The sequence below is a fragment of the Schistocerca cancellata genome, chromosome 9 (genome assembly GCF_023864275.1).
Source record: "Schistocerca cancellata isolate TAMUIC-IGC-003103 chromosome 9, iqSchCanc2.1, whole genome shotgun sequence".
NCBI lineage: Eukaryota > Metazoa > Arthropoda > Insecta > Orthoptera > Acrididae > Schistocerca > Schistocerca cancellata.
The window spans coordinates 114255027-114399205 of record NC_064634.1 but is presented as its reverse complement, the minus strand read 5'-3'; the positions used below and the strand labels follow the sequence as shown (position 1 = coordinate 114399205).

The following is a 144179-nucleotide window of genomic DNA, read 5'->3' as shown; positions in this document are numbered from 1 at the left end:
CTGTTAGCTGAGCGAGAGGCAGGCGCTTATATACAGGATACGGTACGTCGCTGTTGGCTGCTGGGACCACGTGCTCCACCGTGGCGCCCTCACGTCATACGCAGGCCAGGAACGCGCGCAGCCACGGCTTACGGCGCGACGGCTGTAGAGACCTCTGGTGGAAATCGAGGTCCATACCGTCTGGTGCTGAGTCGCAAACCGCGGCGCTCGGTACCAGAACAGTACTTTCGATAATGAGCGTAGGCGTCGTACTGCGTTAAATGATTTTCGGAAATCAATAAATACTGCTTCTACCTGACAATCCATGACTTTCAGTATATCATGTGAGAAAAATGCGAGTAGGCTTTCACATATCGTTGTTTTTGAAATCCACCATTCAGCCAAGGAATATGTAGCATACACAAAAAAAAGATTAAAACGGGACAGATTTACAAATGACTTTAAAATTTGCAAAGATGAATTTAATGAAGGACTTATATAAAAGAAACTTTATTTTCGTCATTGCACATTTAAATCAGAAATTCTAAAAGGTATAACGAAAACGATCAGAGTACCTTTAAAACACGATGTAGAAAAATGTGACTTTGACAATGAACTACTTGTTGCAGAGGAAAAAGTTACTCACTCAGTGGGGTAGGAGGGTGTGGGTACACGTGTGGAAGACTCATGAGTAGTATCGATGGAGAAGGAATGTATGTTGGGGGACAGGAAAGAAGGAATGATAGGGAGTGTCAGTAAGTCAATAATATGAAGAAGAGAAAGTGGTAGGTAAAAATGGGGAGCGAAAGCGAAAAAGGGCAGGGAAAGATGGGGAGGGAAGGGCAGTGGGGTGGGGATTGATGGAGAGGGAAAGGAAGTGACGTATGATGAGATGGGGTTGAATTATATAGTTGGTAGGATGAGTAAATAGAGGTCCGGATGGATTTCATTGTCTGGGAGAGCGAGACTGTAAAAATTTCGTTGGTAGAGCAGCAGGTGTAGAGTTGGTGGAATGTGTCAGTCAGTATAGGCACGTCAGCGTGCTAGGAATCCAAATTACAGGGGAGGCAAAACGATTGTTCGAATCGAGTTTGCAGATGGTGCAGGTTGTTCGAAGGTGTTCATCTTGAGTGAGGACAAGTGGAAATTTGATTAGATCATAAAAGATCCATGTGGGTGGAAGGTAAACGGATGCTGAAACAAGGTCGAGTGGATGACGTCAAGGATTTGGAGGGACTGATAAAACAGAGGTGAAACAACATTTACATAGGAGAGGATGGATCGGATCTAGGTTCCGTAGATGTGGAGGAAAGTAGAGGGTAAGACCGCAAGTAGGGCTAGATAGAAGTCTTAGTAGTTTTCGTCTGTTGTGGGCTTTCTGTGGATGGTTAGTAGGTGAGGGTTGCATGTCAGTTGTCGGTCGAGGGCTAGTCCAAGAATTTTAATGTGTTATTCAACCGGGTACGACAGTTGTAAATGGTGAGGTAGAAGTAACAGAAGCGGAAGCTGTAGGTGGTTCTTTGTCCTGGGTTTCGGAAGGAATGATCTTGAGGATCAATAGGTTGCACCAGGAAGAAAAGTGATGGAGGTGGATTTGGAGGAATCGTTGGGATGTCTGGAGTGTAGAGTAGAGGGTGAGGAAAGCGGTATCATCAGCATACTGAACAAGCTGAACTGGTGGAGGTGGTCTGGGCATGTCGGCAGTGTAGAGGAGATAAAGGAGAGGGGAGAGGACATACCTCTGCGGCACACCTCCAGGGGGATGTAAGGTGTGGAAATTGGCATTGTTAATAGTGACAAAGGTTAGGTGATTAGATACGAAGAATACAATAAAGCGAAGGGTCGCCCTGTCCCTTCCCAATCGAGAGCGCTCGAAACATTATGGGCAGAGCCCTCAAACTATAATGTGCAAATTTGGACAGAATCTGGCATGATATTCCTCAGGAAGACATCCAGTAACTCTGATGGTGAGTTAACCCCTCCGTGAACTATAATCACTCGTAGATCCCTCGAACAAAACACTGTGGCCATTAGTTGGAAAAATGCACAGGTCACACCTGTGTGAAATTTTCCGAAGCATCACGCTGACTGCAGTGACTCCCTAAAAGCTTGCTTCAATTCGTCAATTTTGTGGTATCGTTGTTTCGCGACATGCTGCTTGATTATTCACCACAGGAATTATCGCCTATGCCAGATCTGGACTCCTCGGAGGCCACTCCATCCGCCCTGGCAGATGCACTGATCCTCTCCCTTTCCACCTAAAAATTCTCGAACACGGAGAACGTTGTGGGCAGGAGCTCCATCTTGTTGAAGCTAATTGTCACCAAAAATGTTCAGTCTCTGTAGCTAAGAATGTTGATTCACTGCGCTAACAAAGAAATACGGCCCTGTTAAGTTCCTACCGGACAGTGCAACCCAGATCATAACCTCTACGGGATTATTCTGTAACTCTTCGTAATAATGTGGGTTTTCCTTGCTCCAGAAAAAAATACCCCTATTCCGACAAGATCGATAAATTTCCCTTAAGTCTGAGAAGAAAATTTTGTCCCGCTGTGGGAGCATCACAAACACGTCGAGTAATCTCGAGCAAGCTCCATGTCTTCGCTGCATGTCCTCATCACTCAACTCGTTTACGAAAGCTGACCTATAAGGTTTTAATTCTAAACCTTTCTTCATGTGTGTCAGCATAGTCGGTTTTGGAATTCCATGTTCAGCCGATCTATTCCGCAGTGATTTTATGGGAGTTCTAACCACACGCACATGCTTGTTGTCGTGTTGATGGTCAGCCTGTCCTCTTTCCATCCTAAATGAATCCGGTTTTGAAGAATTCTGTTGCCATCGGAGTGTCGTTCGCTTTGATTGACTTCTTTCCGTTACACATTTGTTAATGGTTTTCCCAATGTATGCACTTTCATGAGCTCGTGCACTTACCAAAGCACGTTCTTCCAAACTGAAGGTGCTTTCCTCCTCCATCTGAAACAAAGAAACGACTACTGGAATGTAAATATACATCATGACTCAAAAAAAAGGAGGTTGGTAGGACTTTCGCATCGTACTGTAGATGTAGATTACGAGTATGTACCTCCATTTCAGGGACAATGATCTTACGTTAGCATCGACCCAGAAGTCAACGTTCCAATAATCAGGATGGTGCTTAAGTTACGTTTTAGTATACGAGAGCTGTCACTTGATTCTGAATGTTACCCAGTTGAGCTCTAGTAAGCTGATAACGCTCGCTGTGTTGTTGGATGAGGTGGTACGCTTGCAGGTTGTGGAGGCGACGGTGTTCACGCTGACGTGTCGGCGGAAGTTCGCGGTGAGGATCACGGACTACGGGGCCACCGTAGTCGCCATACGGGCACCGGATTACGGAGGAGTCGTCAAGGACCTGGTCTTCGGTTTCGACGATGTTCAAGGTGCGCATCAATCTACATATACGTCTGTTCTTCTGGAGCCACCTTCTGGCGGTGCCCCAGGGTAGTTGTGTACCATTGTCACTTCGCTGCTTTCCTTTTCCAGAAACAGAGCGATTTATCCGACGTCGAAAAGGGTATGATCGTTGGCTTTCGGGCCAGAGGTGCAAGCATTCCCGAAACGCTTAAGTTTGTAAACAGTTCGCGGACCGCCGGCCGAGGTGGCCGAGCGGTTCTAGGCGCTACAGTCTGGAACCGCGCGACCGCTACGGTCGCAGGTTCGAATCCTGTCTCGGGCATGGATGTGTGTGATGTCCTTAGGTTAGTTACGTTTAAGTAGTTTTAAGTTCTAGGGGACTGATGACCTCAGAAGTTAAGTCCCATAGTGCTCAGAGCCATTTTAGCCAAGTTCGCGTACCACTGTGTTTAAAGTATATCGTGCATGGCAAAATGGCGCTATCCAAAACCGGTTCCGAAGCAATTGAGGTGCATCATAGACCATAGCTGCGAGATGTGAACGATGGCTGAGGACGTGTCTGCAGGGGAATAGACGTGCAACTGTTGAACAACTGTCCACCCAGATCAACCAAGGGGCTACGACCAGTGTCTGCTATATGACTAGTCAGCGAACGTTATTGCATATGGGCCTTCACAGCATGTGCCTGTTTACCGCAACAGACCGGCCACTGAGTGGCGATGTATGGACTTTTCATGTGAATCACATTTTATGCTCCATCATACAGATGGACTTTGGCATGTACGGCGTGAAACGTCTGAAAGCAAAGAAGAAGGGAGTGTTATGACCTAGGGAAAGTGTTTGTGGCATTCCCTGGGTGATCGCGTCATACTGGAATGCACAGTGGATCAACACCAGTATACATATATCCTGGGGGACCATGTGCACCCTTTCATGGAGTTTGTTTTTCCTCGGGACAGTGGCATCTTCCAGCAGGATAATGCAACGTATCAAACAGTTTTCAGTGCACGACTGTACGAGCTTCGTTTGAAGACCACCAGGATGAGTTTATCGTACTCCCCTTGCCACCAAACTTCCCGGATTCATACCCAATCGAGAATCTAGGGACAACCTGGGCTGGTCTGTTGGCGCCATGTATCCTCAACTGAGAAACGTAGTGCAGCTGGCCACTTCACTGGAGTCGCCATGGCTCCACATTCCTACTGGTACGTTCCAGAACCTCATTGACTCTTTTCTTGCACGTCTTGCAGCAGTCCATCCTGTGAAAGTAGGATATTCGGTACTTTGATGGATAGTCACATTAACGTGACTGGACAATGTATATGTAAACTATATTTGACATGTGCGATTGCAGGCAAAGTTTGGAGCATATGTTGTTTACGATCTGGAAAGAAATACTGTGGGGGTAAGAATCACCAGTCTCCCATGCGAGTGGGGGTCACAACATCGAGAGAGAAGGGGAGAGGAGCAGATGGACAGACAGTGAAAGGGAATAAGGAGATGAACACAGATGGGGAGGAGGAGGAGATGGACAAAGAGAGGGAAAGAGAAAATGGACAAAAAGAGTGGATAGGAAGAGATGGGCAGGGGAGGAGATGGAAAGAGACAATGGGTGGAAGATGTGAGCAGAGGAGGGGAAGAGGAAAAGCGCAGAGAAAGTGAAGAGGAGGTGGACAGAGAGAGGGAATGGAGGAGTGTAAAAAAGAGGGGAGTGGAGGAGATGAACAGAGGAGGAATGAGCAGATGGACAGAGGGGGAGGAGCAGATGGACATTTATTTATTTCTTAAGTAAAGACTTGCTGCATGTCATTATATAGCAGGTCGTGGATTGTGTGATTTTACATGTTCTGTTATACAAATTCAGTTTTATTACTAGTACATTTCTTTTTTTTTTGTTAAAAATATTACAAAAAATAAATGTTAAAAAACAAATAAAACCCTGTATAAATAATAAGTACAAACTCTTATAATCAATTTTGTTTAAACTTGTTGATAACTTAGATAATGATAGTAATGAATACGTAATAGGTTGTGGATGTATTTTAATTTTAATTTAAAAGTGTGTTCAGTGGAAGAAACGAGAGATGGGAATTTGATTTAGATGCACTTAGATGGATAGGAGGCGATGGACAGACAGAGGAGGATGGAAGAAATGAACTAACAGTAATTAGAATAAATACATACGAAAGCAATGCTGGGTACTCATATAAGGCAATGTCTGGCTAACTGACTATCATCGCCCAGCGCAAACCACTAAGGATAGATACTTGAAATTTGCAGAGGTGTTGACCTTATATTATAGGCGTCGTTTAAGAAAGGAGTATTCGACATTCCGTCCCTAAGGGTGTGAAATAGTAGATGAAAGGCTTCATCTACATCTACATCTAAATCTACATGGATACGTTGCAACTACATCAAGTGCCTGGCAGAGGCTTCATCGAAACATCTTCACAATAATTTTCTATTATTTCAATCTTGAACAGCGCGTGGAAAAAACGAACAGCTATAACTTTCCGCGCGAACTCTGATTTCCCTTATTCCATTATGATGGTCGTTTCTCCCTATGTAGCTCAAGGTCAAAAAAATATTTTCGGATTCGAAGGAGGGAGCTGGTGATTAAAACTTCGTGAGAAGATTCCGCTGCAACGAAAAACTCCTTTGCTTCAATGATGTCCACCGCAAATCCTGTATGTCAGTCACACTCTCTCCTCTATTTTTCGATATTGCAAAACGTGTTGCTACTCTTTGCACTTTCTCGATGTTCATTATTTAGGGCCAATTGCCAATTTTCACACTATACAGACATGTTTTCTAAATCATTTTGCAATTTGTTTTGATGTTCTGATGATTTTACTGGACGATAAATGACAGCATCATCTGCAAACAATTCAAGACGGCTCCTCAGATTGTCTCCTAAATCGTTTATATAGATAAGGAACAGCAATTGGCCTATAACACTACCTGGGCAACGCTAGATATCACTTCCGTTTTTCTCGATGACTTTCCATCAGTTACTACGAACTTTGACCTCTGTGACAGTAAATCACGAATCCAGTCACATAACTGACACGATTTCCGTAAGTACGCTATCTGAGTACAAGCCACTTGTGAGGTACAGTGTCACAGGCCTTCTGGAAATGTAGAAATACAGAATCAGTTTGAAATCCCTTGTAAGTAGCATTCAGCAATTCGTGTGAGTATAGAGCTTTGTGAAAATACACGCCTGGAAATGGAAAAAAGAACACATTGACACCGGTGTGTCAGACCCACCATACTTGCTCCGGATACTGCGAGAGGGCTGTACAAGCAATGATCACACGCACGGCACAGAGGACACACCAGGAACCGCGGTGTTGGCCGTCGAATGGCGCTAGCTGCGCAGCATTTGTGCACCGCCGCCGTCAGTGTCAGCCAGTTTGCCGTGGCATACGGAGCTCCATCGCAGTCTTTAACACTGGTAGCATGCCGCAACAGCGTGGACGTGAACCGTATGTGCAGTTGACGGACTTTGAGCGAGGGCGTATAGTGGGCATGCGGGAGGCCGGGTGGACGTACCGCCAAATTGCTCAACACGTGGGGCGTGAGGTCTCCACAGTACATCGATGTTGTCGCCAGTGGTCGGCGGAAGGTGCACGTGCCCGCCGACCTGGGACCGGACCGCAGCGACGCACGGATGCACGCCAAGACCGTAGGATCCTACGCAGTGCCGTAGGGGACCGCACCGCCACTTCCCAGCAAATTAGGGACACTGTTGCTCCTGGGGTATCGGCGAGGACCATTCGCAACCGTCTCCATGAAGCTGGGCTACGGTCCCGCACACCGTTAGGCCGTCTTCCGCTCACGCCCCAACATCGTGCAGCCCGCCTCCAGTGGTGTCGCGACAGGCGTGAATGGAGGGGCGAATGGAGACGTGTCGTCTTCAGCGATGAGAGTCGCTTCTGCCTTGGTGCCAATGATGGTCGTATGCGTGTTTGGCGCCGTGCAGGTGAGCGCCACAATCAGGACTGCATACGACCGAGGCACACAGGGCCAACACCCGGCATCATGGTGTGGGGAGCGATCTCCTACACTGGCCGTACACCACTGGTGATCGTCGAGGGGACACTGAATAGTGCACGGTACATCCAAACCGTCATCGAACCCATCGTTCTACCATTCCTAGACCGGCAAGGGATCTTGCTGTTCCAACAGGACAATGCACGTCCGCATGTATCCCGTGCCACCCAACGTGCTCTAGAAGGTGTAAGTCAACTACCCTGGCCAGCAAGATCTCCGGATCTGTCCCCCATTGAGCATGTTTGGGACTGGATGAAGCGTCATCTCACGCGGTCTGCACGTCCAGCACGAACGCTGGTCCAACTGAGGCGCCAGGTGGAAATGGCATGGCAAGCCGTTCCACAGGACTACATCCAGCATCTCTACGATCGTCTCCATGGGAGAATAGCAGCCTGCATTGCTGCGAAAGGTGGATATACACTGTACTAGTGCCGACATTGTGCATGCTCTGTTGCCTGTGTCTATGTGCCTGTGGTTCTGTCAGTGTGATCATGTGATGTATCTGACCCCAGGAATGTGTCAATAAAGTTTCCCCTTCCTGGGACAATGAATTCACGGTGTTCTTATTTCAATTTCCAGGAGTGTATGTCGTCATTAAGGAAAATTTTAAGTTAGAACTACGAAAATTGGTATTTGGTTTCTTCAGTGGGAACCCTTTTTTATTGCAGATTACGATTCTACAGCAAAATCTACATACGTTTTGTCTGAAGGGTTTCCTTAGTTTCGCCACAGATGACGGTGTAATCGTAATTTACGACATGCTACTCAGTGATCTTTAAATATCCAATATTATGTGGAACCTCCGTGCTGCGAGGATAGGACAGGCCACTATTTCATAACTTCTAATTGGAATCCCCCTTCGCAACATTGTATTCCTCTGACATATCGGACTTGGGACTACTCGATGTGCTCCTGTGGCAGTACACAGCATATAGACCTGCAAACTAGGAGCGCTACAGTCTGGAACCACGGAACACTACGGTAGAAGGTTCGAATCCTGCCTCGGGCATGGATGTATGTGATGTCCTTAGGTTAGTTAGGTTTAAGTAGTTCTAAGTTCTAGGGGACTGATGAGCCGATGTTAAGTCCCATAGTGCTCAGAGCCATTTGAACCATTCATACGCAGTGCACAAACACGCATTGCATGTAAAAAAAACGCTTCTGGACTATCGTTAACCACAACTATCAAAGACTCCAGGACACGCACGCACATATTCCGCCGCAAGCCACCGCCAGACGCAAGCCAGTGCCAGAGCGCAAGCTACTGCTCTCAGGCCACTGCCGATGGTAGGTGAAAGTCACATCTACAGTTAGAGTTCTTAGAGTATTATAGTGACGTCACATGTCTATGTAAATAAGAGGCAAGTTAATATAAGGTACTGTGCAGCAAACAAGAAAAATAAATCAGTAGTAAAACTGACTTAACAGAGTAATACAAAGTGAAATTCAGTAGCACTATGCCTGGAAAACAGCAGCAGCAAATGCTATAACTTATATCTAAACATGACAAAGCTCACGCAGAAAAAAAGTACACTAAAGACAACAATGCAGATAAGGGAAATGTCTATTCACATCTTAATGTCTATATAATTAAAGTGGTGCAGCACAACTTATTCTACAAAAGAAATTACCAAGTACTTGAAAAGAAAATTATGTATGCAGTTACTGTTATTAGTCCCTTCTTATTGGTCTTTCCTTTCCAAGTGGTCCCTGTTTGAAGAATGTGGATCATAAAATTATTATTTAATACACCTGTTGACAGAAAGTGTTCACATTAGCAAATGTATTTTATTTTATAAAACCAATGCTGCAACACAGCCGGAAACCAGATATGAAATGAAATAAGCAACTATGTAAAGCAAAGCATAAAAAGATCATTCAATAGCTATGTGGCATTTCATAAGTCAGTAGAAGTTCTCTCAACTCTCATAGAAAGACACTTGTCATAATCAGGTGTGCAGATGTAAGAATATTTCCCATCAATTCATAAGCATTTCAGTAAGTAGCACAAAATACAATATGTTTCCAAGTAATGAACGTGTCGTATTTGCGATGATTTCTAGAAAGGAATGTCAATAGCGAGGTTAATGGCCTCTTCTTTTCTCTACCTAATGGATTTTTCTCCAGGCAACTGGCATAGCTGGGCATCCACAGCGCATTACGTCAAGGTCACTTAGCTGTCTTACCGAAATATTTACGACAGCAGTTTGCACTACAGGTCGAGAATTTGCGTTACAAATGAGTAGAAAAAAATCCTATAAATATAACAGTGTCCAAAAAATTTTCGCCGGCATTGTGATACATTCACGCATTTACACACATTCCATAACTCTTTAAGTACGATTCTTGGTTTCCAACATCCTTTTTCACAAACCAGAGTCCCTAACCACTACTCATTATTCCTTACTTTATTACACATATACACAGTCGTCGATACTTCTTCAATATTTCATCATAATAAATACATAGCATAATCAAATTCCTTATATAGCATCAGCTTATTGATCGTAAACATACCTCAACAGCATAATACACATCGTCATCGTAATAATAACATCATAAATCCTCAGCCAAATCTCAAAAACGTCGTAGCTTTCTGCAATAATTTCAAAACCTAAAAAAAATTCTCTGCTCATTTCAATAGTGCCATCTATCTCAAACGTACTTTAAAAATCATGATCCCATACAAAATACATCATTCAAAGCTCTCATAGTATCACAATAGTTCCAAAAAAATGTGAACAGTTCACAAAGTACAGACAAAATACAATTTCATAAGTGAGAAGTTATCCAACTGTCTCTCAGTTAAATAATCAGATAGCTGTGTAATTCTGTGTTAGAGAAATATGGTTGGTTGGTTGGTTGGTTGTTTTGGGGAAGGAGACCAGACAGCGTGGACATCGGTCTCATCGGATTAGGGAAGGATGGGGAAGGAAGTCAGCCGTGCCCTTTCAGAGGAACCATCCCGGCATTTGTCTGGAGTGATTTAGGGAAATCACAGAAATATGGTACCGATGTGTAAAGTTGCATAAGTAAATACCATATTAGCTAGGGCCTTGTTGTGCTTGCTACACACATGGTACACAAAGTAAGCGTGTACTCCCCTTGAGGATTAATGTAATTATACCCTCAGGTGTTACAGATTACAGCAATGGAATGAAATGTATCACGGAAAAAACTTTGTCTCATTGTAATTCAAAAATCTTTAAAAATAAATGTTTTAAGTACAAAATTAATCACTCAAATACGTGTACTGTAGTGCTAAACTGTGCGTCTCGTTATAAGATAATCTCTGTTATTACGTAAGGGTAAAAAATGTGCCAAGTGTCGTAATTATCGTCGTCCGTAAGCACTGTTCTGTAGAAGTCAATGTACTTACCTCGCAATAATCGAAAGTGAAATGCTATGTGTATAGATATCGTAGTTATTACGTACCTTGATCAAGAAAGTACTATATTATAATGTATTGTTGTGCTACGAAAAAAGGCTGTCTCATTGTAGCTATACCACAAAAGCTACATCTAAAACATGTTTTCCTTTCCAGAAGAATTCAGAAAAACTGTGTAGAGATAAAAACAGATACACCGCAAAAGCAACAATGTAAATTGTGTCACACATTAGTAGCGTCGTGATATAATCGTGTAGCTGTCAAATAAACTAACCACTGTGTCATCTGGTATCTCTCAGAAAGTACTTTAAATCCAGAATGTATTTTCAAGTAAACCAAAATGTTGCATTTAAATCTCATTAGCAGTACCGGTATATGTTCTAGGTATGTGAGCCTTATAGTCATTACGTAATCGTGCAACTAATAAGCAAGAATGTACACACACAATAACACTGTGTCGTCTGTTCACTGTAACAATGCACTCGTAAATACTGTCTAAATATGTTCCCTAGGTTCTAGACTGGATAGTTAACTTCAAAACATTGTTTCATGTTAACAGTTTCTAAGTGTGACAAAGAGTACTAGTAACGTGAAGTGAAAAATTTTGTAGCAAAGACCAAGTTACAAAGCATATTATCTCTCAATAAACGGTTTTACATGTGAAATGTGGTGCAATCTTTTACCCTTTCTAGTGCGCAGAGTTTCAACTTCAAAGCAATGATCATGCTGTATACGTCAGTAAGGAATGCTAAAATTTTGCTCAAGGTTAGCGTCTATGTTATTTTTCTCTGACCCAGCCAGCGCACGTGGCTGCCTGCGGTGCAAGTCATTGTCTGTCTCTTTGTTGGCGCGCCTCGTTATTAGGATTAGGAGACCTAACTTCTACAAATTCACCTTGTCTAGAGTGCCCTACTCTGTTTGAATCACGCCAATTTTGGTTAATTTCTGGTCTGTTGTTAAGATTATATCGTCTGTCGTCATGTCGGTAGTTTCTGTAATTTTTTTCTTGTGGGTCTCATGGTGGAGAACTGCGCGGTGAACCGTTGCGTCTGAAGTTATTCTGTCTCCCTTGATAATAATTATTTTGGATCCCATATTGTCTGTTTATCTGATTGTCTCTGTGATAGTCATTACCACAGAAAGGTGATCTTTCCCTGTAATTATTACTACTCTACCAACGGTTGTCATACGGGTGGTGTCTGTTTTGGTCACGATTTATGTTGTAAGAATAGCCTTGTCGTGTACAATTATTTCTTTCATCGTGGAATTGTGACGGATGTGACCTGTAATTGTTGTGTTCCTGTTTTCGCGTCCCGCGATTGTCAGTGTCAATTTCCAATTCTTGTAACAGTCCCTGAAAAGCTTCAATGTCGTCTTTGCAACGTCCTGCCAAAATAATATGTCGTAAATGTTCAGGCAATTTGATTAAGCAAATGTGGATGAGTTCTGAGGGGCTGTATGGGTTTGACAGGTACTGATTCTTGTGCAACATGTCTTCAGAATATTTCACAAGACTGGAAAATTCAGATTGTTCGAAATGTTTCATCATTATGGTACTATGTTTTACTTGGTCTTGTGTAGCTTGAGACCAATATACTGATAGAAAGGCATGATAAAATTCTCCTTCACTGTGACAATCGTGAATGACCGACCACATTCTTACAGCTGGTTCATTCTCTAAATAGCCACACATAAATTCTAATCTGTGCTCTAATGACTAGTTGGGAGGTAAACAATGAGAGAATTGATGAAGCCACGCTTATGGATGAATGTCGTTGCCGGAATTCTTAAATGTTTTGAATTTACATGTAGTAATAAACAGCTTATAGTCAAAATCATTATGTCGGCAAGTCGCATATCGGTCATTGTTACTTCTTTTCGGCGGTTCCATCTCAAAATTCGGTGTACCATGCCAATTTCTTTCATAATTTCCGAAGTGCCCTGTGTTATTATTTTGTGGCTGTTCCATACTTCTATGTCCCTCTTCCTGTATTGGAGCACGAGTCTCCTCTGAAATATGTAATTCTTGTATTACTTGTGCCAACTGATCTTGTACTTCCCGGATTTCTCTTTTGTGTTGTGTATTGATTTGATTCTTATTTTATTTGAATTTCCTAATTTGTTCGTATTCTTCTGTGTCATTCATTCAGAGTATCATCTATCTTCATAGATAAATTATTTAACTGATCCGAAAGTTCGACTACTTTTTTCTGATAATGAACTAATTTCCTCCATGTGTCTTTCTCAACCAATTTTCAGAGTATCTACTGTGTCCTTTAAGTTTTCCTGAGTTTTTGCAAGTTGCGTAACCAAATCGGTAGATGCAACTGAGTCAATTTTAGCCCGCAAGGTCTCGTGATTTTCATGAACAATAGTTTGCAGTTCTTTTATGGCTGCTCCGTGATTCTGTAATGCATTTTCATGCCGCCAAAAAATAGGTTGAAAATGCTCACAAATTTGGGTTTTTACGTCATTACAGACTTTTTGACATTTCAATTCGATGTTATGTAACTCAGTAGCTGAATCTTCACGTGTTTGTTGAAGTGTTTCTTGAATTTATTTCTGATTTTGTTCCATTTGTTGCTGTGACTGTTTTTGATTTTGTTCCATTGCGTCTAACTTTCGAAGATTTTGTCTCATTTGTTTCTGATTTTGTTCAAGCGTTGTGTCTAACTTTTGTAGCATTTGTCCCATTTGTTGCATTGACTGTAATGACAATGCACTGGTGTCTGAAACATGTTCCTCAGTGCTATTCGGCATTTGAACCAGCAATATTTGCATTTTGAAAAGCAGAGAATGTGTCTTGACTTATTTGAGAAAAAGGTGAGGACGCAAAACCTGAATCTATGGTATTTGCAAAATTTTGTCCTGTTATTTCGGATTCCTGAGGTGAGCTGTTGCCGACCAATCAATCGACAATGCTTCCCTGTTCACTAATTGTTTCACTGTCTACACCATTATTTATTGCCTGGTCCATTTCCCTATTCACAATTACCAAATTACTACTTTGAACATTAGTTAATTCATTACACAGTGGTGCTGATAAGCTACACTCGTCGTTACTATTATTTCTCAGTTTACTTTTGAGCCTAATGTTACGTTTTTCACACGCCGTAATTGTCACAATATTTCACACGATAACACAGAAAAGCACAACGTGAAGAGAAAAAATAAGAAAACACATTAACATAGCACTGAAAATGATATCTAGTTAATTTCAAGCGCAGCTGCGAAATACTTGGTGCTAATCTACATGCATGCCACAACTGTTTTACTGTACAACAATGAAAAACTACAACTACAAAGGAAATTCTCTCTATAATTATGCATTAGCAATGAACAATAGCTACACTAATTACACAAACTACAAGAAAAATTCAGAAGATTCCAGTGAGGTATCCCGGCAGGGTCGCCATATGAAACGTCCCCTTAGAAAAATTTATGAATTACTGTGCTGATAAACCTCTTACGTTATTTTATTTTCACACAGCTGAGCACAACTGAACGTACTCAGACATTTCTCTCTTTACTTATTCTGTTCAACACTAAATTGACACACAATATTTTTAGCGCAATGCAATCTGACTTTCAATAATCCCTACAAAATAATGGCCCTGACTAGCATTAACCTATACCTTTCATGAATCACTTACCTCACAAAAATCTTCGTTACTCGAACTACTGCAATACAGCGAGCGCCACTACTGCCAGCTAAATAAAAGATTCTAACTACTGAAGGCACTAACTACTGATAGACATAGTTAGCAAATGAAAGATTTTGATAGAGAACAAACGATGTATTTACCTTAATAGTGTTCAAAAGTCATAATATATATATCAGTTCATGATATCCAGTATTATAAATTTACTCTCTCTGATGGACACTGGTCCAGATCATCTGCTCTCAAAACTCTGCCATCTCTCTCCCCACATCCACCACTGCTGGCAGCTCACCTCCAACTGCGCAACGCTATGCGCTGTTAACAGCCAACTGCCCAACTCTTCAATAGCAAATTCCAACAATGCAAACCAGCCACAGACTGCACACATCACGGCCAGTGATTTTGGTACAGAGCGCTACGTGACGTTACCAACATAAAAAACTTAACAGCCTACTTACACCTAGCGATCCTAACAGGACATGCGAGATGCGTCTAGCCACAAACGTGTTTACTGTTGCTGATACATCGCCGCGAAATGTTCGGATAGTGGCTCTCCATCTAAAAGGTTCACAGTGCTATAATGACATTACATGACTATATAAATAAGAGGCATGTCACCCTCTGGGCCACGTATGAGTTTTTACCATTGCTGGTGCGAAACCTCTCTACCTGCAGATACTAACATCACAGGTCGCACTACAGAAATCTGTTCCAATGCTTCCCAGATTAACATCTACTGCTTTCTCCCTCGTGATCCTACTGGGACATCCTGTCCATCACTCATCAGTTAATCATAAAAGCATTCTTGTTACTTGTAGAGAGAAAGAGATAGATAGATAGATAGATAGATAGAGAGAGAGAGAGAGAGACACGATGGTCACACCATGCCCTTCCAGAAATAGTGACGTTCCATAATAGCTTCTCATTGGCTGAACATTCAAATGAAGCTCTCTCATTGGTCGCGTCAGTCTATATATAAAACCACAACCAATCTCCATTGTCCTCAGTCCACTGCTGTCCGCCTATTGTGCATTCCATTGTCTCTGTGTGTGTGTGTACTCATTCTTTTCTCTCCACAAGATGAAGAGAAGTAGCTGCAGCAACGCTTCGGAGTGTAGCGGCAAGAGGCGTAGCGTTCTGGAGACAGTATTACCAAGTGAGTAATAATTTCTATTTTGAGTGTAAATTTTCGTGTGTGTTATGTTAAATTCCCCTTATTAATTCCGTCTTCTTGTTATAGTACAACTCCAGGATTTTGTCTTTGAGTGTGAAGAGAGACAGGAGGGGCTGGACCCTCGAAGTCAAGCTTCCTGTGTTGGGTTCACACCCAGAATTGACATGTGAGTATAATTTTCACTGTAATTTGTTCTTGCATAGTAGCGATTCAAAATTTTCTTATCTCATACTTCTCTTTTTTTCCTCTAGCTCACGTGATGCAAATGCAAACTGAAACGTCCCCTTTGAAAAATTATACACGACTGTGTTTAAACTGACACACAATATTTTTTTAGCGCAACGCAATCTGACTTTGAGAAATCCCTACAAAGGAATGGCCCCGACTAACATTAACCTGTACCTTTCACAAATCACTTACCTCACAAAAATCTTCGTTACTCAAGCTACTGCAATACAGCGAGCGCCACTACTGCCAGCTAAATAAAAGATTCAAACTACAGAAGGCACTAACTACTGATAGGCATAGTTAGCAATTGAAAGATGTTAATAGAGAACAAACAATGTATTTACCTTAATAGTCACAATATATATAGCAGTTCATGACATCCAGTCTCACAAATTTCAAAACTCCTCCATCTCTCTCCCCACATCCACCACTGCTGGCGGCTCACCTCCAACTGCGCAACGCTACCCGCTGCTGTTAACATCCAGCTGCCCAACACTACAATGGCAGACAACAATGCTAAGTAGCCACAGACTGCACACAGCACAGCCATTAATTTTCATACAGAGCGCTACGTAACGTTGCCAATGAGAAAATATAAACAGCCTACTTACAAAACTGAGTAGGAGGCAGAGCTGGGGGCAGAAAGCAACTATTTACTGCAGCAGCAGCAACACTACGTGGAACAGCCTCCAGCTGTGGATAACCAACAACAACACTCACGTAAGTATAGGAAAAATATCCAGGTGTGATCTTTCTGTGTAACTCGACATTAAAAATATATAAAATCATGTTTCGTCCTGTTACAGGAACAGCTCTAGGGGCGACAGGCAGCTGGAGGCTGTTCATCAGCAGATGCAGGAACAGCCTTCAAGAATTAATGAGATGACCAAGCAGCATACTTGTAAGTTTTAAAAAAAGAGTACATTTCTAAGTGCCTCTAGTGTTAGTGGTAGTAATAGTAGCAGTACAGGAAGTTTTTTTCTGTAACAAATTGGTTTATTTATTTTATTTGTTATATTTGTTGTTGTAGGCGAGACAGACCAATTACCAGATTCTGACAAGCACAGACAAAGGCGTTCAGATCTGGCCCTATTAGATGATGATGATGACATTTTTGAGGGTGCAGTGGAGTCGCCCGATCAAATGTTAATGCCTTGGAGTCAGAGCGATAAAGGTAATTACTCACTGTGCTTATAACCTTGTGATCGTCGTAATTCTTTCTTTCACCGTGCCAGCAGTGGTAAGCAATGTACTTAACTATTATTTATTTTATCTCTTCTTCTACAGCAGCCGCATCTCCGCAACCTCAATGCAGTGTGGCACGGATACCGCTGGTGGCCCAACTTCCTCAGCAGAGTGGCGCCCAGTAACGCACACCTCACCTATAAGGACGCTGCTACTCGCTGCACAGGAAGCCACCACTGCCACCTCCCCGGCACCGCCACCGCCACTCTGGCGTCCGTGGGCCGAGCAATGAACCACCGCCCCTCAGGTTACCAGGTCGGGTCTACAACAGCACTGGGATCCATCGCCACAGCCTGGTGGTTCCCATCGCTCTGACCCGGTAACACCGCAACATCCTCCTCCGTCAATATCATCGTATGAGCCTTGTCAGTATTGCTGTAAGCACAAGGTATGTGTGCCTCACTGCATACCGACTTGCCCCTCCCCAACACCATCATTCACGGGGTGGACTCAGAATAGTATTAATACTAATATAGATGACCCTGTGGCTAGTGGCAGTTCTCTCTCCTGTCCTTTTAGTGAAAGACATCAGGTCCCATACCGCAGTTAGGTGATTGCAGACGCTTTTGAGGAGCGAATCTCATTCACGAGGATCAAGAACCTGGCAGGAGGATACAGTGCCCGTTTTGATTTTCTAAGGGCGTGCCTTCCTGTCGTGGAAACGGAGCTCCTCAAGGTAGTCAATGATCCACGGTATCCCGCCATTAAATAAATGTAGTGGCATGCTTTGCATCGAATTATCGCACCCCCCCCCCCCTCCCCAAAGTTGAGTCTGGCGTTGAAGAGACAACACTTCACTGTCTTTGGGGGGGAAATGGCGTGATAACGCAGAGCATGTCAATCTCTGAGTGGTTTCGTAAGTCCACCTTGAGTGCTATACTGGCCCAGTTTTCCGAGATGGAGGTCAGTCAGTCAACTAAAGCACTCAGCCGAATACTACGAGGTGCATTCAAGTTCTAAGGCCTCTGATTTTTTTTTATAATTAACTACTCACCCGAAGTCGATGAAACTGGCGTTACTTCTCGACGTAATCGCCCTGCAGACGTACACATTTTTCACAACGCTGACGCCATGATTCCATGGCAGCGGCGAAGGCTTCTTTAGGAGTCTGTTTTGACCACTGGAAAATCGCTGAGGCAATAATAGCACGGCTGGTGAATGTGCAGCCACAGAGAGTGTCTTTCATTGTTGGAAAAAGCCAAAAGTCACTATGAGCCAGGTCAGGTGAGTAGGGAGCCTGAGGAATCACTTCAAAGTTGTTATCATGAAGAAACTGTTGCGTAACGTTAGCTCGATGTGCGGGTGCGTTGTCTTGGAGAAACAGCACACACGCAGCCCTTCCCGGACGTTTTTGTTGCAGTGCAGGAAGGAATTTGTTCTTCAAAACATTTTCGCAGGATGCACCTGTTACCGTAATGCCCTTTGGAACGCAACGGGTAAGGATTACGCCCTCGCTGTCCCAGAACATGGACACCATCATTTTTTCAGCACTGGCGGTTACCCGAAATTTTTTGGTGGCGGTGAATCTGTGTGCTTCCATTGAGCTGACTGGCGCTTTGTTTCTGGATTGAAAAATGGCATCGACGTCTCATCCATTGTCACAACCGACGAAAAGAAAGTCCCATTCATGCTGTCGTTGCGCGTCAACATTGCTCGACAACATGCCACACGGGCAGCCATGTGGTCGCCCATCGACATTCGTGGCACCCACCTGGATGACGCTTTTCGCATTTTCAGGACGTCATGTAGGATTGTGTGCATAGAACCCACAGAAATGCCAACTCTGGAGGCGATCTGTTCAACAGTCATTCGGCGATCCCCCAAAACAATTCTCTCCACTTTCTCGATCATGTTGTCAGACCGGCTTGTGCGAGCCCGAGGTTGTTTCGGTTTGTTGTCACACGATGTTCTGCCTTCATTAAACTGTCGCACCCACGAATGCACTTTCGACACATCCATAACTCCATCACCACATGTCTCCTTCAGCTGTCGATGAATTTCAATTGGTTTCACACCACGCAAATTCAGAAAACGAATGATTGCACGCTGTTCAAGTAAGGAAAACGTAGCCATTTTAAGTATTTAAAACAGTTCTCATTCTCGCCGCTGGCGGTAAAATTCCATCTGCCGTACAGTGCTGCCATCTCTGGGACGTATTGACAATGAACGCGGCCTTATTTTAAAACAATGCGCATGTTTCTATCTCTTTCCAGTCCGGAGAAAAAAAATCGGAGGCCTTAGAACTTGAATGCACTTCGTATACCTGGACATCCATACACATGTCTACGATCTGCTAAATGGAGGGTCAAGCTGCTTCAAGGTCCCTAAAGATATAGCTAATAAGCAGAGATGTATTAATGTCGAAAACACAAAGGATCAGGCTTGTTTTGCATGTTCAATCCTGGCTTGCAAAAGAAAGTACGATCGGAGGGATCATCCTGAGCGTCTGAGTACATAGCATGTGGGTGGTAATTTTCGTAGGTGTTATAACTTTGTGGTATCGATTTCCCCATCAAGATGCGGGGCATACCTAAATTTGAGGGGCAGAATACCGGAATATCGGTTCATGTTTGCGGCCTGGAGAGGAAAAGCAAGGCAGATGAGCAAAAAAACATATTGTCATCGGCCCCCTCCATTTCCCAAAATTTGCCGGTGAGTGCAAGTTGCATGTAAATATGCTGCTCTTCTCTGAAGGTGATAATTATCACTATGTTTGGATCAAAGACATGTCCCAACTCCTTTCCTCCAAACTGAGTATTCATAATGGTAAGCAGCATATTTGCTTAAGGTGTCTTAATGCCTTTTCCTCAGACAATTTATTAGCAGCACATCTAGTACACTGCACTTCCAAGGATCCGGTGTGTGTTATCATGCCTACTGAGAAAACAAATTCGTAAAGTTCAAGAACGCTCACCACCAGGAACGATGTCTGTTTGTAGTGTACTTTGAATGCCTCCTCGCTCCCATGACCCACTGTGAATGTGACCCTACAGCCTCACACACCACCTTTAAAGTAAAATACGTACCATATGTGGCAACGTACCAAATTGTATCATCCTATGATTCCAGTCTTAACCGCTACAAATATTATGTCAGGGATAATCCTGTGGTTTGGCTGCTCACTGAGCTCTAAAAACTTTCACAAGAGGTTGATAAGCTTTACAGCAGCAACGTTCCCATGACCAAATCGAAGGAGAATGAAGATTTGTGTAATAACATGATTGATTGCCATATTTGCGGACTGCCATTAGACACAAAAGCGGAAACTCCTCATAGGGACCACTGTCATCTTACAGGGAAATTACGTGGTGCAGCTCACAAGCCGTTGAATTTGAAGTACTAGCTACAGAGACACATACCTGTTTCCATCCACAATTTATGTGGGTATGACGCTCACTTTGTACTTCAGCACATGGCTGATTTCGGTTGGGAGAAAAATCAGGTCAGTGTCCGACCTGAGAGCGTCGAGAAGTACATTTCATTCTCAAAACAAATAACGCCTAGAATTACGCTCCGATTCCTTGATACGCTACGCTTTATGCAGGCACCACTCCGGAAACACATTGAAACTCTTACCTCGGGAGGGGGGAGGGGGGGTTATGCATATCACTCAAGCTGCATTTCCCGATGAGGAAAAGTTTCAACTTGTGACTAGGAAAGGGGTTTTCCCATATGAGTATGCGGATAGTATGGCGAACTCAACAAAACCAGGCTACTCGACATAACTGTATTTTCCAGTAACCTTACAGGCGATGCTATAATGTATACAGAGTATGGGCATGCCATGAATGTCTGGTGGGAATTCAATATTTCCACTTTAGGAGATTACGCACAGCTTTACATGGACACAGACATGCGCTTGCTTGCGGACGTTTTCGAGAAATTCCCAAGTCTATGCATAACCTCTGGATCCTGCCTTTTATTACATGGCACCAGCGTTGTCTTGGAACACAATGCTCAAGAAAATAAACTGCAACATTTAATTATTGACCGATGCTGACATGCTTCTTTTCTTTGAGTGATGGATCTGTCGAGGACTTTACCATTGTGTCCATAGACATGCAAAGGCAAATAACCCGCGGATGGGTGACAGGTTCAACACATCCCTTACATCGAGTTACACAATGTACCTGGACGTAAATAACTTATATGGGCACGCCATACAGCAATGACTGCCAATTGGTGAGTTTCGATGGATGCCCAAAGACGAATGCAAGGGATTAGGTGGAAAAATCATGGGGGTACGGCAGCTGATTCTTATGTGGAGGCAGAACTCACATACCCTATTAGCTTTCACGATGTGCACGCCAATTTGCTGCTGTGTCCAGAGCAACTAGTTCCGCGAGGAGGCTCCATGCCAAAACTGATGACACACTAGGGGATAAGCGGAGATACATTATTCATTATCGCAACCTCCAGCTGTGCCTCAGCTTTGGTATGGAGCTGGTGCACTGCCAGACCAAATTTTAAGCAGGTCACCATATTCAGTGAGAACTTTGTTGCTGTGTAAGTGGCGAAGACCTATTACTAGACGTATCCAAACTCCACATGTACCACTTTCATTGTAAGTTTGCGAAAACTCATTTCGCAGATCCTAAATTACTTTATATGGATACGGATAGCTTCATCTATTGGGTGAAGAACTGCGATCCATATGAAGTAATGAGGTGCCACTGTAATGAATTCGACACATCCTCATACATGGCCGATAATCGTTATGGTATTATCGGTCTTATGAAGGACGAGGCGAATGGATTACCGATTGTGAAGTTTGTAGGTCTACGCTCAAAAATGTATGTGTATTGCACATTGGAAGGTGCCACCCAGAGGCGGGCTAAGGGTGTGTGTCATATGGCATCGAGAGCTCTCTCTATCGAAGACTATTTGTGGTTCTTGTACAGTGGTGTTCGCGGTGCTGCACCGCAGCCACTGTATGTGGTACGGCAGACCAGCATTAGATCGATGGGACAGGAGGTGTACACTGTGCTACAGTCTAAAATTTGACTGTCGCCTAATGACGATAAAAGGGTCATTTGTGATGATGGAACTGAAACCCTCCCATACTCGTACTACTCACTTGTACCGAGTGAAGAGGTGGGGGACTCTGATTGAGGAAGAGTGAGAGAGAATGAGAGAGATGGAGAGAGAGAGAGTGTCTGCAGAGTAGTAGTATGACCGTTTTATCGTAGTGTAAGTAATTTTATGTATGTGTGTGTGTGTGTGTGCCGTGTAAATATTTTTGTGTATTATGTACACTTGTATATATATACATACATAAAGAGAGAATGTGTGGAAGAGAAAGGAAAAAAAAGAATATATATATATATATATATATATATATATATATATATATTGTTTTATTTGTCCATACACAACATATGTGTAGCCTGTAAATATATATATATATATATACAGGGTGATTCAAAAAGAATACCACAACTTTAAAAATGTGTATTTAATGAAAGAAACATAATATAACCTTCTGTTATACATCATTACAAAGAGTATTTAAAAAGGTTTTTTTTCACTCAAAAACAAGTTCAGAGATGTTCAATATGGCCCCCTCCAGACACTCGAGCAATATCAACCCGATACTGCAACTCGTTCCACACTCTCTGTAGCATATCAGGCGTAACAGTTTGGATAGCTGCTGTTATTTCTCGTTTCAAATCATCAATGGTGGCTGGGAGACGTGGCCGAAACACCATATCCTTAACATACCCCCATAAGAAAAAATCGCAGGGGTAAGATCAGGGCTTCTTGGAGGCCAGTGATGAAGTGCTCTGTCACGGGCTGCCTGGCGGCCGATCCATCGCCTCGGGTAGTTGACGTTCAGGTTTCATAACTAACCTTTTTCGTAGGACTCTCCATACAGTTGATTGTGGAATTTACAGCTCTCTGCTAGCTCTGCGAGTCGATTTTCCTGGGCTGCGAACAAATGCTTGCTGGATGCGTGCTACATTTTCATCACTCGTTCTCGGCCGTCCAGAACTTTTCCCTTTGCACAAACACCCATTCTCTGTAAACTGTTTATACCAACGTTTAATACACCACCTATCAGGAGATTTAACACCATACTTCGTTCGAAATGCACGCTGAACAACTGTCGTCGATTCACTTCTGCCGTACTCAATAACACAAAAAGCTTTCTGTTGAGCGGTCGCCATCTTAGCATCAACTGACGCTGACGCCTAGTCAACAGCGCCTCAAGCGAACAAATGTACAACTAAATGAAACTTTATAGCTCCCTTAATTCGCCGACAGATAGTGCTTAGCTCTGCCTTTTGTCGTTGCAGAGTTTTAAATTCCTGAAGTTGTGGTATTCTTTTTGAATCACCCTGTATATCTACGCACCATGGGCGTCTTGTAAATAGAAGAACTTTTACGTTTTTCACCTGCCACTAGCCATCCAAGTCAGAATAGTTTTATAAGTGTCTATATATCTATATACCTCACAGTCCATCAGAATTGTTATTGTAAAAACCTTTGCTATTGGGGACTGCTGAAATTAGATTCTAAGAGTTCCCAGTCCATCAGAATTATTGTAAAAGCTATGCTACTGAGGCTGTGGAATTTAGTTGTAGTAAAGAAAGTATCTCCGCATTAGTTTTTAGCGTAGATTTATAAAAAGTAGTCCTATCAGTGTTATTGTTGTAACGTGTAGGTTAAAAGTATTTCTTCATTGGAATTGCAGAGTCAATTTATACGGCAATGATACTACTTTGTACACCAAAAACTACATTGTACCTCAAGAATTATATTGTACCTCAAGAACTATATTGTATTTGTGTGAACTGAATAAACGAAGAAAAAAATTAGCCACCATACTTCTTTGTTGTTGTTATTTACAAAAAAACCTATCCCCTATTGCATTATGTATGTGTATGTATAAAAAGGCTGTGTAGGTATCAAATGACATTATTTTGGTAAAGATGAGTGCTATTAATGAGGTGAAGTTTAAGAGGGAAGATAACAAAATATACAGAATGGTTGCGTGGAATTACGCCTATCGTGCAGCATGAATTGGGTCATGGGAGTAGGAGGCGCGTGACCGTATCCGCTTCCAAAGATATATAGCAGACGTGTATAAAATTATATCTCCTGTGCTTGAAGAAAACCAGACATAGTCTCTGGTTAAAACTGTACACTGCCAAAGCGCTAACAGCGTTGAAAAAAAAAAAAAAAAGAAAAAAAGAGAGAACACAGAGTTTGTGAAGTAAACACATTTATTTCTTATCCAACTCAAAAGTAATTTTACATTTTCATAAGCAGACACAGCAATGCTATTTTCACACACCTTCTTCTTCTTCTTGAATAGCAGCAAACTTTAAGATTCGATTCATCCGTGAGATCTTCTCTTCCGCCAGCCGGAGTGGCCGTGCGGTTCTAGGCACTACAGTCTGGAACCACGTGGCCGCTACGGTCGCAGGTTCGAATCCTGCCTCGGGCATGGATGTGTGTGATGTCCTTAGGTTAGTTAACTTTAAGTAGTTCTAAGTTCTAGGGGACTGATGACCACAGCAGTTAAGTCCCATAGTGCTCAGAGCCAGATCTTCTCCTTCTCGTAGATGAAGGTACCCATGTGATCGAATAATTTAAGGGCCGTCACTATATCCCAGTGAATTCCATGGTAGTAATGTGTTAACCACTTTGCACTCTTCCATTTCTTAGCACACTTCACATACTTGAAAGACCTCGGTGATGCAATGTTAGCTGAGGATGTCTCTATTATTCCTGCATCTTGTGTATACGTTACGTACGCAACATCTTTAAATATGAACTGTCTGTGCTCACCATCATAGAAACCCCGAGCGTCTGCAATTATTTTCATGCCTTGAGATGCCATTGTGAAATGCTCTAGGTATGGTGCAGCACCTGTCCATTTATACAATTTGTTGCACAACACCAGTGAGCGGGCAGTAGTTGATCACACGGTCATGTACAACTAGAGCATACACGGCAGTGTGTTCTGGGAAATTTGTCGAAGATTCAAATTCAATTCGCACATGTATAGATCTAGACTTATTTATCTCGTTCTGTTTCGAGCAGTCTATTACGATGATCGGTGAAAGCTCCTTGGACTGAGTAGATACCCTCATCCCTCTCCTTCAGCAATTTCATAGTAAGAAGCACGAAACCTTGCATACATGTCATATGCTAGTCTGTATACATTTTCATTCCACTGTAGGTGTAAATTCTCATATTGGTAGAATTCTGAATTCAGGTAGACGTTGGCATTAGTTAACTTGCAGTTGTCGAAAACGGTGGAATCGTTTGCTCTTCTATCAGTCTGAAACGCAAGTATGATGAATCTAGGTGTCTCTAGCTGCGAGGTTTTAATAGCCCAGTTTGTATGCTCGCAGTCAGTAACACTGGGTACTCTCAACCCTCCCACGAGCGAAATGTCAGTGATAGAAATGTACCGTAATGTAGTACTTTTAAAAGCTTCAAATGCTCCTCGTCTGATTGTGATCACATTCTCTTCTTGAGCTCCATGAATGTATGAGTTATTATCCGTCGCACTCCGTAGCAAAATGAGTTCTTGTTTAGCGTTCGTAATAATCTGTCTCATGTCCTCGAAGTTTCCCATAAGCATTTTTAGGGGTATGCATGCAGCAAATCGCTTGTAGTCTGCAACTGTTCTGTCCCCCTGATCATCTATGAACCACCCCGCATTTTCTAAATTATGCAAATCCGCGAGTGATGCAAAGACGTATGTTTTAAGAGTTGATGTTAAGCCGACATTGCATGGACGATCGATCTCAGACCCATTGAGTTCATAGCATATCTCGTGGAACAGGAATACTAAAGCTTTACGTGTGAGCTTGGATCCCATTGTATCGTTGCCATTTGTTTTCGTGCATGACCCCTCTAGATATACGAAACGCTTGCATGAAAGTGTCAGTGGGTCTTGGTGCTGGATGAAAATCCAAATTTCTTGTTAAATATGGTTGAAACGTAACGTTTATGAGAGAAGTATTCCTGACAAATAATCCTTTCATCATACTCTAATGGGCTGGTTATATTGAGTGAGGAAGTCATTGCAAGGTTTCAAGCCAACTGATTTAAGAAACTCGTAGTTCGCACATGTTATCACTTTGCAGTTCGGTAGTGAAGTGACGTGCTGTGGATTGCGTGCACTTGTTTTATACCTTACGCCTATCCTGCCTTAGATATAATCGTACAGTGATTTCCTCACCACGAAAATTAGCAAGTTGATTATTCTGGTCAACAATACGCAGCTCCAAATAGTCCAGTATCTGAGCTGTCACTGGAAGATATATTGCATTGGCGGGGGTCTCAACAATCTTATACCCCATTGCAACTGAGGGGAAGAAACCGTAAATAGTATGAATCACACTGTCGTTGAGATAGGAGTTCGTTGCAATGTTGCACTCGACTCGAATTGTGCTGACGGGAAGTATGTCCACAGTCTGATCTGACTTGTAAAATTTACTTGGATCCTTCTTCAAAGCTGCCCTTTGTGAAACCCAGTAGAAGCCCTATTGAACATTTCTGGTTAAAGCCAATCGTTGCATTTACAGTTCTTATTTCAGATTTAAGTGTATTGATGTTTTCATGTAGCACAATACCTTTTCCAGACTGTTTTAAGACTTCGTTTAAATCATCGATATCGTATGCACTCGGTTCTATTTCCACAATGTCTTTTTCACCATTAATATCTAGACGCAGTTTGTTGTTAGTCACAGTGATATTTGGGATGCTGTTGTACGTCTCCAGTCCAATCAATGCAATACTCCATTCACCAATGCTCAAATCAATTGGCGGGAAGTAATTTGCACACAATGCAGATGATTGTTCCTTTAACGTCAAAGTGTACGACATTGCATCTGAACCTCAACTGCTGAAGGAGTGTTTAAAGCTCCTCTTTATATAGCATGCTGCTTCTTCTTTGTAAACGTCAAGAGAAACATGATGCATAGATGTCCACAGAGGTATGTATTAAAGTCCTGATAGCGCCGATAATTGTAGAACACACGTCTTCTGTGAATGAAGTATCGCTGTAATTCTTCTGGCGGTTGCAGGTCACCAAATGAGTCGAAATAGTAGACGGAATCCGTAGTTTTATTTACATATGATACCCAGCGGGTGCCGTGGCCTCCAGCAACAGTTAAATTCACAATGCCACGTTCAGCAATTTTCCACATAGTCTTCGGTAATGTACCCAGCATAAACACGCCACGGAATCTTGGAATGTTGAATTTCTTTCTAACAAACTTAAGAAGATCCATATTTGCGAGTGGTCGATCTGGTAAGACCGCCAATGGACTTTTTCTTTTATTTATGAATAGACCAAGCCCTTTCCTGAACAGTTTCAAGTATAGTCCTTTTCCGATGGCTGTGGACTCCATCATGTGGTTATGTTTTCTTGCCTCTTCCAACTGCACTTGAGAGTTTTGCGCGTTCTTGACCGTTCGAGCCATAGCTGCAGCACCACCAGCGAGGGACCCAACCGCCGAGAGAGCGGAGAGGGCCAGGATGAGAAATGGAAGAAAACCGACAGATTTCTTGGGTATTGGTAGAAATGGAGGTGCTTTATCCGATCCTCTTCTTCTTCTTCCTGCACCTTCTGCTTCAGTGCGTTTTAGCTGCATACATCGCTGTCAGGATACAGTTCTTCAAACCCAATCGAGAATCTGTGGGGCCACCTCGATCGAGCTGTTCACGCCACGGAACCTCAACCGAGACAGCCCGCGCAGCTGTCCAGGTCATTGGAGTCAGCGTGGCTCCAGATCACTTTTGGTACCTTCTGGAACGTGATTCCCATCTTGTGAGTAATTACTCCCGAGGGGTAAATTGAAATTGTGAGGGGTGAAAACTAAACGATTCGATACTGTCTCAGTTACATAACTAAATTATTTTTAAAAAGATCATTACTAATCATCACAATTCTGTAAGACTAATATTGAATATATAAATTACCAATAATTACCTTTTCTCAATTAGTAGCATTAATGTGGTGGAGGTTATCCCCCTTCACATAATTCCACCACTACACATGGAACGCGATCGTATTTATTAAACTCATGTTTGTAAGTGTCTGGTTGATGTCTGAGAAATTGGTAAAACTTATTTTGGGTATCGAAATACGTAAATCTCAGTGCATAGCAACAGAACTGGGTTAAAATTAAATTTTGAACGAAAATACGCGGAGCTCATGCTACACGATTTGAAATCCAGGCTAGCCAGTACATCAAACAATTCGCTGCGAAGGAGCAATCCGTTTTCAATCAAATTTTCATATGCCATTTGACTGCAAAAGAAACGACTCAGATTAAAATGGTGGCCCTGAATACTGTTAATCCATCTTTTGTCTTGCAAACAATGACTGTACTAGAACTGTTAATTTAATTACACAGCAAATCAACATAAAATTTAATGCATCTGACTTTCTGATAAAACTGCTTGAAAATCCACAATTCAAAATTTAATGAGATCATCCACTGGTATTAAGCCTCTTGCCTAGTATATTATTTTCACACTAACACTCTATCACTGTGCCTTACAGTGCGCATGAATTTTGATGACAATTAAATTTGTCGGCCTACCTGTGCGAACGGAACGCTCGTCTGTTCTGCAACCTGTTACTATTAAGATAATGATGAAACTACCAGAATCAAATTTCATTTACAGTACTTGCGATGTGCAATGCAAGACGGTATCTTATCACTTTTCATAAAAATGCTTCTGCAGCACACAACTCGGTATGTGCAGTGCGAGGGTACAAAACATATTCATACAGTTATAGAATGGAAAATGAGGAACTAAACTTAACGACTGATAAAAGTGAGAACAAGACTCCAAGTTAAACTATGCTTCGTTAAACCATGACAACAATACACATTATCATAAATTTCACAGAGCTAGACAAGTTAGCAAAATATTTCCTAATAACTCTCGTGTGTGTACAGTTACCTTTCTTAACACTTGTTTCGTTTATAAGACAAAAACATATGTTGCATTATAAAATTTCTACTGCAAACTTCAATCATACGCAATGTTCCAACAATAAGGAACTACACAATTACAAATACAAAAATCTGGATTACATTACGTGTTGGCCTACATAATTCCTCCATTAATACAATTCCATGTACTCAATATTTTTCCATCACAAATCATTTCAAAATCCTATTTAAATACTGTTGCCTCCATTACATGGCAGGCCAGCTTCCATCCTTTTCAAACCAAGTACATTGCCAGACTGTGTAACACACACTAACGGCTACTTTCTTAAAAAGAAGTAATCTCTCTGGTCAATATCTATGGTCTCAGGAACAGACTTGCTAAGAATATGGTTGAGTATATTTATCAGATTCACAACTTCATTCTCATTTTCGGCCAAAACTTCTTTAAAACCTTTATGGCAATAAGACAGTCCCCTTTCAGATGCTTGTTTTGCGCTGTGTTCCAAACGTCGCTGATCATGACAGTGAGACATATACATAACAAATGCTAAATATCTCAAGAAAATGTGTTCTCCAAGTTGTACGTAGTACCTGCAGTAGTCCAGAAACTGTTTCATTACTCGCTTGGAAACAGATAAATGAAATAATTGAAAGCACGACACAACAGTAACTACATAATGGCTCCTATAGTGCTTTACGCAATTTTATTATTATTATTAATAGAGTGATTAGTCACAAAGCGTTAACAGCCTGAAGTGCCCAATTTCTGCCAGTTCGGAAGTAAGGAGTACAGCAAAGAAGTGATTTGCGAACAGTAAGTAGAGTGCACACATCTGAACTTCTTTGATTTTAAATGTGGTTGCAGTGTGCAGGTGAAACAAGGAGTTGCGGATAGCACTTGCAATGCACCTTCGTCATTCATCCTAACGCCTCTTCCCCCCCCCCCCCCCCCAACACACACACAAACACATATGAACACGAACTTAACATCATTCAGCTTTCATCATTTTAAAAATAAAAGTGTTCCAAGAATTCTTTCATTCTAGAGTTTAGCGAGGTGCTAAAATTGGTCATAATGTGGACGAGGGGGGGAGGGGTGGGGGGGAGCACGTACACGGAGGATAGGATGGGAGTACCAGCTAATTTTCTTATTGCACTCAGGGAAATGGTCTAAGAACGTTTGGGTTATAAAAAAATGGTTCAAATGCCTCTGAGCACTATGGGACTTAACTTCTGAGGTCATCAGTGCCCTAGAACTTAGAACTACTTGAACCTAACTAACCTAAGGACATCACACACGTCCATGCCCGAGGCAGGATTCGAACCTGCGACCGTAGCAGTTTCGCGGCTCCAGACTGTAGCGCCTAGAACCGCTCGGCCACTCTGGCCTGCTGAACGTTTGGGGACCACTGTTCTAAAACTACACTGACTCTTTCTGCACGCCAGCGCTGTAAAAGTTGTTATTCAGGCTTTTGGCAGGACTAGCAAAGAAGTTTCTCTTTCTAAAATAATGGATAATATCGTGAGAAATACGTAATGATATGAACAGAAACTCATGTCTTGAAAAGGACTGTTATCACGCAACAGAAACGAACATGTGAAATTATATGGTCCACTCTCCCGCGTATTTTCATTGAGATATCGATAGTAATATACTGTAACTGTGATACAGAAGTTGTAACACAGAAACTAATGTAGCACTAATGCCGAGCGCAGTAAAGCAATTTAAATACACTGTGTTCAAGTGTCACCGTTGATGTACATTCCTCCACAGAGTGTCCACATCCCATTCCTTTATTAGAACAGCCGTTACCGTTGGCCATTCTTACCTATTAGAAACAGGATTGCTTCACTGGTGCCTTATACATTATCCAGTCACATTAATGTGGCCACCAGTCAAATGCCTGAGTAACCATTTTTTGCAATGCAGACGACTCCGAAACGTGAAGGAAGCGAGTCGGTGCGGTTCTGGAAGATACTGATGGGGATGTGGAGTCATGCTGATTCCAGAGCCATGGCCAGAGAATGTGCTCTCTGTTGTATCGGGGAAGTGTGATACAACAACAACTGAACTGGAAAAACAAGTTTAATCTCTCAATTGAAGTTCACACAAGATCTGAATACAAACACTGTCAGATGGAATTGCACATTGACACCCAAACATCCAGATGTCAGACACTCAGATCGGTACTAACGTTGTACGTCGATAGAGTATCAACCGAAACTCCAATTTAGTCTGTACTGTGTGCTGTCATCCAGCAGAACGTTAATTAAAAGTAACACCAGAACTATGTACCATAGGAAAAGCTTGATTGTGAGTATGTAATATGCACAGATTCTGTGGCGCAGTTGGTACTGTAGGCGCCCCGGTGGTCCCGGTCGCCTACGGTGGACTGGAGGCCGAGCGATGACCTCTCCAGTTGTCAGGATGCTAGGAAATGACTGTGGATGCGTCAGAAATGCCAAAGAAACATTATTAATTCATAACACCTTTATTCCTGCCGAGTAAAATGTGGCCTGCGTAACACAGGCTGGCTGAGCTTGGTGATACCAACGACCTTCCCCGAGTCCTCACTGACTCGTAGCAATGACACCAGCTCCGGGCCGCATCAGTCTTGCTAGCACAGCGCCGCGTGCTGTGACATAGCGGAGGAATGTCCTTACTTCAGTCGCGTGTGGCTGGCGGCGCTCGGCTGCGGACAGCAGGCCGCTGCACGTAGGAGGCTCCGGGTTGGAGTCTCGGCGCTGTCGGCACGAGAAGCGTTCTCGTAGTGCGTAGTGTACACTATCCCACCCCGTCTTCTTCCCTGCTCCTCCTGGTGGCTCGGCCGTGGTGGATAGGCGGAACGGGCTACAGTCCCCCAGCGTCATCGGCTCACCCGGTTGTGACGGCAGATGCACAGGGCCAAGGCCCTGCACGATCTCGACGACGGCTCACTGATGTGGTGAGCATTGGCGGCGAGCGAGTCTGCCGCAATGTCTGCTAATCCTGGGTTGATGATTGACAGCGGCAGCAGAGAGGACCAGAGCTGGTACTGTCCCCTCACGTCTGCTGCTGGATGGGCCGCCCTTACTGCAACATCTCCTTAATAAAGATTAACATGTCGATCACTGAGCTGAGCGCTACGCAGCGACACAGTACACATCTAACTGCAAGTCTAACTGCGAGTGCCTCGTTGCTATCAAAGCTGCCGTATTTAAAGGAAGCACGAGCATCGTCCTGACGTCATGCTAGTTGGTAATGAACGCATTCTTTCCACTTATACTGCTGATTCATCTGTCGTACTCGCCCCTTAGGAGTTCTTGCGACAGAGGTATGTGTTGTTATGGCAGACTTTCGCGAAGTTGTGAAATGCAGTACAGCTGACGCTAAACCTCTGTCTTACACTCTACGAAAGTCTCCACCTAACACAAACCCATGTGCTAAGCAATTCTCTCTCGCCTGTTGTTTGTAACCATGCTATTTTCTGCACGTACGATGCAGTTTTTTCTTTATTCTACTGCTCGGGTTGTTTATGTTAATTGGTTCAAAAATGGTTCAAATGGCTCTGAGCACTATGAGACTTAACATCTGAGGTCATCAGTCCCCTAGAACTTAGAACTACTTACACCTAACCAACCTAAGGACATCACATACATCCATGTCCGAGGCAGGATTCGAACCTGCGACCGTAGCGGTAGCGCGGTTCCAGACTGTAGTGCCTAGAACCGCTCGGCCACCCCAGCCGGCGTTTATGTTTATTCTGTAAAACAAGTGCATCAGCTGCTTAATCATGACTGGTGTCTGTTCTGTCACACATGTTCGACAGAACACCACACCTATCTGTACAAATGTACTGTATAAAGGGTTTGCTACTTTCAACTAACAAAGCGAAAGCAGACTGCCAAAAGAACATTGTTACAAACTCCGAAAAGTCCTTTTGTACGTTAGAAAAATGTTCTTCCGTATAACAGTTTCACGTGTAAGCAGTTAAAAGACATTGCCATCAATTGGGTTTGAACGTGGGACCTGTCACATAACGACCTCATGCTTTACCAACTCACCCCGTCGAAAGTATAACTCACAGATAGAAATTTCTTGTGTTCCGTAGTTCTGGTTTACGCATTCCCGATGCGTATGTTGTACTGGACGACGAAGTAAATCGGCATTTTGGTTGATACTCTGTCTACATACAGCCTTTGGTGCCGATCTGAGTGTCTCACATCCGGAGGTTTGGGTGTGATTCCCTATCACAAACACACAATATTGTCACTTCTAGTCCGTATATGTCTGTAGTTACAAGCGGTGAGTCCAAACACTTCGCAAGACTCCAGCCTGACTTCGCACTGCCTTCCAGACAGACGTGACACACGTGCAGTACATGCGCGGTCGATGCAGGCAAAGCAGAGCATGCTATTCCTGCTTCGGTGAATCGTAATGTATTTGTTTCCTTCTCTTTTCGACTCGTCTTCTTGGTTGTCAGTTAGCTGTATTCTTCTTCTCTTGCTGCTGGGACATCATTCTAGGACCAGGTCCGGCTATCTGGTTGCCAGGCGCCAGTGAACTTCGTTTCCCAGTCCACTGACCAGCGGGTTTCTCGATGTCCTCGCCGACGCGTAGAAGCTCGTCACGAGCTCGCGGAAGCGTCGCTTCAGCGTCGGAATTCCCGCGATGTCGTGAAGCTGCTTCGTGCCAAAGTCTCGAGGCAGATGAAGCGCCAGCCGAAGGACTTTATTCGGCACTCTTTGCAGTGTCTGCAGATGGGTTTCTGCCGCGTTTCGCCACACCACGACCACGTACTCAAGCACCGGCCTAATGAGTGTCCGCAGTGTGTGGGCAGAGTAGTCGTGGGGTTGAGTAGAGGACACAGCAAGCGCATCCTTCCGAGCGCTCGGCCTCTCAGTTCCCGATGTGTGGTCCCCAGGTCAGGTGCCGGTCCAAGGTAAGCCAAGGTATTTTCCAATGCGAGACCGCGGAATGGGGCCTCCCATGATCCGTACTTGCTGCAGAGCATCAGGAATGCGCCTGTGCGTAAACACTGCAGCTTGGTTCTTCCCAGCATTGAACTTGAACCGCCATTTGGTAGCCCAAGTTCCGATCTCGTTGCAGGCGGATGAGCACCAGCGGCGCGCTCATACTGCGCGTGTAGAGAGCGGTGTCATCTGCGTAGAGCGTAGAGCCTAGTTTACACGACGACATTGGGTTGCGCCACTCGTTGCGTGGAATGAGTTTCATGCAAATGGATTCATATTCGACTGTAGACACGGCGAAACCAGTATATACTTCAGTTTCGTCGTTTTGTGGGTTCCTGAGTCGTGTCTAAAATGAAAGTTTTGGCAGCTGCACGTCGCACGAGTTGTGATGTAGTTAAAGCTTGTTGCGTGGAATCGCTGCATAAGAAAGAAATAAGATAAGTGTTTCGATTCGTGGCTGGATGAAGAAATGACTTTAGCTCGGTTGCTCACCATCCTTGCTGAAATAATTTGTAATGGAAGACCCAAGAAGTTCTTTTATTTATCTTAGAATGTCACCAGAACGGTTCACGTTTCTTCTTTCTTTCTTTCGCTTACGCCATAGTCCCGCAGCGATCGCAGGGTCGGCGTGGTTAGAACGGATTTGGCAAGGTTAATTTTAGGGATGGCCGGATGCCCTTCCTGCCGCCACCCCGTACCCCCAGGGATGGAATCAGTGTACCCCAGCTGTCTGCATCTAGTGTAAATCGTGAAATAGTCCGAACGTGTTTCAAATGTCTGCGGCGCGTGTAACTGAGGAGGAACATGGGGACCAGCCCGGTATTCACCTAGCGGGATGTGGAAAACCGCCTAAAAACAACTTCCCTGCTGGCCAGCACACCGGCCCTCGTCGTTAATCAGCCGGGTGGATTCGATCCGGGTCCGGCGCGCCTACCCGAGTCCAATAAGCAGCGAGTTAGCGCTCTCGGCTACCCTGGCGGATCGGTTAACGTTTCTTCTAAATAGAGTTAATTATGCGATAAGAAATAAAGAAGCACTGTCGCCAGAACTGACGTTACATATCACATTTGATATATTGACGTTACATATCACATTGCATGCATTACAATCGAGAACACTCGGCATGCTGTAAGATGCGGTTTTAGTTGATGAGGCTTTTTCATTAACAGTAATAATTATTAACATTAACAGCAGTAATTATACGAAGCAGGCCCTGTTATGAAGAAAATGATTTGCAAACTACTCTTTTGAAGATAGATCTGTACAGTGGCAATATTTCAAAATTCAAACATTTGTGAATGGGGAGCACTGCTACGACGTTTTAAATGGATGATAATTGAATAAAGAATGTCGCTTCTTGATTTGCGCAGCCTTCCCTACTCTCAACAATATTCCTTAAAAAAAAGAGTGGGCCAACTCGAACGACGGGATTTTAGTCTTGTAGACAAGAGCATTTCTACAGCTATAATTACATTTGCTTGTATTTTCTTAATTCAGTTGTATATGTGCTCCTAATTCAATAAATTTTGCCCTGCAGCTCCGATATTGTCAAACTATCTATGTTCTGGTCGCACATGACGGTCTCAGGAGCAGCAATATGTTGTTTATTTTTGTAATCAGCATCACTGAAATTCCACAAACACCTATGCAAAGCATAGATATCCTAAAAGCAAACATTATTCTCCATTCCCCACTTCATGTTTCAGTTTGTCTACACTTTACGAACACACATAACCTGAAAACTCATGCAACTAGTGTCGCCAAAGTTGGAACACGCCGAAACTGTTTAGTTTCAACGACGAGTTGCGCAAACGCGCGGCGCGCATGCGCAGTGGCCTGTAGCGCAGTTGCCTGCAACCTAGTGTCGTCGTGTAAACTAGGCTTAAGATGTACTTTCGGCAGCGTCTTTGGGACGTCGTTCGTGTAAAGAGAGTACAGCAGGGGGCCAAACACGGATGCCTGCAGTACACCAACTCGAATGTGGCGCGCTGTTGACACACCACCACCAGCTCGCACATGGGATGTGCGTCCATGCAGATAGGACTGAAGCAGACGGGCGTGCAACACGAGTACCCCAAATACCAGGAGCTTGTACAGGAGGTGTCCGGAGCTCGTGGTCGTGCGGTAGCGTTCTCGCTTCCCGCGCCCGGGTTCCCGGGTTCGATTCCCGGCGGGGTCAGGGATTTTCTCTGCCTCGTGATGACTGGGTGTTGTGTGATGTCCTGAGGTTAGTTAGGTTTAAGTAGTTCTAAGTTCTAGGGGACTGATGACCATAGATGTTAAGTCCCATAGTGCTCAGAGCCATTTTTGTACAGGAGGCCATCGTGTCACACGCTGTTGAAGGCCTTCGAAACGTCGAGGAATACCACCGCAAGATACTCGCGACGTTCCAGGGCCCCCACGAGTCGCAGAAGTTGGTGTTGCGTCGAGTGACCGCGTTGAAAGCCAAACTGCTCGTCGGGAAGCGGGCCTTCTTCACTGACGTGACGCTACAGCCGTTTGGCGTATATCCTCTTGAAGGTTTTCGAAAGGGAAGGCAGGAGGCTTATCGGGCTATAGTTTTGCGCCAGCTTGGGCTCCTTTCCAGCCTTCAGGATGGCGATTACCTCGGCGTGTTTCCACGCAGTGAGGTAAACGCCATTACGAAGGATGACGTTGAAGATCGCAGTGACGATGCGCACAGCTTCCGGCGGCAGCTTCTTCATCAGTGCGTTTCCAATCTTGTCAAACCCCCCTGCCTTCCTGGGCTGGGTGGCGTTGGTCTTCTTTCTTCAGTGGCGGCTTTGATGACGTTGTCCTCATCCCGTCGATTCACGTAAGGCGGTAGATGCTCGTTCACCTCCAGGATCTTGTCGTCGTCCACTGGCGCAAAGTTCTCCGCCAAGGTGTCTGCGAGCACACTGGCCTTGACGTCAGGCTCTGCAGCAACGTCACGACCATTTTGTAGCGGCAGGATGCGCTGGCCCTGCCGTCGTCGATCCCGGACGCGGCTATCTTGCCAGCCCAGTCCTGATTTCGGTGGTGGCCGACGGCCGCCGAAATCTCCCAGCGCACCCGGTTGAGCAGCCGCTTGGTGGCGAGATTTCGCGTGATCTGCCACTCATCGAAAACCCGATTTTCTACATCTACATCTACATCCATACTCCACAAGCCACCTGACGATGTGTGGTGGAGGGTACCTTGAGTACAAAACACTCGTTCGACCTATACTTGAGTATTGCTCATCAGTGTGGGATCCGTACCAGATCGGGTTGACGGAGGAGATAGAGAAGATCCAAAGAAGAGCGGCGCGTTTCGTCACAGGGTTATTTGGTAACCGTGATAGCGTTACGGAGATGTTTAACAAACTCAAGTGGCAGACTCTCCAAGAGAGGCGCTCTGCATCGCGGTGTAGCTTGCTCGCCAGGTTTCGAGAGGGTGCGTTTCTGGATGAGCTATCGAATATATTGCTTCCCCCTACTTATACCACCCGAGGAGATCACGAATGTAAAATTAGAGAGATTCGAGCGCGCACGGAGGCTTTCAGACAGTCGTTCTTCCCGCGAACCATACGCGACTGCAACAGGAAAGGGAGGTAATGACAGTGGCACGTAAAGTGCCCTCCGCCACACACCGTTGGGTGGCTTGCGGAGTATAAATGTAGATGTAGATGTAGATGTACCTCTATCGGTTCTCCCTTCTATTCCAGTCTCGTATTGTTCGTGGAAAGAGGGATTGTCGGTATGCCTCTGTGTGGGCTCTAATCTCTCTGATTTTATCCTCGTGATCTCTTCGCGAGATATACGTAGGAGGGAGCAATATACTGCTTGACTCTTCGGTGAAGGTATGTTCTCGAAACTTCAACAAAAGTCCGTACCGAGCTACTGAGCGTCTCTCCAGCAGACTCTTCCACTAGAGTTTATCTATCATCTCCGTAACGCTTTCGCGATTACTAAATGATCCTGTAACGAAGCGCGCTGCTCTCCGTTGGCTCTTCTCTATCTCTTCTATCAACCCTATCTGGTACGGATCCCACACTGCTGAGCAGTATTCAAGCAGTGGGCGAACAAGCGTACTGTAACCTACTTCCTTTGTTTTCGGATTGCATTTCCTTAGGATTCTTCCAATGAATCTGTCTGGCATCTGCTTTACCGACGATCAACTTTATATGATCATTCCATTTTAAATCACTCCTAATGCCTACTCCCAGATAATTTATGGAATTAACTGCTTCCAGTTGCTGACCTGCTATACTGTAGGTAAATGATAAGGGATCTTTCTTTCTATGTATTCGCAGCACATTACACTTGTCTACATTGAGATTCAATTGCCATTCCCTGCACCATGCGTCAATTCGCTGCAGATCCTCCTGCATTTCAGTACAATTTTCCATTGTTACAACCTCTCGATATACCACAGCATCATCCGCAAAAAGCCTCAGTGAACTTCCGATGTTATCCACAAGGTCATTTATCTATATCGTAAATAGCAACGGTCCTACGGCACTCCCCTGCTGCACACCTGAAATCACTCTTACATCGGAAGACTTCTCTCCATTGAGAATGACATGCTGCGTCCTGTTATCTAGGAACTCCTCAATCCAATCACACAATTGGTCTGATAGTCAAAAATGGTTCAAATGGCTCTGAGCACTACGGGACTCAACATCTTAGGTCATAAGTCCCCTAGAACTTAGAACTACTTAAACCTAACTAACCTAAGGACATCACACACACCCATGCCCGAGGCAGGATTCTAACCTGCGACCGTAGCAGTCCCGCGGTTCCGGACTGCAGCGCCAGAACCTCTAGACCACCGCGGCCGGCCTGGTCTGATAGTCCATATGCTCTTACTTTGTTCATTAAACGACTGTGGGGAACTGTATCGAACGCCTTGCGGAAGTCAAGAAACACGACATCTACCTGGGAACCCGTGTCTATGGCCCTCTGAGTCTCGTGGCCGAATAGCACGAGTTGGGTTTCACACGATCGTCTTTTTCGAAACCCATGCTGATTTTTACAGAGTAGATTTATGGTCTCCAGAAAAGTCATTATACTCGAACATAATACGTGTTCCAAAATTCTACAAAAAAAAAAAAATGGCTCTGAGCACTATGCGACTTAACTTCTGAGGTCATCAGTCGCCTAGAACTTAGAACTAATTAAGCCTAACTAACCTAAGGACATCACACACATTCATGCCTAAAGCAGGATTCGAACCTGCGACCGTAGCGGTCGCCCGGTTCCAGACTGTAGCGCCTAGAACCGCACGGCCACTGCGGCCGGCAAAATTCTACAACTGATCGACGTTAGATATATAGGTCTATAGTTCTGCTCATCTGTTCGACGTCCCTTCTTGAAAACGGGGATGACCTGTGCCTTTTTCCAATCCTTTGGAACGCTACGCTCTTCTAAAGACCTACGGTACACCACCGCTCTCGGATGGCCTCCAGGGTGTCCGGCGGAAGATGTTTGGAGTTGCCGTTGGGCTTCCGCGGTCGCTGTTGCGCACTGCCTTCCGTCTTTTTTTTTTTTCCCCAATTCCCCATCCGGGGCGGGCTGGCAGCAGCATAGGCGCTGCTCTTCAGCCGATAGATGTTAAAACAGTAAAGAGGAGAAACATGGGTGAACATAGACATAAACAAGGGGGAACATAATGGGAGGCAGTATCCAGAAAAGAGGTGAGTGTAAAATGAAGATTAAAAACAAAAAATATTTTACACAAAAAACCACACATTGTAAGTATTGAAAGACACAAGTTCAAGTATGACAGGAGTACAATAAGTCCCAGAATGATTAAAATAGCCACGCGATATTAGCGCACCACGGAAAAACCACGGTCAACAAAACTATATACAAGTCGAGCACACAAGTAAAAACCACACCACTTGACGACACTGTAGAAATGCACCGAAACGACCACTGACGCAGCACACTCGACGATGAATAAGAAAGTTGGAGGATCTGCCAGGGGTTGCCTTCCGCGGCGGGGTGTGCGCTTATAACTACTCCGGGCGCCCAGGAGTACACAGGCCGCCGGTGAGGCCACAGTGGCGTGGCATGGCGTCATTGCTGTTTTCCGTATGTGCGCCGGATGGCGTTGCTGGGGTTACCGCGGAAGTGTATGAGTGGTTGCGCATGCGCTGTTAAGCGGCGGTGGTACCGCCCCCTATCGGCCGTGAGCTAAACGCCGTCAGATTCCTGGCCGCGAAGCGCTGTGCGCCACGGTGAGGTCATTGATGATACTGCACTCCCGAAACCGCATTTTAGCTTCACGATCTCTTTGTCAACTCTATGTAGAAGGAAAAAAATCGCGACACGGAGAAGCAGTTGTTGGACATAAAAGAAAGTTGGTAGATGTGTTTCTACGTCGGAAAGTTGATATCTATCCAAATTTTGCGCCAGTCAAATAAGAATGGCGCTAGTAGCAGCACAGATGATAATGAGGTCCCATACTCCGAGGAGCGTAGGGGACGATGTGGGAGACCCGCACCGCCGACTAGGCAAGGTCCTAGCGGAGATTGTTTGCCATTGCCTTCCTCCGGCCGTAATGGGGATGAATGATGATGATGGAGACGACACAACAACACCCAGTCATCTCAAGGCAGGGAAAATCTCTGACCCCGCCAGGAATCGAAGCCAGGACCCCGTGCCCGGGAAGCGAGAACGCTACTGCAAGACCACGAGACGGGGACAGTAGCACCACTATGACGATGCAGATCAGGTTTGCGTTAAATACACGCTGTTACGGTCGTGACCGTTAGTTATCTTTGAGATTAGACTTGTTGAGTTGATGTTAGTTAAGAATGCTCTTAAGGCGAAAAAGACACCATTATCAACACTTCACCGAGTTTGAACGAGGTCGTGTAGTAGGGCTACAAGAAATGGGATATTCCGTGTGCGATATAGCAGAAAGTCTTGGCAGGAATGTAGCCACTGTCCATGATTACTTGCAGCGGTGGTCACGAGAATGTACAGTCGTAAGAAGAGCAGGCTCTGCGTGGCCATGTGGCATTACCGAGAGGGAAGACCATCGTGTTCGGTGTGGGCCTCTGGATTCTTGCTCATCGTATTGCATCCGCAGCAGCAACTTGAGCAGCAGTTGACACCACAGTGGCACAACAGACTGTCACCAATCGGTTACTTCCATGACAACTTCAGCTCCGTCGTCATCCACAAACAACAGTAATCGTCCTCGTATTGACTTGCACCAGGCATGGGACTTCACCGCAGAAACTGACATCTGGCACCTGTACAAAGCAATATATACACGTTTGTACGCTTCTATTCAATATTCTGGCAGTTACACCGGTTATTAATGTACCAGCACGTCCCATTTGCAATGGCGCACCTCGCGCTTACACTAATCAATGATCTTGCAATGTAAATCTTTCAAATATGCTGCCTAGACAGACGTATTCCCAAAATTTTGTTACTCTACATTAAATATTTTCTGGTGTCGCGATTTTTTTCTGTCAGTGTAAGTACGAGGGCATTGGACACTAGTGAGATTATAGTCTCCTGAGATGGAAAAGAAATCTTTGACTGGTATTTCATTATGTGCAATAATTTATACTGCTGCAGTCACTTTTTACTAATATTTTATTAACACAATGCATTTCGGCAGCATGCTGCCATCATCAGGTGCATTATACAGTTACTTATACATCAGCTGATAGGTTATGTACATTAGATGTGTGTGCCAGTGGGGTTAAGAATCGAAAAATAAACCTGTGTAGAAGGATAAATGTGTTACAGTGTGTACATTATGTGAATAGCATGATTAGGTAATATATTAATACGTTTACTTACATTTGTGTTGGCGATTTCATTTTCTGGCACACAGAGCACAGTAAAAAGTAAATCACAACTTAGAATTTTCACAAACTTCTGTTTACATCTTCCCAAAGAGCTTTAAAATCTAATATAAACTACTTATAATTTCAAAGACTGTTAACATCTTTCCAGAGAGTTATAAAATCTAAGCTAAAATACTTACCATTTCAAACACAGTAATATATACCTGTCGTGAAGATGATGACTTTTACCTAGATGTATTGGCAATGTGGAGAATGTTACATGGATACTTAATGAAAACTATTCTGTCAATGAAATAAACATTTAATATTGGAGAAGTTTTGAAGAAGCTAACATTATTACTTTCAAGCTTATCATTTAATAATACATCTCCATGTGCTGTGTCATGAATGAAAATTTCCAGTTGTTCAGATAAGTCCGTTTGACGCCCTTATTCTTTTTATGTAATATATGAAGATAATTTGCAATATCATGGAATGGGTGGCCTGTGTCTTTTATGTGGATGGCTATTGCTGATCTATTGTAATTGTTTGTGTGGTAAGCATTTATGTGTTCATTATATCTTGTTTGGAAGTCTCTTCCAGTTTGGCCTATATAGAGGGATCTGCAGGTATTACATAGTATTTTGTAGATGCCTGATTGTGAGTGTATAACCGGCTGTGTGTAGATATTGTGTCTCAGTGTGTGTTGCAGTTTGTTGTGTGTTGTAAAGGCAATGCTAATGTCATTTGGTCTGAGAATGTTTGCTATTTTGTTGGAGAGTTTGCCTGTGAAAGGTATGCAAGCCATGGGTTTCTTTATCATTTCATGTATGGAAGGCGGTTTATTATTGTTTTACCTTTTTTCCGTAGGGTTATCAATTAATACTTCATCATAGCCATTTGCTGAAGCTGTTTGTACTAGTGCTCTGTATGCAGCAAGTTTGTGTGTTACGGAGTGGCAGGATGAGCTGTCTATGGTGGTATCTTTTGCTGTTGCCTTTCTGTGAACTTTGAAGATGTGTGAGTGAATTGCTACTGGATTTTAATATCATTGCCTTTGAGGTGGTTGATGATTGATGAGTCTGTAACATATGTCACTCACAAAAGATAGGTTAACGTAGATGCACTCAGAAGGAGTACTTCGCGTACCAGCTGTGTTATTCGTATTGGCTGACTTGAAATGAAATATGTTATCTACTAAATTGGGACTGAAACTGTTGTGTCTAGACAAGACAGTCTAGACACAAGGCGAGGAAGCCGAAAGGGCACGCGTCAACTCACGCCGGCTTGCTTTAGGTCTGAAACAGGATACGTAATGAATGCTATAAAGAAAAGTACGTAGCTGCTGGAATACTTAACTTTAATCCATCATTTGTATACAGAATTCTTGATGATACAAGTGAGACTCTCTCTAGAAATGGTTAATGGCGCCTTTCTAGGTCGTAGCCATGGACTTAGCTGAAGGCTATTCTAACTGTCTCTCGGCAAATGAGAGAAAGGCTTCGTCAGTGCAGTCGCTAGCAAAGTCGTCCGTACAACTGGGACGAGTGCTAGTCCGTCTCTCAAGACCTGCCGTGTGGTGGCGCTCGGTCTGCGATCACTGACAGTGGCAACACGCGGGTCCGACATGTACTAATGGACCGCGGCCGATTTAAAGCTACCACCTAGCAAGTGTCGTGTCTGGCGGTGACACCACAGAAACCATTGGGTTGCGCAATGTATTTCAAGTTAACTAATTTGCGGTCAAAAGAATTAAGGCTTAAAGGGACAATGAGTGCCTGATCAGTCATAGATAAGAAAAACTAGGTTTATGCATAGTTAGATGACAAAACAACGCTTGTATGACGGCGTCACTTGTTGCAGGTTTTTGAAGAATGTCATACACAATGCGCCCTCTACTAATCCGATATTTACATCAAAGTAATTGAGTAACTGATTAGATGCCATAACTTTGTGAGTAAAACTCAATTTGAGAAGCAAACGACAGAACATTTTCCCATGTGGGCTTATGTTATATGGAGTGGAGAATGTGTTATAAATAGCAAACAAAAATTTTACATTATGTTTCTTTATTTAGCTTCTAAAAGTGAAACTATAGTTCTACTGAGACGCCAATTTTACGATAGGCTTACTCAGAAGACATGTCAAAATGACGTGTACTTGATGCGACCACGAAAGTTGATAGCGGTCGACCTGGTAAGCCGCGAGTGGCACGACCTTCTCAGAAACGTTTTTCTTGCCATTGCCAGTCTACATGTTATATCCTCTCTACTTTGGCCATCATCAGTTATTTTTCTGTGCAAATAACAAAACTCATCCACTACTTTAAGTGTCTTGCTTCCTAATCTAATTCTCTCAGCATCACCCGATTTAATTCGACTATATTCCATTACCATTGTTTTGCTTTTGTTCATGTTCATCTCATCTTATATCCTCCTGTAAAGACACTCTCCATTCTACTCAGTTGTTCTTCCCAGTCCTTTACTGTCTCTGACATAATTACAATGTCATCGTAAAATCTCAAAGCTTTTGTTTCTTGTCCCTGAACTTTAATTCCTACTCCAAATTTTTCTTAGGTTTCCTTTACTCTTTGTTCAGTATACAAATTGAATAACATCAGGGATATGCTACAACCCTGTCTCACTCCCTTTTCAACCGCTGCTTCCCTTTCATAGCCTTGACTCTTATTACAGACATCTGGTTTCTGTATAAGTTGTGAATAACCTTCTCTCTCCCTGCATTTTACCCCTACTACCTTCTGAATATCAAAGAGAGTCCTCTGGTCAACACTGTCAAAAACTTTCTCTAAGTCTACAAATGCTATGAACATAGCTTTTTCTTTGCTTAACCTATCTTTGAAGATAAGTTCTAATATGGTTCAAATGGCTCTGAGCTCTATGGGACTTAACATCTGAGGTCATCAGTCCCCTAGAACTTAGAACTACTTAAACCTAACTAACCTAAGGACATCACACACATCAATGCCCGAGACAGGATTCGAACCTGCGACCGTAGCGGTCGCGCGGTTCCAGACTGAAGCACCTAGAAGATGAATCATAGGTCAGTATTGCACCGTGAGTTCCTACATTTCTCCGGAATCCAACTGATCTTCCTCGAAGTTAGCTTCTACCAGTTTTTTCTTTCTTCTGTGAAGAATTCGTGTTAGTATTTTGACTGTGTAATTAACTGAAATACACTCCTGGAAATGGAAAAAAGAACACATTGACACCGGTGTGTCAGACCCACCATACTTGCTCCGGACACTGCGAGAGGGCTGTACAAGCAATGATCACACGCACGGCACAGCGGACACACCAGGAACCGCGGTGTTGGCCGTCGAATGGCGCTAGCTGCGCAGCATTTGTGCACCGCCGCCGTCAGTGTCAGCCAGTTTGCCGTGGCATACGGAGCTCCATCGCAGTCTTTAACAATGGTAGCATGCCGCGACAGCGTGGACGTGAACCGTATGTGCAGTTGACGGACTTTGAGCGAGGGCGTATAGTGGGCATGCGGGAGGCCGGGTGGACGTACCGCCGAATTGCTCAACACGTGGGGCGTGAGGTCTCCATAGTACATCGATGTTGTCGCCAGTGGTCGGCGGAAGGGGCACGTGCCCGTCGACCTGGGACCGGACCGCAGCGACGCACGGATGCACGCCAAGACCGTAGGATCCTACGCAGTGCCGTAGGGGACCGCACCGCCACTTCCCAGCAAAGTAGGAACACTGTTGCTCCTGGGGTATCGGCGAGGACCATTCGCAACCGTCTCCATGAAGTTGGGCTACGGTCCCGCACACCGTTAGGCCGTCTTCCGCTCACACCCCAACATCGTGCAGCCCGCCTCCAGTGGTGTCGCGACAGGCGTGAATGGAGGGACGAATGGAGACGTGTCGTCGTCAGCGATGAGAGTCGCTTCTGCCTTGGTGCCAATGATGGTCGTATGCGTGTTTGGCGCCGTGCAGGTGAGCGCCACAATCAGGACTGCATACGACCGAGGCACACAGGGCCAACACCCGGCATCATGGTGTGGGGAGCGATCTCCTGCACTGGCCGTACACTACTGGTGATCGTCGAGGGGACACCTGAATAGTGCACGGTACATCCAAACCGTCATCGAACCCATCGTTCTACCATTCCTAGACCGGCAAGGGAACTTGCTGTTCCAACAGGACAATGCACGTCCGCATGTATCCCGTGCCACCCAACGTGCTCTAGAAGGTGTAAGTCAACTACCCTGGCCAGCAAGATCTCCGGATCTGTCCCCCATTGAGCATGTTTGGGACTGGATGAAGCGTCGTCTCACGCGGTCTGCACGTCCAGCACGAACGCTGGTCCAACTGAGGCGCCAGGTGGAAATGGCATGGCAAGCCGTTCCACAGGACTACATCCAGCATCTCTACGATCGTCTCCATGGGAGAATAGCAGCCTGCATTGCTGCGAAAGGTGGATATACACTGTACTAGTGCCGACATTGTGCATGCTCTGTTGCCTGTGTCTATGTGCCTGTGGTTCTGTCAGTGTGATCATGTGATGTATCTGACCCCAGGAATGTGTCAATAAAGTTTCCCCTTCCTGGGACAATGAATTCACGGTGTTCTTATTTCAATTTCCAGGAGTTTAGTTATAAGAAGTTGTACCAAGAGTATGATGTTTGTAATACAGTAAATCTTGAATGCGCCGCCGTTGTCTTTGATCTGCGTATAACACGCAAATTACATTAGGAAAACAACGAAATACGAAGAAATCGTACATTTGTGGACTGCTATCGAGTTTCGTAGTCGCACAAAGTCACTGCTGGGTAAACCAAGCGTGACACTAGCTCGTCTCATTCAGATGCACTCAAGTATCTCGCTGCATCAGTGTTGCCACCTTCACACTAGGCAAAAACAATACAGAGCCATCTTGAAAACATGCACATAAGTAGCTGTCAAAGCGTCTGCTTGTTACATCCATTGATATTGTGCCAGGACTGTTCCGACAACTACCACCACTACTTCTCATGGTGTCAGGCAAGCTGTATGTCAGAATTACGGCGTATATTATGAATCAAATTAAGTTATTCTGATGGCCAGTTAATGAGATGTTTCAGTTCGTCCAAATGACATTGGTAATAGGTGACAAATGGCGGTTTCTGTTTACATACAAATCGTGTTTATAGTATTCTGATTGAACCGGGTTGTTTGGTGTGGAAGAATTACAAACAACGATAACAAAAATCACTTGGAAAGCAGAAAAATGAAAAACCAGACCATTATTGTGATGTACCAGATGGTTACAATTAAAGTGCAGCTAATAATGGAAGTCCAGTGTGGGCTGTAATTATTGTATGGCAGTGAAATGTGGTAGGTATGTCAATTCTTTAATGCAGAACTGATTTACGCTGCAAAAAAAATAGTTCGAATTTCGTCCAACAGGTGCAAATCTGGCGCTATATGGCATCTGGTCGACGTCTCTGGTGCTCATACTGAACAAATTGTGTAAGCGGCAGATAATAATGAAATCAACATTATGCATTTCTTACTTTTTTAATCTTTTCAGTCCACGTCCCATTCCTAATCCATTCTGGAAAGATTTATCTATCTCTTTCTTGCATTCATAGCGCCAGATGTGCACCTGGTGGCCAAAATTGGAACTAATTTCGCACTAACGCATGAGAATATCCTCCAAGTTTCGCTGCCATGCGATAATTACTGCTGTCACTAGACTTCCGTGAGTAGCTGCAGTTTATTTGTGCCGGCCGGGGTTCTAGGCGCTACAGTCTGGAACCGCGCGACTGCTACGGTCGCAGGTTCGAATCCTGCCTCGGGCATGGATGTGTGTGATGTCCTTTGGTTAGTTAGGTTTAAGTAGTTCTACGTTCTAGGGGACTGATGACCTTAGAAGTCAAGTCCCATAGTGCTCAGAGCCATTTCCACCATTTGAACTTTATTTGGTATTTATTGGGTTCCTCAGAGAATTAAGAAATAAATTAGATTTTGTCTCGGCAAAGTATTACAGGTTTCATCCACGTATCTTTATCAATGTTTTAATTAGTAGTAATAAAAACTTCATTTTTTAAGTAAAACTTAGTATCAGAACCGAGATATTTTACCTGTATGCCTCGACTGAAATACCAGAATGCTTCAAAATGCTGTTCTAAAAAAGTATCAAAATTAAGATGAGCAGAGTTTCATATCAATCTTTGCTAGAATAGAGGATGTGAGCAGTCGTCCACAAAACATGTTACGTCACTGTGAATAAGAGGTGGTTCTGTTATCCTGTACATCATAATAAAACGGGGTATCTGCCGTATATAATGAAACGTCCCCTTTGAACAATTATACAAGACTGTGCTTAAACTGACACACAATATTTTTAGCGCAACGCAATCTGACTTTCAAAAATCCCTACAAAAGAATGGCCCTGACTAACATAAACCTATACCTTTCACAAATCACTTACCTCATAAAAATCTTCGTTACTCAAGCTACTGCAATACAGCGATCGCCACTACTGCCAGCTAAATAAAAGATTCGAACTACTGAAGGCACTAACTACTGATAGGCATAGTTAGCAAATGAAAGATTTTGATAGAGAACAAACAATGTATTTACCTTAATACTCATAATATAAATAGCAGTTCATAACATCCAGTCTTACAAATATCAAAACTCCGCCATTTCTCTCCCCACATCCACCACTGCTGGCAGCTCACCTCCAACTGCGCAACGCTATGCGCTGTTCACATCCAGCTGCCGCTGCCCAACACTACAATGGCAGACAACAATGCAAACTAGCCACAGACTGCACACAGCACAGCCAGTGATTTTCATACAGAGCGCTACGTAACGTTGCCAATAAGAAAACATAAACAGCCTACTTACATAAAGAAAACATAAACAGCCTACTTACATAGCCCCCATGCTCCCCACAAAAAATTTTACAGATTGTTTTGGGCAGTGGCCAATAATGATTTGAATAAAATTTTCATAATTACAATAACAAAGATATCAAATGCACACACTTACTTATACAATGTTGGTCAAAAGCTAAAATTTTCTCACAGTCCATAAAGACAGTCCAGATTGTTCATCACAGTAAAATTTCAGTGTTTTTTTTTTTTCGAAGTCTGAGCAGTAAAAGACAATGCACACGGAAGTAGTGGATTTCCATGCAGTCTTGAAGAAGTAGTGTTGTCCTTCCAACTGAAAGACAGTGCTGACTCTTGACATGCTGACAGGTAATGGGCCACAACAGAGCAAACCCACAGCAGAGTCATTCGACGTTTTGAAGAAGATTGGTAGGTAGATCATCACAGAGCAGACCCACTGTAGTCCTGGTAGAGAGTATGGTATTGGTGGGCCACCAGAGTTGCAGACCCACTGTAGTCCTTGTAGAAATAATCGTACTGGTGGGTCATCAAAGATGCAGACCCACTGTAGTCCTTGTAGAGATAGCCAGCAGCCATCTGTTGCGACTGTGCAGGTGCACATTCACCACTGAAGAGTCTTGCGGAGAATATAGCAAAGTCCATAACCACCACTTGTGCACTCACAAACTTTTTGGAATTGTCCTTAGAACCAGCAATGCTGTTATCCAGTCCCTTGCTGAATTAGTAACACACGTGCAAACACTAACAGTCCCAACTTCTCACATATTGTCCATATACTATGACCAACAGAAACGTGTGCAGTGAAATGAATGCTTACAAGTTACTTAATTTGATGAACTGGTGTCAATTACATTTGAAATTTATGACATGAGAATACAATTACAAAGGTACAGAAAACATCATTAAAGAACATAACAATACAGATAACATTTGTAGTACAGGCTTAACAAAAGAATCGAACTAACATATACATCAGTGTTACAGGAATTATGACATAAGTAAATACATAAAAGATCAGAATAACTTTTGAAACATCAACTTTACACATGGGCATTAAAACAGAACAGAATTAATAATGTCTAACATCTTTACAAAGTAAATAACATATTATTAATGCAAATTATATTTGAGGATAACAGTATTCCTCATCATAGTTCATGTAGCTGAGTATTAGAAAAATTCTACAACATAAGTCTTATCAGATAAACATATAAAGACAGGAAGAACATAAATACACAAAGGTACACAAACACATAGTGGGATAACACAAAAGGAAAGGACAGGGTTTGTTTTCAGTGTAACATTTGGTACTGCAGTCCAACCCAAAACTTCATTCCATAGATCGTTCGTCTTATTTCAACCTTTGCTTCCATCAAAAAAATCCTATCCAAACACAGTTTCTGTATTTTTTTCGTATAACCTCTCAGTGCATTTCTTCAAATTCATCGAAACTCATTCCCTTATAGGCTACCCCCTCTTAAGCTAACTTAAATCTACTGAGCTCAGATGCTAAACTAAGGGACGAGGCAATGCAGCAGCACAAAACAATTAACACGAACAGCAATGACAAAAAAATTCAAATTGGCAAAGTAAGCAACAATATTACAATTAATATAAGGCAATGAGCAGCAAACAAGAAAAATAAATCAGTAGTAAACTGGCTTAGCAGAGTAACACAAAGTCAAATTCAGTAACACTATGCCTGGCAAACAGCAGCAGAAATAACTTACATCTAAACATGACATAGCTCAAGCAGAAAAAAACATTACACTAAAGACAATAATGCAGACAAGGGAAATGTATATTCACATCTTAATGTCTATGTAATTAAAGTGGTGCACCACAACTTATTCTACGAAAAATATTACCAAGTAGTTGAAAAGAAAATTATGTATGCAAGTCCTGTGAAGGGAAATGTCTTTTTGTGCTCCTTCATTTTTTTTAAGTTATTGTTTACTGGATCTGTAGGCATAAAATATCTATATTAGTACATTCATAAAATTTTATTTTAAACAACGCTGCAGTGCAGCTAGAAACTAGATATTAAAGAAAATGAGCAAATAAATACATAAAACAAGCCATATGGCATTTCTCTCAACTAGAAAGACAGTAGTCATAATCAGGTGTATAGACATAAAAATATTTCTCGTCATTTCATTAGGCATTGCAGTAAATATCATAAATTAAGAGCTCCACAGTGTTATCATGTTTTCAAGTTTGAGGGTGTCGTATATACGGTGCTTTCTACGAAGGAATGTCAACAGCGAGGATAATGGCCTCCTTTTTTTTTTTTTTTACCTGTGCCTCTGGAAAGGCACACCCTAATGGCTTTTTCTCCAGGCGTCTGACACAGCTGGGTGCCCACGACGCATTGCGTGCAGGTGGTCACTTAACTTTCTTACGGAAATATTTACGACAGCAGTTTCCGCTACAGTGACAGTCTCATATAAAAATATTTCACAGGTCAAGAATTTGCGTTACAAATCTGTAGAAACAAAATCCTATGAATAAAACAGTGTTCAAAATGTTTTCGTCAGCATTGTGATACATTCACGCATTTACACACATTTCATAACTCTTAAAGTACAATTCTTGGTTTCCAACATCCTTTTTCACAAACCAGAGTCCCTAACCACTACTCATTATTCCTTACCTTATTCGTCGACACTTCTTCAATATTTCATCATAACAGATACGTAGCATAATCAAATAACTCATATAGCATCAGCTTATTGATCATAAACATACCGCAACAGCATAATACACATAGTCATCGTAATAATAACATCATAACACCTCAGTCAACTCTCACAATCATCGTAGCTTCCTCCAATAATTAAAAAAAAATTCTCTTCTCATGTCAAAAGTGTCATCTGCCTCAAACGTACTTTGAAAATCGTGATCCCATACCAAATATATCATTCAAAGCTCTCATAATATCACAATGGGTCCGAAAAAATATGAACAGTTCACAAAGTACAGACAAAATACAATTTCGTAAGTGTGAAGTAATCCAACTCTGTAATTGCGTAAACATGTGTCACTGACGTAGTAAAAAAGTTTGTCTCTCTCAGTTAAATGATCAGATAGCTGTGTAATTTATGTGTTAGAGGAATATGGTACCGATGTGTAAAGTTGTATAAGCAAATACCATATTAGCTAGGGCTCCTTGTGCTTGCCAAACACAAGATACACAAAGTAAGCATGTATCCCCCTGAGGATTAATGTAATTATACCCTCAGGTGTTACAGATTACAAGAATGGAATGAAATGTATTACGGAAAACCTTTGTATCATTGTACTTCAAACATCTTTAAAAATATATGATTTAAGTACAAAATTAATCACTCAAATACGTGTCCTGTAGTGCTAAATGTGCGTCTTGCTGTAAGATAATCTCTGTGGAAGTGTCGTAGTTATTGTCCTCCGAAAGCTAAGTTCTGCAGAAGTCAATGTACTTACCTCATGATAAACAAAAGTGAAATGCTTTGCGTATAGATATCTTAGTTCAAATGGTTCAAATGGCTCTGAGCACTATGGGACTTAACATCTATGGTCATCAGTCCCCTAGAACTTAGAACAACTTAAACCTAACTAACCTAAGGACAGCACACAACACCCAGCCATCACGAGGCAGAGAAAATCCCTGACGCCGCCGGGAATCGAACCCGGGAACCCGGGCGTGGGAAGCGAGAACGCTTCCGCACGACCACGAGATGCGGGCAGATATCTTAGTTATTATGCCTATTGTTGTGATGAAGAAATTACTGTGCTGTAACGTATTGTGCTACGGAAAAGGCTGTCTCATTGTAGCTATACCACAAAAGTTACTACTAAAACATGTTTTACTTTCCAGAATAATACAGAAAAACTGTGCAGATATGAAACAGAAACACCGCAAAAGCAACATTGTAAATTGTCACTCATTAGTAGCGTCGTGATAAAATCGTGTAGCTGTCACATAAACTAACCACTGTGTTATCTGGTATCTCACTGAAAGTACTTTAAATCCAGAATGTATTTTCAAGTAATCCAAAATGTTGCATTAAAATCTTGTTAGCAGTACAGGTACGTGTTCTAAGTATGTCAGCCTTATGGTCGTTACGTAATCGTGCAACTAACAAGCAAGAATGTACACACACAATAACACTTTGTCGTCTGTTCACAATAACAATGCATTCGTAATTTCTGTTTAAATAATTTCTCTTGGTTCTGGACTGGATATTTAACTTCAAACATTGTTGCATGGTAACAGTTTCTAAGTCTGACAATGCATACTAGAAATGTGAAGTGAAACGTTTTATGGGAAAGACAAAGTTAAAAAGCAGATTATCTTTCAATAAACGGTTTTACATGTGAAATGTTGTGTAAACCTTTACTCTTCCTAGTACGCACAGTTTCAACTCTAACGCAATTATCATGTGGTATCCGTCGGTAAAGAATACTGGAATTCTTCTCAAGGTTAGCGCCTATGTTATTTTTCTCTGAGCCAGCCGGCGCACGTGGCAGCCTGCGGTGCGAGTCATTGTCTGTTCCTTTGTTGGCGCGCGTCGTTATTGGGATTAGGAGACCTAACTTCTACACATTCACGTTGTCGAAAGTGCCCTGCTCTGTTTGAATCCCACCAGTTCTGATGAAATTCAGGTCTGTCGTTATGATTACCTCGTCTGTCGTCATGTCGGTAGATTTCATAATTTCTTTCTTGTTGGTCATGTGGTGGAAAATTTCTTCCTGAGTCGTAACTGCGTGCTGGACCGTTGCGTCTAAAGTTATTCTGTCTCCCTTGATAATAATTGTTTTGGTTCCCATATTGTCTGTTTCTAAGGTAATCTCTGTCATATTCATTACTATGGAAATGCGATCTTTCTCTGTAACTATTATTACTCTGCCAGTGGTTGTCATATAGGTGGTGTCTGTTTTGGTCACGATTTGCGTTGTAAGAATAGACTTGTCGTGTCCAGTTATTGTTTCTGTCGTCACGGAATTGTGACGGATGTGATCTGTAGTGATTGTTTTCCTGTTTTTGCATCCCGCGATTGTCAGTGTCAATTTCCAGTTCTTGTAACAGTCCCTGAAAAGCTTCAATGTCGTCTTTGCAACGTCCTGCTAAAATAATATGTCTCAAATGTTCAGGCAGTTTGATTAAGCAAATGCGGATGAGTCCTGAGGGGCTGTATGGGTTTGACAGGTACTGATTCTTGTGCAACATGTCTTCAAAATATTTCACAAGACTGGAAAATTCAGATTGTTCGAAACGTTTCATCATTATGATGCTATGTTTTACTCGGTCTTGTGTAGCTTGAGACCAATACGCTGAGAGGAAGGCATGATAAAAATCCCCTTCACTGTGACAATCGTGAATGACCGATCGCATTCTTACAGCTGGTTCATTCTCCAAGTAGCCACACATAAATTCTAATCTGTGCTCTAACGACCAGTTGGGAGGAAAACAATGAGAGAATTGATGGAGCCATGCTTGTGGATGAATGTCGTTGCCAGAATTCTTAAATGTATTGAATTTACGTGTAGTAATGAACAGCTTATAGTCAAAATCATCATGTCGGCGAGTCACATGTCGGTCATTGTTACGTCGTTTCGGCGGTTCCATCTCAAAATCCAATGCGCCTTGCCAATTTCTTTCATAATTTCCGAAGTGTCCTGTGTTCTTATTTTGTGGTTGTTCCGTATTTCTATGTCCCTCTTCCTGTACTGGAGCACGAGTGTCCTCTGAACTATGTAATTCTTGTATTACCTGCGTCAACTGATCTTGTACTTCCTGGATTTCTCTTTTGTACTGTGTATTGAGTCGATTTTGATTTTGTTTGAATTTTCTATATTGTTCATACTCTTCTGTGTCAGTGAAGGCTACGGGTCTTGTGTCATTCAGATCATCATCTACCTTTGTAAATAAGTTAGTGACCTGATCCGAAAGTTCGGCTACTTTCTCCGATAGTGAACACATTTCCTCAGTGTGTTTTTCTGAACCAAGTTTCAGAGTGTCCATTTGTGTTGAAATCGAAACTACTGTGTCCTTTAAGTTTTCCTGAGTTTTTGCAAGTTGCGTAACCGAATTGGTAGATGCAACTGAGTCAATTTTAGCCCACAATGTCTCATTATTTTCATGAACAATGGTTTGCGGTTCTTTTATGGCTGCTTCGTGATTCTGTAATACATTTTCATGCCGCGAAAAAATAGGTTGAAAATGCTCACAAATTTGTGTTTTTACGTCATTACAGACTTTTTGACATTTCGATTCAATGTTATATAACTCAGTAGTTAAATCTTCACGTGTCTGTTCAAGTGTGGTGTCTAACTTCCGAAGATTTTGTTCCATTGTGTCTATCTTTTGAAGCTTTTGCTGTGTTTGTCTCTGATTTTGTTCCATTGTGTCTAACTTTTGAAGATTTTGTCCCATTTGTTGCATTAATTGTAATAACAATGCATTAGTGTCTGGAATCTGTTCCTCTACGCTTTTCGGCAGTGCATTTGCACCAGCAACATTCACATTTTGACAAGCAGAAAATGTGTCTTGACTTATTTGAGAAAACGGTGAGGACGCAAAACCTGAATCTACAGTATTTGCAAAATTGTATCCTATCATTTCGGATTCCTGAGGCGAGCTGTTGCCGAGCGATCGATCGATAATGCTTCCCTGTTCACTAATTGTTTCACTGCCTACGCCATTGTTTGCCGCCCGCTCCATTTCCCTATGCACAATTACCAAATTACTACCTCGAATGTCTGTTAATTCACTACACAGTGGTGTTGATAAGCTACGCTCGTCGTCACTATTATTTCTCAGTTTACTTTGGAGCCTAGTGTTACGTTCTTCACACGCCATTATTGTCACAATATTTCACACGATAACACAGAAAAGCACAATTTGAAGAGCAAAAATACGAGAACACATTAACATAGCACTGAAAATAATATGTAGTTAATTGCAAGCGCAGCTGCGAAATACTTGGTGCAAATCTACAGGCATGCCACAAGTGTTTTACTGTACAACAATGAAAAACTGCAGCTACAAAGGAAATTCTCTCTACAATTACGCGCTAGCAATAAACAAAACCTGCACTAATTGCACAAAATACAAGAAAAAATCAGAAGATTCTAGTGAGGTATCCTCGGCTAAGGGTCGACATATGAAACGTCCCCTTTGAACAATTATACAAGACTGTGCTTAAACTGACACACAATATTTTTAGCGCAACGCAATCTGACTTTCAAAAATCCCTACAAAAGAATGGCCCTGACTAACATGAACCTATACCTTTCACAAATCACTTACCTCATAAAAATCTTCGTTACTCAAGCTACTGCAATACAGCGAGCGCCACTACTGCCAGCTAAATAAAAGATTCGAACTACTGAAGGCACTAACTACTGATAGGCATAGTTAGCAAATGAAAGATTTTGATAGAGAACAAACAATGTATTTACCTTAATAGTCATAATATAAATAGCAGTTCATAACATCCAGTCTTACAAATATCAAAACTCCGCCATTTCTCTCCCCACATCCACCACTGCTGGCGGCTCACCTCCAACTGCGCAACGCTACGCGCTGTTCACATCCAGCTGCCGCTGCCCAACACTACAATGGCAGACAACAATGCAAACTAGCCACAGACTGCACGCAGCACAGCCAGTGATTTTCATACAGAGCGCTACGTAACGTTGCCAATAAGAAAACATAAACAGCCTAATTACATAAAGAAAACATAAACAGCCTACTTACAATAACTAAACGGCTAAAATGATCATCTTGTCCTAGTTGCAAGTTTAGTATCCACACAGAGTTGACAAAAGTCATGGAATAGCTCTTAATATCGTGGCAGTCCTCTTTCTGTCCAGCGAGATGCAGCAGCTCGACGTATCCTGGATTCAACAACTTGTTGGAAGTCCCCAGCAGAAATAACGAGACATGTTCTCTCTGTAGCGGTCCATAATTGCGAAAGTGTTGCCGGTGGAGGATTTTGTAAAAGTAAGATTGGATTTAACGTCCCGTCGACATAGAGGTCTTTAGAGATGGAGTGCAAGCTCGGATTGTGTCACGGTTAGGGAAGGGCCGTGCCCTTTCAGAAGAGCCATTCCGGCACTTGCCTAGAACGATTTAGGGAAGTCATGGAAAACCTAAATGTGGATGACCGGACTCGGGTTTGAACTGTCATCCTCCCAAATGCGAGTCCAGCAGGATTTTGTGCACTATCAGAGCTCTCGATTGTATCCCATAAATATTCGATGAGTGGCCATATCATTCGCTCGAATTCTCCAGAACGTTCTTCAAAATATCTGCGAAGAACTGTGACCCGGTGACATGGCGCATTGCCATCCATAAAAATTTCATCGTTGTTTGGGAATATGAAGTCCATGAGTCGCTGGAAATGGTCTCCAAGTAGCCGAACATAACCATTTCCAGTCAATGATAGGTTCAGTTGGACCAGAGGACCCAGTCCATTACATGTAAACAAAGTGCACACCATTATGGAACCGCCACCATGTTGCATAGTTCCTTATTGAGAACTTGGGCCCATGACCCAAGTTGTCTAGAATCCAACCGATACGGTGACGAGCCCAAGAGAGGTGCTGCAGGCGATGTCGTACTGTTAGCAAAGGCACTCACGTCGCTTGTGTGCTGCCATAAGGCCATTAAGGCCAAATTTCGCCACTCTATCCCAACGGTTACGTATGTCGTCCGTCCCACATTGATTTTTGCTGTTATTTCACACAGAATTGTTTGTCTGTTAGCATGAAAACTCTACGCAAACGGTGCTGCTCTCGGTCGTTAAGAGAAGGCCGTCGGCATTGCCCGTGGCGGGAGGTAATACCTGAAATTAGGTATTCCAGATCCACTCTTGACATTGTGAAACTCGGAACACTGAATTCTCTGAGGATTCCCCAAATGGAATGTCCGATGCATCTAGCGCCACTTACTCTTCCACATTCAAAGTCTGTAATTCCCATTGTGCGCCATTAATCAAGTCGGAAACCTTTTCACGTGAATCACTTGAGTACAAATGCACTTCCCATTTATACCTTGTGTATATTTGTCACCTCAGTGTAAGAGCTTGCAGAAGTAGCAACAATATCATTTTCAGTGTTTTTTATTTAATTAGTGACCGAACGTAATTTTTTAAAATGCCACGATAATCTACTCATTAAGAGCTATAATCTTACGTTAAAGGTTAAACATAGTAACACAATTATGAAAGTTGGAAATTTAGTACATGTCCTGAACGTATTTTATATATGGGAGTTCGATTCTTTCAAGAATCGGTGGTGGGGAAGTTGCTAGTAATTTCTGAAAGAGAAACCACATGAAAAAATATGATAAATTAAGCAACGTAAAAAGATCAATAAGGAACCAGAAGGATAATTTCAAGTAGTTTTTGTGGTGATCTAAAGCGTCTTCTCTATTACAGCATAACCAAGTTTTATTATGTAGAATTTTGATAATAGTTCACAAAGAAGTGTTCATTTGGCAAAGTCGATTTGGAACAGATCGAATGGTTCCAGTTGATCCTGTATTTATGAAAAGAGACCCGAGTTCAATAGACTTATATCACAACAGTATCTTCACGTTTGAAATCTGCCAGATGGGCAGATCTGTGAAGCATCCCCAACTCTCTTGTGGTTCCCTTTTTAGGTACTCCACGTCGACGTCTGCTCGTAGATACGTATCGTCGGTAGGTTTTCCGGCTTTACTTCCCGACGTGACAGCGACGACTCTCCGATGAGGTGCGGGCCTTGTGTTTTGCTACTACTGCGAGTCTTGTAAATATCGCTTTTATTTAGTAATTTGTTCGGCTAAAACTCTCCCCTTTTATGATTAAGACAGCCTGCGCCACCTTTCGGAGGAAGTGGGGACGTCAAAGAGACAAAAAAACCTCATATTAAGCAGTCCGTAAAACACGTAAACGTTCACTTCAGTAAGCGTGTTAGTTAATGCCTACGCTTTCCGCTAGATGGTACTGACTTACTGCCGAATAGCTTTGGTTCCGTAAAACCTTCACTGATTAGTACTACGTAAATGAAATAAGTACAACACTCTTGTATTTCACTTTCACTCTATATTCAAGGATTAAGATGGTGATGGATGATGGTCTATTTAAAAGGTTCCTAGCCTGGAGGAATCTAAATAGTCCGCAAATGCCGATATGCACGCGCTCTACGTCCAGATTCGCAACTAACGGCACACGACACTTTCAAAAGTCCACACGTAAATATCTGCATACCGGTACTTCTGAATTCACTCGTATCAGCAGATAATTTGAGTTTTTGTCGTCTATATGTCCGTAAAGTTCAAATCTAGCACTAAAGTCCTAAGATCCCCTTAATACTCCGTTACTACCAACAGTCAGAGATCGTACACTACACCACTTTTAATCTCCGTAATATTCTAACATTTTGTCGTGAATCTTAACACAATAAAGTACAATCTATTTACTGTCTCGCTGACTGACACGGGTTCCCCGCCCTTTAACGAAACAATCAAGGGAAAAAAGGGGGCAATAATGACGATCAGGCCTTTTTATAGGTTTTTTCATTACAAGAGTTTAACGTCACTGCCTTCTCTATGACGGAGCTTCCGTGGCTTTGCTGTACTTCGACGTTAAACTACTTGCTGATATACTATAATTTTGATCTGCAATTACCGAACTCTGATTCTACACTATTTTCCCCTCTAAAACTTCTATTCTTAATTTTAAATTATTCTTTCTATAGCTTTTATCACTTTACATCTGACATTTCTACATTTATAAGTGGTGTGAGTAGAGAATGTGCTGCATGGGATTTTTATGTGCCGCCAAGACTACGTGCAGCACCGTGACCACCTGCTCGGGGGAATGGTGGGCCGCGTGGCGGGCCGCGTGCCGTACGCGCGCTTTTCCCTGGCCAACGCAATCTTCAACCTCACCGAGAACGTCGAGACAGACGGGCCCGTCCGCCACCACCAAGACGGCGGCTTCCACGGCTTGCAGCACGTGAGCATCTCTTTCTTTCCTGTCAGCCTCGAATACACTATTGCGAATGAAAAGTTAATCTCCCGAAGCAATGATCTCACAAGAATGAAGTTCATGGGCAGATTCTACACAGTACAGTCATATTAATGTGACCCCATCTACACTCATGCTCATAAATTAAGGATTATTTATTTATTTAGCGTATGGCTAATACAGGCGTATCATGAAATTAAATTACATATACCGGGTGATCAAAAAGTCAGTAAAAATTTGAAAACTTAATAAACCACGGAATAATGTAAATAGAGAGGTAAAAATTGACCACATGCTTGGAATGACATGGGGTTTTATTAGAACCGAAAAAAAACGTATTGCTAGACGAGTGAAAGATCTCTTGCGCACGTCGTTTGGTGATGATCGTGTGCTCAGCCGCCACTTTCGAAATGCATGACCTCCCAGGTCCCCAGACCTCAGTCCGTGCGATTATTGGCTTTGGGGTTACCTGAAGTCGCAAGTGTATCGTGACCGACCGACATCTCTACGGATGCTGAAAGACGACATCCGACGCCAATGCCTCACCATAACTCCGGACATGCTTTACAGTGCTGTTCACAACATTATTCCTCAGCTACAGCTGTTGTTGAGGAATGATGGTGGACATATTGAGCATTTTCTGTAAAGAACATCATCTTTGCTTTGTCTTACTTTGTTATGCTAATTATTGGTATTCTGATCAGATGAAGCGCCATCTGTCGGACATTTTTTGATCTTTTGTATGTTTTTGGTTCTAATAAAACCCCATGTCATTCCAAGCATGTGTGTCAATTTGTACCTCTCTATCCACGTTATTCCGTGATTTATTCAGTTTTCAAATTTATACTGATTTTTTGATCACCCGGTACATATGTACATATTGACACACAAGAAGTTTGTCTTTACAACTGAACATCCCGTCCTTCAATCCAGCGCACTGCATCTGGAGTTGCTAGCAGGAAGCCCTCTGGCGCCGTGATAGGCTCGAATCCTGCATTCACTGACAATGTGGTGAACAGTCTGGTATGGAGCCCCGCAGTCAGAGGCTGGATCAGGCAGCATCTTCCACTTAAAGAGAGCATCCCTGCATCGGCCATGGCCGGTACGGATCCTGTTGACAGTAGTCCAGGTCTTGCGTGTTAGGTCGAATCGACTTGGAAGTTTAGCACCTGAGAAGATATTATGCAGGTGCACGTCTGTCACTGCTTCCCACCGACCTTTCCATTCTTCAAGAGGTTTGAAATCCTTAGCAACCATGTCAGCAGCATCGCACAGAGTTGGATGGCGTGATTTAAGTCTCTTACGATTTAAAAGTGGCAGGTCGCTATGCACAGGTAGGTTAGAATTCCTGGAGATCTTCTGGAATTCTCTCATAAGGGCAGTACATCCGCGTACATCAGGAGACGTTATACCGGTTAACAGTGGAAGCCAATAAACTGGAATAGATCTGATTGCGCCAAATATTATGCGCATTGTCGTATTCAGCTGGGTATCAACAAGCCTTGTATGATGACTGTTCGTCCAAACAGGTGTACAATACTCAGCATTTGAGTACACCAAGCCCAGAGGTGAAGATCGCAGGGTGGTTGCTGAAGATCCCCAGGTAGTTCCGCATAGCTTATGGAGGATGTTGTTTCGAGTCCTCAACTTTTCACCTAAGTTAACAACTTGTTGTTTGAAGCATAGTGTACGATCCAGGATGACACCAAGATATTTTGGGCTCCAATTATGACGAAGAATTCTGCCTCTGAAACTTACTCCCAGTTTTACGTTCGCCAACCAGGAAATGAAGAAAACAGAAGAGATTCTAGCCAATGACCTTTCTGCATTAGATAATTACTTCAAAATCTGGAGACTCCAACCCAGTGTGAGTAAAACAGAAGTGTGTTGCTTCCATCTAAATTAAGGATAATGCTTATTCATGGTGAAACAACGCACTGGTGGGCGGTTTGCGGGTTTAAATCACCTCGGAGTATGACCGTGCGGTGCATTTGACCTACGGTCGTCGCACGGTGGCGCTGGCAGCAGTCCACATACGCAGAGGTGTGCTGGTGCATTTCAGAGTACGGCGCAGCGAGTAAGTGTGCAGACGTTTTCAGGCGTGCTAATGGTGACTGTGTGTTGAAAATGGCTCAGAGAACACATATTGATGACGGTATGTTGGGTAGAATACTAGGGCGACTGGAGGCTGGTCAAACACGGCAGGTCGTAGCACGGATCCTCCGTGTGCCACAAAGTGTGATCTCAAGATCATGGCAACGATTCCGGCAGACAGGAAACGTGTCCAGGCGCTACAGTACGGGATGTCCACAGTGTACAACATCACAAGAAGACCGATACCTCACCATCATGAAAGTCGGAAATTCATAGCGGGACGAAATTAGGAGCTGGGACGGAACTACGGTCCGTAACTAATAAAAGGGAATGTAGGGGACGGTAGTTTTAAGAGCAGCGATGCCTGTGCGCGAACGTTCTGTATGCATTGGGAAGTTCATGCGGTACTGAGTTTTAATGAAGGTTGTTGTGAAACCGGTTAGTTCGACATTCCGTCTGGTAAGAAAACGCGTCTGCAAGACATCATTTGAGTTCTTACGATTGTGGACGGGCAGTTGGAAGGTTCGAATCCGGTCAAATTGTTATTACCGTGGCTCCAGTAGTGGCTGCGTCCAAAAGAGCTGATCTCGCGATTAAAAAGGCCGCAGATGGTGGAAACACTATGCGAAACCATGCCGGTGGCCGTAGACGGACCACCACACCGCAACAGATACCGCCGAGGTGTCGGACGCACTGGAAAGTGGAAGTATTGAAAGTATGGAATGGCCTGCCTACTCGTGGGACCTAAACCCTATACAGCATGCCTGGCATGTTCTTGACAGACGTGTTTCTCAACGAACACGCCCTCCTCGAAACTGTAGCGTCGGTGAGAGGGGAGTGGGACAATATCCCCCAAGGATAGGATTGGTAGCCAGCAAGAATATCATATGCAAAATGTGCCTTAGTGCCCAAGAGGGCATATTCGGTACTAGAGTCCGATACCGACCTTTAAGTTGGGAGTCTGACCTGTGCCAAACATGTCCAGCAATGTCTCTGTTCCTTAGCAATTGTCAAGCAATGTATTACAGAAGGTACCTGAAAGATCTACGCAATGAAACCAACAGAGATAACACTTTTATTGAAAGACAATAATTACACTGAAGTTACCGCGATTCATGATAGTCCCCTGGATATTACCAAAAGCGAGACTGGTTCTTAATAGGGTGGGTAATAACCACTGACGGCAGAGCATGCTCCGCAACGTGCTCCTATCCTGGCCACAAAGTTGGTAACAAGTTCTTGTGGAAAATGTTCCATTCCCCCCACCAGAGCCATTTATAACAGTGGAAAGGTCGTTAGTGCATGTGGTCGTGCTGCAGTACGTGTCCCCCACGCATCCCACATGTGCTACATCTACATACATACTCCGCAATCCCCCATACGGTGCGTGGTGGAGGGTACCTCGTACCACAATTAGCATCTTCTCTCCCTGTTCCACTCCCAAAGAGTACGAGGGAAAAATGACTGCCTATATGGCTCTGTACGAGCTCTAATCTCTCTTATCTTTATGGTCTTTCCGCGAAACGTAAGTTGGCGGCAGTAAAATTGTACTGCAGTCAGCCACAAATGCTGGTTCTCTAAATTTCCTCAGTAGCGATTCACGAAAAGAACGCCTCCTTTCCTCTAGAGACTCCCACCCGAGTTCCTGAAGCATTTCCGTAACACTCGCGTGATGATCAAACCTAACAGTAACAAATCTAGCAGCCCGCCTCTGAATTGCTTCTATGTCCGACCTGATAGGGATCCTAAACGCTCGAGCAGTACTCAAGAATAGGTCGCACCAGCGTTCTATAAGCGGTCTCCTTTACAGATGAACCACGTCTTCCCAAAATTCTACAAATGAACCAAAGACGACCATCCGCCTTCCCCACAACTGCCATTACATGCTTGTCCCACTTCATATCGTTCTGCAATGCTACGCCCAAATATTTAATCGACGTGACTGTGTCAAGTGCTACAGTACTAATAGAGTATTCAAACATTACAGGATTCTTTTTCCTATTGATCTGAATTAATTTACGTTTATCTATATTTAGAGTTAGCTGCCATTCTTTACACCAATCACAAATCCTGTCCACAAGTCATCTTGTATCCTCCTAGAGTCACTCAACGACGACACCTTCCCGTACACCACAGCATCATCAGCAAACAGCCGCACATTGCTATCCACCCTATCCAAAAGATCATTTATGTAGATAGAAAACAACAACGGACCTACCACACTTCCCTGGGGCACTCCAGATGATTCCCTCACTTCCGATGAACACTCACCATCGAGGACAACGTACTGGGTGCTAGATGGGATTTAAGTCGACTAAACTGGCAGGTCAGTCCATATACCGAAAATTCTCTCGTTCCAAAAACTCCTCCAACTGCGTTGTTCGATGCGGTCGTGAATTGTCGTGAGTAAAAATGAAGTCAGAACCTAAAGAACCCACATAGGGAAGGAGTTACAATAACTTTGGCTGCTGAATGCACCGTGTTCAAAGATTTGAAGATCAATACGCGCATGGGACATTATACATCACAACACCATAACACCCAGACCGCCAAAACGACCATGTTCAACAATGTTCCTGGGTGAATTATGTGTTCCCATCTCTCGCCACATGAGGGTACGTCCAGCACCGTCGAACATGGCTATTTTAGTGTGTGTGTGTGCGCGCTCGTGCGCTGTTTGGGGATCTTATGGGAACCCAACGGCGAGGTTATCAGCGCCCTAACAATGATTAAAATAAACGAATGTGGATAAGAACGAAAACTGTCGTACACGCATGCACACGAAATGACGACACAATTACTCTGTCGCACAGGTACTCTGACATGCGCTAAAACCAATGAGGAGGCAAGATAGCTAATCAAGAATTTAAAACAGAGGTAAAACAAAACACAGAAGAGCTAAAAGAACAGCACAGAGAAATGTGACTGGCTGACCACTTACAAAAATACTTGGGTGATCCAGCCACCCTGTTGACACATTAAAAACATCTCCCCAAAATCTTGTTAAAAACGTGGGACAATTCACAAGACTTTAAAACGCTAGCCACATTCGTTTAATCATTGCACAAAATAGACTGTAGATCCGCCGGCAAATCCGCTGCAGTCCGCTGGTCAGCAAATAAAATGCAGTCCAATAAAATGTGGTGCACCGTGATTCGCACGCCACAAACACCACACATCTGAGGGTCCTCTCGCCGGAGTAGAAAGCCATGCGTCATAGGGCTGTGGCCGATGCGAAGACGAGTAAGGAGGACCTCTCCCCGTGGACGTGGCTGGAAGGAAGTACGCCTCGGCCAAGTTGTGGGCTTGACGGCACGGAGCTTGTCGTCGGTCACTTCTAGTGACCCATGTTCCCAGCGACACAGGACTTTATACCGCAACAGCGAGGTGAGGGCACTCAGGGGGATAGCACACTGAAAGACCTGACGGTCACGACACGCCTCCTTGGCTGCTCGATCATCCCTTTCATTCCCCAGAATTCCCGCGTGCCCTGGTACCCAGCAGAAAGACACCTCCTTCCCCAGTTGCTGTAGTTGGAGAAGGGCGTCCTTGGCTATTTTAGTGGTCCGGTGTTATGGTGAAGGGGCCATAGTGGTGCAGAGTATATTCAGTTCGAAAGCAAGAGTGGGATGCGTTGGGAAGTACTGTGACACATCCACAGACACCAACGGCCATGCAGCGGTTGTCAACAGCACTGTTGGGGGAACGGAACGCCTTACCACAAGAAGTGCTTACGAATCTTGTGGGGGTCATGGGAGCACGTTCACGGGATGCATTGCCATGTCACGTGCATTCTGTAATAAGAACCATGTTCCACCGCTTGTAATGCCCAGAATACCATCATGAACAGCGGTGACTTCACTGGAATTATTGTCTTTGAATAAAAGCGTCATTTCTGTTTGCCTCATTGCGTATTTCTTCCAGTTATCTTCTGTATTGTTCTTGAGGCGTGGCGCCTTTATATCGCTCCTGTCTATAGCCTGTATATCGGGAGAATAACTCATGCGTGCACAGTGACAGATGATCTGAAGCGTGTTCAGTAGAGTACGTAGTTCTAATTTTCATCCACCACAGTATAGTAGCGGACAGAGATATTCAAGAAAACAGGTCAAGAGAATGTTTTTGTGAATTGCTCTTTTTGTTTATTGGAGGTTTTTGTGTTTATTTATGTTTGTATAGTTTTGTATATGATTTTAGTAGTGTGAATGATGCGTGAATGTGGTCTAAAGTAAATATGTAGATCACTGTTATACTGACAAACGCTGTATGAACTATCGTTAGAAATGATTAAGACAGTGTGAATGCAGGCGACGGGGAATTTTGTATCATAATATGTTAAGTAAGTTTATGGTAAAAGGAAATCTAATTCGAGTGCAAATGAATATAGTTAATAACGTAAAGTATAAATAAAATATCAGAATGTTAAATATTTATTTCGGGAAAAAGTACAATTCGAAAGTGTGTTATTTGTTGATTGGTTAGCCATGAAAAGCGCGGACTGACGCGAGAGAATAATATTTTTCCATTGGCCTTAAAGAAAACTAATCAACCAAAACGGAGTATTCTCCGCGTGTCTTTTCTCTTGGAGACATAGCATGCTTACAGCACTAAGTAGTCGGAGCCGAGCCTTTCAATGTTACGGTCGTGTGTAGTATGAGCTCCGAAGGAAGTTATAATTTGCCGGTTTTAGTTGTGCTACATGTTCCAAAAGTATTTCAAAGTAGACGCATTTTTATTCCTGTGTGTTTTTTGGAAAGTACGAATTTTTTAAGTAATTTTGTGTATGAGAAAAGACAGTAGTTCGGCGTGGCATATTAAGCAGATCGGTGACTAAAAACATGAGTGCATTAGACACCGATAAACTTAATAGTACGGCGAGCATTTTCATTTAAAAACAATCCGTGCTTAGTAACTGTTCAGATTTCGGTAAATACGTTACCATAAACTTGCTAACGTGACTGAAAGGGTTTGTGCATGACTATGTTAAGATTAGCACGGGCTTGGCAGTAAACGAGTACATTATCAAGTTTCAGAATATACCGAAATTTTGCCAGTATTTCCACCTTTCATTCAAAATTAAGACATTTCCCGATTCTTGGAATAGTTACGTTGTATGCAGCCTGATGCGAGTTGCAGTACGGTAGGTTTCTGCTCGGCTTTCCTACCGGCGATCTGCTGCAACGAGTTCACGGGTAAGTGCAGGACAAACGGAACGGCGCCGCCGCATACTGTTCTTTACTGTAGCAATTATTTCTATGCATGGTCCAAATTTCATTCAGCTATGGTACTTGGCGGTGACACATCAAGCGAAAGTGACTGTCGTCTGTAAATTTTGCACAGCAGTGTATATTGGAAATATCTAGCATTGCAGTCACAACGTGTACTATGTTCTCGTAAATTCTAAACAAAATCACAACTTTTCTCACATTATTCCTTAATCTACCGACAAGCAGAGCTAACAGTTGCTTGCCATTGTAGACCCTGACTATAAATTTTCTCAGTAGTTTTTATTATAATTACAGCCAACATTAAAAGGTGAAGTCGTCATATTATTAACTTAAGAAGTTTAAACCTGTTGATAGAACAAACTTTCTCGACATACTTCGTAGTTCTGTGCCATACAGTAAAACGTCCCTATACAAAGTTGGGAAAGGCTGACTCATGTTTTACATAATTTGTGTGGCTATACTATCCACAGCTGCTTTACAAGTATGAAAGGTGTTTATAATGAGTCTGTCAAAATACAAAGTACGTATTTACAACACCATACGCATTCCGTTTTCATTGGTGTGAAACATCGATTGGTATGAAACATCGTCCATGTGCCGGCAGTCCCAGAAGGTGGGCCCTCAGTTTAGGGATTGGCAGTGATCATAATGTCTTGGCTGTCTGTATATCACGCAAACGCCTACTTACAGAGCTTCAACAACCCGTGTTAGGCGAGAAACATGCTGTGGCCCGTTGCGCATCGCGTCTTTACGGATCGCGAAGGTGAGAGTAGACAAATAGCAGCATTCTTCCCGCGTTCCATACGTTACAGGAACGGGAAAAAACCCTAATACGTGGTCCAGTGGGAAGTACTCTTTGCAGACTATGGACGCAGGTGTAAATAATTACCATTTCCAGGAGCAGTCTTATATACTAGCTTTAATTCCAAGGCTGTAATGCAGTATCTATGTTGTAATCACAAACACAACTTTTAGAATAACGCATTACTCGGTCCAGTTACACGGTCCAGTCACATTAGTGTGGCCACAGCCTATGTTCGACATCAACGTGCAATAACCACTCACAGGAGGCAGGTGTCAGCACGAGCAATGGAGGGTGTATAAAGCGTGTCGTGGGATGCGTAAAACAGTGCCGTAATTGTCGTAATGCGGAAACGGAGCGACTTATCTGACGTCTAAAGCGGTATGAGCATTGGCTTTTGGGCCAAGGGTGGAAGCATTTCCGGAGCAGCTAAGTTCGTGAACTGTTCAAATGGCTCTAAGCACTATGGGACTTAACATCGGTGGGCATCAGTCCCCTAGACTTAGAACTACTTAAATCTAACTAACCTAAGGACATCACACACATCCATGCCGGGGCAGGATTCGAACCTGCGACCGTAGCGGTCACGCGGTTCCGGACTGAAGCACCTAGAACCGCTCGGCCACACCGGCCGGCCGCGGCCAGTTCATCTCAAACATAATGAATTTAACAGCAAAAAATTAACATTTAAATCGTTTTGTTCATCTAGCCTTCTTGCTACGAAACTACCGAGCTTGTAAGGGTTAAGTCTGAATCGAATAGTAAATGTGATTAGTTTTTGTATAACGTTTCCAAAACGTCTTTTTTCTTTTTTTATCTTCACGGGAGAGTTTAAGTTAATAATGTTAACGAAGTAGCCGAATAAGTCAGTGGCGTAAGAGAGAAATAAAGGATACCGAAAATCTTGCACGGTGCGCATGCGCTTTAGCCTAAGCTTTTGCGGGATTGATAGACCGAAAGTGTGCTGTATCATATTCATTTCGGCTTCCCCTGTGGTATTTTGTAAACAGTTATCGTTTACACTCTGTAGAGCAAGGTTGTAAAGACCCGCTAGTACCGCGGGCCCCAAATCCCTTCCTGGGACTATGTAGGGCCACTAGTTAAAAATTTTGGATCCATATGCCATAATGCCAGCTAGACCCGGCTCAAAAGAACTGAGCACTACAAGGGACGCTCTCTCCGTTTCAGGAGGTGATGGAAGATTAGTAAAAACCGAAAAAATTACAAGAACAAACGGTGAGGGATGGGCCGCCATTAGATCAGTGGCTGTCTTCGAGCCGCAGTCTGTACATCCCTGCTGAAGAATAAGGCATGGAAATCACCAGAATAAATAGTGACAACAAATATCCCCTCCCACTGCCAGAGCACTATCATAAGAAGAAACTGGCCCAACACACTTATATAACAATTCGTCACTATATTTGAACAAGGTCATTAAATAGCTGACACACACGCGCGCATGCACTCGTAAAACATAGACCATAGACAACACACAAATTTAAGCTACAATGACAATACTACACGTAACTCAGTCATAATAAAAAGTGTGTGTGTTCTGATAAGTGTTTACAGCGCTTCAGCCCGGAGCAGAACATCAGCAGAAGAGCAAGGACACAAAGCGTAACACCGATGTTGTGGTTGTCTTCAATCCGAAGACTGTTTTGATGCATCTCTGCAAGCTACTCTGTCCTGTGCAAGCCTCTTCTTCTCTAAATAATTGCTGCACCCTATATGCATATGAATTTGCTTACTGTTTTCTACAATATTTACTCCCCACGACCTCCCACGAGACTTTGCTCCAATACCGAATCGGCGATTGCTTCCTAACGCAGGATATGTCCTAGCAACCAATCGCTTCTTAGAGTCAAGTTGTGTCATTAATTTTCCTCCAATTCGAATCAGTTCCTCCAGAGCAGTTTCTCGATCTACCCATCTAATTTTCAGCATTATTCTCTGCTTGTGTAGGCTACATATCGTATGAGTTTCAGTTCCGCACAAGGCTATACTCCAGACAAATAAAAAAATGGTTCAAATGGCTCTGAGCACTGTGGGACTTAACTTCTGAGGTCATCAGTCCCCTAGAACTTAGAACTACTTAAACCTAACTAACCTAAGGACATCACACACATCCATGTCCGAGGCAGGATTCGAACCTGCGACCGTAGCGGTCGCGCGGCCAGACAAAAATACCTTTAGATATATTCTTCTATCATTGACATTTATATTAGATTTTATATTCCTCTTTTTTTAGAAATACTTTTCGTACTGTATCCAATACTCATTTTATATCTTCTCTATATGGACCATCAGATATTTTGCTGCCCAGTCTGGAAATCTCATCTACTCCTTTTAGTGTCACATTCCCTAATCTAATTTCTTCAGCATCACTTGATTTAATTTGACTACATTCCATTGTCCTCATTTTAATTTGGTTGATGTTCGTCTTATAATAATATTATAATAAAAGATATATTGAACAAAAAGTGACACGATTAGGACTGATAACTTATAATGACAGAACATGTAAGTTGAAAAAAATGCATGTAAGTGAAAATCTGTGTCTTTCAGGTTACTCAAGGAAATGCATATATTGAACAAGAAGTGACACGATTAGGACTGTTAATAACTTATAATGACAGAACATGTAAGTTGAAAAAAATGCATGCAAGTGAAAATCTGTCTCTTTCAGGTTACTCAAGGAAATGTATATGGCAAAACGTAAACTGCATTTATTCAGTTGTTAATATTTCCACTACTTTTCTTCAATTGCTTCTTCTGTTATGCAATATCGTGTAGATAATTTACAGTAGACAGATTTTCCCTTATTTATATGGTAAAGCATAACTGTACTTATTTTGTTGCTTGCGGACACTACCTCAAAATCATTCATATACAGCATTCGAAATTTGTTCCTACCTTTGCCAGTGATGCCTTACAAATAAGCTCGAAGGCCAAAAATCGAAGCACCACGAAGGAATCATCACAATGGGACGGAATCGGGAGATCTGATACACTTGTACAAACAACTGATTACAATTTCAGAAAAACTGAATGATTTATTCAAGAGAAAAACCTCACAAACTGAGCAAGTCAACAAGTCAATAACAGGTTGGTCCACCTCTGGCTCCTCTGCAAGCAGTTGTTCGTCTGTGTATTGATTGACGGATTTGTTGGATGTCCTCCCGAGGCATATCGTGCCAAAGTCTGTCCAGTTGGCGGGTTCGATCGTCAAAGTCCCAATATTGTTCGAGGGTCCTGCCCATAATAATCCGACTGGGGAGAGATCCGGCGACCTTGCTGGCCAAGGTAGAGTTTTGCAAGCACGAAGACAAGCAACAGAAACTCTCGCCGTGTGTGAGTGGACGTTATCTTGCTGAAATGTAAGCCCAGAACGGCTTATCATGAAGGGTAACAAAACGGAGGGCAGAATATCGTCGTCGTACCGTTTTGTTGTAAGAGTGCCGTCGATGACAACCAAAGAGGTCCTGCTATGAAAAGAAATGGCACCCCACGTCATCACTCGTGGCTATCACGCCGCATAGAGGGTGACTGTCAGTTTGCTATCCCACCGCTATCCGGGACGTCTTCAGGCACGTCTTCACTAGTTATCGGGTCTGGATTATCATTGCATGGGGTGTAATTGTCTTCGCTGATAAGTCCAGCTTCGAGACGAGCCCAGATGACCAGCGAAGACATGTTTGAAGACTTCCGTTCGGATAATTCCTTCGTGGTGATTCATTTCTTTCTTTCTTTTTTGGTTCAAAAAAATGGCTCTGAGCACTATGGGACTCAACATCTTAGGTCATAAGTCCCCTAGAACTTAGAACTACTTAAACTTAACTAACCTAAGGACATCACACACACCCATGCCCGAGGCAGGATTCGAACCTGCGACCGTAGCAGTCCCGCGGTTCCGGACTGCAGCGCCAGAACCGCTAGACCACCGCGGCCGGCTTTTCTTTTTTGGCTTAGACCGTATTGTAATGGCCTTAAAATTTCGACCACAGCAAAGTTTTTATGTTACGCTAGAGCAGAACCTATGGATGTGATAGTTCAGTATGGAGATAATCCTGAGCTTGTTATGTGCGCAGCTGCGGTGGAACTCACACGTGCCGTGTGAGGGCGGCTCGTTGGTGCTGAGCGTGGTGCACCACGACGAGCAGGAGGGCTTCCCAGGAGCAGTGTTGGTGCAGCTGCTCTTCCAGGTCACCAAGGACCACCGGCTGGTCATACACGCACGGGCTGACTCCACCAAGCCCAGTCTCATCAATCTGCGACAGGGCATCATGTTCAACTTGGCTGGACACGTGAGCATCTCATAGCCCAATTCTGTCTTTTTCGCCTTACTGATCTTCCGTCAGTCCACCCTTCGAGAGCGAGGGTGTACTGTCAGCTCTACCATATGCTGCTCTTCAGCCACAAGCATTTATTCTAACACAAACAGTTTTGCAATGATGAAATATCTATATTGTTCTTGTTGTTGCTGTGGTGTTCATTCCGAAGATTGGTTTGACGCAGCTCTCCATGCTACTACATCCTGTGCAAGCTTCTTCATCTCCGAGTAACTACTGCAGCCTGGCTTGCTACATTCATCATTTGGTTTCCTTTTACAATTTTGAGCCCCTACACTTCCCTCCAATATTAAACTGATGATTCCTTGATGTCTCAAAATGTATCCTATCAACCTGTCCCTTAGTTTAGTTAACTTGTGCCACACATTTCTTTTCTCCTCGGTTCTATACTGTAACTTATTAATTACACGCCCTACCCATCTCATCTTCAGCATTCCTGTGTAGCACCACATTTCAAAAGCTACTATTCTTCTCTTGTCTAAACTATTTATCGTCCATATTTCACGCCATACGTGGCTACACGCCATACAAATACTTTCAGAAATAACTTTCTGACGCTTAAATTTATACTTGATGTTAACTAATTTCTCTTCTTCTAAATCGCTTTTCTTTCCACTGCCAGTCAACATTTTACTCTCTGCACTTCAGCCATCATCTGTTATTTTGCTGCCGAAATAACAAAACTCGTCTATTACTTTAAGTATCTCGTTTCCTAACCTAATTCTCTCAACATCACCTGATTTTATTCGATTGCGTTCCATTAGCCTTGTTTTGCTCTTGTTGATGTTCATTTTATTTCCTCCTTTCAAGACATTGACAGTTCCGTTCAACTGCTCTACATAGTCCTTTACTGTCCCTGACAGAATTACAATGTCGTCGGCAAAGCTTAAAGTTTTTATTTCTTCTCCCTGAACTTTAATTTCTTCTCAAAATTTTTCTTTGGTTTCCTTTACTGCTTGCTCAATGCACAGATTGAATAACGTTGCCGGCCGCGGTGGTCTCGCGGTTCTAGGCGCTCAGTTCGGAACCGCGCGACTGCTGCGGTTGCAGGTTCGAATCCTGCCTCGGGCATGGATGTGTGTGATGTCCTTAGGTTAGTTAGGTTTAAGTAGTTCTAAGTTCTAGGGGACTGATGACCACAGATGTTGAGTCCCATAGTGCTCAGAGCCATTTGAACCATTTTGAATAACGTTTTGCTATAGGCTACAATCTTGTCTCACTCCCTTCGCAGCTACTGCTTTCCTTTGACACCTGTCCACTCTTATAACTGTCATTTGGTTTCTGCACAAGTTGTAAATAACCTTACGCTTCCTGTATTTCACCCCTGATACATTCAGAATTTCAAAGAGTGTATTACATTGTCAAAATATTTCCCCTATGTCCACAAATGCTATAAACGTACGTTTGCCTATTCTTAACCAATATTCTAAGACGACAAGCAGAATATCAGACAGAGTACAGTAGCAGCCATAAAAAATAATACATAGATTTTGTTTTACTTTCAGTTTTTTCATAAATTTTGTACAATTCGTAATTTATTTATGAACTATTTAATTAATTTGTTGCGTGCAATATTTTTTTCCTCTATAGGTCACATTAATAATAACATTCAATAACGCTTTAAGTCTGTATAGAAAAAATTTACAATAATGGTGGGGGAGGGGGGAGGGAACTGTAACAGTTCTGCCAGGGGGCGCCGGGTCACCTCGGCATGGTTCTGGTGTTATCTCAGTGCTACGAACAAGCAAAATAGATATCTGGGACTTCCAGCAGATACATGAGAGTTTGTCGAAAGTGCCTTGTATCCGTCAGACGTTACTTTCATTGTGGACAAATGCATTCTGTTTTCATTTCCTTCTATCTTCGTTTCATGATACAGGTTATGCAACTTGTCAGATGCAACTTGCAATTCAAAAGTGAAGAATGAAATAGTAGAAAAATGGTTCAAATGGCTCTGTGCACTATGGGACTTAACATCTGTGGTCATCAGTCCCCTAGAACTTAGAATTACTTAATCCTAACTAACCTAAAAACTTCACACACATTCATACCCGAGGCAGGAGTCGAACCTACGACCGTAGCGGTCACGCGGTTCCTGACTGAAGCGCCTAGAACCACACGGCCACTCCGGCCGACGAAAGAGTAGAATTTAATCTGGTAGTTACCTGTGAACATTTTGTCATGCTGCCTCTGTACGCTTTTTATTATAAGTACGAAATTTAAATTTAACAGCTTCATACTGCTCAGCAACAGATAAGTATGAGTTTAGCCTTAAAGGGGAAGCGTAAAGCAGGGCAGCTTATGAAGTGCGTAAGAGACAATTTTTAAATGTGGACACATGATTTATAAGTAGAGATTAAACGTGTATAATTAAGTAAACTGTCACTCATTAACTATGTATAGACTGTACAAGGCGGTACCAGCGCCTATTCGTTGTTCAGAAACTCTTTTGCTCTTTCTGTCGGCATAGGCATACGAACAAATGAACAAAAAGTCATGAAAAGCGTGTGCATCTGATAATGAATACTGGTTACATGAAACTCGTTGCTTATTTTGCAAAAAGACAAATTAATAAATAAAGACAGTAGTATGACGATTTGAAGGTATAAGAGTATTGCTGCGCCTTGTGCAATACTATACGATTTTAACCGAAGTGTGGCCTCTAATGTGTAGGATGCTGGTCAACCCGACTTCATGGATCACATACTCACCCTCAACGCCGATGAATACGTAGTGCAGACAAGACGTGGCACTCCAACAGGTACGACATTCAGCTCTTCTTGCAATATTAAGTGATTATGATGATAGCCCAAACGGTGTCAATCTATTATTGTTTTCAATTACTATGCACAAGAGCGCAGATGGCTAGGGACAGCGGATGGCAGGAGACACCCCCCCCCCCTCCAGAAAAAAAGATGTTATGAAACCAAGTCTGCCAGCTGAAAATGTGAGATGGCCCTAGATTCTGAAGCTCCAAATTAACCTTCAGTTAACGACGTTTTTTCTCGTATTATCGGTCAGTGTCTAAATCTGCTAAATGTGAATACAGATAGTATTCGCGTCTGGGCAAACGTTATCTGCCTGACAGCTAAATAATATTTACGAAACTGTTCTCTCTCAGTTATGTATTTTGCAAGTGGTAATCATCCATTACAAAATGGCAGCATTAGTATGTTGATAATTGAGAAACACAGTTTTTTAGCAGTTTTTAATTTTGTTTTGTAAAATATTGGGGTTCGTCTCCACACTCCTCCACCTTCCACAAAATTCCCCTGCCCTCTCCCCCAGCTTAGGTCCGGGTCACGCTCACGGACGGGCTACTTACTTGCGAGTCATCATAATAGGAATGATCAATAACCAAAATATAGCCCGATCATTGTAAACTAGCAGTGTGAGACTATCATAAGCGAAAAAATCCGTGTTTGTATGGATCCTTAACTTTCTATAAGACTAAAAACACGCTAATCCAAAAAAGTTTACTTTATTTTTTATACCAAAAGTACAATGTTGTCTGAAAGACCCCCTTCAGAAACAGGATTTCGTGTACTTGATTTCAGTAAAACTATTTTATGTAAGGGAGCAGCAGATGACACGATAGCGCACATTATGGACGATGGTAGTATCCGCTAGATACACTTGTAAAAGCCGAGAACTATAAAGGGAGATAAGTGGAAGAAATATATTCCGAACTGCGAATACTATTAGACTTCAGCTGCGCAATTTAGTAGTGACAAATAAAAACTTGTGCCAGGCTGGGACTCAGATCCGTATTTCCAGCGTTACACGAGCGGTCGCCTCAACTACCTTTTTTCAACTGGTAGAAAACCGTATTCTACATACATGTTCACATGCCATTTCAAGGGAAGAACATGTTTCAAATGCGTTTACTTAAACTAGAGACAGAGTGTTTGCTCATCTGCAAGAAATTTCATTTCCTTCTTCGGAGAATTACATCAGTATTAAAACAGGAACAAAAGAAAATAAAAACTGCCTTTATGCTGCAGTTTACAGAATGAGATTACGAATTTTTGTAACAGTATAACAAAACTCCAGACTGAAGTAAACCTAAACCTGTAATGAAGTGGTATACTTTGGAAACTCAAACATTAAAACTTGAAAAACACAATAAAAATATAAAAAAAGAAATACTTCTCCAACTATGCTTCAGATCTTAATGAATTTCTTTCACATATCACACTAAAAAATTTAATTAAATGCTGCTATACAAATAACACTTAAGTACATTTGAATTTCAGTAACAACCACTTCGTTGCCGTGCCACAAATAATATAGCTGTATTACTTGAAGTATACATAAACTTTACACTATTCTCACATAACATAAAGAAATAAATATGCAGCGTAATAGAGAATTTGAATTCCAATCCCCCGCTGTTGTTTCATCCAGGTACGTCTTCTCATACGGCTCGTGTTGTCTGTAGTTCCACCAGGCATAGACGGTCAATACCGCTGTTCGATCGCGTCCGCGTTGTTACTTTGTTCCAGGAAGGGTTCTCAACAAGGGAAGTGTCCAGGCGTCTCAGAGTGAATCAAAGCGATGATGCGCGGACATGGAGGAGATGCAGAGAGACAGGAACTGTCGATGACATGACTCGCACAGGCCGCCCAAAGGCTACTACTGCAGTGGATGACCGCTACCTACGGATTATGGCTCGGAGGAACCTTGGCAGCAACGCCACCATGTTGAATAATGCTTTTCGTGCAGCCGCAGCACGTCGTGTTACGACTCAAACTGTGCGCAATAGGCTGCACGATGCGCTACTTCACTCCCGACGTCCATGGCGAGGTCCACCTTTGCAACCACGACACCATGCAGCGCGGTACAGATGGGCCCAACGAATAAGACACACTGTCAAGACACACTGTCCAACGAGTGCAGCAAGGTGGAGGTACCCCACTGTTTTGGGGTGGCATTATATGTGGCCGCCGTACGCCGCTGGTGGTCATGGAAGGCGCCGTAACGGCTGTACGCTACGTGAATGCCTTCCCCCGACCAATAGTGCAACGGTATCGGCATTATATTGGTGAGGCATTCGTCTTCATGATCGACAATTCGCGCCCCCATCGTGCACATCTTGTGAATAACTTCCCTCAGGATAACTACATCACTCGACTAGAGTGGCCAGCATGTTCTCCAGACATGAACCCTATATAACATACCTTGGATAGATTGAAAAGGGCTGTTTATGGACGACGTGACCCACCAACCACTCTGAGGAATCTACTCCGAATCGCCGTTGAACAGTGGGACAATCTGGGCCAACAGTGCCTTGATGAACTAGTGGATAGTATGCCACGACGAATACAGGTATGCATCAGTGCAAGAGGATGTGCAACTGGGAATTAGAGATACCGGCGTGTACAACAATCTGGACCACCACCTCTGAAGGTCTCGCTGTATTGCGGTACAACATGCGATGAGCAGTTTTCATGAGCAGTAAAATGGCCGGAAATGATGTTGATGTTGATCTCTATTTCAGTTTTCTTTACAGGTTCCGGAACTCTCTGAACCGAGATGATGCAAAACGTTTTTTGATGTGTGTATATCGTATTCACCGACTCGTATCTTCCGTTCATTCAGCAGTGATAATTTAACTTCCTCTGCCTAGGACGTTCCAGCTATGCAGGGATCTTGAAACACAATCCATAGGAAATTAGAGTAATATTGTTGGTATTTCAGATTGCACACGATCTTCAGATGTCGTTACTGTAAAAATGTCGAAGTTCAGAGTTTGGCATTGAGGGCATAATGGCGAATCCGTCATATGAATCCTATGGAGTCTGGATCGGGTAACATTTTCACCATTAATTGTTAGCTACCACATTGCACGTGTCTGTGTATCTAAGGAAACATGGCGTATAGATCGCCATACAACATGTCATTTGATATGCGGATGCCTTGTCTCAAGAGGATTGCCAGGTCGTCCGGCCATTACTAGCCGATAGATCTCGCGTGCTGTTGCAGATGTGGTATCCGGCAGATATCTGAATGTAGCTGTTTTCCACAGAAAAAAAGAAAAAAACGCGTATTTGGTGAATTGACTGGAAAATTTGCTGCATCGCCACTGGAGCCACTCGACAAACTAGTGCTAGTTCTTCTGTTAAGATGTCCGCCAGACATGTATGATGTAATGTCCACAGTTTTAACATCGTGCTGATATGTAGCGCCACTGCTCGATCGGGATCTTGCGGGGGACCCAGCTCACGTCTACCGAGTCCGCCCCGACAGTTGAATGGTTAGCGTGACGGACTGCCGTCCTAAAAGGCCCGGGTTCGATTCCCGGCTGGGTCGGGGATTTTCTCCGCTCAGGGACTGTTGGTTGTCTTCATCATCATTTCATCCCCATCCGGTGCGCAGGTCGCCCAATGAGGCGTCGAATGTAATAAGACCTGCACCAAGGCGGCCGGACATGCCCCGTAAGGGGCCTCCCAGCCAATGACGCCAATCGCTCGTTTCCATTTACCTCTACCGAGAGGGAAGATAACGCCGTCGTACCGTACTACAGATAGTAGACCTGCGCTCACGAAGGAACTGAACACCGTCAGCAGGCGTCGTGCTACCATCATTGGCATCGGGAGTACTTGGGCAAAGTGTAGAATTGGTGACGCTAGGGCTTAACTCCCATCTGGAATGATTGTAGCAGTCTTCTATAGTTATACCCTGCTGTGCGTCGTATGTCATTGGTAAAAACAATACCTAGGCATTTCAGGGTATCCATGAACCGTAAAGGCACTACACATTCTTCCGTTAGTCCAACACCAATATTCAACGCGATCGACTTGTCCACATTAATGCGGCTGCCAGTGGCCGTACCATAGTTGTGGATGCAATGTAAAGCCACACCCATGTTGTTTTCATTCCGCACTATCAGCACCAGGTCATCTGCATATACCTTGCACTTAAATGTGTATCCACACAAATTCAATCCTGTCAAGCGGTGACAAAAGCCGCAGAGTAACTGCTTGGTGGCCAGATATCGTAATATGGGACATCCTAGTCTGACCGATCTCGCTACAGTGAAAAAGATTTCGTCGTACGTCCATTGACGAGGCATTGCGTAGTAGCCGCATCACGGTAGTAATAAATGGTAGTGGAAACCGCTCGTGCATCAAGACTTCTTCAGGAAAGGCATGGCTCACTCTATCAAAGGCTTGATCAAAATCTATCAACGCTAGTACTCCATGGGGGTTTCATGTCTTTGCTAGTGCAATCAAATGGCAATGTTCACAAAAGCACCGTCTGGATGTTGTTATCTTCGCCGAGCGACTTTTGATCGAGTGAGATCACTTGGCGCAATACTGTTCGGAGGCGTTCTGCTAAAAGCCTTCTGAATATTTTAAAGTTGCAGTTAAGGAGTGAGTGTCAGCGGTTGGTAGTCCCATATCCATGTGCCACCTGAGAGATTGTTTACGGGGATAATTAGCCCGACCTCAAAAGCTTGTAAGTAGGCCGTTTAGGTTTTTATGTTGGTAACGCCACGTAGTGCTCTGTATGAAAATCGCTGACTGCGTTCTGTGCAGTCTGTGGCTGGTTGGACTCGTTGTTGGAATATTTGCTAGTGTAGTGCACCTTGTCAGTTTCTTTCAAAGTTTCCAAAATATCCTGTGTTGTTATTTTGTGACTTTTCCTTATTTCTGAATCCCTCATCCCATGACGGCGTGCGAGTCTCCTCTGCAATATGCAATTCTTGCATTACGTGTGTCAACAGATCTTGTACTTCCTGCATTTCTCTTTTGTACTGGTTTTTGATTTGATTCTGATTTTGTTTAAATTTCTTAATTTGTTCACACTCTTCTGTGTTTTTAATAAAAGTAACATCTTTCTATTTTTAATTAGTTACCACATGAAAGTGCGAGTATTCACAGTAAATTAAAGTTTGGTGGAAAAGGCGAAAAATCAAATCGAAAATAAAACTCTTTCGTATTTATAGACAGTGAAAACTGTTACTGATGTGTATAACTACACAGGTGAGCCAAACTTAAGGACGAAAGCAATTTATGCTTGATGTGTTACTGCCAAGAAACATAGTTTTAACTTGGATCGTACATAGAAAGAACTACTACAGATGGTACGAGTACACTGAAAGAAATACGCAGTGAGACGAAAGGAAATGACACTTTTATTCAAAGATAATAATTACACTGAAGTCACACCGATCTACCGGGTGATCAAAAAGTCAGTATAAATGTCAAAACTAATAAACCACGGAATAATGTAAATAGAGAGGTAAAAATTGACACACATGCTTGGAATGACATGGGGTTTTATTCGAACCAAAAAAAAAAAAAAAACGTATTGCTATACGCGTGAAAGATCTCTTACGCGCGTCGTTTGGTGATGATCGTGTGCTCAGCCGCCACTTTCGTCATGCTTGGCCTCCCAGGTCCTCAGATCTCAGTCCGTGCGATTATTGGCTTTGGGGTTACCTGAAGTCGCAAGTGTATCGTGATCGACCGACATCTCTAGGGATGCTGAAAGACAACATCCGACGCCAATGCCTCACCATAACTCCGGACATGCTTTAAAGTGCTGTTCACAACATTATTCCTCGACTACAGCTATTGTTGAGGAATGATGGTGGACATATTGAGCATTTCCTGTAAAGAACATCATCTTTGCTTTGTCTTACTTCGTTATGTTAATTATTGCTATTCTGATCAGATGAAGCGCCATCTGTCGGACATTTTTTGATCTTTTGTATGTTTTTGGTTCTAATAAAACCCCATGTCATTCCAAGTATGTGTGTCTATTTGTACCTCTCTAGCTACATTATTCCGTGATTTATTCAGTTTTCAAATTTATACTGACTTTTTGATCACCCGGTCTGAGAGCCACCTGGACATTAAAAACGGCTCTACATAGTTCTTAATAGGATGTGTGTTCACAACGGGCAGGAATGCATGCTCTACATCGTACTCCTACGCTGGCACAAGTTTGGTAAGGAGTTCTTGTGGCAGAGCGTTCCATTCCTCCATTCCGATTGACAAATGTTGGATGGTCGTTGATGAATGTGGACAGGCTGCATTACGTCTCCCCAACGCATCCCGCACGTGCTCGATGGGGTTTAACTATGGGGTACGGGCAGGACCACTCATTCGCCGAATGTCCTGACGTTCCAAGAGCTCCTCTACGTACGCAGTTAAGTGCGGCCGAGCCGTGTCGTCCATAAAAATGGAGTCAGGGCTGCGTTCAGCCCTGGAAAGATAAACATCGGGAAGGAGAACGGAGCCACAACAATGTTGATCGGTGAGTTTACCGTGTTCAAAGGTTCGGAGATCAGTACGCCCGTACAGCATTATACCTCGTCACACCCTAACGCATGCACCACCAAAACGATCACGTTCGACGATGTTCGTTGGTGCATTGCTTGTTCCCACCTCTCGCCATATAAGGTTAAGCTCAAAGTCGCTACTCAGACTGAATCTGCTCACATCCGAGAAGAGCATGCGACCCTTCTCCTTGTTGCTCTAGTCCCTTTACTTTTGAAAAAATCGCAAACGGTTCCGTCGGTGGATTCCGGAAACAGCGATCGTGTGAGACCCAACTCGCTTTATTTGTTCATGAGACCCAGAAAATATTAGATAAAGCTCCCAGGTGGATGCTATTTTCCTTGACTTCCGGAAGGCGTTCGATACAGTTCCGCACTGTCGCCTGATAAACAAAGTAAAAGCCTACGGAATATCAGACCAGCTGTGTGGCTGGATTGAAGAGTTTTTAACAAACAGAACAACAGAACGTCTGCAGACGTTAAAGTAACCTCTGGAGTGCCACAGGGGAGTGTTATGGGACCATTGCTTTTCACAGTATATATAAATGACCTAGTAGATAGTGTCGGAAGTTCCATGCGGCTTTTCGCGGATGATGCTGTAGTATACAGAGAAGTTGCAGCATTAGAAAATTGCAGCGAAATGCAGGAAGATCTGCAGCGGATAGGCACTTGGTGCATGGAGTGGCAACTGACCCTTAACATAGACAAATGTAATGTATTGCGAATACATAGAAAGAAGGATCCTTTATTGTATGATTATATGATAGCGGAACAAACACTGGTAGCAGTTACTTCTGTAAAATTTCTGGGTGTATGCGTGCGGAACGATTTGAAGTGAAATGATCATATAAAATTAATTGTTGGTAAGGCGGGTGCCAGGTTGAGATTCATTGGGAGAGTCCTTAGAAAATGTAGTCCATCAACAAAGGAGGCGGCTTACAAAACACTCGTTCGACCTATACTTGAGTATTGCTCATCAGTGTGGGATCCGTACCAGGTCGGGTTGACAGAGGAGATAGAGAAGATCCACAGAAGAGCGGCGCGTTTCGTCACAGGGTTATTTGGTAAGCTTGATAGCGTTACGGAGACGTTTAGCAAACTCAAGCGGCAGACTCTGCAAGAGAGGCGCTCTGCATCGCGGTGTAGTTTGCTGTCCAGGTTTCGAGGGGGTGCGTTTCTGGATGAGGTATCGAATATATTGCTTCCCCCTACTTATACTTCCCGAGGAGACCACGAATGTAAAATTAGAGAGATTCGAGCGCGCACGGAGGCTTTCCGGCAGACGTTCTTCCCGCGAACCATACGCGACTGGAACAGAAAAGGGAGGTAATGACAGTGGCACGTAAAGTGCCCTCTGCCACACACCGTTGGGTGGCTTGCGGAGTATAAATGTAGATGTAGATGTACGTATGTCAGCAGAACACAACGTACTGGTCGTCAGGCAAAGAGTCCACCCCCATGCAGTCGCCGTGCCACTGTTATACATCGTTGCAATTGTACCCGCTGATTGACTTGGGGCGCTTCTTGCCTGTTGCACAATGTAGCAGTCATCCGTTGCTGCAGCTGAATGTGGGCGACCACATCTTCTCTTCCGGACAGCATCGCCTATGACTCGTAATGCTCACAATCCGCTTGAAGAAATACAGTGAGCAATACGTAGCTTCTGAGCTACACACGTCATACTTCGTCAATTTTCCAGTTTCCCGATGATTCTCATCCATGTGAGGTCATCCAGATCTTGTCTCTGGGATATGTTAAATGATGAACACCATCATAGTGCACCGTAACTGTTCGCTGATCGCCACACACTGTCTTTTCCCATTCCTTCATTCCTCAACAAGCTGGCTTTCGACCTGGAAAGTCGTACTGCAGTCAGATACTGAACCTCACTCAACACGTCGAAGATGGTTTGAAACAGGGTAAGATAACAGGAGTTGCCTTTGTCGACCAAACAGCTGCATAAGACAGGAAGTTGCTGGGGAAAATTTACCAACTCACCAAGGATTACCAACTAACATCCCTTATTGGTACTCTCCTACAGAACTGAAGATTCCAAGTCTCTCTCCATGGTAAGAAGAGCAGATGGCGCGTACAAAACAATGGCTTACCTCAAGGCAGTGTGGTCATCCCTGTGTTTTTCAATGTTTACACTAATGACCAGCCCACAACGAAAAATTCCCTGCTTTTCATCTATGCTGGCGATGTTGCAGTGGCTGCTCAAGGAAAGACGTTTGAAGAAGTAGAGGGAAAGTTGACTTCTGCGCTAGATACGCTAGGCTCCTACTGCAAATCCAATCATATTAAGCCAAATCCCAACAAGACTCAGGTGTGCGCATTTCACTTGAAGAATAGAGAAGCTCGGCGGGAACTGGACGTTACATGGCAAGGCAAACGACTGGAGCACTGTCAGGCACCAGTATATCTGGATGTTACCCTTGACCGAACTCTGTCCTTCAAGAAACATTGCCATAACACCTGGCTGAAAGTTATTTCACAGAATAACATCTTGAGGAAGGTCACATCCACCGCCTGGGGAGGAAGTCCTCCCGTCCTGAGAATTTCGGCCCTTGCTTTGTGTGTATCCGCTGCAGAGTATGCTTCACCTGTGTGGAGCGCATCCACTCACACCAAACAGGTTGATATTGCAATCAATGAGACCGTCCGAATCTTGTCGGGATGTATGAAGCCAACTCCAGTCGATAAAATCTACCCTATTGTTGGAATAGCTCCCCCGACTATTAGAAGGGCTGTTGCTGCTGATGTAGAGAGGGATAAGCAAACTTATGATCCCCGACATCCACTGCACGGTCATCAGGCTGTAGTCCGTCGACTGAAGTCGAGAACGAGCTTCATCCCCAGGACTCAACCACTAGAGGGAACACCAGAGTTTGACCGCAACACCAGGTGAAAGAGCAAGCTACCACCTGATATCACTGTAAAGCAAGAGCTAGCTCCAGGAAATGACTTGCTCTACCCTATTTGGAGATCGCTCAATCGTCTTAGGGTGGGCGTTCCTCTTTGCAAGACCAACATGCGAAAATGGGGCATTCTTCCAGCTGTTGGAGAAACATCCCGCGAGTGCAGAACAACACAAGACCCGGCCCACCTGCTAATTTGACCTCAACTGGAACAACCCTGCACAACACAGGACCTGTTCGAGGGAAACTACAAGGCCATCGGAGTTGCTACCTTCTGGAAATTCTCACCGGACACGGAAATTAATGAATGAACTGCCTTATGTTCCGGGGTGTGACGTCCAGCTTACTGTGCGTGACTTAGAGATCTTTCGCAACATCCTTCAACACTTTCATTCGTATCCACTTGGTAGTTAGTATTTTACTTTATCCATCCTGTCCATAGATTCTGCGGAGAAGTGTATTTCGTTTCACAATACGGAACTTAACATAGTTTATCAAACAAAATTGTTAAGGCTTTCGTGGTAATTTGTTGACAAACTGCCTGTTGGTTTCTGTCACGATTTCTCCGGCCGACGTTCGTCTGATGATTTTACTGACGTTTCGCCAGCACGATCTATTCTCGCTTGTTCAGAGAACAAAAACACGGGAACAGCCTCAACAAGAAAGAAGAAAGCCTTAAGGTAAAAGGATCCTGGCTTCCCGTGCTGCAGCGAACGGCCCACTCAGGTAGTAAGAGGAGAACCGCACGGGAAATGATCACGGAGAAGCTCTCGGACGTTGACGCACCAGGTACATATAGTCTGCGGCAGCGAGCTCGGCTCCAGTTCACCACCAGCAGTGGAGGGTGAAGCTTTGACAATGCCAGCTACTCGTGCTGGCGGAACGCCAGTAAAATCATCAGACGAACTTCGGGCGAAGAACACGGGACAGAAGCCAATAGGCAGTTTGTCATAGTTTATCGCATTTTTATTTTGTTCATTCGATTACTAATTAAAAGCAGAAGCGCGCTATTTTTACTACAAAATTTGATTCCGTATTTGCTAAGTGACATTTCTTTTGGTTAGTAACTATGGAATTTGAATAAAAGTGATAAAAACGTTTAAAAAATGTTCAAATGTGTGTAAAATCTTATGGGACTTAACTGCTAAGGTCATCAGTCCCTAAGCTTATCCTAAGGACAAACACACACACCCATGCCTGAGGGAGGACTCGAACCTCCGCCGGGATAAAAACTTACCATCATCGAGATTCGTACCAGTGACTTTATCATTTTTAGACTTTTACCCTACATGATTAGCTAACGCTAAAGTATGTTAACATGTTAGAAGAAATGCTTTATATGAGTGTTGCCCAGAAAGTAATGCATTGCATTTTTTTCTCAGCCGAAAACAACGCTACGAATGCCAAACGTTACGCAAGTGTTATCTGAAGTCTCCTGAGCGAGGGCGCCAAGTTTCCGTCACTCCCGATAGATAACGCAGCACAGGACAGTTTCAAAATGGCGTCTGTAGGTGACGTACGTCACAAGAAGAATAAGAAACTGTGGACACTATTCACAAGCGCATGTGCAAAGTTTATTGAGCATCTGCCGTCGACAGACGTACAGTTACTCGCTGGGCACGGAGGGTGAGGTCATCCAAAAACGGTTCGGTGGAGCTCCACGATTAGCAGCGGTCGGGGAGACCATCCACGACTGTCACACCTGACAGCCCTGACCTAGCCCCCTCGGACTTTCACTTGTTTGGGCCACTAAACGATGCTATTCGTGGAAGACATTTTGAGGACGAAGCACTAGCTCCATCACCAGGACAAGGATTGGTACAGACAAGGCATACACGCCCTTGTTTCGCGCTGGAGGAAGGCCATAGAACGGGATGGAGATTATGCGAAAAATAGGGTGTGTAGGTAAAACACCATTCCTTCGTGTGTGTAATTCTCATTATGTTCAATAAAGAATTGTTGAGAAAAAATGCGGTGCATTAAATTCTGGGCAACCCTCGTAGTTAACAGCGATGGGAAACCTTCAAATATTCAAAGACGAATTTTCCGAGTTTTTTTTTATTACCTCATACTACTTTTGTCTGGGTACTAAGCTTCAAATCCTAAGAACATGAAGAAAGCCTAAGAGGATGATTTCGTGAGGTCCGTGTGTAAGTATCGCCGCTCGTTGCGTGGAGCATAGAAACAAGTCACAGAAAACAGCGTTCAAATCAGCTTTCGATCACGAGCTCTTTTTCTAGAAAAATTACACACATTCACACACACAACCACAAAGCCACCTAACACACACTCGCGTGGTTATTCTTGTGTTGAGATGGAGCACCCATTTTAGTCCCTTCCTTTGAGCGCTCTTGCCTTGCAGCAACACTTTGCCTGTCCCTTAGCGCGAGGTTCAACTGGCGCTACCGTGGAGTCCGTCGGGCCGGGGCCACGGGAATGTGCGCATGGTGTTCAAATGGCTCTAAGCACTATGGGACTTAACATCTGAGGTCACCAGCCCCCTAGAACTTAGAACTACTTAAACCTAACTAACCTAAGGATATCACACCCATCCATGCTCGAGGCAGGATTCGAACCTGCGACCGTAGCAGCAGCGCGGTTCCAAACTGAAGCGCCTAGAACTGCTCGGCCATAGCGGCCGGCTGCGCTTGGTGTCTGCGTGCTTGTATGCGTGAATGTGTGTACTCCAGCTAGAAAAAGAGCTAGTGCTGGGAAGCTTATGCGAATGCTTTTCCTGTTACGTGTTTCTGTGCTACACGCATCATTCCGCTATACGTGGGCGGTTGCCTTTTTCTTATTTTACACATTGCCCCTTCCACGAATTTCCATTAACTTGTCGAGATAGGTGTACAGGAGTGTTGTAGCTGGGCAGGTGCCGACAGAAACCCACATGAACAGGAGAGATACGACTGGTGAGCAAGACGGCGCTGGACTTCCGGGCACCAAAGCGGCTGCACAAGCAACACGGCCGGACGACCGCAGGCTACGATCACTTGCTTTGCCTCAACCACCTGCCGCCCGACGGACTCCACATGGTCGCCAGGTGAGCGTCGCAGTGCGCTGCTACGGGGCGGGAAGCAGAAGCGGCTGGCCCTGCCTGATACGCAGTCGCCTTCTAAACTACACTAGTGGTCATTAAAATTGCTACACCACGAAGATGACGTGCTACAACCGCGAAACTTAACCGACAGGAAGAAGATGCTGTGATATGCAAATGATTAGCTTTTCAGAGCATTCACAGAAGGCTGGCGCCGGTGGTGACACCTACAACGTGCTGACATCAGGAAAGTTTCCAACCGATTTCTCATACACAACCAGCATTTGACCGGCGTTGTCTGGTGAAACGTTGTTGTGATGCCTCGTGTAAGGAGGAGAAATGCGTACCATCACGTTTGCGACTTTGATAAAGGTCGGATTGTAGCCTATCGCGATTGCGGTTTATCGTATTGCCACATTGCTGCTCGAGTTGGTCGAGATCCAATGACTGTTAGCACAATATCGAATCGGTGGGTTCAGGAGGGTAATACGGAACGCAGTGCTGGATCCCAACGGCCTCAAATCACTAGCAGTCGAAATGACAGGCATCTTATCCGCAAGGCTGTAACGGATCGTGCAGCCACGTCTCGATCCCTGAGTCAACAACCATCTGCACGAACAGTTCGACGACGTTTGCAGCAGCATGGACTATCAGCTCGGAGACCGTGGCTGCGGTTACCCTTGACGCTGCATCACACACAGGAGCGCCTGCGATGGTGTACTCAACGACGAACCTGGGTGCACGAATGGCAAAACGTCATTTTTCCGAATGAATCCAGGTTCTGTTGACAGTATCACGATGGTCGCATCCGTGTTTGGCGACATAGCGGTGAACGCACATTGGAAGCGTGTATTAGTCATCGCCATACTGGCGTATCACCCGGCGATGGTACGAGGTGCCATTGGTTACACGTCTCGGTCACCTCTTGTTCGCATTGACGGCACTTTGAACAGTGGACGTTACATTTCAGATGTGTTACGACCCGTGGCTCTACCCTTCATTCGATCCCTGCGAAACCCTACATTTCAGCAGGATAATGCACGACCGCATGTTGCAGGTCCTGTACGGGCCTTTCTGGATACAGAAAATGTTCGACTGCTGCCCTGGCCAGCACATTCTCCAGATCTCTCACCAACTGAAAACGTGTGGTCAATGGTGGCCGAGCAACTGTCTCGTCACAATACGCCAGTCACTACCCTTGATGAACTGTGGTATCGTGTTGAAGCTGCTGCATAGACAGCTGTACCTGTACAAGCCATCCAAGCTTTGTTTGACTCAATGCCCAGGCGCATGAAGGCCGTTATTACGGCCATAGGTGGTTGTTCTGGGTACTGATTTCTCAGGATCTATGCACCCAAATTGCGTGAAAATGTAATCACATGTCAGTTCTAGTATAATATATTTGTCCAATGAATACCCTTTCATCATCTGCATTTCTTCTTGGTGTAGCAATTTTATTGGCTAGTACTGTAGTATTTTTACAGGATTGAAGCAAAAATGGTTCTAAGGTACTGGTAAAAGGATGTAACACCATTTGCAGTAAATTATTACTATGTTGTTCCCCTCCCCCCCCCCCTTCCACCTCCCCTCGAAAAAATCATTAGACTTTCTTCTAAAATCTCTGGTTCTCCTGTAACAACACTAGTTACAAACTGAAATGAAACGCCAATATCTTATCTTATAGACACAGTGGAGTTGAGACTGTGGTGCAAACATACGTTTACACTACCTTCAGGTTTTTTGGCTTGGTTCAAATGGCTCTGAGCACTATGCGACTTAATTTCTGAGATCATCAGTCACCTAGAACTTAGAACTACGTAAACCTAACTAACCTAAGGACATCACACACATCCATGCCCGAAGCAGGATTCGAACCTGCGACCGTAGCAGTCGCGCGGTTCCGGACTGCGTGCCTAGAACCGCTAGACCACCGCGGCCGGCAGATCCGTTACAGCCATGCGGATAAGATGCCTGTCATCTCGGCTGCTAGTGATTCGAGGCCGTTGAGATCAAGCACGGCGTTCCGTATTACCCTCCTGAACCCACCGATTCAATATTCTGCTAACAATCATTGGATCTCGACCAACGCGAACAGCAATGTGGCGATAGGCTACAATCCGACCTTTATCAAAGTCGGAAACGTGAAGGTACGCATTTCTCCTCCTTACACGAGGCACCACAACAACGTTTCACCAGGCAACGCCGGTCAATTGCTGTTTGTGTATGAGAAATCGGATGGAAACTTTCCTCATGTCAGCACGTTGTAGGTGTCGCCACCGGCGCCAACCTTGTGTGAATGCTCTGAAAAGCTAATCATTTGCATATCACAGCAACTTCTTCCTGTCGGTTAAATTTCGCGTCTGTAGCACGTCATCTTCGTGGTGTTGCAATTTTAATGGCCAGTAGTGTATTTATGCTTCTGAGTGAAAGCAATCAAAAGGTACGGCCGTTTCTATTATAAGTTTTGACACTCGCAAACTCACTCATCAAAACCTATAGGTTATTTTCCGTAAACTTAAATTCATGTAATTTGGCAGGAAGGAAGGTTTCACAGTACAAGTGAAGAAGAAAATTCTAAAAATTCTTAATTTGTGCTTATGACACATGATTTTTTTTTTTTTTTTTTTTTGTGTGTCTCATGTTGCCCCACTGTCTTTCTGTCCGTCTGTTAAGAGCCTTTTTTTTTCAGCAACAGCTAGACACATCAAGTTGACATTTGTCTCATAGTATGGTCGCTAGTCCCTTGACGGTGTAAAAAAATTTAACTCCTAAGTCAATGTAATCAAAGCATATGGCCGTTTATGTCATACGTACTGATTCTCGCAAATCCATTCTACGAAATCTATAGGGTACTTCCCGTTGTCCTAGTATCATGAAATGCAGAAAGAAGCAAGGCTTCATGGTTCAATTAAGGGTAAAAATCCGAAACTTATCTTGGAATAGTTCTCTATAAAGTCTTGGATTTCCTGGTACCGATATCTTGTCAGTATAGATATCGATAATAGGCAAAAATCTTCGAGATTCTCGATTCACATGACTGATGAAATACCTGTATAGACAGTTAGTTTTGTTCAGAACCCTCGGTGTATGAGTCCTCCTCGCACTTCGCTGATTTTTTTGTTATCCCACTTCTTCATGATGAGAATGTTTGATCACTCCTGTCTCCTACGAACGCAGCAGCTGTTTTCACAGGGCTACGGTATATCCCTGGTTTGACGATCACTCAACCACTTTATCACATCTCAACGTCTTGCCCGCTAAATCACCCGACCGTAAACCCACAGAAAATGCTTAGCACTGTTTGAAGCAGCGGCATGGGACTTAGCAGTCAGTATTCTCATAATTGGTAGCTTCACGGGGTATGTTCATCAGTGAATGACTTCGCCTTCAGATACATGTGGACTCTCTTCCTTGCCGAACGGAGCCTGTTATCATGGCTACAGATGGTGCTACACGGTATTAGCGTGACATCTTCCGAGGGTGATGGTGTTTGGTTTGTGGGGCGCTCAACTGCGCGGTGATCAGCGCACGTACAAAGTCCCAATTTTTACACAGTCCAATTTTTTTTACACAGTCCAATCTAACCACTATCACGAATGATGATGATGATGATGATGATGATGATGAAATGATGAGTAGACACAAACACCCCGTCCCCGGGCAGAGAAAATCCCCAACCCGCCCGAGATCTTGGGACCCCATGATCCAGAGGCAGCAACTCTAAGTCACTAGACCGTGAGCTGCGGACACGAAATTTTTGTATGGTGTACTTATGAAAGAGTCAGCTATAGAATTCCGGCTCTTTTTTCCGATTCCGTGATCTTGCTTTAGCCAGTCGGTTCTCATTTGGTGTCTGAGATGCTGCTTACAAATGTGGACGTAGAGACACTATTTCACTTACCAAGACCACGCACAGTTTACCGCCTCAAGACATCAGTTTAAAATGAACTAAGTTAATTACAAAAATGGCTGTAAGCACTATGGGACTTAACATCTGAGGTCATCAGCCCCCTAGAACTTAGAACTACTTAAACCTAACTAACCCTAGGACATCACACACATCCATGCCCGAGGCAGGATTCGAACCTGCGACCGTAGCAGCAGCGCGGTTCCGGACTGAAGCGCCAAGAACCGCTCGGCCACAGCGGCCGGCTATTGTTTTGTTGTTCTAGATGCTGCTCAGGGATTTCATTGGGATAATTCGGTAGCTACATTACATCCTGTTGTAGTTTATTATGTGAAAGAGGTCATGTTGCAAACTGTTCGTTGTTGCATTATTTCAGATCAGTTGCAACATGTGTTAATGCGAAAATGCATTGATTTCTTGTAGACTCAAACAAAGATCACTAAAATATATTATTTCAGTCACGTTTCAGTTGCACGATATAAAAGTTATAAGGATTTTGTCAATGTGTGTATCCATAAAATCGATTTCAACATTGATAAGGAATGGAACATTTTTGGTACCAGCCACGGAAAACCGTGTGATGGGATTGTTGGCGCATCCCAGCGATTGGTTACTCAGGCAAGCCAACAAAGGCCGTCAACAAATGGAATATTGACGCCAAAAGTTCTTTTCAACTTTTGCGACCAAAATGTACACTTCATCACGTATACCATATATGTATGCTCCAAAACAAGAAATCTAAGAAAGAAAAAAGTTTCAAGAAAGAAGATGGCGAGGAAGTAGCATGGTTGGTGGTACGAGAGAACGTAATCAGTTTGTACCACTTGACTTGACAGTAAATTTTATTGCCAGAATATCTAGCCCAGTCAAGCTAAATCTGAAATGGACGGAGTTGTTGCTTGGCCGTTACGTTGGCTGTATGTTTGATAACAAATGGTGGATCGGCAATGTTACTGACATATCAACGGAATAAAATTATGCTCTGATAAAATTTATACCACTTCAAGACCCGGCCCATTCATTCTGGTGGCCCAAATGACAGGTGCTTGTGGGGTACCAGAACAACGCCTCATTTCTACTCTCTCTTTTCCTTCAATATCATCATCTGGCCGACAGTATCTATTTCCAGTAAATGAACTGTACAACGTGGCTCAAAAAGTTCGAAAATTGTAAACTACAATGTTGAGAGGTTTAAAATCAAAATTGATTTTCCTTTTTGCTTTCCACCCGTGTGAGATACTCCTACATATTTGAGAATTAGAGATAAGGTACTTATAAAATGGCTTTTTAAGCAAATAATTACCACCACAACACTGTAGACTGCAAATTAAGAAATCATGTTACAGGCTTGGGAATATGAACGCAGAAACCTAACTGTGGCTGGTATTGCGTGACCCCTATGGCCATGAGGTTGCCCTTTCATGTTCTTGAACTGATAGTGACTATGTAACCATGGAGCATAGTGAGATATTATTTGTTAATTTAAAAATAGAAATCACATGCAAAGAAACACGGACAACAGGTTGCTGCAATGTAACCTGTTGCCGAAGTACATTTCCTCAAATTTGGCCGTCATATTCAGGTACTGTTAGCACATATTGGAAAATTAAACTTGATTTTTATGGATGCTTCAAAACATGCGCTTTCCGACTGTGATTAGTTTGAAATCAGTTATAGAAAACAAATTTTATAAAAATAAATTGTATATAATCCATTTTTGTAATTTTTACGGAAATAAAGTTTGAAATGATATCTTGGGAATTTGTAAATGAATAAGTGAATGATATTTTATACTAGAAAAGCTTTTGTTGCTAAGTTTTTGTGTCCAAGGTTTCACGTTTATCATGTTTATCATACCTTTAATCAAGGAGATATAAGACGCCAAAGTTAAACTTTTCGCAGCGCAATTTTTCCGGCTGCTTTGCCTCAATTTATGTAGCATTGTTAATCAATGTTGTATATTAAACCCACTGCTCTGGGGGAGGTCTCAAAACACGCTGTTTCGAATGAGGCTGATTTTGAAGCTGTAATAGGAAACTGTATTTGTAAAAGAATTGTCACTTGTACCATAGTTTCACCGTATCAAAAAATCATCTTTTTTAAGAATTTGTAGTTCAATAGAAAATAGTAGGTGAATGAAATTTTATATTCCACATCCTTGTGCTACCGAACTGTTGCGTATTAAGTGTCATGTTCGGTATGCGTTTACGCAACCAGATATAAGAATCCGAAGTTTACATTTTTTTCGTGCCGCCATTTTCGATCCCCATTTTTGATTCAAATTATGTAGCAGTTTTAGCCCGCATTGGCTAATCAGTACACTGTGGTTTTCGGTTCAAACCATTGTCTTTCTAATAAGCCCAGAGTTTTGTACAAGACAGTTTTTTGCTAAATCGGTTTGAAGATACCTCATTTTTCACCTTTTTACAAAATCTTCACCTTTGCACTTAATTTATTCACTATTGGAAAGTGGTACTTAAATGAAACTTTATATTTAAGAACCTTGTATCTTTAGTTTACGATATGCCAAGTTTCAGTTCGTCACACGTTTAGCCCTCGATAAATAACGAACCAAACTTTGACATTTCTTCGAACGCAGAGTTTTTCGGTCGTATTTGCCTACATATTTCTGGCTGAATATCACTCGTACAATTATTTTAATCATTATTCTTAAGCGAACGCATAAAGTTACACAAGGTGACCAAATATAATTTCTTTCAACAAAATATTACACGGGATATAACAGCTCAAAGTGCCAGAAATTCACGGTCGCTCTGCGCAAAGTCCCGCATGCAGTCTTACAAATGACAATAAAGTATCTCGAACGGTAAACTTCACCAGTGCTCATTGGGGAAATGTGTCAATGTTCACATAAAATTTCAATGAAGTCTGACATGATCGAGCAGGAAGGCCTAGGTGACGTAACATGTTTTAAATTCCTTTCTGTCGTACTCGAAATTTACATTTGTTATTCAAAACTGCTTCAGTAATTAAGCATCATTTACGACTGTTATATGTCTTTATAAGCGTATTTGATAGCCGTATGATATATCTGTGCAAAGTCGACTGCCAAATCCAAAATTTATGCTTTGTCCTATCATTTGATTCTTGGTTCACTTTTAATGCCATAACCGAAATGGCAGCGACATCTAGGGACCGATGACTTCAGCAGTTTGGTCCCGTAAGACCTTACCAAATTTACCAGCAGCGGCAGTAGCTGTTCGGACAATCTTAGTTGGCGTCGTATTGAAAAAGATGCCACCAGAATTTTAATAGGAGCGTACAACGCCACTCCCGTATCAGCCGTGATACGGCGTCACTCGGCTTGGCACCAACTGCAGAACTACGAAGCTACCAGTGAGCTTTTTAAAGCGAGTAACTAAAAGTTGCCCGCCCGGTTGGCCGTGCGGTCTAACGAACGGCTTTCCGGGCGGGAAGGAGCGCCTGATCCCCGGCACGAATCTGCCCGGCGGATTTGTGTCGAGGTCCGGTGAGCCGGCCAGTCTGTGGATGGTTTTTAGGCGGTTTTCCATCTGCCTCGGCAAATGCGGGCTGTTTCCCCTTATTCCACCTCAGCTACACTATGTCGGCGATTGCTGCGCAAACAAGTTATCCACGTACGCATACACCACCATTACTCTACTACGCAAACATAGGGGCTACACTCGTCTGGTGTGTGACGTTCCCTGGGGGGTGTCCACCGGGGGCCGAACCGCACAATAACCCTGGGTTCAGTGTGGGGTGGCGGAGGGGTGAAGTGGTCTGCGGTAGTCGTCTGCGGCTGCGGGGTGGGACGGAGCCTCTCCATCGTTTCTAGGTCCTCGGTTAACATAACATAACTAAAATCTTATCTAGTGAAGTCATTGTTACCGTTAATTGTTTACCAATACGTGTAATATACCCATTCAATGCTGTCAGTCTGCCCCTAGCGACGGGACAACAGATTGGTTTTAACAACGGACTGCGCAGTCGATTGTTTTTACATTTAGTCTGTTTTTTCAGTCACATTAAACAACCGAATGAAACTAGTCTCTGCAGCCATGTCAGCTACATGAATGTTTTCAGTCACTCGCAGGGTTTGAGCACTTGCACTCAATGTGTGACAGCCGACCGACACAAATGTCTAACATTTGCGTCAGGTATATTAATGTTTTCAGTCAGTTTCACTTACTTACTTTTTAGCCTTCACGTTATATATGAACCGTGAATAGGTTACCCAACTTTTTTTGCAGGTGAGTGACGTACCTTATTTCAAGGAAACGTGAACAAAAAGTACAGAGCTAGTATGAGTGATTCATTCGTTTTCAAAGTTCTACAGGGTGAATCATCTAAAACTTGCACCGCAAATATTGGTGGAATGGAAAATGCTATTGATGTGCGGTTTTCACGGAATAGATTGGTAGTTAGGGCTCGTATTGTTATCCAGACAAAAGACTGTAATAACACATAGAAAGTGTATTTTTGTACAAACATGCACTTATCTAAATGTCACAATGTCTATTGATATTAATAGATTAAAAATAGGTTAAATTAAAATGTTATGGTGCTTGTTGCATGATTCTAGTGCGAGTCGTTTACGAGATATCGTAATTTGAAAATTTTTCACATCTACATTTGTTTGTACCATTCAACCTGCGTAGTTGCTAACTGCGATGTTGTTATGTTCACTTACAATGTGCTTGTGTGTTCCTTAAGTTGAAACGTCCCCTTTGAAAAATTATATAAGACTGTGCTTAAACTGACACAATATTTCTAGCGCAACGCAATCTGACTTCCAGAAATCCCTACAAAAGAATGCCCTGACTAACATTAACCTGTACCTTTCACAAATCACTTACCTCACAAAAATCTTCATTACTCGAACTACTGCAATACAGCGAGCGCCACTACTGCCAGCTAAATAAAAGATTCAAACTACTGAAGGCACTAACTACTGATAGGCATAGTTAGCAAATGAAAGATTTTAATAGAGAACAAACAATGTATTTACCTTAACAGTCATAATATATATAGTAGTTCGTGACATCCAGTATTGCAAATTTCAAAACTCCACCATCTCTCTCCCCACATCCACCACTGCTGGCGGCTCACCTCCAACTACGCAACGCTACGCGCTGTTCACGTCCAGCTGCCCAACACTACAATGGCAGACAACAATGCAAACTAGCCACAGACTGCACACAGCACAGCCAGTGATTTTCATACAGAGAGCGCTACGTGGCGGCGGCGTTACCAATATAAGAACCTAAACAGCCTACATATAAGAACCTAAACAGCCTACTTACATATCCCCCATTCTCCCTACAAAAAATTTTACAAATTGTTTTGGGCACTGGGCAATACATATTTGTTAAAAATTTTCATAATCGTAATTACAATAACAAAGAAATCAAATGCACACACTTATTGATACAATGTTGGTCAAAAGCTAAGATTTTCTCACAGTCCATAAAGACAGTCCTGATCATTCATCACAGTAAAACTGCCGTTTCGTTTCTCAAAGTCTGGGTAGTAAAAGACAATGGACATGGAAGTAGTGGATTTCCATGCAGTCTTGAAGAAGTAGTGTTGTCCTTCTAACAGAAAGACAGTGCTGACTCTTGACATGCTGACAGGTAATGGGCCACAACGGAGCAAATCCACAGCAGAGTCATTCGAAGTTCTGAAGAATATTGGTGGGTAGGTCATCACAGAGCAGACCCAGTGTAGCCCTGGTAGATAGTATGGTATTGGTGGGCCACCAGAGGTGCAGACCCAATGCAGTCCTTGTAGAAATAATGGTATTGTTGGGTCATCAAAGATGCAGACCCACTGTAGTCGTTGTAGAAATAATGGTATTGTTGGGTCATCAAAGATGCAGACCCACTGTAGTCCTTGTAGAGATTGCCAGCAGCCATCTGTTGTGACTGTGCAGCAGGACAATCACCATTGAAGAGTCTTGCGGAAAATATAGCAAGTCCATGAACCACCACTTGTGCACTCACAAAACATTTTTTTTTGTCCTTAGAACCAGCAATGCTGTTATCCAGTCCCTTGCTGAATTATTAACACACGTGCAAACACTAACAGTCCCTACTTCTCACATATTGTCCATATATTATGACCAACAGAAACGTGTGCAGTGAAATGTAACTTACAAGTTACTTAATTTGATGAACTGGTGTCAATTACAATTTAACATAAAAATACAATAACAAAGGTACAAAATACATCATTAAAGAACATAACAATACAGATAACATTTGTAGTACAGGCTTTACAACAGAATAGAAATAAACATATACATCAGTGTTACAGGAATTATGACATAAGTAAATACATAAAAGATCAGAATAATTATTGAAACATCCACTTTACACATTAGCATTAAAACAAAACAGAATAAATAATGTCTAAGCATATTTACAAGGTAAATAACATATTATTAATGCCAATTATATTTGAGGATAACAGTATTCCTCATCATAGTGAATGTAGATTAGTATTAGAAGAAAAAAAATTCTATGAAACTACACAGAGACAGGAAGAAAACAAATACACAAGGGTACACAAACACATAGTGGGATAACACCAAAAGGAAAGGACAGGGTTTGTTTTCAGTGTAACATTTGATACTGCAGTCCAACCCAAAACTTCATTCCATAGATCTTTCATCTTATTTCAACCTTTGCTTCCACCAAAAAAATCCTATCCAAGCATGCTTTCTGTATTTTTCTCGTATAACCTCTCAGTGCATGTCTTCAAATTCATCGCACTTCATTCTCTTATAGGCTACCCCCTCTTAAGCTAACTTAAATCTACTGAGCTCAGATCTAAACTAAGGGATGAGGCAATGCAGCAGCACTAAACAATTAACACGAACAGCAATGACAAAGAAATTCAAATTGGCAAAGTAAGCAACCATATTACAACTAATATAAGGCAATGAGCAGCAAACAAGAAAAATAAATCAGTAGTAAACTGGCTTAACAGAGTAATACAAAGTGAAATTTAGTAGCACTATGCCTGGCAAACAGCTGCAGCAAATGAAATAACTTATATCTAAACATGACATAGCTCAAGCAGAAAAAATATTACACTAAAGACAACAATGCAAACAAGGGAAATGTATATTCACATCTTAACGTCTATGTAATTAAAATGGTGCACCACAAAAACTAATTCTACAAAAAATTACCAAGTACTTAAAAAGAAAATTATGTATGCAGTTACTGTTATTAGTCCCTTCTTATTGGTCTTTCCATTCCAAGAGCTCCTTTTTCGAAGAATGTGGATCATAAAATAATTATTTAATAGATCTGTTGACAGAAAGTGTTCACATTAGCAAATGCATCTAAGTTTATTTTATAAAACTAATGTTGCAACACAGCTGGAAACCAGATATTAAACAAAATGAACAATCTCTCAACTACAAAGACAATGGATGTAAAATGTTTCTCATCATTTCATTAGGACTTTTAGTAAATATCATAAATTACGAGCTCCACAGTATGCTTTCAACAAGGAAATGTCAATAGCGAGGATAATGGCCTCCCCTTTCTTTTTTTCTACCTGTGCCTCTGAAATGCACATCTTAATGGCTTTTTCTCAAGGCGGCTGGCACACCTGGCCGCTCACAACGCATTACGTCATGGTCACTTACCTTTCATACCGAAATATTTACGACAGCAGTTTCCGCTACAGTGACAGTCTCATATAAAAAATTTCACGGGTCGAGAATTTGCGTTGCAAATGTGTAGAAACAAAATCTTATGAATATAACAGTGTCCAAAAAATTTTCGCCAGCATTGTGATACATTCACGCATTTACACACATTTCATAACTCTTAAAGTACGATTCTTGGTGTCCAACATCCTTTTCACAAACCAGAGTCCCTAACCACTACTCATTATTCCTTACCTTATTCGTCGACACTTCTTCAATATTTCATCATAACAGATACATAGCATAATCAAATAACTCATTAGCATCAGCCTATTAATCATAACCATACCTCAGCAGCATAATACACATCGTCGTCGTAATAATAACATCATAACACCTCAGACAAATCTCAAAAACATCGTAGCTTTCTGCAATAATTTCAAAACCTAAAGAAAATTCTCTGCTCATTTCAGTAGTGTCATCTACCTCAAACGTACTTTAAAAATCGTGATCCCATACCAAATATATCATTCAAAGCTCTCATAATATCGCAATGGGTCCAAAAAAATATGAACAGTTCACAAAGTACAGACAAAACACAATTTCATAAGTGTGAAATTATCCAACGGTGTAATTACGTAAACATCTGTCACTGCCGTAGTAAAAAAGTTTGTCTCTCTCAGTTAAATGATCAGATAGCTGTGTAATTTGTGTTAGAGAAATATGGTACCGATGTGTAAAGTTGTATAAGCAAATACCGTATTAGCTAGGGCTCCTTGTGCTTGCCAAACACATGGTACACAAAGTAGGCGTGTACCCCCCTGAGGATTAATGTAATTATACCCTCAGGTATTACAGATTACAACAATGGAATGAAATGTATTACGGAAAACCTTTGTATCATTGTACTTCAAATATCTTTAAAAATAAATGATTTAAGTACAAAATTAATCACTGAAAGGCGTGTCCTGTAGCGCTAAATGTGCATCTTGTTGTAAGATAATCTCTGTGGAAGTGTCGTAGTTATTTTCCTCCGAAAGCTAAGTTCTGCAGAAGCCAATGTACTTACCTCATGATAAACAAAAGTAAAATGCTTTGCGTATAGACATCTTAGTTATTACGCTTATTGTTGTGAGGAAGAAATTACAGTGCTGTAACGTATTTTTGTGCTACGGAAAAGGCTGTCTCATTGTAGCTATACCACAAAAGTTACTACAAAAACATGTTTTACTTTCCAGAATAATACAGAAAAACTGTGCAAATATGAAACAGAAACACCGCAAAAGCAACATTGTAAATTGTCACTCATTAGTAGCGTCGTGATAAAATCGTGTAGCTGTCACACAAGCCAACCACTGTGTCATCTGGCATTTCACAGAAAGCACCTAAAATCCAGAATCCACTCTCAAGCAAACCAAAATGTTGCATGAAAATCTCATTAGCTGTGCCGGTATATGTTCCAAGTATGTGAGCCTCATAGTCGTTACGTAATCGTGCAACTAACAAGCAAGAATGTAAAAATAACAACACTGTGTCGTCTGTTCGCAATAACAATGCATTTGCAATTACTTGTCTAAGTTACCTATGTTCTTGACTGGATAGTTAGTTAGCTTTAAACCATAGTTGCATGTTAACAGTTTGTAAATGTGACAAAGCATACTGGAAATGTGAAGTGAAAAGTTTTATGGCAAAGACAAAGTTAAAAATCAGATTATCTTTACATGTGAAATGTGGTGTAACCCTTTGCTCTTCTTAGTACGCAGAGTTTCAACTTTAACGCAATTATCATGTGGTATACGTCGGTAAGGAATCTTGGAATTTTTCTCAAGATTAGTGTCTATGTTATTTTTCTCTGAGCCAGCCGGCGCACGCGGCAGCCTGCAGTGCGAGTCATTGCCTGTTCCTTTGTTGGCGCGCATCGTTACTGGGATTAGGAGACCTAACTTCTACAAATTCACGTTGTCAAAAGTGCCCTGCTCTGTTTGAGTCCCGCCAGTTCTGATGCAATTCAGGTCTGTCGTTACGATTATCTCGTCTGTCGTCACGTCGGTAGATTTCATAATTTCTTTCTTGTTGGTCATGTGGTGGAGAATTTCTTCCTGAATCATAACTGCGCACTGAACTGTTGCGTCTGAAGTTATTCTGTCTCCCTTTATAATAATTATTTTGGTTCCCATATTGTCTGTTTCTCTGATTGCCTCTGTGATAGTCATTACCGCGGAGAGGTGATCTTTCCCTGTAATTATTACTACTCTGCCAACGGTTGTCATACGGGTGGTGTCTGTTTCGGTCACGATTTACATTGAAAGAATAGCCTTGTCATATATTATTTCTGTCATCGCGGAATTGTTACGGATGTGATTTGTAATTGTTGTGCTGCTGTTTTCGCGTTCCGCGATTGTCAGTGTCAATTTCCAGTTCTTGTAACAGTCCCTGAAAAGCTTCAATGTCGTCTTTGCAACGTCCTGCCAAAATAATATGTCGTAAATGTTCAGGTAATATGATTAAGCAATGCGTATGAGTTCTGAGGGGCTGTATGGGTTTGACAGGTACTGATTCTTGTGCAACATGTCTTCAAAATATTTCACAAGACTGGAAAATTCAGATTGTTCGAAATGTTTCATCATTATGATGCTATGATTTACTCGGTCTTGTGTAGCTTGAGACCAATATGCTGAGAGGAACACATGGTAAAATTCTCCTTCACTGTGACAATCGTGAATGACCGATCGCATTCTTACAGCTGGTTCATTCTCCAAGTAGCCACACATAAATTCTAACCTGTGCTCCAATGACCAGTTGGGAGGAAAACAATGAGAGAATTGATGGAGCCATGCTTGTGGATGAATGTCGTTGGCAGAATTCTTAAACGTTTTGAATTTACGTGTAGTAATGAACAGCTTATAGTCAAAATCATCGTGTCGGCAAGTCGCATATCGGTCATTGTTACGTCGTGTCGGCGGTTCCATCTCAAAATTCGGTGTACCTTGCCAATTTCTTTCATAATTTCCGAAGTGCCCTGTGTTATTATTTTGTGGCTGTTCCGTATTTCTATGTCCCTCTTCCCGTATTGGAGCGCGAGTGGCCTCTGAAATACGTAATTCTTGTATTACCTGTGTCAGCTGATCTTGTACTTCCCAGATTTCTCTTTGGTGTTGCGTATTAATTTGATTCTGATTTTGTTTGAATTTCCTAATTTGTTCGCAGTCTTCTGTGTCAGTGATGGCTACAGGTCTTGTGTCATTCAGATCATCATCTACCTTTGCAGATAAGCTAGTGAACTGATCCGAAAGTTCGGCTACTTTCTCCGATAGTGTACTTATTTCCTCAGTGTGTTTTTCTGAACCAAGTTTCAGAGTGTCCATTTGTGTTGAAATCGTATCTACTGTGTCCTTTAAATTTTCTTTAGTTTTTGCAAGTTGCGTAACCGAATCGGCAGATGCAACTGAGTCAATTTTAGCTTGCAAGGTGTCGTGATTTTCATGAACAATAGTTTGGAGTTCTTTTATGGCTGCTTCATGATTCTGTAATGCATTTTCATGCCGCGAAAAAATAGGTTGAAAATGCTCACAAATTTGTTTTTTTACATCATTACAGACTTTTTGACATTTCGATTCAATGTTATGTAACTCAGTAGTTAAATCTTCACGTGTTTGTTCAAGCTTATGTTCCACTGAGTCTAACTTTTGAAGCTTTTGTTCCATTGTGTCTAACTGTTACTGTGTTTGTCTCTGATTTTGTTCCATTTTGTCTAACTTTTGAAGATTTTGTCCCATTTGTTTCTGATTTTGTTCAAGCGTTGTGTCTAACTTTTGTAGCCTTTGTCCCATTTGTTGCATTAACTTTAATAACAATGCACTGGTGTCTGAAACATGTTCCTCAGAGCTTTTCGGCAGTGAATTTGCACCGGCAACATTCACATTTTGACAAGCGGAAAATGTGTCTTGACTCATTTGAGAAAACGGTGAGGACCCAAAACCTAAGTCTACAGTATTTGCAATGTTGTGTTCTGTCATTTCGGATTCCTGAGGCGAGATGTTGCCGACCGATCGATCGATAATGCTTCCCTGTTTACTACCTGTTTCACTGTCTACACCATTATTTGACGCCCGCTCCATTTCCCTATGCACAGTTACCAAATGACTACTTTGAATATTAGTTAATTTATTACATGGTGGCGTTAACACACTGTTTTCGTCTTCACTGTCATTTCTCAGTTTACTTTGGAGCCTAGTGTTACGTTTTTCACACGCCATTATTGTCACAATATTTCACACGACAACACAGAAAAACACAATTTGAAGAGCAAAAATAGGGGAACACATTAACATAGCACTGAAAATAATATCTAGTTCATTGCAAGCGCAGCTGCGAAATACTTGGTGCAAATCTACATGCATGCCACAACTGTTTTACTGTACAACAATGAAAGACTGCAACTACAAAGGAGATTCTCTCTACAATTACGCAATAGCAATAAACAAAATCTACACTAATTACACAAACTACAAGAAAAAATCAGAAGATTCCAGTGAGGTATCCTCGGCTAAGGGTCGACATATGAAACGTCCCCTTCGAAAAATTATATAAGACTGTGCTTAAACTGACACAATATTTTTAGCGCAATGCAATCTGACTTTCAGAAATCCCTACAAAAGAATGGCCCTGACTAACATTAACCTGTACCTTTCACAAATCACTTACCTCACCAAAAATCTTCGTTACTCGAACTACTGCAATACAGCGAGCGCCGCTACTGCCAGCTAAATAAAAGATTCAAACTACTGAAGGCACTAACAACTGATAGGCATAGTTAGCAAATGAAAGATTTTAATAGAGAACAAACAATGTATTTACCTTAACAGTCATAATATATATAGTAGTTCATGACATCCAGTATTGCAAATTTCAAAACTCCGCCATCTCTCTCCCCACATCCACCACTGCTGGCGGCTCACCTTCAACTGCGCAACGCTACGCGCTGTTCACGTCCAGCTGCCCAACACTACAATGGCAGACAACAATGCAAACTAGCCACAGACTGCACACAGCACAGCCAGTGATTTTCATACAGAGAGCGCTACGTGGCGGCGGCGTTACCAATATAAGAACCTAAACAGCCTACATATAAGAACCTAAACAGTCTACTTACAAAGTACATTGTAACTTGCTAGTGTATGACAGTCCAAGCAGTAGGTCGAGAGTGGGCGATGGAATTTCCAATACAGAAAAAACCGACATTCTCATGGTGTATAGTGAGTGTAGGAAGAATGCAGTTCAGTCTTGTACGTCAACCATCTCAGCCATTATTTATCAATCAGTTACGTGAAAGTGATAGTGTAAAACCTAGGCAACATAACAGATGGAAGTAAGTGCCGACAAAAGACGGGGGAATGTTATCGTTGCTGTTGCAGTTGATCCGCACATTAGCTTACGCACAATCGCACGAGGAAGTGACATGAGGCAGGCAAGTCTCCTATGCATTCTCCATCGGCATAGGTTCCATCCCTTCCACATTTATCTCCAGCAAAAGTTGCATGGAGACGATTATAAGAATCGTGTTAGCTTCTGTACATGGGCATTAAGACATGTACTCCAGACTATCATGTGTATTGTTTAGTGATGAAACTACATTTACACATGTAAGGTGTCAGGCAAATCCAACACCTTCCATGAAAACCCTGACATGATAGCAAATCCGGCAGTATGTCACATAGCTCCGAATAAATCCTGACATTAAATTAACCAAAGTAATACGATCAACGAGTGAGCAAATGGAATACCACAGACTAACACAAGAACGCCTAAATGCATGTCATACCTTCCCACCGTGAAACAGACGCAGTTCTGAGGGAAGAAACGAGAACAAAAGCCGAGAGCAGAGTCGTGTAGGCTAGGAGGCCCTATGATAAGGGACGGACACCCACGTCTCCAGCCGACCGCCAGGACCACCCCCCAGCCCATGTTAAAAGATAGAGCCCACCAGAAGAACAGTATAGATCTTACGATAACACTAAAAGGACCACACCAGCTGAAAGTTTTAGTGTGAGACTATACGTGTCTCTGTTATGTTGCATACGTTAAAAACATTGCCCCACCATGAAAAGTATAACGTTTCTCATTGGATGGACCGAATTTTTGTAGGCGGAGCTTAAGGTTAACATTGAAACCCTGATTGGTCAGTTGAAAACACAGCCAGATACCTTTTTTTTAAACCAACTTCGGTAAATTGTAGTAAGGAGAAGTTAGGAGAGTTGCTTCCGAGACGGCGAGGTGTGTGGAGCTGCACCGCCCACCACCCCCTGACGCTGCCTAAACACCGACAAGGTAATGAACACACGTGGTGCCGCCATAAGGCTTCACTCAGAACCGCAGAAGTCTCATCTGTTACATCCCCTTTTTGCGTAATACTAGTGTCGATCGTCAATTAAACTTCGTGGTATTCACATTTGCTGCTAGAAGTTAAAATCTAAAACGCGATGATTTTTCTGTTATATAATTATTGAGAAGCCACATCAGCCACTGTAATTTACGACAAGTTACGTAAATAATTAAAGATAATTGAGGGTGTCACTGTAGACCATTTTGATAGTTTTCTCTTTTATGAAACTTAACTTAAATCTAGATTATAGATGTGATATGGCATAGGTCAACCTTAGGTCCATTGTAGAACTTGGAAACCCATTCAGGGAATATTCGTTCACATTTTTTGTTGAACGCAGTTGGTTTTTATCATCCTGTATTAAAATATTTTCTTTTATCAATAGTGCAATTTATAAACAATGTTTTGTGAGTAGAATAAAAATTCCAATGGTAAACTTAACTACTTTTTCGACGTTATTTTACCAGCTAACTAAAAATAGGAAAGCCTTGAACCCCTTCCACTAAATTTAGTTAGTATTAAGATTTTTTTACAGGGAGTGCAGTGGAGCTGACGTTGAAATCATTAAGTATTTGATTATATCATCGCTAGTCTCACTGAACTCTTCTGAACTCTACATGTCATGTGTGGTCTGGCGTCTCCTTACCAGCAACAGGTCCCAGGTTCAAACTAGTCAATTCCCTAAAAAACACGCTCAGAGCGTCGTTGCGCGAAAGTGGTAGGGAGACACGACTTAGAACGAACAGACACCACGCAGAATGTTAGACACATCACAGCCGCCGGGAGGGGTGGCCGAGCGGTTCTAGGCGCTACAGTCTGGAACCGCGCGACCGCTACGGTCGCAGGTTCGAATCCTGCCTCGGGCATGGATGTGTGTGATGTCCTTAGGTTAGTTAGGTTTAAGTAGTTCTAAGTTCTAGGGGACTGATAACCTCAGAAGTTAAGTCCCATAGTGCTCAGAGCCATTTGAACCATTTGAACACATCACAGCCAAGTAAACCGCCGGAACTTGCACTATTGGTGTGTTGACAAGCCCTGGTATCTTCGTCATGCAGAACTTCAGCGTTTATGGAGTGTAAACGTGTGGTGTGAGACAGAGGACCATCAGCTCATAATCCCGTTTTTCACAGACGGAACACTGAACGCGCACAAGAATCGCAACCTCCTAACACATCAGCCTCCACGGATGCTAGAAGACGTTTTTCTGCAGAGTAGGACGAATCTGTGGTGCCAATATGATGGCTGTCCAGTCATACTGCACGATGTAACACAGCATGTCTTTACGAACTGTTTCCATCTCCGGTGAAATGTTACCACACGTGGTGCAGTCGTTCCATACTAGACTGGAAGCGTGTATTGTACAAGGGCCGGTGTGGGAACTTTTCAAAATACGATATATCTCGTAGACGACTCACACTAAAGTCCTGCGATAAACACCACTGACATTCTAATTTACACTACTTTTAGTTTGTTAATTTCAATAGACATTGTTCCATTTAAATCGTATGTGTTTGCACAATCAATTGTCTAACAATACCAGCCATTGACTACCAATCGATTCTGCGAAAACTGCATATCATTAGCATTTCCGACTTCCATAATATTTGCGGTGCACCTTTTAGATGATTCGCCCTGTACGTCTTCCTTGGTATGACTGTGCAGATATGATTGAGGCATGAGTAGAATCGTTAACTCTTTGTATTTACATTTTGCCCACCAATTGGCGCTAGGAGCGCAGTGCCTTGACAAAATGGCGGAATGCGCAGGAAGCACTGGCGGTTGAACATTATTGTACCCACTAATTGGCGTTACGAGTGCAGTACCTTGACAAAATGTAAGTAAGCAAAGGAAGCATCTCAGGTTGAACATTTCGCCTTCAGCGACGAAGCAATCTTCCATAAACAGGAAAGGCTAATCGCCACAGTGTGAGAGTATGAGGCACTGAAACTCCTCAAGAAGTTGCGGCGCATGTACGAGATTCGTCGTATGTTAATATTTCACTGGCATGTCATGGACGGAGCTGTATGGGACGTTTCCTACTCTGACAGGAATGTAGCTCTTGCCTTAGTGTGTTGCAGTTGTGATTGTTTCCACAACTCACTGTTGATTCCGAGAGTTTTGTCTTCCATCAACCCGACTGGAGCCTCGATGTTCGGCTACCTGAACGGTGAACCTCCGCATCGCTGGATTGGACTTATTGGTGTTGATGTGGCTTTGTTGACTTGGTCCCATAGGTCCTCTGACCTAACGCTTGTGGTTTTTCCTTTTTGTATACATTAGCGACCGTGGCTACATACCCCCATTGCCAAGAACACTAGAACAGCTCAGAAAACGCATCAATGCTGCTGCGATGACCCTTGACAGAACGATGCTACATGATGTATAGAGCGAACTTGACTACAGCTTGGACGGGCATCGTGTGATCAGGGCAGCTCTCATAGAACATTTGTAGAGTGCGAAATGTAAACTTGATGAGTTTATTGTTCTATTCGTGTAGCAATCATATTTTCACATTTAATACTTTGGAAGATATAGAAGTTTGAAAACGAGGGGATTATTTAGAGTAGCCTTGCTTAATTGTCAAAGTGATTTATTTTCAAAAAAATGTTCAAATGTGTGTGTAATCTTAAGGGACTTAACTGCTAAGGTCATCAGTCCCTAAGCTTACACACTACTTAACCTAAATTATCCTAAGGACAAACACACACACCCATGCCCAAGGGAGGATTCGAACCTCCGCCGGGACCAGCCGCACAGTCCATGACTGCGGCCCCCATAGACCGCTCGGCTAATCCCGCGCGGCTATTTATTTTCAGAATTTGAGTATTTATTTACTTGAATACGATCCTGTCGTACTTCTCGATTTAAATGTGGATTTTGGTTGGTTCTAACTGGTTAATAACTGGTGCTACATTATAAATTTATCTTAAAATAAAGGAACCCTTTGTCTGTTAATTAAATTTATTGAATGTGTGTCTCTATCTTCGGAATCATTTCCACCCATCACCGACAGTTCTCGTTCGGTAAATGGTGAGGTGACGAACAGAAATTGTATATGATGCATCTTTTTTAATTGTTTTGCGACTTGATCACTTTCTTTATAAGCATACGGTATCACTTGTCGGAAGTGTTTTCTTTTGCGAGAAGCATTTGTCATCGTTGAGTTTCTTTGGATTACTTTGATCAGAATACACTGCTCAAAAGAATTAGAGGAACATGTTATTGTTCGTCTGCCGTACTCAATAAATGAGTACTAGGTATGTTACCAAATTATATCTTTATCTTTCACAAATTAAGCACACGAAACAATACTTCATTACATCCTCAGTCGTTTACATAGAAAGAACAAAAGTGTCGGACATGTGTGGAAAACAATGAGAAAACAATCATTTATCCCATCATCTTAGGTGCTTCTCATTGCACTCTGTGAGCTTCAGTGACGTTTATGCCCTCCATGAAAGTTTATCACTGCATGAAATCTAGGGGGAATGCTCCGTACAAAATCTATGGAGGTCACCCTGTGGCATCCATTCCCATTCTTCAATGAGAGCCCACGAGAGTTCTAGGAGAGTCTGTAGTGGAGCAGGACGATCACGAACACTATCAATGACGTCTCATATATGCAGGATGGGGTTTCGATCGGGACTCTTCACTGGCCATTTCGTTGCTTCAATGTCCACACTTCGCAAGACATCCGCGTTGATGCCCGCCACATGGGGCCCCCGTTAGAAGGAATTCAGGGCCACCACCGAATGCAGCAGCCACCACATCGTCTAAAAGGATCTGTCCGATGGACTGCTTGGCGGTAAGGCGACCGTGGAACCGTATGGCTGTCAACACTAAAGTCTCCCCACAACATCACAGAACCTTAGAAGTGATTCTACTTCCTGGACAACATTTGGCAGATACCGCTCACCACGGGTCTTCAAACGCGAACACGGCCGTCACCTTGCATCAGAAAATATCTGGACACCTCTGTGAATAACACGTTTCGCCAGTGACGAAGTTGCCAGTTGACATGGCAACGGCAGAACTGAAGGCGAGCTGCGAGATGTTGTCATGTCAAGCGGGATACTCGAGTAGAACGTCTGGGTCGTAAGATCCCCTTTCGTACCCTGTTCGTGACAGTCGGATCAGACAGTGGCCCTCCTGTGATCATTTGCAGTGTTCAGGCGGTATCCGTACAACGCCGCAAGGCAGAGATGGCCAGATATCGGTCTTCACGTGCGGTTGTAATGCGTCGGTGACCTTGTCCAACTCGCCTTGTCTACTGACCTATTTCCCTGTAGCTTTTCGACAATCTATGGATGACACATGGAGAGGCAATGATATGTGCAGCAACACTACCGAAAGTCCATCCTTTTTGGATCAAACAGACCGCCCTTGCAACTTGCTCTGCGTTATGATATCGCATTGCATGTACTTGGTTGAACACAACTTCCACAAATGACGATTGTCATATGCGTACCTCACTAGAAAACTCACTTCCTTCTGAGGGGTCATCTGACGCTGTAATGCATAACACAACCATTAGATGGTGAATGATTTTAATTGTTGCCTACATTGAAAGCGAAGATCTCCAGCCATGCAGTAAGACCAAGGTACCCCCTGTATCAAAATAAATTTAACATACTGGATGTTCGTATACGTGTCCCCTTAATTATTTTTAACAATAAAGTTTCAGAATATGAATCATCTGCCTTGAATTTATCTAGAGGTTCTCTTTTTATCCAATCATGTTATCTCTTCCAGCTCCGCGCCACTGCGCGCTTCAGCCTTCTGATCCAGGCACAAGTTTGGCTATTAAGAGAACGCTTATTCATAAACATGGACAAAAACTGAACTTAAAGCTATTTATTGGCACTCAATAAAAACGAATTATCGGAACGGCAATAACAGTGATACAGGCCCCCCTTCTAACAGCCGTGTACCGCAAGTCTGTATAGGAAAGGAAGGTTCCAAATGATTGGAAAAGAGCAAAGGTAGTTCCAGTTTTCAAGAAGGGTCATCGAGCAGATGCGCAAAACTGTATGCCTATATCTCTGACATCGATCTATTGTAGAATAGTAGAACATGTTTTTTGCTCGCGTATCATATTATTTCTGGAAACGCAGAATCTACTCTGTAGGAATCAACATGGATTCCGGAAACAGCGATCGTGTGAGACCCTACTCGCTTTATTTGTTCATGAGACCCAGAAAATATTAGATACTGGCTCCCAGGTAGATGCCATTTTCCATTACTTCCGGAAGGCGTTCGATGCAGTTCCGCACTGTCACCTGATAAACAAAGTAAGAGCCTACGGAATATCAGACCAGCTGTGTGGCTGGATTGAAGAGTTTTTAGCAAACAGAACACACCATGTTGTTATCAATGGAGAGACGTCTACAGACGTTAAAGTAACCTTTGGCGTGCCACAGGGGAGTGTTATGGGACCATTGCTTTTCACAATATATATAAATGACCTAGTAGATAGTGTCGGAAGTTCCATGCGGCTTTTCGCGGATGATGCTGTAGTATACAGAGAAGTTGCAGCATTAGAAAATTGCAGCGAAATGCAGGAAGATCTGCAGCGGATAGGCACTTGGTGGTGGGAGTGGCAACTGACCCTTAACATAGACAAATGTAATGTATTGCGAATACATAAAAAGAAGGATCCTTCATTGTATGATTATATGATAGCGGAACAAACACTGGTAGCAGTTACTTCTGTAAAATATCTGGGAGTATGCGTGCGGAACGATTTGAAGTGGAATGATCATATAAAATTAATTGTTGGTAAGGCCGGTACCAGGTTGAGATTCATTGGGATTGTCCTTGGAAAATATAGTCCATCAACAAAGGAGGTGGCTTACAAAACACTCGTTCGACCTATACTTGAGTATTGCTCAGCAGTGTGGGATCCGTACTAGGTCGGGATGACTGAGGCGGTAGAGAAGATCCAAAGAAGAGCGGCGCGTTTCGTCACAGGGTTATTTGGTAACCGTGATAGCGTTACGGAGATGAGGTATCGAATATATTGCTTCCTCCTACTTATACCTCCCGAGGAGATCATGAATGTAAAATTAGAGAGATTCGAGCGCGAACGGAGGCTTTCCGGCAGTCGTTCTTCCCGCGGACCATACGCGACTGGAACAGGAAAGGGAGGTAATGACAGTGGCACGTAAAGTGCCCTCCGCCACACACCGTTGGATGGCTTGCGGAGAATAAATGTAGATGTAGTCAGCAATAATGATTTAAGAATGGCAAAACGATCGAATGTGTCTGTTCAGAACTGAACGCACCGGACTAAGTCGATTGTTTTCGTGCTGTGGTTCGCACACACAGACTGGTTTCACTCGAAAGAAATGAATGAGTAACAATCCTACAGAAACGTAAAATTACGGCCGACTAAATCAACTGTTTTCATTCGGCTATTCCATCTCAACTGACCTCATCAGAAGGGAATGAAGAAGTAAAGGTGTACGTTGTTGGTGCAGGTTAGAGCACCCAGAGTCGGGGCGCGCGCTGGAGGTACGCACCAACCAGCCGTGCGTGCACGTGTACACGGGGCGGCGCCTGCCGCCGTGGCGGCCGCCCAAACCCAGGCCTCCCACGCCGGCCACTGAGGACGTCGAGGAGGAGGAGACCACAGAGACGGACCCCGCCAGCGCCGCCAAGACCAAGTCACAGGTACCGCGTCGTTCCCTTCCTCTGCTGCCTTCCTTCCTCCTATACTTGCTCATTTGGAACCGTACAAAGCATCAAACTCCTGCTGCTGATCATCTGGCTATTATTTGGATCAGTGGGCGATTAATAGCCTGAAGGGACTGCCTGTTATATGTTGTTGTTGTGGTCTTCAGTCCTGAGACTGGTTTGATGCAGCTCTCCGTGCTACTCTATCTTGTGCAAGCCTCTTCATCTCCCAGTACCTACTGCAATCTACATCCTTCTGAATCTGTTTAGTGTATTCATCTCTTGGTCTCCCTCTACGATTTTTACCCTCCACGCTGCCCTCCAGTACTAAATTGGTGATCCCTTGATGCCTCAGAACATGTCCTACCAACCGATCCCTTCTTCTAGTAAAGTTGTGCCACAAACTCCTCTTCTCCCGAATTCCATTCAACACCTACTCATTAGTTACGTGATCTACCCATGTAAACCACATTTCGAAAGCTTCTGTTCTCTTCTTGTCTAAACTATGTATCGTCCATGTTTCACTTCCATACATGGCTACACTCCGTAGAAATACCTTCAGAAACGACTTCCTGACACTTAAATCTATATTCGATGTTAAAAAATTTCTCTTATTCAGAAACGCTTTCCTTGCCATTGCCAGTCTACATTTTATATGCTCTCTACTTCGACCATCATCAGTTATTTTGCTCCCCAAATAGCAAAACTCCTTTACTACTTCCAGTGTCTCATTTCCTAATCTAATTCTCTCAGCATTAGCCAATTTAATTCGACTACATTCCATTAACCTCGTTTTGCTTTTGTTGATGTTCATCTTATATCCTCTTTGAAGACACTGTCCATTCAGTTCAGCTGCTCTTCCAGGTCCTTCTATGCCTCTGACAGAATTACAATGTCATCGGCGAACCTCAAAGTTTTTATTTCTTCTCCGTGGATTTTAATTCCTACTCCGAGTTTTTCTTTTGTTTCCTTTCCTGCTTGCACGATATACAGATTGAATAGCACCGGGCATAGGCTAAAACCCTCTCTCACTCCATTCCCAACCACTGCTTCCCTTTCCTGCCCCTGCCTGTTATATTGGCATCTAAATTAGTGCACTCATAACACAACTTAGCATTCGCCAGTCTACAGTACGTCATTATCACCATCATCATTGTACAGCACCAGTTCCTCAGGTACTATTAATGAGCCTCGTCCACTTCCTTCTGTTAGTGTTTAACCTGCCACGAAGAACTTCATCCATTGTCCTTCCTCTGGCAGCGAGGTCATTCTCATTCAAGTCCATACAATGGGTTCTGGTTCTTCCTACAAGAGATTTCCCATCCACTTATTTTTCCAAATTTATTTGGGCTATTCTTAGGCTGCAGCCTAGGGGTCCCCCTTCAGTTTTCTGTATGCTGGATCCTCGAGTAGGTCGAACATTTTGTGATTGTACTCTGATAATGAAAGCAGTACAGTTGCTTTTCCTTTATCCGCGGGTAAAATAACTATTTTAGGATCATTCCGTAGTTCTAGAACCCGACCAACAGGGTGAAAAAGAAGACTATTGAGCTTCTACGCCAGTGCCTGCCAAAGAAAATCGTCAAGAAGCTCCGACCTCGAACTGCTGCACCCCCAAGGCTCTATGGGTTACCACAGGTGCACAAAAAGGATGTTCCTTTGTGCCCTATCGTCAGCAACATAGGCGCTCCAACGTACCAGCTAGCCAAATATTTAACGGTGAAATTAAGCCCTCACGTCGGGAAATGTCAGCATCACGTCGGGAATTTTGTACATTTCATTCAACGGCTGCAGGAGCTGCGCCTCCGTAACCAGGACCTCACGGTGAGCTTCGATGTGGTCTCGCTTTTTACCAGAGTGCCGCTTGATGACTCTCTTAAGTTGATTAGGGAGAAATTCAACCTGACAATGACTAATGTTTTCGAATTTGTCCACACATCAACATTCTATCTCTTCGATGGAAACTATTACGAACAAACGGATGGTGTTGCCATGCGGTGTCCCCTGTCACCAGTGGTAGCAAACTTGTTTATGGAGGAGTTCGAAGAGAAAGCACTGGAAACTGCAGCACTGAAGCCTATGTACTTTTACAGATATGTTGATGACACTTTTGTAATATGGCCACATGGAAGAGAAAAACTTCAAGAGTTTCTCCAACATCTGAATTCTCTGCATCCTAACATCAAATTCACCATGGAGGTGGAAGATAATGGTGAACTCCCGTTTCTGGACGTCCTAGTCCAGCGCAAAGCGGATGGCACCTTGGGACACAGTTTATACAGGAAAGAAACCCACACTGATCTGTATCTCCACTCTACCACCTGCTATCATCCTTCACAGCGTGAGGGTGTACTGCGAACACAGGGCCCGCGCAATATCAGATGAGGAAAGCTTACAAGGAGAACTTAACCACCTTAAGGACGTTTTCAAGAAGAACGGATATAACGAGAGTCAAATTTGACGTGCTTTCAGGCAGAATGCACAAGCCCAGCAGAGAGAGAACGAAGAGGACGAGAAGACAGTGGCGTACTTGCCTTACGCCGGCAAAGTATCCAACAAAATCGGCAGAATTCTGACTCGGTGTAACATCAAATGTGTCTTGCGCCCACCTCCGAAAAAGCGTGGCCTGCTAGGTAAAGTAAACGATGACCTGGGGCTCCGCAAACCGGGTGTTTACCGTATTCCGTGTATATGCGGTAAGGTATACATCGGGCAAACTGTACGGACAATGGAAGAAAGATGCCAGGAACACAGAAGGCACACTGAACTGAAGCAGCCTACAAAATCTGCGGTTGCGGAACATTACATGGATACTGGAGATACTATGGAGTACGCGGAAACGGAAGTTTTACGGCAGGCCTTGTCCTTTTTGGGACTGTGTTCTGAAGGAGGCGATTGAAATACGTGTAGCTGATGGGCTGATCAACAGAGACGCCGGATTCAACCTCAGCAAAGCCTGGACCCAGCACTCAGCCAACTAAAAGCACAGCGCCCATCCAAAGCGACTTCCGCGCCCGTCGAAGGCCACAAGACATCTGATGGTCCACAGTTCGCATCCAGCAGCCGTCAGCCCGCCCCTCCCCACCACCACTCCACGTAGCGTCGCGTGCGGCAGGACGCGGGGGAAAGGGTGGGAAGCGATCAGAGTATAAAGGGGAGGAGATTCAGCGGAGACGCCCAGTCTGCAGATATCACCTGGAGATGACGGCAAGGAACGATGTCGAAATATCGTGGTTTGAAAACGACTGCACCCGGGTGGAGACCCGAGAACGGTACAGACAGACATTATCTTACCAAGAGGCACTGTGATGAGGTATTCACCTCCCTTGCCATTGTCACTTTCAGTTTCCAAGTCCCATGACTGTAGATAAACAGCAATAAAGAAGTTATTGGTAACTCACCAGGACCTTCTTCTTCTGCACTTTCATCCATCTTCAGCAGAGAACCGCTTCTCACACCCAGCCATCTCAATATCCAACTATAACTGGTGTCAGAAGGACTGCTGAAGATAAAGATGGAAAGTCAAAAGATAGCAGCCGGTTCCACGGTTTAGCAACGGTATGTCTTGTACAACAGTATGAGTAAGTGCTGATTTTACAGTTTTTTGGGTCTGTGTGGTTGTTTCCCGACCCTTTCTTCTTCCTTTCCATTTTATTTTGGGTATACTGTATACTTGTGTTGATAATAAACAGGCAATACAGAGAAACAAGTATTGACTCGGGAAGCTATTCAGCAGCAGATAAATCAAGTAGCTCGGTTGCAGACAGAATTAGGACAACTAAGGGAGGAAAAGAAAGACCACTTACATCCTAGTGCATATATCTTTGACACTCACACTGCCCCATTGGTCCCTCCATTTTTCCAGAAATCAGAGGAAGTTGTCAGTGGTTTTTGATAAACTGGGTACTGACGTCAGGTTGGGAAATTGGAGTAGTGAGCACTTACTGAGTGCAGTTACAGTAAATTAAAGTTAGTGAGAGATGATCGTGCATTTCTAATTAGCCAAGATAGATTAAGAGAAGCACAGCATTTCGTCGACTATAGGGAAACGGTTGGTATATGAGGAAAAATACACCCAGATACTAGCATGAGCAGCTTAATGGGATATTCCAAAAACAGGGGAAACCAATAGAGAGTTTTATGGTCTGTAATTGATAACAATACATTGACCTCACAGAACATGATAATGCTAACAAGACCACATTACAGGAAACTGAGCAGAGTGCACTGGATGCGTTTTTACAGGTTTGCAAACAGAAATGTCACAAAGAATTCTTACGGGACTCCTAAAGACTCTGAATGAAGCAGTAGAAACTGCAGTAGTACTAGCTGCAAGTGATGTGGTCACCACATTATGGAAAAAGATGGCAGTATTTAAAATAGATCTCAGATGTTTTAGATGTGGTCAAACCAGTCACATGAAGTGTAATTGCAGAGAACAGCAGTGCCAGCCTTGTAAGTATTTTGGACATTCTGAACAGAACAGTAATGGCGGAAATTCACTATGGCATGGAAGACGGTAACAGGGTGGACCTTGAATCTTGCCGTTAAAACAGGAACTGTCAGCACAAGTCAGCTCTATGTGAAATCAATGGTAGACCTTTCTTGACTGGTTACGTGAAAGGGGACTTATATAAATTTTTATTAGACACTGGACAGCCGGTATCTGTGGCAAGTAAGAGTATACTTCATAAAATAGAATTAAATCTGCAATGCTGGGCCTTAACTGATATAGGTGGGGGTCGTGTGGATTCACTCAGTTCAACAGTCTGAGTGGGAGGAGGTAACTTTTGTGTTGATGTGAAATTTCTCCTCCTACTCGCAGTGGCTATGAAGTCGTACTTGGTTTGATTTCCTGAGTACACATCATGCCAAAGTTGACTTAGAATGTTGTGTAGCAGAACTGGATGGAACGCTGTTTCATCTTGATTTTACTGCCGGAAAATCATTACTATTGCAATTAACACCGAAAACATTGGTCTGGCTGCCTAAACTTTGTACAAGTTCTTTACGGCCAATTTGTGGAATATCGTTACCGAAAGATACTGGAAAATTAATCTGCATTGATATAGGTGTTGATCCACTGATGAATCCTTTGTGTGTTGTTGAGCGTTTATCTGAAAATGAAGAATTAGGTAAAGTACAGTGTTTTGTACACAGTAGTCTATTCTATGTGTAGATAATTGATAAAACCAGATTTGTGTCTGTTGGCATTGATAACTTAGACCTGAAGAAGCACAGCTATCACGTCGGACTCTGATAGCTAATTTAGAAATTAGGAAGAACTAGACAGCAGTTCACATCAGATTACTGAATAATGGGACAGTGTCATTTCGATTGCATCTGGGAAAGAAGTCGAACTTCTAGACGGACGGAAAGAGCAGGACATGGAAAGATTGTTAGAAGAGTACATGTGGTCACTTGATCTTCTTGGACCATTTCTTGCCATACCACCAACTCACCATCATATTCCCACTAGGCCTATTTATAAGAAACCATACATAGTTCTGCAGCATTTACAGCATGTCATGGAAGAATTTATAAACCAGCAACTTCAATATGGGATCCTAGAAACTGGTAATAGACCCTGTTCTGCATCTGTTCTCAACATCCTTAAGAAATCACCAGATGACAGCAGAGCACACAGCAGTGGTCTCCAACCCGCGGGCCGCATGCGGCCCAAAGCAAGTATCAGTGCAGCCGGAGAAGTAAGCAGCTATCACACAACCAGAAAAAAATCCATTAAATTCCGTTCATGTAAAGATATGATAAATTGAACATTTTCAAATTGAAACTTCTACCACTCACTGCTATTCCCTCTTCCGTCCCCCATCCCCGGTTCCCTGAGCGGCTATTCTTAGTATTAAGTATATTACGTGAGTCTCAAAAATACTCGTCTGCTTCCAATGTGGTCCAGGTAAGCTAAAAGGTTGTACAACCCTGACATATAGGTTCTGTTGTCACTACTATTATTTAAACCAGAAGACAAATTCAGATGTCTGCCCTATGACAAACACAACAGAAACCCAAGGTAATCTGGACCAGTGTTGTTATTTCACAACTATGGACCTATGAAGCAGGTGTCATCAATCAGAGGTAGCATCTGAGGATCGTCCGAAAACAGCATTTTCAAATCCCTCTGGTCGCTATCAATGACATCACAAGCCTTTGCGAGGAAAAACATGTGAGGTTTTTAAGTGGCTTTCAGGTGATATATTGCGAAGATTAAAAGTGAAGCAATGCATGGTCTATTTAGATGATGTAATTGTTTTCTCCAAGGATAAACTGGAGCATCTATAAGCAGCGTTTACATGACGCCCATTGCTTCAGCCATATTATTGTCCAAAATTGTGTACACGCTGATCTGTGACTTGTTGATTCCGTAAAAAATTGTCTGACACCCACAACAGTAAAAGAAGGGCAGTACATTTAGACTTAAAGATCCAACTAGTAGTTTAACTAGATGGGTATTACATCTGAATAATTTCGATTCTGACGTAATACATCATCCAGGTAGGTTGCACACAACAGCAGAGGGTCTTCCAACAAACTTTAAACATAATTTCAAATCATTTCTAAACTTTTCCTCGGTTACACGTTTAACGTCAAATATGAAAGACGACATATCTTTTGTGGATTAATTAAACATTTGAAGCTGTTTTATACACGGGAGTTCGATTCCTTAAAGAAATGGTCGTTTACTGTTTTGTTTACTGTTTTGCTGCTAACAGCTGACAATGAATGACGTTCGTTACTGAGCCGCGCGGGATTAGCCGAGCGGTCTAAGCGCTGCAGTCATAGACTGTGCAGCTGGTCCCGGCGGAGGTTCGAGTCCTCCCTCGGGAATGGGTGTGTGTGTGTGTGTGTGTTTGTTCGTAGGATAATTTAGTTTAAGTAGTGTGTAAGCTTAGGGACTGATGACCTTAGCAGTTAAGTCCCATAAGATTTCACACACATTTGAACAAGTTTTTGTTCGTTACTGAGTGTACGATGTCCGGCAGGTGAAGTCGTCATCGTCAGCTCAGCCTGCGAAAGCGGAGGCTGAGAAGCAAGAGGCGCAAGATGAGGAGGTGGTGGAGGAAGAGGAAGAAGACGAGAACGCCGTAAGGGGCAAGGACGGCGTCCGCTACGGCAGCTTCTGTGGCATCTGGCTGGCGCCGCAGTGGTTCCCTAACGCTATTCACATGGTACGTTTTGCCTCTCTTAGCTCTGCTTGTTACCAGTATACAGAAATCCGCAGTTAGCAATGACAGGGGTAGAACTGGAACCCGGCCACACCTTCAGCAGTGTGCTACTTGACACTGTCAGGTCTGTTAAATATTTGGGTGCAATGTTGCAAGGCGATATGATGTGGGACGAGCACGTAAGGGCAGTAGTAGGTAAGGCGAATGGTCGACTTTGGTTTTTCAGAGAACTGTAGGGAAGTGTACCTCATCTATAAAGGAGACCGCATATAGAACTGTAGTGTGAACATTTTTGAGTACCGCTCGAATGTTTGGGATCCCGATCAGATCGGATTAAAAGAATACAACGAAGCAGTTCAGTGACGTGCTGCTAGATTTGTTATTGGTAGGTTCGTTAAACATATGAGCATTGCGGAGATGCTTCGGGAACTCAAATGGGAATTCCTTGGGGGAAGGCGACGTTCGATTCGCGAAACACTACAGAGAAAGTTTGGAGAGCTGACATTTGAAGCTGACTGCAGAACGATCCTACTGCTGTCAACGTACATTCCACGTAAGGAAGATAGACAGTCGTTTATACCTCACTCTATTTGCGACGGAACAGGAAAAGAAATAACTGTTAATGGTGTAAGGTACCCTGCACCATGCACCATTCGGTTTTTTGTGGGGTACGTACGTAGATGTGGATGTGGATGCAAAACCGATCAAGTGCCTCAATATGGAGGACGAACACGAACACCGTCGACAATATTTCGAAGGTTTTACACAGACATTTTCTGTGTATTTTGGTGTCATGGAGCATGGGTCGCCGGTGGCTGGTTAGAGAGTAATAATACAGGGTGGTTCAAAATAACTTTACGAAATACCATGGGACATTGGCCATACAACATGGACCAGTAATCACTTAGGAACCGGGGTCGCAAACGCCACGAGAGGATGCTACGGTCACGAGACCGAAGCTTCACATCGAGTGTCCTCTTCAGCAATGAGGTTGCGTCCACACTCGAGGGTGTGATGAACGTCCACAACCTGGATGCGTAGGCGAATGTGAACCCACGTGCTACACGTACACATATCTCACAACGCAAATTTACCCTTAACGTCTGGGCTGGCATTGTCAGAGACTGTTTAAATGGATCGTACATTCTTCCGGACCAACTTGATGGTCGCATGTATCTCATATTTTTGTGAGAGGTTCTGCCAGACATGCTGGACGGTGTTCTCATCCCCGTACTTCGCCGCATTAGCACTACGGGGCCCCCGCGTGTTTCAGCGCTCAGCTGAGGGCACATCTGCAGACAACCTTTCCGGTCACGGTGGGCAGTCGCATGGCGACCACGATCACCTCATCTGTTCCCAATCTTTTTTTTTCCTGTGGCGGTATCTGAAGGGCCTTGTTTATGAAACACCTGTTACGTCGTCGGAGGACCGAGTGGGCAGGATTGTTATGGCAGCAGGGGGTCTTCAAGATACACCAAGTACCTCTGAGATGGTGCGCCGTTCAATGCAGCGTCGATGTCACGCGTGTCTGTAGTGAGAGTCCATTTACAGCATGTGACTTAATAACTGCAATGCCATTTAATAGCCCCGAATGGCCTTTGCGAGCCCTGGTTCCTACGTGATTACCAATCCTTGTTGTATGCTCGATGTGCCATATGAGTTTGTAAACGTTTTCTGGTCACTCTGTATAGTTACTATTTATTCGGCCTTTTAACCCCATTACCTTTGTTTTTGTGGAAACACGTTCCCAACAAATGAAAAACTCTGTAATACTTAATCACCTTTGTTTTTGTGGAAACACGTTCCCAACAAATTAAAAACTCTGTAATATTTAATCACCAAAACGTGCAGACATTTACATAGAGTAATGCAGCAGCTCCCATATAATGCAAAAGTACTGTTATGTGATTTCCGTCGGTGCGGGAACAGCTCAGCATAGCATCTTTTGGCCACGCATACACTTGACCCAGTGAACCTACACACAAAGTGCATATCAGCCAATTCTTGATCAGTAAACCTGTTCAAATCGCTGCGTATCACTGCTAATGTACAGCAAACGCTACTGGAAAAATCCAACCCAAGACAGAACTGAGCACTGCTGACTTCTTCCGATAATCTCTTCAACAATAAAACAGGAAAACCGTTCAAAGCCACTTGGCCAAAAGATCCACTCAACACCACTCTTCAAGTTTTCATAGAAACAAATGAAATTTACTGGTTTCAATTAAACCTCGTCGGCCACTGTAACAGAGTGGTTAGCCCGACAGACGGTCTTTCAGAGCACCCAGATACGATTCTCGGTACTGTCAGGGATTTTTACACGGTGGGAGAATTGATATGGGGTGCACTCAGCCTCGTGAGGCCAACCCAGAAGCTGGTCGAATGATTAATAGCGAATCGAAGGTCAAGAAACCCCACAACGACCGGGAGAGCACTGTGCATTACCACATTCCCCTCCATTCCACGTCCATTGATGCCACAGGGAGAGGATGACATGGTGGTCGGTTGGACGCGATTGGCTCATATAGGGCAAGAACGCGGAACTTTGGCTACCTGTCCTCACGCAGATCTTGTCAAGTCCGTCGCTTTTATTCAATGCAACCAGCAATTATTGTCTCTGCAATCTGACATAATGCGTATGCAGCGCGTACTCGCTCAATAAGACCCACCATTCATTCAGAAAATCAGCGATGCCACAATCACAATGCCATTCCCGCATATGACAAAGCACTTCCGGTTTCTTGGAGGCTTCCCATGTTTGGAAACTAAGTTCCTTGATCACTAAGAACCATTCAATGCCGATTTCAGAAACACTGTCTCCGCTCCAAGGTCACGAGCCTTCCCTACTTCCCTCCTACATCCCTCCTGCACGACTGTCAGAAGGCTCCCAGTTTCAAAAACTACAAAATTACTGTGCGAAACTTGTTTTACTTCCAAGACCTTCAACCATTCAATCTCAGGAAGAGAACACATTCACTGATCTTTTACTGCTTTCATTAATACTATTATTTGGCAAAGTGCTGCTCCCAGCCAGTAGAACCTATAAGAACCGTCTCATCGTACGAAAATCACTGGCCCTTAAAGCAACTTAGTTGACCCATACCACACTCTCTTTAGAATAATTGTGAAAAAACTGACCCAGAACCTGCAGGCTAAATGACGCCCTCCAAGTTCTGCCATCAGATACCGGATACTAGCTCTGGCGTCCACAATAGACGAGAACTGAGTCCACCGGCGACACCAGAAATAATAGGCTCGCCAGACACAAAATACTGTTCAGTCACATTAATGTGACCATCAGTCAAAAGCCTGAATAGCCACCTTTTGCAGCGTGAACTGCTGCTAGACGCGCACGAAGAGAGTCAATGAGGTTCTGGAAGGTACCGAGAGGAATGTGTAGGCATGCCGACTTCAGTGCTGTGGCCAGCTGTACTGGGTCTCTCAGTCGAGGATCCATGGCGCGAACAGCCCTATCGAGGTGGGCCCACAGGTTCTCGATTGGGTTTTAATTCAGGGAGTCGGCGTCCACCAACTGCATGTTGGGGTTGATGTGGCCCCCAAGGATAGATGCGTACTTGTGTTGATCCATTGTGCCTTCCAGAGTGACTAGATCACCCCGTGAATGCCACGAATACATTCCCCGGGCTATATAACGCTCCCTCGTCCAGCGTCGACCCTTCGGACGATTGCTGCAGGGCTGTACACGCTGATGGTCATTCATCTGTCTGATGGAGCATATAACGTGATTCACCTGAAAGGGCCACCTGTCGCCACTCTGTGGACGTCCTGTTGCAGAGTTTGCATGCTAATTCCAGCCATTGCCGCCGCAGAACAGCAGTGTGCATGGGTGCGTGAACCAGGCGCCTGCTACAAAGGCCCATATGTAGCAACGTTCGCTGAAAGGTCCTTAAGGAGACGCTGTTGGTGGCCCCTTGTTTCATCTGGGCTTTCAGTTGCTCAACATTTACATGTCTATTCGCCCGTACGCATCTATGCAGCAATGGTTCACCCCTGTCATATATGGCCAATGGCACACCATAGTTGCCTCGGCGGTGGTTTTTGATAGCACCATTTTGTCATGCAGAGTATATTTTAACCACGGCGACAGGTGAGCAGTTTACAAACTTAGCCGTTTCGGAAATGCTTTCACCACTGGCCCAAAAGCCAATGATCATGCCCTTTTGGCCGTCAGATAAATCGTTCCATTTCGACATTACGACAACGACTGCACTATTGTCTGCGTCCCGCGACACACTTTATCACCCTCCACTGCTAATGCCGTCACCTGCAATCTGTGAGTGGTTATTGCTCGTTAACGACGAACATTAGCGGTGGTCACATTAATGTGACTGGACGGTGCATTAATCACCACATTCTAAAACGACACTGGTCGCTTTTGAGCAATGTAGGTAGTGTAGAACTGGTACCTGGCGGCCATATGACGCTCCACTGCAGACGCAAATCATGGTAGTTCAAAAATGATTCAAATGGCTCTGAGCACTATGGGACTTAACAGCGGAGGTCATCAGTCGCCTAGAACTTAGAACTACTTAAACCTAACTAACCTAAGGACATCACACACATCCATGCCCAAGGCAGGATTCGAACCTGCGACCGTAGCGGTCGCGCGGATCCAGACTGAAGCGCCTAGAACCGCTCGGCCACTCCGGCCGGCAACTCATGGCAGTGAATCGGTGTCTACACACCAGTCGGTTCTATGGAGCAACATGAGTGGACATGACGTGGAAATGTGATAGAATAACAGAAACGAGCTGTCGCGATTGGACGCATCTATGACCAGACCATGAATTAAGTTACTCAATTTTTTCAAGTTGAGTATCAGTGCGGAGTGTCCAACACTGTCTACAAGGAATAGGGTACCGCCCACAGCCGTATAACGCGGTGCAAGAACAGTATTCGTGAAACCTTCTTAAGACACAAAGGAATTAAAGACATTTTCCGCCAGTGGGCATTCGTATATATCAATGAGGTAAGTTGATCATTTATACCGGACTAGGATTCGAACCCAGATCTCCTGCTCACTACGTAGATGCGTTGACCACTACGCCATCCAGACGCAGTGACCACCACTATTGCTTGGACTATCCTAGAACGCCTCCAACCAGACACAAATTCTCAACTTAAACCACACACTACGGATGTAGTGCTCCTGCTCATTATTCTCGTTACTCGCGGCATATCGCCGATTCCCGCAAGAGTTCGAGCATGGTGTGTATCTTCAGTGAAGGGATCATTTTCCGTCATCGCCTCAATTATATTGTAGTGCCTGTTATTTCAGATGTTTCCGAAAGAACAGACTTCACATATTGAGAAGATCTCAAACGACAGGGACTGAAGAGGAGTGCGTCGCCTTGTCTCTGAGAGTCGCTATTAAATCCAATAGGGACTGTTGCTGTCAGTGAATACAGACCCTTCTCAACCATCTTCCAGTCAAACATTCCGATGACAACTGTATGCAGTGGACATTTGGCGGTTAGTCGACTGGAGGGAGGTAGGTTGGTCCCATTGTTGCCTCTACTGAAATAATGCAAAGCGTCGAGAGTGCTGATGGCTCAGTGTAGCTTTTAACGCGCAGTGTGAGGGGGTGTGGTTGAGGCCGGAAGTGTTCTGTGATGTTTTGGGGTGCATTTGGGTCAAGCATTGGGCCCCCTCATTCAGGTAAGCGCGCTCTCGACCCACAATGCTTACTCAACGTTTTCGGTGACCAAGTGTTACCATTAATTTCCATCTTCATGGTGAGTACGCTGTGGACACTCTCGACCTCGTGCAAGACAACAGCCGTACTACAGGGCTGCAACCAGGCGTTCTTGGTTTGAGGATCACTCAGGAACTTAAGTTACCTTTCCGCATCCGAAGATCACTCTTTTAAGCCTAAAATGTTGCTACGACCAATGCTACGGGCTTCCTTTCCCGTCATAATTCACCGATACACACTGCAATTTCGGAGCTGCATCTAGCTGTCTGTAATCATGCTTTTGTACACAATTAAGCGCGTGGCTAAAGGTTCATCGAACCACCTTCAAGCTATTTCTTTATCGTTCCATTTCGAAAAGTGCCCGGAAAAATGGAACTCTAGTTCTTTCCGTGCGAGCTCTGATTTCTCTTATTTTATTACGATGATCATTCCTCCCTATGTAGATAGTGGCCAACACAATACTTTCACACTCTGAGGAGAAAGTTGGTGACTGAAGTTTCATGAGAAGGTCTTGCCGCAACGAAAAACGCATTTGTTTTAATGCCTGCCACCCCAATTCGTGTTTCATATCCATGGCATCCTCTTCCTTGTTTCCCGATAATACAAAACGAACTGCCCTTCTTCGAACTTTCCCGGTGTTCTCCGTCGATCCTATACGACGCGGATCCCACGTAGCACAGCTACACTCCAGAACAGGGCGGACAAGTGTGGTGTAAGCAGTCTCTTTAGTAGCCCTGTTGCGTTTTCTAAGTGTTCTGCCAGTAAAGTGCAGTCTTTTGTTTGCTTTACCCACAACATTATCTGTGTGATCGTTCCAGTTTAAGTTACTCGTAACTGTAATTCCTAAGTATTTAGTTGAATTTATAGCCTTTAGATTTATCATGCAACCGAAATTTAGCATTTCTTTTAGTACTCATGTGGATAACCACGCACTTTTCATTGTTTAGAGTCAGTTACAACTTTTTGCACCGTACAGATATCTTGTCTAAATAATTTTGCAATTTATTTGAATCGTCTGTGACTTTATAAGACGGTAAATGACAGCATCATCTGTAAACAATCTAAGAAGGCTACTCAAATTGTCTCCTAAATCGTTTATGTAGATCAGAAACAGCAGAGGACCCGTAACACTTCCTTGGGGAACGCCAGATATTATTTCTGTTTTACTCGATGACTTTCCGCCAATTACTACGAACTGCGACATTTCATACAGGAGATCACGAATCCAACTGCAACGATACTCCACAGGCACGCAGTTTGGTTAGAAGTAGCTTGTGTGGGGAACGGTGTCAAAAGCCTTCAGCAAATCTAAAAATATGGAATCTATTATACATCCCCTGTCAACAGCACTCATTATTTACAGAGAATAAAGAGCTAATTTCACAAGAACGAACCAGTCCACGACGCGTCTAAGCTATGTTAACACCCTCTACATTTCTCGTGTTTTAACTTTTGCTTGCTAGATGACGTAACTTTACACTCGACTTGGACGCCCCGTCTACTGTAACTATTTTAAACTTTTATTAAATCTCAAAAGTGCTTATAGCCGTTCATTGGGGAGGCACGCAATTTGAAATTTCGAAAACGTCAGAATACAGCTCTTCTTAAAGACGAAGCATGGCATAATTTTTAATCTATTCTATTGTACAGTTTTTATAATAATCATACACCCATTGGGCACATAACTGTTTAAATACGCCTGACTTCTAACTTTTTACTCTTTGACATTGCTTCCCTACAGAACAGTGTAGGTTATTTATTTTTCTGTACTTATACTGGCCGGCCGCGGTGGCCGTGCGGTTCTAGGCGCTACAGTCCGGAACCGTGGGAGTGCTACGGTCGCAGGTTCGAATCCTGCCTCGGGCATGGATGTGTGTGATGTCCTTAGGTTAGTTAGGTGTAAGTAGTTCTAACTTCTAGGGGACTGATGACCTAAGATGTTAAGTCCCATAGTGCTCAGAGCCATTTGAACCATTTTTTTACTTATACTGTACATATATACGCTTTGTTTCTTCATCTCCTATAATGCAGAATATTTATATATCCAAGTTATTATGCATTAATAATGGAAGTTTCAGATCCAGATGGAAATGGCCTCATACGAAGGTCAAAAATTTCCGTGGATGTAACAAGTTCTTATTAGCAACTGGAGCGGATTTTCATTAATGACCTTGGACGGTTAGGACAGTTCAGGAGGTGTTGCATATTTTTATATTCGTCACAATCACATCTATCGTCATATTCATCTATAAGGTCCCTCTTAATCAGGTTTGCCTTCACTGCTGCTGCACCCGTTCTGATGCGATTCAGGCTCTTCCTAATCTTCCATACCAAACTCTCTCCGCTCGGCTTCTCTTGCAGTGGAGGGTAGTCATTTGTAGACTCGGGAAGTTCTTCGGTGAGGAGTGTCTTAATGGATTTAAGTCTCTTAGCACAATAAGATTCTCCAAGTAAGGAGTGATGTTCATCGGAGATAAGCTTAAATTTCTCCGTTATGTTTACCCGCGGCTCTTTGGGACTTTGCGTTCGCAAATGCGGCCATATTTTACAGTTTAACGAGCGGAGTGGGTTTCATGCAACCAGTTATTAGTCGGCCTATTTCATTTAAGCTTAAGTTTACGGTGAAGCGGGGTGAATAGAAACAGTTTCCAATTTTGAAAAAAACTGATCATTTTAAAAATAAGTATTAAAATCAAAATTATATAGTATTGTGGGTAGTGTGTCTAGCTTTAAACTTATAAGCAGTTTTGAAACCTAGTGCATGATTTTGAAGCATTAAAAGATAAAAACTTGGTGTTTCCATTCACTCTTTGGAGAGGGGCGAATAGCAGCAGCACTGCTAATATCATTATTTTTGTTGTTTATTGGTCTTTGGGCTGAATAGGGATATTTCAAATTTGTTCTGGAACTATCCGACTAAGAAACAAAATTTGGCTGGTTCAAAACAGTTTTAGTCGACATAACAAATTAAAAACATTGCATGAAAGTTTCTTATTATTTTCCAAATAATAGTTGTTGTATATCTAATTACTTTTGTGTTCAATTAAATTGATAAACGTAGTTTGCTTGTTAGTACATTTAAAAAAAACATCGTGTTTGAAAGTCTTATCTCCAGAAGTAACGAATAGCTGTCGAACAACACCTCCTTGACTAAGACGTGTCTGATCTGGTAAAATAATGGTGATTAATCGGTCTTGTCTTTTTTTATAAAAAAGAATCAACACAATCTTTGCCTTCTAAATAATAAATTTCATATGTATTGAATCTGAATGACTGATTGCTTTTTCCATATACACTATGTGATCAAAAGTATCCGGACACCCCAAAACCATACGCTTTTCGTATTAGGTGCATTATGCTGCCACCTACTGCCAGGTACTCCATATCAGCGAACTCAGTAGTCATTAGACATGGTGAGAGAGCAGAATGGGGCGCTCCGCGGAACTCACCGACTTCGAACGTCGTCAGGTGATTGTGTGTCACTTGTCATACGTCTGTACGCGAGATTTCCACGCTCCTAAACATCCCTAGGTCACTGTTTCCGACGTGATAGTGAAGTGGAAACGTGAAGGGACACGTACAGCACAAAAGCGTACAGGCCGACCTAGTCTGTTGACTCAGAGAGACCGCTGACAGTTGAAGAGGGTCGTAATGTGTAATAGGCAGACATCTACCCAGACCATCACACACGAAATCCATAGTGCATCAGGATCCACTGCAAGTACTATGACAGTTAGGCAGGAGGTGAGAAAACTTGGACATCATGGTCGAGCGGCTGCTCATAAGCCACACATCACGCCTGTGAAAGCCAATCGACGCCTCGCTTGGTGTAAGGAGCATAGAGATTGGACGATTGAACAGTGGAAAAGCGTTGTGTGTAGTGACGAATCACGGTACACAATGTGGCGACACGATGGCAGGGCGTGGGTCTGGCGAATGCCCGGTGAACGTAATCTGCCTGCGTTTGTGATGTCAACAGTAAAATTCGGAGGCGGTGGTGTTATGATGTGGTTGCGTTTTTCATGAAGGTGGCTTGCACCCCTTGTTGTTTTGCGTGGAACTATCACAGCACAGGCCTACATTGATGTTTTAAGTACCTTCTTGCTTCCCACTGTTGAAGAACAATTCGGGGATGGCGACTGCATCTTTCAACACGATCGAGCACCTGTTCATAATGCACGGCCTATGGCGGAGTGGTTACACGACAATTACATGTCTGTAATGGACTGGCCTGCACAGAGCCCGGATCTGAATCCTACAGAACACCTCTGGAAAGTTTTGGAACGCCGACTTCGTAACAGGCCTCACCGACCGACATCGATACCTCTCCTCAGTGCAGCACTCCGTGAAGAATGGGCTTCCGTTCCTCAAGAAGCCTTCCAGCACGTGATTGAACGTATGCCTGCGAGAGTGGAAACTGTCATCAAGGCTAAGGATGGGCCAACACCCTATTGAATTCCAGCATTACCGATGGAGGGCGCCACGAACTTGTAAGTCTTTTCAGCCAGGTGTCCGGATACTTTTGATCACATAGTGTACTTTATGCTGCGATTAATCCCCTGGATTCAGAACAGTGCCAGGCGGTTCTTCTATTCCGTCAAATTCATGGTCTTGTTTTGAAGCAACGAAGACGATTACCGTTTCCATTCATCCCGAAAGTTCCGAAAGCGTAACCCTAAATTTTCAGTTAGCCGAAACACAAATCAGGTTAAGGTATACTTAAAAACTGAATTTTTGGTTAATGAAACGGAATTGTAAAAGGCTTTCCACGCGTTCGAAGTACCACATCACAAATTAGATAGGTGCATATAAAAAAAGTTCTTAGTAAGCAGATTGGTTTGTCATAGAGTGAACAACCTCTGAAATTCATAACTTCCCTCTTACTCTGGTTCACTACCAATGCAGACAAACAGAATTGTATATTATATTCCCGTTCGTCTTCCGAGACGATAACACAGAATTTTTTTGGAAGTTTCGTTTCTGTTCACCCCTGTTAGCGGCACATTTTTGTCATGTACAGATTTGGGCCCTACCATTATCAAGGTTAAAGCCGGTATTACTTAGTATTAGCTGATGTCTCCTGGGAGATGACAGTTTCTAGTCTGGTGAGTTTGTGCTACACTACGACATTATCGAATACGTACTGATGCTTGCTCATACCAGAAACATCTCAACGCCCTTGCAGTGACGTAATGCGTGACCTGTGTTGTGGTTGCCCCATTTCGCCCACTGTCTGCCGTACCACATGATACTGAAGATTCGCCGGACGGTGTGGCCGAGCGGTTCTAGGCGCTTCAGTCTGGAACCGCGCGACCGCAGTGGTCGCAGGTTCGAATCCTGCCTCGGGCATGGATGTGTGTGATGTCCTTAGGTTAGTTAGGTTTAAGTAGTTATAAGTTCTAGGGGTCTGATGACCTCAGATGTTAAGTCTCGTAGTGCTCAGAACCATTTGAACCGTTTTGATACTGGAGATTCATTTCTGTATAGCCCTCGTAGATAAACGAGTGAGATCCTGTTTCCATTTTGTGTTCCCAGGATCGCTTCCCGAAGTGCGTGGTGACGCCGGTGAAGACGTACGAGCACGTGACGATGTACCGCTTCTACGCGAAGCCCAAACCACCGCGCTATAGCCTGGCTGAGGACGTGGTGAGGGCGTCCGTCGAGACCGCCATCCAGGAAGTGGAGAGTCGCGAGGCAGAGCCGCCGCCGGAACAATAAACAGTCTTTCTCTTCTCCACCGCTCACTTTCATTTCCTTATGTAATCCATAACCGAGAATCTTGCGAGAATCATCCATGACAAACCATTCGAACAGGTACGCAAATATGAGACGGGCGAAACACTCCCAGACTTTAGTATGAATGTAATAACTCCAATTCCAAATGAGGCAATTGCTGACAGACATGAATTTTTCCGAACTATGAGTTTAATAAGTCACGATTACAAAATATTGCCGCAAATTGGTAGCCGATCTCGCGGAAAAGTACTTTGGGTTCCGGAGAAATGTAAACTGAAGAGCCAAGGATATTGGTACACCTTCCTAATATAGTGTAGTGCCCCGGTGAGCAGGCATAAATGCCGTAACACCACGTGGCAGGGACTCGACTAATGTCTGAAGGAGTGCTGGAGGAAATCGACTCCACGAATTCTGTATGGCTGCACATAAATCCGTAAGAGTACGACGGGGTGGAGAGCTCTTCTGAACAGCACGTTGCAAAGCATCCCAGATACGCTCAACAGTGTTCATGTCTGGGGAGTTTGGTGGCCAGCGGAAGTGTTTAAACTCAGAAGAGTGTTCCAGGAGCCTCGCTGGAAATTCTGGACGTGTGGGGTGTCGCATTGTGCTGCTGCAATTGCCCAAGTTGGGGGTTGGGTTGTTCGGGGGAAGAGACCAAACTGCAAGGTCACCGGTCTCATCGGATTAGGGAAGGATGTCAGCCGTGCCCTTTCAGAGGAACCATCCGGAAATTTTCTTGGAGCAATTTAGGGAAATCATGGAAAACCTCAATCAGGATGGCCAGACACGAGATTGAAACGTCGTCCTCCCGAATGCGAGTCCAGTGTCAAACCACTGTGCCACCTCGCTCGGTAATTGACCAAGTCCGTCGGAATGCACAGTGGACATGAATGGGTGCAGGTGATCAGACAGGATGTTTATGTACGTGTGATCTGTCAGAGGCGTATCTAGACGTATCAAGGGTCCCATATCACTCCAACTGCACATGCCCCACACCATTACAGAGCCTCTACGAGCTTGAACAGTCCCTTGCTGACATGCAGGGTCCATGGATTCATGAGTCATCAACAGCTCAGTGTCGGTCTTGACGGGCCCAGGCGAGGCGTAAAGTTTTGTGTCGTGCAGTCATCGAGGGTACATGAGTGGGCCTCCGTTTCCGAAAGCCCGTACCGATGATGTGTCGTTGAACGGTTCGCACGCGGACACTCGTTGATGACCCAGCATTGAAAACCAGCAATTTGCGGAAGTGTTGCACTTTGTCACATTGAACGATTCTCTTCAGTCGCCGTTGGTCCCGTACTTGCAGTATCTTGTTCCGGCCGCAGCGATGTCGGAGATTTGATGTTTTACCGGATTCCTGATATTCACGTTATACTCGTGAAATGTTCGTACGGGAAAATTCCCACTTCATCGCTACCTCGGAGATGTGTCCCATCGCTCGTGCGCCGATTATAACGCCACGTTCCAACTCCCTGAATTCTTGATAATCTGCCATTGTAGCAGCAGTAAGCGATATAACAATTGTTGTCTTATATAGGCGTTGCTGACCACAGTGCCGTATTCTGCGTGTTTACATGTCCCTGTAATTGAATAAGCATGCCTATACCAGTTTCTTTGCCGCTGTAGTGTAGAAACATGTGAGATGATACTAAAACTTACTGTTTATCTTAGAATAAGAACTGAAGAAAGGCAAGTATCGTATGTAGATTTACAGAAAGTTTTTGACGATGTTTAATGGATTATTCTCTTCTAGATGCCGAAGGCAGCAGGAGTACAGAGAATGAAATACTGTCTACAACTCGCACAGAAACCAGACTGCGGTGTAAGAGTCGAAGGTCATGGTAGGAAGCAGTAGTTGAGAAAGGAATGAGGGGTTTTTGTAGCCTATTCCGGGTTATTATTCAGTTTTTATGTTGAGCAGGCTGTAAAGGGAACAAAGGAGGAGTTTGGAAAGGAAATTAAAATTTATTAAGACCAAATAAGAGCCCCGAGGTTTGTTGACGACATCGTAATTCTGTCAAAAACAACTTGCAATATGTGTGTAATATGAACATCAATTAAAGTAAACAAGGACAATGGAATATAGACGAACCAAATCAGGCCAAGATGAAGGGCCGCGCGGGGTTAGCTGAGCGGTCTTAGGCGCTGCAGTCATGGACTGTGCGGCTGGTCGTGGCGGAGGTTCGAGTCCTCCCTCGGGCATGGGTGTTTGTACTTACGATAATTTAGGTTTAGTAGTGTGTAAGCTTAGGGACTGGTGACCTTAGCAGTTAAGTCCCATAAGATTTCACACACATTTAAACAAGATGAAGGAATGGTATTAGGAAATGAACGCTATTTGGGCAGCAAAGTAAGTGCGGATGGCTAGAGAGGAAATTAAATTCAGGCTGGTAGTAGCAAGGAAATAATTTCTGAAAAAAAAACAGATTAATAACATATTATATAAATTTAAATGTTAGGAAGTCTTTTCTGAACGCATTTGTCTGGAGCGTAGCCTTGTATGTAAGTGAAACTTGGACGATAAAAAGTTCAGGCAAAAGTAAAATAGAAGTTTCTGAAATTTGGTGCTGCAGCAAAATGCTGAATATTAAATGGGTTGATGGAATAAGTAATGAGGTGGTACTGAATCAAACTGGGGTACAAAGATAATTACAGCAGAATTATAATAAAAAAAAGTGATCCGTTGTTACGACAATTCCTGAGACATCAAGAAATTGTCAGTTTGATAATCGAGGGAAGTGTGGTGAGTAAAAATTGTTCAGCGAGCCTAGGACTTGAATATAATAAGCAGGATCAAACAGAATATAGAAACACTAAAAAAAAGCGACACATTACCATGACTAATAGGGACTGAGAAAAGGATTTGGCATTCAAAACAACTTGCAATCGTCTCGTAATAGGTAAATACAAGTCCATTATTGTTTTCAAGAGAATCCTACACCATTCTTCCTGAAAAACAGTGGCAAGTCCAGGTAACAGTGATGGAGGAGGATTGCAGTCATGGAACCTTATCTCTAAAGGAGACCATTAAGGGTGAATAATGTTGAGATCTGCTGATTATGGTGACCGGGAAAGATGCGACAGTTCATCCCCGTTCAAAATGATTCAAATGGCTCTGAGCACTATGGGACTTAACATCTGTGGTCATCAGTCCCCTAGAACTTAGAACTACTTAAACCTAGCTAACCTAAGGCCATCACACACATCCATGCCCGAGGCAGGATTCGAACCTGCGACCGTAGCAGTCGCGCGGTTCCCGACTGAGCGCCTAGAACCGCACAGCCACCGCGGCCGGCAGTTCATCCCCGTCCTCACAAAATCAGTCCTGGACAGTGCGAGCAGGGACCCTGTCGTCTTGGAACACGGCATCAACACTGCGGAACAAGCTCCGTACCAGGGGATGGAGCTAATCATCCAAAACGGCGGCCGTGTGATCTTGCAGAGTAACCATGGGGCCCATGGAATACCACGATATGGCTCCAAAAATCACCACCGATCCCCACCATTTTTCACAGTTTTGACATAAACTAGGTGTGGTGTGCGTACTGTAAGACCTTCGGTACACACACCATCAGATTATTTGACTTGTCGCTCTAACGAAGTAGGCGAGTGTCAGTAATAATTCTCGTGATCTTATCGTGGCGTGTTTATCTTCTGCCGTTAGGTCAGACGATAGAAATGCCATTTGCACGCTTAGAGTAGCAGATTAACAGTGACCAACTTTAAACAGAACTTGATTAATTTTCACACATATTTATTAAAATAATAACAAGCATAAAAATTACTTAAGGTAGTTCTGGATGCTATTTACAATTGACAATCTTAAGTTCCTTTGGTATTGGTACGTTAATCTTATTCTCACATATATCTCTGATACTTGACAAAAGTGTCTATACATTTATCTTCATGGTTATGTACAGAAATATGGTAATCTTATTAGGCGCAGACTGCAACTTGACTATAGACTGGTACAGACAAAGGTAGAACTCGTACAGAGTGGTACAGACTAATGCAGACTGGTACAGACTGGTGCAGGCAAATGCAGACTGACTGATCGGAGGTCTGTACACTCGTTATAATACCTCGCGCGTTCATGTATCACTGCGCGAGTGTGACCCGCGAGGAGAAAAGGTTCTAAGTTAGCAGCAATCTCATTGGCTGCGTTACATATTAATACGCGGATCGGCGGAAGCAGAATTTGGTCCGTCTCTATGCCAGCGCCATCTCGTAGCGCTGAGACGGACGAGCGTTGGGCCTGCGCTGTTGTGCTTAGCGGGGCGCGCTCTAGTGGGAAAGTTGTGTACGCGCTGACTACGCGGAACTATGTACACAACACTAGGTCATACGTTGGAAAACAGTATGAAACAAGACTCATCCAACCAAATGACTTTCTTCCATTGCTCCATAGTGTACGATTTGTAGTGTTGATACAATTGTTCCCTGTAACAGGCATTTGCATCAGTTACGAATGTTTTTGATATTCCAGGTTGCTCAGCAGTTTCCCGACTGTGGAGATTATTTTGTGTTGTTCTAGCGCTGACGTTTGAAGTTATCGTTCTCCTGTTTTTCGTCACATTCCTCTGTAACTGCCCGTCACAATCACTCAAGACACTTTCCTCCGCATTGTGACTTAGCGGATAATGGTTTTCCGCTTCTCTGCGTGCGCACACACTGATGTGATGAAAGTCATGGGATAGCGATTTGCACATCTACAGGGTGGTCCATTGATAGTGACCGGGCCAAATATCTCACGAAATAAGCGTCAAACGAAAAAACTACAAAGAACGAAACTTGTCTAGCTTGAAGGTGGAAACCAGATGGCGCTATGGTTGGCCCGCTAGTTGGGGCTGCCATAGGTCAAACGGATATCAGCTGCGTTTTTTTTTTTTTTTTAAATAGGAACCCCCAGTTTTATTACATATTCGTGTACTACGTAAAGAAATATGAATGTTTTAGTTGGACCACTTTTTTCGCTTTGTTGTAGATGGTGCTGTAATAGTCACAAACATATGGCTCGCAATTTTAGACGAACAGTTGGTAACAGGTAGGTTTTTTAAATTAAAATACAGAACGTAGATACGTTTGAACATTTTATTTCGATTGTTCCAATGTGATACATGTACCTTTGTGAACTTATCATACCTGAGAATGCATGCTGTTACAGCGTGATTACCTGTAAATACCACGTTAATGCAATAAATGCTCAAAATGATGTCCGTCAACCTCAATGCATTTGGCAATACGTGTAACGACATTCCTCTCAACAGCGAGTAGTTCGCCTTCCGTATTGTTCGCACATGCCTGACTGCCCGGACGCATGTTGTCAGGCGTTCTCGGTGGATCACGATAGCAAATATCCTTCAACTTTCCCCACAGAAAGAAATCCGGGGACGTCAGATCCGGTGACCGTGCGGGCCATGGTATGGTGCTTCGACGACCAATCCACCTGTCATGAAATATGCTATTCAGTACCGCTTCAACCGCACGCGAGCTATGTGCCGGACATCCATCATGTTGGAAGTACATCGCCATTCTGTCATGCAGTGAAACATCTTGTAGTAACATCGCAACATTGCACCATTTAGATTGCCATCGATAAAATGGGGGCCAATTATCCTTCCTCCCATAATGCCGCACCATACATTAACCCGCCAAGGTCGCTGATGTTCCAATTGTCTCAGCCATCGTGGATTTTCTGTTGCCCAGTGGTGCATATTATGCCGGTTTACGTTACCGCTGTTGGTGAATGACGCTTCGTCGCTATGTAGAACACGTCCAAAAAATCTGTCATCGTCCCATAATTTCTCTTGTGCCCAGTGGCAGAACTGTACACGACGTCGTTGCCATGCAATTCCTGGTGCATAGAAACATGGTACGGGTGCAATCGATGTTGATGTAGCATTCTCAACACCGACGTTTTTGAGATTCCCGATTCTCGCACAATTTGTCGACTACTGATATGCGGATTAGCCGCAACAGTAGCTAGAACACCTACTAGGCCATCATCATTTGTTGCAGGTCGTGGTTGAAGTTTCACATGAGGCTGAACACTTCCTGTTTCCTTCAATAACGTAACTATCCGGCGAACGGTCTGGGCACTTGGATGACGTCGTCCAGGATACCGAGCAGCATACGTAGCACACGCCCGTTGGGTATTTTGATCACAATAGCCATATATCAACACGATATCGACCTTTTCCGCAATTGGTAAACGGTCCATTTTAACACGGGTAATGTATCACGAAGCAAATATCGCCCGCACTGGCGGAATGTTACGTGACACCACGTACTTATACGTTTGTGACTATTACAGCACCATCTATCACAAAGCGAAAAAAGTGGTCCAACTAAAACATTTATATTTCTTTACGTACTACACGAATACGTTATAAAAAATGGGGGTTCCTATTTTAAAAAACGAAGTTGATATCCGTTCGACTGATATCCGTTTGACATATGGCAGCGCCATCTAGCGGGCCAACCATAACACCATCTGGTTTCCCCCTTCAAGCTAGAGAAGTTTCGTTCTTTGCAGTTTTTTCGTTTGGTGCTTATTTCGTGAGATATTTGGCCCGGTCACGATCAATGGACCACCCTGTACACATGGCGGTAGTATCGCGTACGCAAGGTATAAAAGGGCAGTGCATTGGCGGAGCTGTCGTTTGTTCTCAGGTGGTTCATGTGAAAATGTTTCCGATCTGATTATGCCCAAGACTTTGAATGCAGAATGGTACATGACTTCGAATGCAGAATGGTAGTAGGAGCTATAAGCATGGAAGATTCCGTCTCGGAAATCAGGAAATACAGTATTCCGAGATTTTCAAGACAGTTCCGAGATTACCAAGTTTCTGGCATTATTTGTCACCACAGGCAACACAGTGGCCGATGTAATGTAGTCAGCCAATCTGTTGAAATTTGGCTTTTGGCCTTTTTTGTTAATGACACGAGCTAAAATTACCGCCAAATACAACTCGGTTCCAAGTCGTCGGTAAAACAGACATGATGTCCTGTTTGAAAAACTTGTCCCTCGCCTCTTTACAAAAAATGGATCTTCTGTTTGTGCTGATATTCCCCTGCCGCGTAATAGCCTCCCAGTTTCACCCACTTGAATGCCGTCTTTTGTTAATATCGCCGTACCCGCACTTCCAGAAATCCAGAATGAGATCTCATTCTGGAAACATCCCCCAGGCTGTGGCTATGCCATGTCTCCGCAATATCCTTTCTTTCAGGAGTGCTAGTTTTGCAAGGTTCGCAGGAGAGCTTCTGTTAAGTTTGGAAGGTAGGAGACGAGGTACTGGCAGAAGTAAAGGTGTGAGGACGGGGCGTGAGTCGTGCTTGGGTAGCTCAGATGGTAAAAAAAAAAAAAAAAAAAAAAAGGTAGAGCACTTGCCCGCGAAAGGCAAAGGTCCCGAGTTCGAGTCTCGGTCCGGCACACAGTTTTAATGTGCCAGGAAGTTTCACTTCCAGAAATGTTGAGAATTACGTTGTATCCTGAAATTTCGTGTAAATTGTTAAGTTTCGACTTCTTGCAGTATTACTATATCATTCCAGCCGCGTGTAAAAACCGTTGGAGACAGGAGGTCAGTTTAAGCTTAGCTTATATTCGGTTGATATTTAAAGTATAAATTTTAAATGTTGACAAGTCATAAGTGTCTTTTGTGGTGGTGAATTAATTTTTCTTAGTTCCCTTGTCTATACTTGATCCTTATATTGTAAAGGGTTTTTCTATATTTCCACTTGGTTCTGCTTGACCTCACAATCCGAAGCTTCTATACTTTCTTTCATTCCTTATGACTGTCTGCAACAATTGATGTTCGCCATGGGACATTTGGGAGTCAGACATTGTTACATCTTCAATCTCGCTGTCTCCTACGTCACTAATGTAGTTTGTTGTGGACTGTTTGTTTACATCGTTTCGCCCCCCTTCGTTACTATTCAAAGAAATTTTCAGTCAAAACTTGACACACTTTAATATACTAGCAGACTCAGTCATGTCCATCTGTGACTGTTGTATTGTTTCTGAAGGTGAATTTGCAGATGCTTCCGTACATGTATCATCGATTTAGTTTCAAGATTTGGTTTCAGAGTGCCGCCCATAGCGTCACCATGAACGACCTCCGTCGCGGACATTTCTGAGTTGGTTGTGTAAACTGTTCGACGTCGACTGCGACCTCTCTTTGAACGCCGGATTGTTAACCATTTGTTGCCTCGACAGAGCTAGTATCAGCTGTGCTATCATCTTTAGCTGTACTACTGGCATAGGCTAGACTGTCAGGTAATGTCTCAGTATTCCCCATTTCTAAATCGGTCTCACTCTTTGCACGTATGCCTAAAGGCGGAGAGACACGTTCTTCTGAACCATGTGGAACATCATTGCCGTATTCGCGCTTATTGTTTACAGTCATTAACAGCAACTGAATTACTTTCAGCTGCTGTGGCACTGTTTGCTACAGAATCACTGTTTACTCCTACTACGAGGTCTGAAAATAAAGGTTTACGTTTAGTTAGGTTAAGTTCAAGACAAGATTTGGTCTGGGACACTCCTGTTTAACGTGATCTGTTTCAATACATATGAATCATGCTGACAATTGCCCCATGTATGGAATTTATGCTTGATAGCCCTCAATACTCATTACAGACGGGATCGAGTTTTTAACTTCCATTTTGATATACACTCCTGGAAATGGAAAGAAGAACACATTGACACCGGTGTGTCAGACCCACCATACTTGCTCCGGACACTGCGAGAGGGCTGTACAAGCAATGATCACACGCACGGCACAGCGGACACACCAGGAACCGCGGTGTTGGCCGTCGAATGGCGCTAGCTGCGCAACATTTGTGCACCGCCGCCGTCAGTATCAGCCAGTTTGCCGTAGCATACGGAGCTCCATCGCTGTCTTTAACACTGGTAGCATGCCGCGACAGCGTGGACGTGAACCGTATGTGCAGTTGACGGACTTTGAGCGAGGGCGTATAGTGGGCATGCGGGAGGCCGGGTGGACGTTCCGCCGAATTGCTCAACACGTGGGGCGTGAGGTCTCCACAGTACATCGATGTTGTCGCCAGTGGTCGGCGGAAGGTGCACGTGCCCGTCGACCTGGGACCGGACCGCAGCGACGCACGGATGCACGCCAAGACCGTAGGATCCTACGCAGTGCCGTAGGGGACCGCACCGCCACTTCCCAGCAAATTAGGGACACTGTTGCTCCTGGGCTATCGGCGAGGACCATTCGCAACCGTCTCCATGAAGCTGGGCTACGGTCCCGCACACCGTTAGGCCGTCTTCCGCTCACGCCCCAACATCGTGCAGCCCGCCTCCAGTGGTGTCGCGACAGGCGTGAATGGAGGGACGAATGGAGACGTGTCGTCTTCAGCGATGAGAGTCGCTTCTGCCTTGGTGCCAATGATGGTCGTATGCGTGTTTGGCGCCGTGCAGGTGAGCGCCACAATCAGGACTGCATACGACCGAGGCACACAGGGCCAACACCCGGCATCATGGTGTGGGGAGCGATCTCCTACACTGGCCGTACACCACTGGTGATCGTCGAGGGGACACTGAATAGTGCACGGTACATCCAAACCGTCATCGAACCCATCGTTCTACCATTCCTAGACCGGCAAGGGAACTTGCTGTTCCAACAGGACAATGCACGTCCGCATGTATCCCGTGCCACCCAACGTGCTCTAGAAGGTGTAAGTCAACTACCCTGGCCAGCAAGATCTCCGGATCTGTCCCCCATTGAGCATGTTTGGGACTGGATGAAGCGTCGTCTCACGCGGTCTGCACGTCCAGCACGAACGCTGGTCCAACTGAGGCGCCAGGTGGAAATGGCATGGCAAGCCGTTCCACAGGACTACATCCAGCATCTCTACGATCGTCTCCATGGGCGAATAGCAGCCTGCATTGCTGCGAAAGGTGGATATACACTGTACTAGTGCCGACATTGTGCATGCTCTGTTGCCTGTGTCTATGTGCCTGTGGTTCTGTCAGTGTGATCATGTGATGTATCTGACCCCAGGAATGTGTCAATAAAGTTTCCCCTTCCTGGGACAATGAATTCACGGTGTTCTTATTTCAATTTCCAGGAGTGTATCTGATTCCACTAGGGATGGGGAACGGATAAAAATTTGCCCAATCCTCGTTCAGAATTGCACGAATGTTACCATAAGGCTGTAATTATGGTTTTATGACTTCGTTTGGAAACTCCATGTGAATGTTAAGGACACGCAAATTTGTAAAGTTGTCTTCGACTGGACTAACGGTAAAGTTCACGATAGAGCCTTTTGCTAATGTTAGCAATGCATTCACGGATTATTCGCTCGTACACTAAGAGTACATTTTGGAAAAGTAGATTGACTCGTTAGTATTCAGTTGCACGTTTTCTAGTTGACCTTTTGTTAGTTTCATATAGATACCAGATGTAGAAGTATAAAACCGGAATTTCCATATAGATGGTGCTAGCCGTCAGTGTAGAGTGAGACCGCATCTGCAGCGCCATCTGCTGCCTGTAACGGCTGACGACGAATGTCAACGCAGAGTAACCCAAGTTCCATACGTCGGTATCTGTTTCAAACCAGTAAACATGTCGAGTTTTGTGCCTACGAACTACGATTTGCGGACAGCATTGGTTTTCTGTTAGCATTTGAAGAAAACTGCTGAGAATCACATCGAATGCTTGTCGAAGTTTTCGGCGAACATGCTCGTCGGAAAACACAGTGTTTCGAGTGTTCAAAACATTCAAACCTCGTGATTTTGACGTGAGAAACGACGTGTGGGCGATGTGGCCTATTCTCCACCTTTTTATAGATCTATGTGACAATGCTGTGCTGTCTATATTTTTATGTTTTGATGATGCTATTATGGCCTTATCACTTTAGGACATGGTGTAGAACAGATCTGAGGATGGTCATCAAGAACTGAAACCGGTCATCGTCAAAAGAACTGATATTGTTATCAAAGACAGGAATAAAAAACATTTGACGAAAAATTATTTCAGTTGTTGTTGTTGTTGTTGTCGTCTTCAGTCCTGCGACTGGTTTGATGCAGCTCTCCATGCTACTCTATACTGTGCAAGCTTCTTCATCTCCCAGCACCTACTGCAATCTACATCCTTCTGAATCTGCTTAGTGTATTCATCTATTGGTCTCCCTCTACGATTTTTACCCTCCACGCTGCCCTCCACTACTAAATTGGTGATCCCTCGATGTCTCAGAACATGTCCTACCAACCGCTCCCTTCTTCTAGTCAAGTTGTGCCACAAGCTCCTCTTCTCCCCAATTCTATTCAATACCTCCTCATTAGTTATGTGGTCTACCCATCTAATCTTCAGCATTCTTCTGTAGCACCACATTTCAAAAGCTTCTATCCTCTTTTTGTCCAAATAATTTATCGTCCATGTTTCACTTCCATACATGGCTACACTCCATACAAATACTTTCAGAAACGACTTCCTGACACTTAAATCTACACTCGATGTTAACAAATTTCTCTTCTTCAGAAACGCTTTCCTTGCCATTCCCAGTCTACTTTTTATATCCTCTCTACTTCGACCATCATCAGTTATTTTGCTCCTCAAATAACAAAACTTCTTTACTACTTTAAGTGTCTCATTTTCTAATCTAATTCCCTCAGCATCACCCGACTTAATTCAACTACATTCCATTATCATAGTTTTGCTTTTGTTGATGTTCATCTTATATCCTCCTTTCAAGATACTGTCCATTCCGTTCGACTGCTCTTCCATGTCCTTTGCTGTCTCTGACAGAATTACAATGTCATCGGCGAACCTCAAAGTTTTTATTGCTTCTCCATGGATTTTAATTCCTACTCTGAACTTTTCTTTTGTTTCCTTTATTGCTTGCTCAATATACAGATTGAATAACATCGGGGATAGGCTACAACCCTGTCTCACTCCCTTCCCAACCACTGCTTCCCTTTCATACCCCTCGACTCTTATAACTGCCATCTGCTTTCTGTACAAATTGTAAATAGCCTTTCGCTCCCTGTATCTTACCCCTGCCACCTTCAGAATTTGAAAGAGAGTATTCCAATCAACATTGTCAAAAGCTTTCTCTAAGTCTACAAATGCTAGAAACGTAGGTTTACCTTTCCTTAATCTTTCTTCTAAGATAAGTCGTAGGGTCAGTATTGCCTCACGTGTTCCAACATTCAAAAATGGTTCAAATGGCTCTGAGCACTATGGGACTCAACTGCTGTGGTCATCAGTCCCCTAGAACTTAGAACTACTTAAACCTACCTAACCTAAGGACATCACACACATCCATGCCCGAGGCAGGATTCGAACCTGCGACCGTAGCAGCAGCGCTCCGGACTGGAGCGCCTAGAACCGCACGGCCACCGCGGCCGGCGTGTTCCAACATTTCTACGGAATCCAAGCTGATCTTCCCCAAGGTCGGCTTCTATCAGTTTTTCCATTCGTCTGTAAAGAATTCGCGTTAGTATTTTGCAGCTGTGACTTATTAAACTGATAGTTCGGTAATTTTCACATCTGTCAACACCTGCTTTCTTTGGGATTGGAATAATTATATTCTTCTTGAAGTCTGAGGGTATTTCGCCTGTCTCATACATCTTGCTCACCAGATGGTAGAGTTTTGTCAGGACTGGCTCTCCCAAGGCCGTCAGTAGTTCTAATGGAATGTTGTCTACTCCGGGGGCCTTGTTTCGACTCAGGTCGTTCTGTGCTCTGTCACACTCCTCACGCAGTATCATATGTCCCATTTCATCTTCATCTACATCCTCCTCCATTTCCATAATATTGTCCCAAATACATCGCCCTTGTATAGACCCTCTACATACTCCTTCCACCTTTCTGCTTTCCCTTCTTTACTTAGAACTGGGTTTCCATCAAAGCTCTTGATATTCATGCAAGTGGTTCTCCTTTCTCCAAAGGTCTCTTTAATTTTCCTATACACAGTATCTATCTTATCCCTAGTGAGATAAGCCTCTACATCCTTACATTTGTCCTCTAGCCATCCCTACTTAGCCATTTTGCACTTCCTGTCGATCTCATTTTTGAGACGTTTGTATTCCTTTTTGCCTGCTTCATTTACTGCATTTTTATATTTTCTCCTTTCATCAATTACATTCAATATTTCTTCTGTTACCCAAAGGGTTTCTACTAGTCTTTTTACCTATTTGGTCCTCTGCTGCCTTCACTATTTCATCCCTCAAAGTTACCCATTCTTCTTCTACCGTATTTCTTTCCCCGATTCCTGTCAGTTGTTCCCTTATGCTCTCCCTGAAACTCCGTACAACCTCTGGTTCTTTCAGTTTATCCAGGTCCCATCTCCTTAAATTCCCACCTTTTTGTGACCGAGCGAGGTGGCGCAGTGGTTAGCACACTGGACTCGCATTCGGGAGGACAACGGTTCAATCCCGTCTCCGGCCATCCTGATTTAGGTTTTCCGTGATTTCCCTAAATCGCTTCAGGCAAATGCCGGGACGGTTCCTTTGAAAGGGCACGGCCGATTTCCTTCCCCATCCTTCCCCCACCCGAGCTTGTGCTCCGTCTCTAATGACCTCGTTGTCGACGGGACGT

General features: G+C 43.5%; 1 protein-coding gene across 1 annotated transcript; it reads left to right on the top strand.

Annotated features, from left to right (window-relative positions):
- The first annotated feature begins 59502 nt into the window (after positions 1-59502).
- LOC126101217 (galactose mutarotase-like) lies at positions 59503-130599 on the top strand. The gene is made up of 6 exons (XM_049911909.1): positions 59503-59640; positions 71868-72083; positions 74802-74889; positions 87234-87378; positions 111786-111978; positions 130417-130599. The coding sequence occupies exons 1-6, from the start codon at positions 59503-59505 to the stop codon at positions 130597-130599; spliced, it is 963 nt and encodes a 320-aa protein (XP_049767866.1).
- Positions 130600-144179: the final 13580 nt, after the last annotated feature.

Excerpts from the sequence above, each read along its gene's own strand:
- LOC126101217 (XM_049911909.1), top strand. The coding sequence starts at position 59,503 with ATGGTGGGCCGCGTGGCGGGCCGCGTGCCGTACGCGCGCTTTTCCCTG. Across the intron at positions 87,379-111,785 it reads GGACTCCACATGGTCGCCAG|GTTAGAGCACCCAGAGTCGG; the intron begins GTGAGCGTCGCA and ends TTGTTGGTGCAG. Across the intron at positions 111,979-130,416 it reads CCGCCAAGACCAAGTCACAG|GATCGCTTCCCGAAGTGCGT; the intron begins GTACCGCGTCGT and ends TTGTGTTCCCAG.